The sequence below is a fragment of the Haliotis rufescens genome, unplaced genomic scaffold, assembly GCF_023055435.1.
Source record: "Haliotis rufescens isolate VD_foot unplaced genomic scaffold, xgHalRufe1.0.p SCAF_85, whole genome shotgun sequence".
In the NCBI taxonomy this organism is placed as follows: domain Eukaryota; kingdom Metazoa; phylum Mollusca; class Gastropoda; order Lepetellida; family Haliotidae; genus Haliotis; species Haliotis rufescens.
The window spans coordinates 1-112,300 of NW_025964378.1; the positions used below are offsets into that span (position 1 = coordinate 1).

The 112,300-nt window shown below is 41.3% G+C and overlaps 5 protein-coding genes across 9 annotated transcripts; 2 read left to right on the plus strand and 3 right to left on the minus strand.

The window, feature by feature from the left end:
• Nucleotides 1–2,614: 2,614 nt before the first annotated feature.
• LOC124146924 lies at nucleotides 2,615–12,547 on the plus strand. The gene is made up of 7 exons (XM_046517489.2): nucleotides 2,615–3,034; nucleotides 3,418–3,834; nucleotides 4,328–4,474; nucleotides 4,988–5,345; nucleotides 7,152–7,357; nucleotides 7,665–7,806; nucleotides 10,028–12,547. Exons 2-7 carry the CDS (start codon nucleotides 3,485–3,487, stop codon nucleotides 10,055–10,057), a joined length of 1,233 nt encoding a protein of 410 aa, XP_046373445.1. The 5' UTR covers nucleotides 2,615–3,034; nucleotides 3,418–3,484; the 3' UTR covers nucleotides 10,058–12,547.
• A 1,796-nt stretch (nucleotides 12,548–14,343) lies between these two features.
• On the minus strand, nucleotides 14,344–54,591 carry LOC124146922 (nuclear pore complex protein Nup160-like). Of its 3 annotated transcripts, XM_048390169.1 has the most exons (37): nucleotides 54,496–54,591; nucleotides 51,827–51,947; nucleotides 50,625–50,832; nucleotides 49,425–49,653; nucleotides 48,952–49,030; nucleotides 48,037–48,151; nucleotides 47,026–47,104; nucleotides 45,739–45,827; nucleotides 44,928–45,002; nucleotides 44,482–44,579; nucleotides 43,952–44,114; nucleotides 42,379–42,474; nucleotides 42,163–42,267; nucleotides 41,057–41,122; nucleotides 39,526–39,634; nucleotides 38,807–38,972; nucleotides 38,005–38,138; nucleotides 36,041–36,201; nucleotides 34,658–34,791; nucleotides 32,994–33,064; nucleotides 31,518–31,674; nucleotides 30,473–30,628; nucleotides 29,512–29,644; nucleotides 28,802–28,897; nucleotides 27,557–27,651; nucleotides 26,663–26,759; nucleotides 25,060–25,165; nucleotides 23,478–23,704; nucleotides 22,226–22,301; nucleotides 21,579–21,689; nucleotides 20,633–20,759; nucleotides 20,040–20,162; nucleotides 18,668–18,809; nucleotides 17,255–17,392; nucleotides 16,130–16,231; nucleotides 14,586–14,706; nucleotides 14,344–14,551 (listed from the first exon to the last, which is right to left on the minus strand). In XM_048390169.1, the coding sequence occupies exons 1-36, from the start codon at nucleotides 54,584–54,586 to the stop codon at nucleotides 14,626–14,628; spliced, it is 4,356 nt and encodes a 1,451-aa protein (XP_048246126.1). In that variant the 5' UTR covers nucleotides 54,587–54,591; the 3' UTR covers nucleotides 14,344–14,551; nucleotides 14,586–14,625. The 3 variants fall into 3 exon arrangements, with proteins under 3 accessions (XP_048246126.1, XP_048246127.1, XP_048246128.1); XM_048390170.1 differs by having other exon boundaries at nucleotides 14,344–14,706; nucleotides 43,952–44,105; XM_048390171.1 differs by having other exon boundaries at nucleotides 14,344–14,706; nucleotides 23,535–23,704.
• Nucleotides 54,592–54,938: 347 nt separating this feature from the next.
• Nucleotides 54,939–62,024, plus strand: LOC124146921 (U1 small nuclear ribonucleoprotein C-like). Of its 2 annotated transcripts, none has more exons than XM_048390176.1 (6): nucleotides 54,939–55,083; nucleotides 56,734–56,776; nucleotides 58,184–58,292; nucleotides 58,623–58,729; nucleotides 60,288–60,387; nucleotides 60,936–62,024. In XM_048390176.1, the coding sequence occupies exons 1-6, from the start codon at nucleotides 55,076–55,078 to the stop codon at nucleotides 61,049–61,051; spliced, it is 483 nt and encodes a 160-aa protein (XP_048246133.1). In that variant the 5' UTR covers nucleotides 54,939–55,075; the 3' UTR covers nucleotides 61,052–62,024. The 2 variants fall into 2 exon arrangements, with proteins under 2 accessions (XP_048246133.1, XP_046373441.1); XM_046517485.2 differs by having other exon boundaries at nucleotides 54,940–55,083; nucleotides 58,623–58,724; nucleotides 60,283–60,387.
• An 11,676-nt stretch (nucleotides 62,025–73,700) lies between these two features.
• LOC124146920 (protein mono-ADP-ribosyltransferase PARP14-like) lies at nucleotides 73,701–95,872 on the minus strand. 2 transcript variants are annotated; one of them, XM_046517484.2, is made up of 18 exons: nucleotides 95,250–95,872; nucleotides 93,826–94,692; nucleotides 93,595–93,641; nucleotides 92,627–92,857; nucleotides 89,414–89,635; nucleotides 89,165–89,240; nucleotides 88,128–88,201; nucleotides 86,957–87,187; nucleotides 85,947–86,168; nucleotides 85,166–85,241; nucleotides 83,114–83,215; nucleotides 81,810–81,980; nucleotides 80,163–80,375; nucleotides 78,811–78,977; nucleotides 77,448–77,850; nucleotides 76,572–76,708; nucleotides 76,183–76,357; nucleotides 73,701–75,883 (listed from the first exon to the last, which is right to left on the minus strand). In XM_046517484.2, exons 1-18 carry the CDS (start codon nucleotides 95,659–95,661, stop codon nucleotides 75,594–75,596), a joined length of 4,116 nt encoding a protein of 1,371 aa, XP_046373440.2. In that variant the 5' UTR covers nucleotides 95,662–95,872; the 3' UTR covers nucleotides 73,701–75,593. The 2 variants fall into 2 exon arrangements, with proteins under 2 accessions (XP_046373440.2, XP_046373439.2); XM_046517483.2 differs by having other exon boundaries at nucleotides 81,810–81,995.
• A 2,587-nt stretch (nucleotides 95,873–98,459) lies between these two features.
• LOC125377266 (conglutin alpha 2-like) lies at nucleotides 98,460–102,187 on the minus strand. The gene is made up of 3 exons (XM_048390168.1): nucleotides 101,897–102,187; nucleotides 101,524–101,658; nucleotides 98,460–98,522 (listed from the first exon to the last, which is right to left on the minus strand). Exons 1-3 carry the CDS (start codon nucleotides 102,185–102,187, stop codon nucleotides 98,460–98,462), a joined length of 489 nt encoding a protein of 162 aa, XP_048246125.1.
• Nucleotides 102,188–112,300: the final 10,113 nt, after the last annotated feature.

A 112,300-nucleotide genomic window follows, 5' to 3' on the forward strand; every position in this document is an offset into this window, starting at 1 on the left:
TGATATGGTGTTCCTTGGAGAGAGAGAAGGTATATATATAAGAATAGATCAGTTCTTGAGAGTGAAAGTTACATTCTAATCTAATATATTTCATCATTACAACAGGCTAAACTACACTACGACCGAGGGGACATTGAACTTGCGCACTATGCATCGCTCGAGGCTAAAAAGTACTCCTACTGGGCGATGGCAGTCGGGACGACCGTCTTCGTCACCATCGCTATGGCCATCATCATCATCCTCAGCTATTATCTGTGACGTCAGCATCGCCCTCAACTACTATCTGTGACGGATATGTTTTCAGTTACAGCTGCAAAACCAGATATTTAAAAAAAAAAGACAAACTTTGAGCCTAAATATATTTTTATATTTTTTTTTTAAAAACCCAGCCTATTGTAAACAATGTATTTTCCATTGCATATAATTTCGTTTTCGTCTGTTCACCCAGCAGTGAATGGGTACCCGTAGGATGATATGGCTGGTTGTGAACCTTGTAGGGCCTGACAGGCAGCTTGGGTTGTATACTCCCCAGGGAGCTGAGAATTGTTGAGTGCACACTGATCCATTTACTGGGGTAATAATAACGCTTTGAGCATGCCCATGTGGTGTGTGGAAATACGCGCAATATAAATGGTATATTATTATCCATACGTGATCATTTAAACTGTCGTTACAGTATTTTGATCGATTCCTAGTTTTATTAGGGGGGGGGGGGGTGAGAGAGAGAAGGCACAGATAGCTGGTGTGTATTAAATCGTGCCATTTCTTCACAGACTACAAGTTCCTCGTTCTGTGTGTAAAACATTTTCAGACAAGCATCATTATACATATGAGGAGCTTCTGTTTATGTTTATATGTCTCGTACACGACGGGAACAGTTTTCCTTTGTTTTATTTATTTTGTTCATGAATAAAACGGTGTTCACTATCTTTGTCTTTTGAGTGTAGTTTCGGGGCACTTTGAAGTGTCGATGATGCAATTGCATAAGTTTCCATGGCAAAACAATAACCTGCCACATCTTAAACTCGAGTTTCAGCTCTTGGGCTTGTCGTGGCCTACATGTGACCAGTGACGGAGCCATAGATATACAGGAAATACTTTGTAGCCATGGCGTGTCAACGTTATGTGGAACGAAAGCCCAATTTAAAGTGACGCAGTTTAAAAACCCACGAGGAAGGTATGGCGCTAACAAACCAGGCATCCAAATCGGGGCAATTGTGGGATTCCAACCAACGATTAGCGGATCCTGGCACAACCAAGTGGCGCAACTCTCCATGGTTATTGACCTCACATGACGCATGGGCGGATACAGAGAGGGGGGGGGGGGGGGGGAGGGGGGGGGGGGGGGGGGGGGGTGCGCACCCCCCTTTTTTATTTCGAAAATTCTGTATAAATTACCACCAAAGACAATAAATAGATCTTAATTGTGCACCCCCCCCCCCCCCCCCCTTTCAAAAAGCTGTATCCGCCCGTGTTTGTCATTTCCCCACAGCTTATTAACTAATCAGCTGTAACTCATTTGCGCCATATTGCTTGATACCCGCTTCACCTATCTATATGTACACTTCAAGTTAATCATCTGGGTTTGTTGTTTAACGCCGCACTCAGCAATATTCCAGCTATGTGACGGCAGTCCGTAAATAATCGAGTCTGGACCAGACAATCCAGTGATTGACATTATGAGCATCGATCCACGCAATTGGGATACGAAGTCACGAAGCCTGGCCGAGGCAAGGGAGTTAACTGACTATAAGATGGACCACACGATCCCGTTACTCGTCTCTTAACACAACCAGGGCCGGTGGGGTAGCTTAGTAGGTAAAGCGTTCGCTCGACACGCTGAAGACCCGGGTTCGATTCCCCACATGGGTCCAATATGTGGATCCCATTTCTGGTGTCCCCCGCAGCGATACTGCTGGAATATTGCTAAAAGCGGCGTAAAACAACCATAACTCATCTGGGGGCACGGGTGGCCCAGCCGTTCAGGCGTCGAAATTCGCTGTGCAGAGTTGCGTTCCCTGAGCACGTCAGAAACCCAGTGATATGTATGTATTTATGTATGTATGTATGTATGTATGTATGTATGTATGTATGTATGCATGCTGAAATACTGTTGAGTGCGGCGTTAAACAATAAACAAAAATAAAAACATACGAGTCCAAATTTACTACCCGGATACACGACCCCCAATTACCCGACCCTACCCGAGAGGTCTCGAGAGTTGGGTACAAAATGTCCGATTGGGAATTGTTTTACTGTAACCCTGGCAAAAAATATTTCGATACATCTATAAAACGATCTGGTCATGCTTACACTGAAGTTGACTAAAGCTCAAAGGGCGGTCGGATATAGCCTAGTGGTTAAAGCGTTCGCTCGTCACGCCGAAGACCCGGGTTCGATTCCCGACATGGGTACAATGTGTGAAGCCCATTTCTGGTGTCCTCCGCCGTGATATTGCTGGAATATTGCTAAAAGCGGCGTAAAATCAAACTCACTCACTCACTGAAGCTCAAAACATAACAGTCCGAAGGAATTAGAGATTTTTAGGTAACCATGCAAGGAGTTATAGTAGTGATTTTTCTCTCTTTAAACAATATATCACGTGACTAACCTCGGTAGTCCTGTGGGTACCCGGGGCCTACTCAGTACCCACCCGACCCGAGTACCCGAGTACCCGAACTACCCCTCCCAGCTTTAATACATTAAATAAATACATAAATAAATGAAAAAAATAATCACAAAAGGCGCACACTTGTGTGTACATACTACATAACACCGTTTAATGATTCCAAATTAAAAACGCTGAAACTAACTGGTCAAATAAGAAGTGTAAAAGATATTTAACACACTTCAATCTGTCATGTGACAAGTGCTCGCCGGATCATGTGACAATGACGTCATAGTGCCAGCCAGCAGACGAACTAGGCGCGTTCGGAAGTCGTGAGGAGCACGCAACGTAACAGCAAGTCCCGCCACGGAAAATAGTGGAGACTTCTTTCGGGTGCAACTAGCAATATACACATCCTTCACTTTGGTGTGTATTCTATTTTGTATGGCAAGAGACTTAATTCATAAGGAATATTGGTCGTGCAAGACTTGCCGAGGCCAAGTAATGGCGAAGATCACCGAGGAAGATAATCGCCAGCTAATGAATGAAATTGATGAACTCAAATAATCTGTTGCTGATTGAATATATTTATGATTCATGAAAGTTTTAGGGAAGATATTTATAATTTAGATAGTTTTAGGGACATTTTTTTCTTTCAGATAGAACTGATTGCATGATTCACTAACGTTGCAAAACGCACTTTCGAAAACCATAATGTCTTGGCTTCCAATGTATTTAATACCTGATCTATTTATTCATTATTTTTGTGATTGAGAAGACTCTTTTACTTTTTTTTTATATAATTGTAGCCCTGACCAGACTTGGAAGTTGACAAAGCATCGGATATCGCTGGCACTATCCAAATACAACCTGAAAATGACTGAATTTTCCTCTGAACTTTTCAATCATGTAAGTGGTGAGCAGTTATCATCAGACAGGAACAGGAAACACGTGTCACCAAGACAAATACAACGAAACATCATTGACCTTGAACTGGGAGCAACCTCGCCAACAAAAACAGATGACAGGGCATTGCATGACTTTCCGGAATTTACATCAGATTCAGAGCATCAAGCGAATCTTAATTTTCATGAAAAATTGCTGGAAAACATTCAAACTCTGCCCTGTGAACCAAATGTTGAAGGAACGTCAGATTGTGATATAAGGAGAGCATTAAGTGAGCAGAGCACACCCATTAAAAAGATGAAAATAGAGATAATAAATGGGTATGTATTCAGGGTTTGAATTGTAAACATATAGAAGGGTCAATGACACTGTTACATTTGCAATGACACTGTTAAAACAAGTTGCCAGTACATAAGGCAACACTGAGAAATCATTTTACTTTTGACATAGATAATATGTGATGATGTTTATAATATGAAATATTGAACCAAATTTATTGTTGACTGGCTGGATTTATCTTATTGTTTGTATGTCTCTACCCCTGTTCTGTGAATTATTAAGGATACTCAGAGCCCTCAGATGGTCACGGTCTTGTGACTTGGTTTATTGTGTGTCGTACTCAGACGGCCTGAGATCTTGATCATATTGTCAATCAATCGTTTGCCTGTACCAGATTTGATTATTTAGCTGGCATATTGCTAAGTGTGGCATGAAACAGTGCACAATTATGCACAAAACCGCATAATTTATAATACGGACTGGCTTGTTAACAGGTTTATAAACAAATGCTTTCATGAAGTTTGTTTCTTCCAGAATTAATACAGTGACAACAGGCTTGGAACTTGAACATGAGTCTCCAACGTACACTGTTGTGTCTCCCAGCACAGATAGCCGGGACAGCACACATCAGATTAATCCAACACAGCTGCAAATGATGTCGACTATGGGAGACACGGGATGGTGAGGCCCCCTTCAATAGAACATATTTTTACATCATATTTATTATTCAGTCTTCAAAATCTGTGTTCCAAGTTAAGCATTTTGTTCAAATTTCATTTAAGTGTTAGTTCTAAGTGTTTAGGCAGAAAAAATAAGAATATAAATGCTGACTGTTGAGTGGCTGTCTTTGTCCACATTCTAATCTGTTGACAAGTAATGACTACGTGTCCAGGTCAGTGTTTGAAATAAAGCATGGAAGTCAAGAGTACCTCTTAATTTCTTTGTCATAAAAGTTAAAGATTTAGGGGTCCCTAGATTAAAATATTTATATGAACAAACATCAAGGATTCAAGGACACCCCTTAATTTCAAACCCTGCAGGTGAGCTACAGCTCGGTGGCTCTATGTTTAATAGGGTACTTGCGATTTGCTGATTTAGAGGCAAGGATATTTTGTTTGTGCCAAAGACCTCATTAATCAAGCTGCTTTTCTTCTTGAATATGTAATTATTGTATATGAATTGGTTTCTCTACAGGTATGAAATCCTGCCAGGAGATAACATAGTGTCGACCCCTGTGTCCAGGAAACAGCATCTACATGGCCAGAATCAACTACAGACAGTCAGTGTGCTATCTATACCAAAGACAACAGGGCTAACTGTAGTATCAGACCATCAGAGCATGACTACCACACCTGTCAACCATGAAGCCTGTAACAAGTCCAATAGCAACACCAACTATGTGTACACCCCTCATCCACGAAGTGGTCAGATCCTGTACATCACAGAGCCAAATTCCATGACCGCTGAGTCTCCCCAAGCCAATGTCCAAGCGATCACACCTCTGCTGATGAACAAACCTAACATGTCGTCCAGCTTCACCCCAGTATCACAGGTCAGACTGATAACTAAAAAATAGCATTAATAAGCATTGTTCAAAATTAAGGGTTGTCTGTGAGATTTACTAGTATGTGAATCGGGGCACCCCCTAATGCTTTTGCCTTTAAGATAAGGGTCATGACAAGGACTTTTGACTTGAATGTTGATTTCAAACACTGACAATCCTTGTGTGAAGTTAACCCACAGGGATGCAATTTGGCACCAGCCTGCTCGTCCGGGGCAGTGTTGTATGTTGAGGTATTCCAAGGTTTAGTAGAAACTCTTGCTTTTTAGGGGGTGTCATTATATGTTATCACTATCCAGGTAGGGATTCCGGGTTAGAAATTGGTCCCCAGTCACCAATGCTGGTTGAAAAAGGCGAGTAAATGGCTTAGATGGTCAGACTCAGTGGGTTGATGACTGCTATTAACTATTTGAACCTAGGAACCCTCTAAATCTAATAAAGTTACAGATTGATGTTTGATGTCAAATAAGTAAACCATTATTTAACATTGAAGACATTCATTTAATAAAAATATTTCCTATTCATTTATTTTTTATTGCAAAATCAAAACCTGTATCATAAACTGCCATGGTACTACGAATCCAAATTCAGGAAGTCCGATACAATTTGTTGGGTCAGAAGAGATGGAAAAATGATTTTGTCCTTCTGAGTTAAACAGGCTTTCGTACCCAGAGTTCTTTGCGTTCTACCGAGTACCACTTTCACAGGCCATCAAGATGTTTTAAAAGCCTACACATTTTGATAGACATAAAATTATGTTATGAAATGGTTAACTCTCTTTAAGAAAATATCCTAAAACTGCATATTTATCCTTCATTGACAAGGGTTGTATGGCTCCACTTGCAGACATTGAAGCCCAATGGAGAGCTAGTCATTCTGTTAATTTAATTTGCAAAGATATAGTTTTTGTGCTCACTTTCAGAGTTGCAGTGGCATATTTTATAATTACTGTATGCTGAACAAGCAACCTGAAAGGTTTTCCATCTACTAGTCTGCTCTGATTTCAGAGCGTGTTTGTTTACAAACAGAAACAAGTCTGATCACATGATATACAAATTAGCTTGTGGCAGTAGTGTAATGCTACATCACTGCACTGGAATGTGAGATTAACAGCATGCAGTGTTAGAAACTGGCACCAGTCCTGTAGTCCTTGCCAAAGTGCCCAAAACGTAAGGTATCATAAGGACTAGTAGAAAATTGCCAATTTTAAGGGTTTTGCTATATGTTATCATTTTAAGGACTTGTGGACAATTATTGGCATGTCAATAAAGAGTTAAAAGGTCAAATAATGATTGTTGCAACACATACCACCAGTTGAGCACTGAAAAGACTTCAAGTAAATGGCTGTGGTTAAGACTTGAGAAGGCTAGTTGTATGACTAAAGAGTAGGATGCAGCATTCTGACAACTCTCATAGATTGCCACATTTGCAGTACCACATGACTGAACTGAAGGCCATGTTCTTTTATCTGTGGTCCCTAAGCCATCTTTTTCATTGACTAGACAGCCAGCTACCTGGCACACTGACAATGGCACAATGGATGGAAATATTTACGTTTTCACTGCTTATTTTCACTACTAATTAGTGTTTGGTGTAACAGTTGTCAAAGCAAACATTTAAGGTAAGAATTGATATTTTTAGCTAAGGGTGCGACTGTGATCAATACTTGTGCCACTACTACTAGATATAACTTGCTGACTGTACCAGGCAACTTACCTTGAGGGCTGATAATATATACATGTACATTAGGTTTTATTGTCCTGAAAAGTTCAAGCGTAAATTACTTGTATTTTACAGATTTGTTCTCAGAGCTTGGTATTGAATAGCAGTGGTGAAGAGAACACTAGCCCAACAGAAGCTGCACCAGTCTCAACATACAGTTGTCAGGATGACTCCCCTGTGGATCCTAATGTTCAGGACTCCTCCAGCTTCCCTTTATTGAACTCCCCACAAGCCATGGATGAGGAGCGAGAGTCACACAACATGAAGGAAAGGAAGAGGAGGTACATTTTCAAATTTAACAGTCGTCCACATTTCAGGACACATGCTATTAAATAGGTCCACCATTGATAACCACGTATATTTATGTGTTAAGAAAAACACAAAAATATACAGGTCATGAGGCATGTACATTTTGAGGACCTATATAATTTATTTGCAAAGACCACACAAGATCTTTAGTTTCAACATGCATACGCCTTCCCATTCACTGTTCCAATTAGTTTGTGTCACTGTACAGTGTAGAAGCTGCTGACTGGTGTACATTTTGCAACTACTGTCATCTGTAAATGAAAATATTTATATTGACAGGGCTAGAATCAAAGAAGCATGTGACTTAATGCGACAACTGGTGCCAGGAATGTCAGAGAAAACGGACAAAGCAACTGTGTTTGAGTTTGCTGCCAGATACATCTACTTCCTCAAGAACTTTGTAGGCACTTCCCACGACAAGGTAAAATGACCAGGGCCTAGTTCCACAAAGCGGTCGTATCGTTAAGGTTGTTTTGTGGTTCCTAAGGTATTCTTTTGTAGCCAAAGCAACACTTTATGAACAAGCATTGTAATCATGTGAATCAGGCTTCAGGTTCATATTTAATTCTTGACTGGTCAAATCACTGAAGCATGTTATTTTCTACGGGGTATGATCATGAGGTTTGGAAACAAAATCCAAAAGTTAATTGAAAAGCTTGTAGTCACCAAGATGTTTTGCAAGGAAGTATCCACTGACTATGTGACTTTGTGTTAAGTCATGAGCACAACACATAGAATTTGATTAAAGATGTTACAGCTGATGCCTGCACACAAACTTAGTAACAGAAATCAACAGAATAAAATATTATTCATTTCATAGTACAGTCAAGTCCCGTTATTCTGACAATGATGGTTGCATATGATTATGTCGGATAGATAGATAACGATTCAAATATATAATTAAAAATATATAATAAATATTCATATTGTCATGTTACATTGTTGGCGGGATATGTTTTCTAATTATGCAACCTCTAAAGTTTAACACAAAACATCTGTTACGGACTGTATTACTTATTCAAATACTTTTAAAAGCATAGTCTGGAATGGAAGTCGCAACTTTGGAACAGGTACCGCAAAGCTTAAGAAAGCTGCTTTCTAAGTTGCTAACGTTGACTTCCTGTTGGTCATTTCATTAGGCTGTGTACTCGGGGGCTGTGTACTCTGGGGCAGATGACCACAGAGTAAGCTGATTACTGTGTCGGATTAACAAGACTGATTAATGAGTGATTTCGGTAATTCGTTGCAAATTAGGTGTGTTGGAGTCTGAGTGCGAGACTGTCGGATTAACGGGTGTAAATAGCACTGATTAAATCGGTTCCAATCATTAGTGTTGGATAAAGTCGATTGTCGGATTAACGAGTGTTGGATTAACGAGACTTGACTGTATAGTGGTATTCCTGATACGCTTCCTTCTACGATGGAAAAAGAGCATCAGTGACATGGACTATGCAATCTTATTAGGTGGCATTGATTTAAAACAATAATGTAAGATATTGAAAATTCTTTTCTAAGGTGTAGAAATATCTAAGTCATATGAGTAGCTCAAGAAAATAACAGCTGACTTATATGTGTACATGCGATCAGTTGAAATCTGGCATGAAATGTTAGGAATTGTTGCACTAATGTAGAATACTAAACTCGTTCCCGTGTAATACCAATTTTATGAAAAGAGTGAAAAGTTTGCTTTCGCTCGTCAGATACCAGAACTATTCAAGTTTCAGAAAATTGGATTTACACGGGAGCGAGTTTAGTATTGTATTTATTACTTACCATTTAGGACGTTTTTAGAATTATACTGTTGAGTGTGAATAGGCTGACACTTACATGATCCATGGCATAATCCAATTGAGTTTTAAAGAATAATACTTCAAACACGTCAAAAGTTGAAACGTATGAAGTTAATACCATACAACCGTCCATCTTTAGAATTCAGGTGTCCGTTCCACAAAATTATCGTAGCGCTAAGGTTATCGCAACTCACATACTTTAACTTAGACTAAAGAATGTCGTTGTGCTACAATCGCCTTGTGAAACGGGGCCTTGCACCTCAAAGTTGACAATCACATCACAATACCCAATGATGTAATTTGTGGAATTTTGTAGCAAGATCCATAGGCAAAACAATGCCATGAGACTTCAGCCTAGCAACAAGGTTGCTGGGGTCATCAAGTGTGCATAAACTCCTCTCAGTGATCTATCATCTCCATGCGCAATGTCGTTGAATAAGCCAAGGGATGTTGAGAGCTTTCAATATTTGTTCGTGAAATGTGTTCCCAGAGTACATATGCACGCTTTTTGGTATTACACAATGTGGAATACAGCTGTATGTTTAATTAAACGGGTGATCTCTTCATCGGCAAGTAATAAAGATGTTTATGAAATGCAAAGAAAACAAAGAGGTTCTGGTCAGTGAGTGGCCCTGTTGGATAAACTCGAAACATACTTCCTCCATGTAGTAGTTTATTAGTGGCTATTCAGATTTAGTACTCAACAGTTAAATGAGTTTCTTCAGAAAGAACATTTGATTTGCTCATGTTGCTGCCTGGATTTTTGTAAAAAGAGTCCATGCTGGCTATCATGACCAGTACATTGTTTTGTCTTAGATGTACAGATGCTAAGTCATTGATTTCTTTATCTAGGATTTCCTGATCAAGTACAGTCCATACTGAAGGTGGCCAGGACAGTCAATTGATGGGTGGAAAGAAACATAAAGGAACAATTGAAAGAAATACATGCATAATCCAGCATATTCAATAGGATATGACGTGGAGAATTAAGTTTAGAAGATTATAAGAAAATATGCTCAATTTGTCTTTAAGGCAAACCATTTCTTATTACTTTTATCATAGACATATGCAATTGGATCTCTGCTACTTGAGGCAAGAAAGATACATACTTTTATGCACGAATTGACGGAAAGCAAAATATATGTGTTTTTGCATTGGACAAAATATAATTCTGAAAATATTTCTTCATCCACATATTTCATTTCTGTTTTATTTGTGTGTAATCATTAACCTATAAGCTGTGCAGAAATGAAACTTACAGGGCACTACTTAGTCCTTGTGTTGAAAGAACAGTTTGATATGGTCTTGTTTGGTCCTAATTAGCATCAGATATTATGAGCTTAGAAAGTGTTCAAAGGGCTAGTGCAATTATGAACATCACAAGCCTTTTTTGAAAACTAGATTTTACCTTTTCATTGAGTCAATGGGATTATTTCTAAAAAGTATTTGCTATGGTTATTTTGATAGATAAAATAGTGTTTCAGATAACATGCTGTTCACAAACATTGGGTTCATACGGGGACAAAAGTTGTTTATTTATAATGAGCTTCCTAGTTACAGATGTGCTTAAACCATTCAGACTGGCAAGGGAAGTGGTGGTTCGGTTTGTGTACTGGAAACTAGTATTTATTTTATTTCTTGGCAACACAATGTACTTTGTGACTACCTACAGTCTGCAACTGCAGCCATTACTCTGAAGCCTAGTCTAGTATTAATATCATTGGTTGATTGAACTCATTTGCATGTTGTATAATATTAATAGTCATGGATATGTTGAGACTGAACTCTACTGAAAATGGTGACAAACAACAATATTTGTCCAAAAGGAACTTTTATACTTCTCACCAACGATCTGAGAAACTTCTATTGCAACAAAAACATTACGTAGGAACAAGTTTGTGTCCATAGTTATGGCTGATAAGCTTGGGTGTTGATTTTATTGCTACTGTTGTAACTATGAGTCTTTGACCAGTGTTCTTAGCTGATAGGTGTGTTACAGTATATTGAAGTTATGTTTATCTATTAATTTGTTTCTGTTGAATTTGTTTAGTTGATGGTGCTATGTATTTATGTATGATGTGAATCAAAGAAGATTTAGTTACAATAGTGGGCCTGCACAGAGGATGCATTGCATGTTATCTTTTTCTGATGTGAGGTTGATATTGATGTCATACTTACATTTAGAGTTGTTAACAATAAACAGTTTTCAGTGTTTGAAATTAAGCGCCAAGGTCCCAAGATACAAATATTAGAGATGCACACCTCATCCATAACAGCACACAGAATAACAACTCATTTCAATGCATAGAATACCTTAACAGCCACATTGTCATACATCAGTCGGCTAACCTTGACAATTTCTGTGAGGCTCCATTTGTAACAGAGGAAGGTAGGTAAATGTAATCTTAAGCTGACAAAGTATACACAGAGATCATTAATAATAACTTATTCATAAAGTTATTGAGTACTAGATATCATCATCTTCCCGAGGCAATGGAGTCCAGTTTCTTACCCTTGCCAAACAAGGATGGAACTTTGTGTCTCGATCGTTGCGCCACCAGTGGCATTATGAGTTATGTCCCTTCTATGTCCATCCTATTGACCAATCAGATTCCACCTCTCTTTATCACTTGCTTTTGCTTCGAACAAGATGGTGGTGCCCAGTCAAGACAATCTGATTGATACTCAAGATATTTATTGAAATAAAGTGGGCCCTGCCTCGCTAAGTACATCAAATCACTTGAGCACCTTGATTAAGAACTTGTGAAGGTTTAGAAAACATCTGTCAATGTTCAGTTGATGGTACACATGCCTTGAAAATCTTTCAATTGAACGAAATCTGCATGACATTCACCATGTTTATGAACGAAATGTCAATTTCAGTACACGACTTTGATTGGCCTATGCATAGACTCGTTAGTCCAGCCAAACTGGAACTCCATAATTCCAGCCTAGTTTGGCTAGGGTGGAAACTATACTTTTATAGTTGGTTAACTCCCTTGCCTGGATGCCTTGATATTAAGGTGTGAAACTTAAAGTTATCTTAACACTAGCATACAGTAAAATTTATATTAAGGTAGTAGCATTACGTTGACTGTTGTATGGACTATGTACTGACAATTATGACTAGAGTATTGTTGATACATACACACTTATTTAACCATGTGAGAATGGTACAGTTACTTTTTTGCCAGTTTTAACCTTTTTTAGATCTATCTGGATCCTCACTGGCAGAGATTAACTTGTTGTGTTGCATGGTAATTGTAATGTTGAACGTCATGTTGATATAAAGGAAGATAACTGATTGTTGAAGTTGAATTGATGATTATTATTTGAGAAAGCTGTGATACAGAATAAAACAATTCAAATGAACTTGCTTCTTTGTTAAACCTTGTCCAATCTGGTATAATGTGTTGAGACTTTAAACACTTGCTATGGACATTGTCACCACCTTTCAGGCATAGTAAGATATGTTGGAACTATTGTTCGTCATAATAGGTGTCATTGGATTGCATGGGAGGACTCAGTGACTTGGTTGATTGTATCATTATCATACCAAGGTACGTTGAATGTTGCTCATGATATTACCCCCTAGTTTGTCTAGCCAGATTATTATTTGCCGGATGCTGTGATATTGCAGGAATAGTGCTGACTGGCATTAAAATAACCCAACAAAATACTATTACCATATTTACCATATTAAGCGCACTACTCCAATAAATTTCCCCTGAACAACTTCTACAACAATCTGAAAGATCCTTATTGAACTAAAAAATGTACACAGCTGTCCATATTTTGCATGTATTTCAAACTTATTTTTATGGAATATACAGGAATTGTCCAGTGATTATTATTCACAAATGTTTGAATTTCATCAATGTTTTGATAAGTTTGCTCTTCCCCTTCCTTTGTCATCCGTCAACTTTTAAGTAATGCCTATCAAACAATACCGAGCTCTCTAGCCCAGGGCTAGTACAAATATCCCAATTTCCCATTGTTTAACATTACAAGGGCATTTTATCTTTACCGGGGCTAGTAAAGTTTGAGTTTGGTTCAAACCCTGTGGTTGCCCATTTAACTACTACCCTGTTTTGACACTGACCAGAACTTGTCATTGGTCCAGAGGACCAGCACATTGATCTTTATTAGACAAAAAAAGGGTTTTAACTGATATAACTTCATGGCATCAACTGATATGGGAGCACTTGGTATTGTGATGCACTGGTGAAAAAGTTGAAATCAGTAAAACGTTTCAGTCCATAATACTACAGAGGAGAAGACTGAAAAAGGCAAGCCACTCAAAAATGATGTGCGTCCTGGACCCATTTGCCACCATAGCTTTGTTTTGAAAGTGATGTTACAGGCTCCATCTCTCTCATTGCTAGCTTAGCGTAGAATTTCTCTTCCTCACAAGATCTACATCCAAACTCGCGGACTCATACAAGCAAGACCTTGATAAATCACAAGACTTCTAAATCATTTTTGAAGTTGGAAAAGTGTTTCCAGAGTACTAAGATGGGGAGGGAAATCCACTTAAGACGTTCTGTTTTTTTTTGAAAAGTCAAAGTCAATTTGATTCCATGTCTCTATTTGGACTTGTGTCATTTGAGCCGGACTCCAAACAAGGCTATAGAGGCGAAAGGTCATAATAAAATGGAAATATGATCTACAGGATAATCAAGGTTGTTTTACAAGTGTTAGGGATTCCAGGTTGAAAATCATTGTGATGAAATCGTGTCTTACAATTGTCCTGTGTGAGTGGATAGCCCAGTAGTACAGGTTCATGCACTGAATTGAAGCTGGCAGACACTCGGTGATCAAGGCATGTCTGGATCTGAACCCACGACCAACACATCTATAACCTAATTTCAGGTTTAGCTTTCGGAACATAAAAAAACTGGGGGGATTCTGGATTAGAATTGTCTCCAGCAACCTCTGCTTGTCATCATAAACGACATAATGGAGCAGGTGACCAGGCTACGTAACTTGGTTGATTGTATGTCATCGTACCCCTGGATTGTTGGTAATAATATCAATCACTGGATTATCTGGTCCAGAATATTATTTACAGGTCACTGTCATACGGCTGGCGACAACAACAAACAAACATTTATGCCTTGGTCTACCCCAAACTGCTGGCAACAAAAATCACATACCAACAAAGTGTATATTTGCAAATATGAAATTTATTTTACAGATGATAATTACATTGTAGTACGATTGCGTGTATCATGAAATTTTGATTCAGCAATGACCTTAAAATGTTGACGACATGATCTTGATTCTCTGTATGAAGTCTTGGCATTGTTCCTCGTCACATGATAACATGAAAACAGCTCTACCTCATGTTAGATGAGCAGGAAGTCACTTGACACAGGCAGTCACTTGACACAGGCAGTCACTTGACACATAGGTACACAGTCACAGATTACACTTTGGGGAAACATTTATCACGTTCTGGAAAGATTTCGGCTGTCTCTTTCCACACGATCTTGATACATTGTGACAGTTAGCTTCAAGTCATCATAAATCTGTAAATGAAGAAAGTGAACACAGTGAAAAAAGAAGCCAATGCTGGGAGTTTAAGGCCTTTTTCTGCCGTGAAGAGGATCCGGTTTTCATTTTGACCCAGATTCAAGTTTATTGGCCACAAAATGTACCACAAGCTGGAATATTTTGTGCATATAAATTCCCGAACAAGTACTTATCATCTGCCAAGCAGATCTTTATAGTTTACTTGCCCAGTTTTATAGGTACTTTTCATTTATTTCTTTGAACAAAAAACAGGCACAAGGGGGACTGGACATTTATTAGGGAGTGTGGTCTTCAGAACTCTTATATTTTGCCAACACACACCTATTGCATGTGGCAAAAACATGTTTAAATTTATGATTATTGTATTTGAAGAAATAGAATGTCATTTTTTCCCTTAGTCCTTTGTGAAATTTTGTCAACTGATCCCCAAACTAAATTCCTGCTGATTGAGATGTTGAAACATTTTTCTAAACAATGCGTTTTATTGCATGAAAACAAAATTGAAAATGAGACTGAACAAAATGAAAAAATAACGGTCATATGCATGCAAATGATTTTAATTATTTGTGCATATTATTTACACTTCCATACCTGTTATGTGAGATCTAGAATCTGAGCATACATAATATCCCACAAGTTATGTCCAATGACTTCTGATTTCATATGTTATTTTTAGGGAAACAAATACGGTCCTTCGGAATAGTTCTGCCTTTCAGTCTTGGTGTCATGAACTTCATGTAGTATTGCCCATAGAAACAAATAGGGAGCCAGGGACGTGTCATCTACTGAAGATTTTTGTCAGGGACACATTTTGACAGGATTTGATGTTACGGGAGAAGCTTAATCTGATGTGTTATAGTTATTTTTAGTACATAGAAGATTACTACACGGGTGTCTGTCAGATATCTTACGAGTAGTTTCAAACAGTATTTAACAAGAAAAGTTAGATACGTTTCGAAACGAGTTGTAAGATAAAAGGACGGACACAAGTGCAGTAATCTGCTTCTTACCCTAAATCGCACTTTCGTTAATTTTGACCGACCAATGAAATGACTGACAAGAAATCGACATTAGCCAATCAGAAGGCGGCTTTCTCGAGCTTTACGACACTGGTTTCAAACTGGCGACTACTTTCAAAATATATTTTGACATATTCTCGATTAAAAATGTTAAAACTGATAAGAACATTCTGGAATGGCTTATAGATGGCCTGATTGGTTGCATGGAAGGTCGTTCTGACGTGACCCTTAATAGGATGGCCTCAGATCTTTGTTTAGCGATAGCGAGTACTAAGATCTGATTTTAATGAGATTGACATATCTTTGACACCAGTTATCTCAGTGAGTTTCTCACCCAACTGTGTGTGGGAAAACCCTATCTCAGCCACACATGGAAACACAGATGTGAGTGTAGACTGACCTTCTTGTATGTTATTTGTTCCTTGTGATCATGCAGTGCAGCCAGGAGTTGGTCGATACTGACGTACGGCAACCACACACACTGGGCATTCAATCGACAACCCTGAAGTCAAACAAAATCAATTAGCTACATTCAAGTATATTTCTCACTGAAGATCAATTGACCCTTATTTCCAGAAGTAACGAGTTTCATGGTCAGCTAAGTGCCAAAATGTACAGACATACCACAGCTAAGAACAAAACCTGAATAATTATAGGATGACGTGAGTGAGTTTGGTTTAACGGCACTTTGAATGGTGTTTCAGTTACATCACAGGGTATCAGCTTCACTTGGGAGGAAAGGACTAAGTGATGTAGGTCTTGGATGTTTACCACCTTTGTGAACACCATGAACACGGGCAGTGTCTGAAATAACTGCTGGCTCGCCTGTCCGTGGCTGGTAACATTTTTGTCGGGCTGCATGAAATTTTCCTCCACCTACCTGACTGTCTGCCAGACAAATTTAAGACTACTTGGGCGGAAAAAAATTATAGTATTGGTTCTCAGGCACCGCCCGCATCATCATAAAGTTCGCTGCATGTTTCATTTGTATTTAAATTTTATTTTTTTTCATAAAAAATCCTTAAATTTTTCAAGTCCAACTTGTATTTCAGTATTTTACTCATCAAGGAATACATTTATGTAGGGAGGCCCTTTCCCAGGTTGATTGTACACCATTGTTTATTGATTACACAACTGTTTATTGGTTACATACTACTGAGGCAAGTCTCCCTATAGGATCAGTGTTAAGCCATATTCTACATTCCGTAGACACTAAGCAAGTGCTTATTACCTGACTGTACAGAAAGAACATGTTATAAATAGGCCCTAAGCGGTATTCTAAAATATACTAATATCTTCTTGTCTCACTGACAAGCCTACATTACCATTTCCAAAATAAAAAAAATTGTGCTCACCACAAAATTTAATGTGCATAAGATATGTCAAACTGCAGGTCTATAAGTTGTAATAAGTAAACTAATGAGACGAGCTTAACACAAAGTAACATATCAGATAATTTTTAAAAACAAACAAATTAATCCATGTCTTTTTTCTGGAAGCTGAGTAATAACACGCATGGCCTCACCTTGAGATTGAACATGATCCGGTCGACTCCTGCCAGTGTGTCGGTCACTGCGTGGATGTACTCGGTGGCCAGGGCTGCAGCCTCTTCCAGGAGGTCGTAGTTGATGTACACTCGCAGCAGCTCCGCACAGTTCAGCTCCTACACGCAGCAAATAGCCACAATTTTACCAGAACTGATAGTCTTGTACTAAATATTGTCATACAGCTACTTTTACGTACATATGTTTACAAAATATGCATAAAGATTATGTAAGATATATGCATAAGGAAAAATAAAGTTAACAGTAAAAATAAATTCACCCGCTTGGCATGTCCAGTCTGAGCATCTGTATTGGCTAAATAACTAAAATGGTCCATCGGGTAAATCAATGGCGACGAAGCCATTTGTTTAATTTAAATACTGATTTCATAACTTATCAAAACAGTTTTGCATTTGCAAAGGGAGGCAACTGTAATTTTTTTCTCAAAATCCGGACAAAAAGGCAAATGTCAGAAAAGGCAGGGCAGGCTGAAAAAAGATCAGGGCGCAAAACAAAAAGGTCAGGGCGCTGCGCCCTGCTAAAAATGCCTAGGGTAACACTAATATGTCAATTGATAGATTCAACTTTAATGGTAATGTAATGATATTTAATGGAAACCCATGGGTTATACCACCTTTTTAATCAACCACTGGAACAATTGCATACAACTGTATGCTCGTAACAAAAGTAAGAGAGACACGGCCGGAATTAAAGGGTGGCAGTCAACTAAAGGGACACACGGTCAGTCACACTTCATGGTCGATGCCCACCAGTGTCCACTATATGAAGGCTGTATCTTCAGTAAGACTTAAATACTATGGTGCTGTAAAGACAGTTAGGTGACTTTGATAGGCCAAAAGACCGTAGTTACAGGGTGGTAGTCAATGCTCCCCCCTGTCACCCTCTATGATGCCATAGAGGGTGATGCCAACTGTTTTTTTTCAATTTCAACGAAAGAATCCACACACAAAATACAAAAATTCTTTTGATGGTACTCCCTTTTGGGTGTAGATGCCACCATGCTCAGGAATATGGTGTATAAAATATCCACAACAATAATAAAGACTGCCCTATTAATAATTATTTACATTCAGAAAAGGCTAGTAAGTTCGTTTTTGACATACGGAAATCGGATATGTTGGTCTGAATGCTTGGCTCTTTTGTGACAAGAATTTAGAAGCCTAGACACTGATAGGCTGATTAGAAAGTGATAAGATTTTCACACAGAGAGGTACACCGTATCGGAGTAAATGTTTTGATTTTAATCAGATAATCTGTCCCTTATGAGACAATGAGTTGCTGATGAGTGAGTAAATGAATGAAGGAAAGATGCCAACCAGGTGTGAGAAGTATGAGGATTATTTAGTGTCAGCATGCGGCTGACTGCTTCCTACCTTGTATGAGTTAATAAACCAGGTGGGCAGGGAGAAGCCATGAGACAGCAGCTTCTCAGACACACATCTGTGGTAGCGGGCGGTGCTGTCCTCGTAGCTGTTCAGGTAACACTGGAGCAGGGTCCAGGCCTGGTCTGCTGCACTGTAACATACAGGAGCGAGGAGATCGAGGTAGTGAGGAGGTCGAGGTAGTGAGGAGGTCTAGGTAGCGAGGAGATCGAGGTAGTGAGGAGGTCTAGGTAGCGAGGAGATCGGGGTAGTGAGGAGATAGAGGTAGTGAGGAGATCGGGGTAGCAAGGAGATAGAGGTAGTGTGGAGATCGGAGTAGCGAGGAGATAGAGGTAGTGAGGAGATCGAGGTAGTGAGGAGATCGAGGTAGTGAGGAGATAGAGGTAGTGTCGAGATCGGGGTAGTGAGGAGATCGAGGTAGCGAGGAGATAGAGGTAGTGTGGAGATAGAGGTAGTGAGGAGATAGAGGTAGTGTGGAGATAGAGGTAGTGTGGAGATCGGGGTAGTGAGGAGATCGAGGTAGTGTGGAGATAGAGGTAGCGAGGAGATAGAGGTAGTGAGGAGATAGAGGTAGTGTGGAGATCGGGGTAGTGAGGAGATCAAGGTAGCGAGGAGATAGAGGTAGTGTGGAGATCGGGGTAGCAAGGAGATAGAGGTAGTGTGGAGATCGGGGTAGCGAGGAGATAGAGGTAGTGTGGATATCGGGGTAGTGAGGAGATCGAGGTAGTGAGGAGGTCGAGGTAGTGAGGAGATAGAGGTAGTGAGGAGATCGAGGTAGTGAGGAGGTCGAGGTAGTGAGGAGATAAAGGTAGTGAGGAGGTCGAGGTAGTGAGGAGTTCGGGGTAGTGAGGAGATGGAGGTAGTGAGGAGATGGAACAGAGTGAGGAGAGTGAGAGAGGAGATTGAGGACATGGTGGGGAATAAGGAGATCAAGGGATGTGAGCAGTTTAAGATGAGCAAGAAGATGGAGCAGATCATGAGGAGTGAGAAGATTAAGGGGGGGGAGGGGGGAGGAGATAGAGCAGAGTGGGGGGGATTGAAGTAGAGGGTTCTATGAAGCTGTAACAGACACGGTGGCAAGGTATCATAGATGCCATCTAACATACAGCCTGAACTCACGTACACTTTCTTAACGTGATGAAGAACAGCACTTGCCACCATTGTTAAAACGAATTCAGCTCGAAACAATCCGACATAAATTACCTGTTGTGTCCAAAATTCAAACCAGACGATAAACAACTTTTATTTACCTGGTACACTGTGGAAACTTCCTTATATGGGTTATTGCCTCAAAATGAATTCCTATTTTGGAGTATATTAGTGCATAGCTCGACCACATTGATCTGTGTACAAGCAGACCCACCTTTTGTCTCTCTGCACGGACCCAGCATTGAAATGATTCTCCTGCAACCAGTCCCACGCCTCCGATGTCTGGTCGTTGTCTCCGATCATGAAGTAGTTGCTTCCCTTGGCCAGATGCACACATCTTCCAGGATGACACACAATACATTAGGCAAACAAGCACACACAAACTTACAACCAAATCATTATTTGTTTTCAGCTTAAGATAGCTGAATCAGTTAGTATTTTCATTATTGTTCCCCATATTGTCATTTGAAGGATGTGTAAGCCACAGTTCAATTCAGATTTACCCTAAAAAACAATTATGATACAAGTGCCACCACAGCTGCTGGTAAAAGTAGGGATGTATTTTGTCACAAGTTAACATAAATATGCTAGACACATGCAAGTAGTAATGTTGCAGAAGTTACCCTTATATGTTTTGTCTAAAACTTCTAAATGTTGTGTATCCCCCCCATGGGGATGCAGACCTCCTCCCAACCTTCATCTGCATCATATGCAAATGATTAGGTTCTGTTACAGTTATTCTTAGTCTGTGTCTATAACACCAGATATAAGAGCTGGATCTCTAATAGTGTAGAGTTAAAGTCCCACCTGAGTGCCAGATTCTCGAAGACAGTGTTGAGTGTTAGGTTGAAGTACTTGGCAACAATAATGGCTCGGTCAAACAGCCCGGTGTTCACTAGGAGCCCCACCATCTCGTCGGGGCCTGGCGTCGGACCTGTGCCAGAGAGGAAGTTGGTCAGTTTTTACGCAGCTTCACATTGCTACAGCAGTGCCAGGGGAGGGAGTGAGTGAGTGAGTGAATGTTGTTTATCTCAGCAATCTTCAAGCTATATCTCAGCAGCCTGAATAAAGTCAAGTCTGGACCAGACAAACCAGTGACTGAAATCATGAGCAAGGCTCAACTGATATACAAAGACATGCAATCAGTCAAGTCACAGTGCCTGACCAACTAATCCTCTTCTGTCAGGACGGGATTCCCAACAGAGTACAACTATCATAGCCATGGGCCAGAAATTATGGGCCGCAACTGGACCCTAGTCAGGACAACTTAATTATTGAAACACCTTACATGAGAGCAGAACGATAGTTCCGTGAAACGGTGCTCTGGTTACACTGAAAACTTGTGATTGGAGATCAACTTAATTATTGAAACACCTTACATGAGAGCAGAACGATAGTTCCGTTAAACAGTGCTCTGGTTACACTGAAAACTTGTGATTGGAGATCAACTTAATTATTGAAACACCTTACATGAGAGCAGAACGATAGTTCCGTGAAACAGTGCTCTGGTTACACTGAAAACTTGTGATTGGAGATCAACTTAATTATTGCAACTCCTTCAGTCAGAACAGAAAAAATGTCCCGTGAAATGGATCTCAGGGCCCCGTTCCACAGAACGATCTTAGCGCTAAGATGATTGTAACTACCATACTTTAACATAGGCTTACGACAATCATAGCACTAAGATTCTTTTGTGGAACGGGCCCCAGGTAAATAATGACAAGTGAATTTAAATCCAGCTGATTGTACCCACCTGATGCAAGAGAGGGATCTGGGTTTCTGCGGATGAGGCGGAGACGGGCATCCACTAAGATGTATTCCTTCTCAATATCCACCAGCTCCAGAATCTCCATCTTCCGCATCACTGTCACAACATGAAACACACATGAAAATACTTACTCTGTACTTTATAGTACTTCTCCAACAGTTGCAGGACTGGGTTTAAAAAAAACAACAAAAAAAACAAGACTTACTTCATTTTGAAATTAAATATCTTCTTCAGTTGTTTGTTGTTTAGATCCTCACTCAGCAATATTCCAGCTATATGTCTGGATCAGACAATCCAGTGATTGACATTATGAGCTTCGATTCACGCAATTGGGATTGATGACATGCATCAACCAAGTCAGCGAGCCTGTCCACCTGATCCCGTTAGTCGCCTCTTATGACAAGCATAGTGGCCTCTTACGGCAAGTACGTGTTGCTGAAGACCTATTCTAATCCGGATCTTCATGAGTCCATCGGAATTGAGTACATTGAAATGACATAGGATTTGTGTAAGTAGTCATCTGTTTGGCACCATTTGTTGTCAGCGTGTGATGTTATTTATGTTGACAAAGAATAGAACTGAGGACCAAGTGGCCACCTTGGAGATCGAACTGTGGGCTGGTAAATACTCACAACTGTGTGCCTCCTTCTCTGCTCCGTCCAGGCCATGTTTTGGGGAGATACCTGGCTCATCCTCCTCATCAGACACCTGCATACAGAAGATGCTCCTGGTCACAAACACTGATCACCTGCACAACACTATGAGAAGAGTGATCCATGTTTTGCAAAAACACACACTTAAGTGTAACGACCAGCCAAAACATTAGCAGTTGATATTCCAACTGTGCGATCTGATACCAGGGCTCAGAACTTGATCAAACTTGCACCAGATGCATGTTGACATGAAAACTAAGATGCACCAAACAAAACCAGGATGCACCCTGGGCCCCGTTCCACAAATCGATCGTAGCGCTAAGATGATCGTAACTCCCATACCTTAAAACAGACCTATGGCAGTCTTAGTGCTATGTTCGCTTTGTGGAAAGAGGCTCTGGTCCCATAAACTGATAATAAAACATAGGCCTATTTGCTACCAGTAATACGTAAATTAATGACGCCATGCTTAATCAAATTTTGTTAACATGCACTACTAGACATAAATATTAGGTTGCATTTTTCAATACTAGGTGGCACTGGTGCATGTCTTGACCTATATATAGCTGCATTGAGCTCTAGATATTCGATGTATGTTGAATGTACTAGTTAAGCTTCAGACTTGATGTTTCTGTCATCTCTGTGACTTGTGTATTTTTTTCACTAAGCGTGTGACATGATCGATACTTGGATAAGGATGTAAACAATTCATTATCCACTGATGCACCGATTTATCATCCCTAGGGCTAGGACGAGTCCAAATTTACTACCCAGGTACCCAACCCCATATTACCCAACCCTACCTGGATACCTGCTGTAGGTCTTGAGAGTTGGGTACACAATGTCTGATTGGGTATTGTTTTACTGTAACCCTGGCAAAAAGTTTTTACATACACCTATAAAACGATCTGGTCATGCATACACTGAAGTTGACTGAAGCTCAAAACATAATATTCAGAAGGAATTAGCGACTTCTAGGTAACCATGGAGTTATAGTATGGATTTTCTCTCGTTAAACAATATCTCACGTGACTAACCTCGGGTCCAGGAAGTCTTGTGGGTACCTGGGTCCTACTCAGTACCGATCCGACCCGAGTACCCGAGCTACCCGTCCCAGCCCTAATCGTCACACCACCAGCAGATTACTTGCATTTTTCCAATAATCTTCACATAGATATGTATGTAAGGAAGTGAAGTAAGCATGGAGCAAAAACACAAACACACAACTAACCATCTCACAGCCTGTAAATGGTTTGGTATCAAAGGAGGGCGAGAAGTCACAGCTCACCTCGCTGTACTTGGACATAGACACGGGCTTGACAATCCAGGCATACTCTGCTCGGACCAGCCGGAGGGCGTTGAGAGCAGCAAGGTAGCACTGAGCCTGTCTCTGGAGCCCCTTGAGGCCCGGCAGCTCCCGACCCAGTCGCATCCCGTGCTCATACATCACATGCCCAGCTGTAACACAGGACGAGTAGGTTATCAGGGAGACAGGAGGAGGTTCGTCATTCAACAAGGCTAGCTGTCACACATGTGGCATGTCCTCACGACAACACTCTCAATACAAACACTATGGTGTCATGTCTACCCAATAACTCTCTCCATACAAACACTATGGTGTCATGTCTACCCTAAAACACTCTCCATACAAACACTATGGTGTCATGTCTACCCAATAACTCTCTCCATACAAACACTATGGTGTCATGTCTACCCTAAAACACTCTCCATACAAACACTATGGTGTCATGTCTACCCTAAAACACTCTCCATACAAACACTATGGTGTCATGTCTACCCTAAAACACTCTCCATACAAACACTATGGTGTCATGTCTACCCAATAACTCTCTCCATACAAACACTATGGTGTCATGTCTACCCTAAAACACTCTCCATACAAACACTATGGTGTCATGTCTACCCAATAGCTCTCCATACAAACACTATGGTGTCATGTCTACCCAATAACTTTCTCCATACAAACACTATGGTGTCATGTCTACCCAATAGCTCTCCATACAAACACTATCCAGGACCACTTGAGGTCTCATGTCCACCCAATAACTCTCTCCACACAGTCTTCTTTATGTCAGTCAAAGGCTACAATTTCTCTTACTTGCAGGAAATTAACAAGTCATTCAATAACGTAATAATATAACCACAAAAAAATACTGTTCCATAAAACAGCAAGATTACCACTTGAGTGAAAACTACTCCCACTGACAGAGCTCATCTTCCTGAGGCAAGGGAGTTAACTGGCTGTAAAAGTCCAGTTTCCACCCTTGCCGAACTAAGGTGAAATTTGTGGGCTCAATCAAAGGGCCAACCAGTGGCTATTAAGGGTAATGTCCCTGCTATGTCCCTCCTCTTGACCAATCAGATTCCACCTCTCATATCACTTGCATTTGCTTAAAAAAAATGGTGCCGTCCAGTGAAGATCTGATCAATAATCAAAATCTGTATTATAATAAAACGTATCCTACTTTGCAAAGTGCATCAAATCATGTGAGCACCTTGATTAAACACATGAAAAGATTTGGAAAATATCTGTTAACTCTGAGCAGACGGTACACATGCTTTGTAAATCCTGCAATCGACCGAAATCTACATGGGCAGTTTATGAACCGGATATCTATTTCTTTACACGGTTTTGATTGGATTATGCATAGACTCATTGGTCCAGTCAAAATGTAACTCCATAATTCCAGCCTAGTTCGGCAAGGGTGGAAACTGGACTTTTCTGGTCAGTTAACTCCCTTGCCTCGAGAAGATGGACAGAGCTAAGCACAGCCTGGGACTGCAGGAGTTACCTTTTCTGAAGTTGTTCCTGTAGATGTGGAAGGAGTAGAGGAGGTTGTAGTAGTTGTGGGTGGCGAGGTCAACTGACCGCGCCCTGCTCTCCAGAATATTCACAACCTGAGAACACACAGAAATCAGGGGACTACTTCTCTGGATATCTAGCACCTTGTTTAGAATCTTCATAAATGAAACAGCAAGAATGAACATGTCTGGTCTTTAGTTGGTTGGTTTGTTGTGTAACGCCGCACTCAGCAATATTCCAGCTATATGACGGCGGTCTGTAAATAATTGAGTCTTGACCAGACAATCCAGCGATTAATATCATGAGCATCGATCCACGCAATTGGGATCGATGACATGCATCAACTAAGTCAGCAAGCCTGATCACCAGATCCCGTTAGTCGCCTTTTACGACAAGCATCGTCACCTTTTACGGCAAGCATGGGTTGCTGAAGACCTATTCTACCCCGGAATCCTACGACTGAATAGCCTGAGGCAGCCTCTTCAAGCCTGTATGCACCTAGGAGTCACATTGTATCACAGTTATGCCACAGCACGTCATCTTGAAGTGGGAACTATCATAGGTAACCACAACTAGGTGGACACGGCAACGAAGGACCATAATCATAGACAATCTGGGATTCTTATTACGATCAGATCCTGGGATGGGTAAGGGACACAACTCAGTACAAGGGACCATCGTGCCTTTGACCATGAGGGTCACCCACTAATAGTGATAGTGACAATGAGGTGAGGTGAAATGGGGTTTAACATCGCGTCAAAGATTATTGCACTTACAAAGCGACGTGCATGCATGCGTGCGTGCGTGCGTGCGTGCGTGCGTGCGTGCGTGTGTCTGCTTGTACTAGTCCGGTCTGAGGCCTATTTCTAGTCCTAGCTCACTGAGATACACAGTTTAACATGAATACCCCACTCAGACACAGTATACTGACTCCGAGACGACCAGGTCTAGTTTTAGCCCCTTAATGCCGAACGCCAGACAGGGTAGCAACAAGTACCATCTTTTCACGTCTTTTGGTATGATGCAGCCGGGGATCGAACCCCGCACCTTACACTTTCCGAGCGGACACTCTACCACTAGACCACGGAGGCGGTCGAGAATGACCATGATCTCAGCAGTATGGTCTCATAAGAAAATGTTCATGTTTGTGTGTAACGGCAGTTGTGGCATTGTTGCCTTTGTGGGCATAGGAAGCTGCTTAAGGCAATAATAAATTAATTGCTAGATTATCATCCCCACCCAACTCACGAATTACCCAAAGACAAATTGTTTATAACGACATCAGTTGTGAAACGGCCATTTCATGTTTACGGCATGCCGTAAATTGGTCTACAACCTAGGTGCGTGCTGCCTAGGGTCTGCATGCTGTCAGCTGTCAAGATGGTGCTCGCTATTTTGAAAATACGGGAGGGTGTGCAAACCAGTAAGACTGGTAAGCCTGTTCTTTGCCAGAGTCTATGACTCTTCATATAGAAATCTTCAACAAGCCTGCTCCCAACTTTTGAAAAAGAGGTGGATGATAATACAGCAATTATAATTTACTATGGCCTAACAATGAACCAAGTGCTACATTGTGGCCCTCCGAGCTTTACCTCGTCCTGCAGGTCGATGTAGGGGAACTCAACAAGGGCCTGCAGATCTCCCCTCTCGCACAGGACAACCAGCAACTGCCGCAAACAGTCCTTCCGTCTGTTGAAGTTAACGAATATTGTCACATTATTTGAAACTGGCCATGTAAGATCCGGGTTAGAATCTTCAAAAAAACCATGCATGTCATAAAAGGCAACTAACGGCATAGTGTGGTCAGACCTGCTGACTTGGTTGATGCATATCATTGTAACCCACTTGTGTGGATCGATACAGATCACCTTTATATGGCTGGAATATTGCTGAGTGCGACGTTAAACAACAAAACAAACAAACATATTTACAATATTTCCAAGAAAGGGATAAATTGGGAAAAAGCATTATTTTGCACCCACATGAAGTAATAGGAACACATACCAATATCTTTAAATTGGAGAAGCCAAAGGATACCTTTGATGTGGAAGCAAGGTACAGAACTTCATAATTCAAGTACATGTGTCAATGGCAAGTGCATGATTTGTATGGGGTGAGTCAGTGAGTTGGGTGTAATGCCGCTTTAAACAGTATTCCAGTTTTATCACGGCATTTCAGCTTAATGTGGGAGGAAAGCCCCAAGTGATGCAGGTCTCAGACGTTTACCACTTTGGGAAAACCCAGGAGCACGGGTATGGTGCTGACAAACCTAGAAACATAATCGGGGCGAACCGAGATTCAAACCCACAATCATAGGTTTCTGGCGTGCCCAAGGGATGCAACTCTGCACAGCGTATCGCGGCGCCTTAGATGACTGGGCCACCCATGCCCCCCATGATTTGTCTGGGGATCTGTAACTTATCACAGTTCCCCAGCATGCAGAAAGTATGACATGACTGTCACCAAGCTAGCAGTTCATCTCTCACCTGGAAGGCTCCGGGTTGGCGATCATGGCCTCGTAGGCATCCTCGTTGTGACCAAGCTCCAGATGATACTTGAACACTTTGGACCATAATGTTGCCTGGAGAAAAATGTTAAGTCACCATCGTTACGTGCACTTAAATCTATAATACCTAATATCAGACCAGCATTTATGATTGATTGGCATAGAAGTTGGGTAACATGCTTAATGAAGTGCTAGCATTTGCTCCCGAAACATTGCATCACTGTAAATAAAGAAGTTGTCCTCACAAATAGCACGTTGCAGCAGGATCACGAGAGGTACATGGAGTTTTATGCCTAGAGCAGAGGGGAGTGTTATAAAACCTAATAAGAGACTCATAAAATCCCATGTACTCCGAGTGATACCGGTACAACAAATTTATCTTTAATACCAACATGTTTTAATCTGCTGTTATGAAAGAATTAAAACAAATTCAAAATTGATAGAAACAGCTGTTTAATTGAGCTGAGGTTCACTTGGGCTATGTCACGTGACTTTCATTGACTCAGAAAAGCGCGGCTTTCTGCTTCAAGGCAGGACATAAGGGATCTATTCTCTCCCTAGTTTCTTCATGGCGGGGTATAAGGGACTTATTCTCCCCCTATTTTCTTCATGGTGGGGTATAAGGGATTTATTCTCCCCCTATTTTCTTCATGGTGGGGTATATGGGATTTATTCTCCCCCTATTTTCTTCATGGCGGGGTATAAGGGATTTATTCTCCCCCTATTTTCTTCATGGCAGGGATTTATTCTTCCCCTATTTTCTACATGGCAGGGTATAGGGATTTATTCTCCCTCTCAGAAATGTATTTCCCTCGCAAGTGGGATACATAGTATTTTATGAAGATCATGTGGACCAATCACACACTAACACACACAACCTAAAAAGTGTTATTCATCAGCCAACAAGTGACGAAACAGATAAGTGACTCGGGTGTTCACCAAATGCAATCTATGATATTGGTGTCAGGAAAACTGCTCTCAAATGACATGGAGCTTCTGCATTTATAACAAAATAACAAATCTAAATTCTGCTCTTGTCAGCATAAGTGATCGAACAGTTATAACGCAGCCTGGGAATACAGTGGTGGAACAAGATACCTCAAGGACCGATGAAGAAATTTTGAAAGGGATGGGGCTAGGGAGTGATAAGATGAATGTTGAAATTAAAATGTTGCATGCTTCTTATTTAGAGTTAAATTCTGTGTAACTCTGGTCCACTACTTACCAGATTGTCGTCATCCTCACTGGCAGCTCCGATGGCTGTCTTTGCCAGATGGATGACCATGTCGGGCAGGTTGAACTCCTCAAACTGACGTATCACCTGCACACAACATAGAGCTGCACTTGTACATATTCTTCACAATAAACACATCTTCAAACTGATTTGATTTCAAGGCATTTAGCCTAAGAAGGTGAGTGAGTGTAATGCCTCTCTGAGAAGTATTTCATAGTCAGTGTGTCAGCTTAACGTGGGAGAAAAACTCAAAGTGATGACATTTGCTGATGTTTACCACTTTAGCGAAACCCAGTAGCATGGGTATGGTGCTACCATCCCAAGAATATTAATTCGGGGCTCATCTTGGATTCAAACCCACAGTTATCGGATCCTGGCATTAAGGAAAAGGTAACTGTGATCATTTTCTTATTCATAAAATTGTGATTTTTCAGCAGCACTCTGTTTTTAGTTCAAGACTTAAGACATCCTGGTGTTTAACCAGGCTTAAGATGCACCGCACAGGATTACAAATTGTTTTTCATTATTTCATGAATTAGAATTAAGCAAATTAAAACATTCCATTTCAAATTCTGCCAAATAGTTACATACATTGTTTCTATTTTTTGGATTGTTGCTATGGTTCAAAGTTTCATGTCAGTTCCTATTTCCCTGGAACAAACCCAGGCACTATGAACCACTCCTGTCCACTCCTCACTGACCTTGAGATAGTACAGGACCTCCATCTTGTGAAATTCCTCCTCATCTGTCTGCAGTAACTTGTGACTAAGGAACGTCTCGTTGCCGACACCGCTGCCGGCCTGGGTGAAGCACTGAGCAGCCTTCTGGGGCTCGCTGAAAGGAAGAAGTTGCCAGTACCAGAGCTCCAGATAAGCTTTTGGTGTTGTGGGTATTTTACCCATGCATTTTAAAATCATTGGGTATCAGTAATTCTATCTGCGTATTCAAATTTCTGTTACCCACTTGTTTTTACACATGTGGGTATTTAAGTTAAATATTTAAAAACACTATTCATCTAGTCCCTGCAAACTGGTGTCGTGTGGGTTCGAGAGCTTTATAGGACTCAAAAATACCACGATACTTCCACAAGAAAGTGTGATGGCAAATGATCATGATGTAACTGTCATCGTGGAGTTTGGCAAGCTTGACGGAATGCCCGTTTATAATTTCAAAATAAGTTGCTGATTTGCTAATCGAATACGCAGGGTTACTTCACAATATTTTGATGATACGCACAAGTTTTATTTTTGTAACGTATCTGTAATGTTCGTTGCGTATTTGATACGCTTGGATTATATTTTACTGTGTATTTCTGCATTTCTGATGCGTATTTCATGCAGATACGCAGCTTATCTGGAGCTCTGCAGTACAGCACCAATTGTGTGAGTGAGTGTGTGAGTGAGTGAGTGAGTGTGTTGGGAGATGAGAGAGAGAGAGAGAGAGAGAGAGAGAGAGAGAGAGAGAGAGAGAGAGAGAGAGAGAAAAGAAAAGAAAACAACAACAAACATCTTTGCACTCATTTGTTTATGTACCATATCTCGATTTGGGCAGAAAACGACTAGTCCTTCCAGAGTTTCACAATTTTTCAACAACAAATAAAACCTTTTAACCTATAATTTATTTATGTGGACACAAACAACTCAATATCCCCGGTAAACTTACTCAAAATGCAGGTAGCACAGCCCAAGCAGGAAGCGTCTGGATGCCACGTTCCACTCACACCAGCTGCTCAGCAGACGGACATACTCCTGTAGGTGTAGGTACTGACACGAACCTACAAGGAACTCTGGGAACAGGAAGTTGTCGCTCATCGGCCATCTTGTATTAGGCTAAGGACATGTATCAGTAAATTTCTATTAATTGTTTCACATGGAAAACAATTATGACTATCAACTCATCTCCTGATACCCAAAGTGACAAAAAATTTCCAGAAGCAAAAAATGTCAATTAACAAATGCAGAGTACAACTGACATGTTGTTTGTAACACTCTTCTTGTTAAAACTTATAGAATCATTGAACACAATAAGGGAACAGTAACACTGAAACAAGAATATGTTCATGCAATTTGATTAATAAGTGTGTACCCTATGCACCACATACATGCAGACGACTCAATGGTTGAGTACCTGGGATGAGAGCTGCCTGGAAAACAGCTTAGGTTGCTGAATTTACCAAATATATCAATAATTGTTCACTAATAACCCAACTTTCACATAATGAATGATTTGTTCATATTAGTTTGCATCCACTGCCTTTGCCACAAGAAACTGACTGAAAATGTTCCCATACTTTTTGCATGATTTTTAAAAAATATTTTCCCTTTCTTAGTCAAGATTACTGTTATTTTTTTTCAAAAGTACATCAATACAAACATAATGAATGTATGTTACTATTTGTGTCTTTCTTCATGTAAGTTAATACTTTTTTGATAACAAAAAGGGGGAAAAATGCAAAAACAGGCCAAACTGAATTTCTAGAATTTCTACACAGAGTTATGGGAATTGAATTGCCGCGTAGGCAAGAGGCCACCCTGACTGTTTTGGAAGCTGAAAATGTCAAGGATTTTTCACAGGAAATAAGCCCGAAATAACCTTGAAATATTTCTTATATTTTACCTCCTGTGTAGCGGCACAAATAAAATTGCTGAAATTGTCTTGCCGTAAATGAATTAAAGATCAATAGCAGTGAGAGTTAAACAAAGGATACACAATCTTGGCGACTGTTCTGACGAGAGGGACCAGATGCTGGGCCCAGACAGCTTGGCTCCGGTAGTCGATACCAGGGATCTGAGCCAATATGGAGCGCCCCTGTGCCCCGCCCACACCTTGGATAAACAGCTCAGCAAGAGTGACACTTGGCAGATCTAAAAACATGGCCGACAATGAACTGAATGAATATATGGTGAGAGTGAATAAAAGACTTCATTGGATCAAAATGTCGATTGGTAGCAGTCGGTAGTCAATGTACAGTTAATTTATAAAAGTTGAGCAACTATCGATACAGCCTGATGTATATTGTACTGTTGAAATTAACATCACAGCGTGCCATACATTGTTATGTCGTACCAGTCTTAATTACTCATGGGGCAGACAAGAATACCTGTTACAGGGATGTGAGCAGGTTTTCCCGAAAAAAGAGGAAAAGTCTAGGGGGGTCTGGGGGCATGCCCCCCCAGAAATTTTTAAAACATTTGATTGCATTTTAAGCAATTTCGTGCTGTTTGAACAACATTCACACCAAGAAATGTAATAAGTCAATAGCAAAAAAGTCAAATAAACAAGATGACAGATGCAGTAAAATTTCAAAGTTAAATCAGTACTTTTAAAAAATCGGGCATAGCTTACGCACACCTGGCTACCCGCCAGGTCTGGGAGCAATACTGCCATAAACTTCAACCCCCATCCCCCAGACACAAGGACAACTGTCACAAGCGTGCAATGTCTGACCCTTTCCCCCATGTTGAAGCATATTGAAAAAAACTTACCTTGTACTTACCTTTTGATGAAAAGACAAAACTCCATTGCAAACATAAGACATAAATACAACATATATCCCAATGTTATGGGGTTTTGGACGCTGAAGAAACATTCATAGTTTTCTCGCTAATCACATGAACTGTAAAACATCTCATTCACTTACAGGCTAAAAGACAACTTTATCTTAAAAACAAGCCATCAGCTGACTCTGAGTATTTACAATTTCTGTGTGACGCCACACCCCACGTTATAGTGCAAGTATTCGTGATAGAAAACGTATGCTGGTGAAAGCTCTGATCGAAAACAGGACAATCCGCGACTGTTGTCCGGTTTTCGATCATATTTTTCGGAGTGTTTTTTTTTTTTTTAAATTAAATTTTTACGCGGAAGATGATTTTTTCCGAGGACTACTGTTTTAAAAAACGCGATTTTCCGCGTTTCCGCGGAGATTTCACATCCCTGCTGTTAAGTCTGCTAACGTGTGCTGTTTGTATGGTTTCACCAGAAAAGGGCTTGACGCTTGTACCCATGATGGCAACTGAACCGTGGATTCTGTTTTGACCTCTAGGCTACCCCATCACCAAATTCGTGCAAAGAGATTTGTAGCACAATTCCTGTCTACAAATCATGAAGAACATTCGTACTACTAACTATGTATCGATGATTCTATCAGTCATCAAAACGAAGGACTGATCCCGATACTTACTTGACTTTGACAATGTTACATTTGTTGTATCAGAGATTTCCAGTGCTGCCAACTGTCTGACATTGAACTCCCTGGAACAGACAAGATGGCCACTGACTATTGCTATCATTACAAAACATTGAGACTGAATGAGTGTTGGTTTGCTTGTTGTTCAATGCTGCACACAGCAATATTCCACCAATATGACTGCGGTGTTTAAATAATCGCGTCTGGACCAGAAATTCCAGTGACTGATATCATGAGCACTGATCCACGCAATTGGGATCGATGACATGCATCAACCAAGTCAGCGAGCCTGACCACCTAATCCTGCCTCTTATGACAAGCATAGGCTCCTTTTACAGCAAGCATGGGTTGCTGAAGATCTTGTTCAACACAGCTTTGAACAGTATTTCGGATATATCATGGGGTATCAGCTTAAGGTGGAGTGGGTCTCAGATATTTACCACAGCGGTGAAACCCACAAGCATGGGTATGGTCCTGACAAATCTGGAAACAAAGCAGAGCCAAGGGATGCAACTCTGCACAGTGAATTGCGGTACCTTAAGAAGGCTGGGCCACTAGTGCCCCAAGATGACATGCGAAATGTCCTGATATCTGAAGGAAGAGTACATCTTTCTGTGGTGTCATGCATGATATACTAAGTATGACTTTTGACTCATTCATAAATTTAACTGAGATTAATGAATCATCATAAATAGATTCCCTTTCCTCGCATGTTATGTCAAATGTACTTTGAGTGAGTGAGTTTGATTTTACGCCGCTTTTAGCAATATTCCAGCAATATCACGGCAGTGGGACACCAGAAATGGGCTTCACACATTGTGCCCATGTCGAGAATCGAACCCGGGTCTTCGGCGTGACGAGCGAACACTTTAACCACTAGGCTACCCGACCGCTTTCAAATCTACTTTCAAATTAAGGAAAATATGATATGAAACTGGTATGTGAAACTTAACTGGCATGTGAAACCTAATTGGAATGTGAAACCAAATTGGCTTGTGAAACATCAACTTGGTATCTACTTTGTGAGTGAGAGAAGGTTGTTTTACTCCATTTCAGCAATATTCCAGCTAAGTTCTGTTTGGTTGTTTGATGCTGCACTCAGCAATATTCCAGCTAAGTTCTGTTTGGTTGTTTGATGCTGCACTCAGCCATATTCCAGCTATAAGACGTCTATAAATAATCGAGCATGGATCAGACAATCCCATCCAGTGATTGACATCATGAGCATCGATCCACACAACTGGGATACCATGACATGCATAAACCAAGTCAGCGAGCCTGACCACCTGATCCAGTAAGTCGCATAGTAGCTTTTACAGCAAGCATGGGTTGCTGAAGATCTCTTCTACCCCAGATCTTCACGGGTCTCCAGCTAAGTAAAGGCAATCATTGAGTCAGGTCCAGACATACTGCTGAAACCAGTGATTGATGTTATGAACAATATCCCAAGCTGTCTGGGTACCGTTACTCACAATATACCAAATCATCCAGCCCGACCCAATATAGTCGCCTCTCACGACAGGCAACAGAGAGCCAGGGATGTACTGACACACGGGTCCCAACAGGGACTTTGTGTGCAAATCAAAATGTGACATCTCCAAGACACGATAGAACAAATCATTCCAACTCATATTCACATAAAAGAATCAAACACTCACAGGGCAGTATTTTGGTTGCCAATGACAACTGACTGTGAAGCCCATACCAGGAGGAGATAACTCTGTATGAGTGATCCTGTGAGAGGGATGAGGTCTTCACACACAACAGAGGACACATCCGGTCGCAGTCCATGCTGAAGAAATGACATCCAGAAATGTTCACTGTAGAAACTTAGTCCAACATTAAAGGGACAGAATGCGCACAGTTCAAGTGTCATGTTAATTAGAGTGCTTGTACTATTTCAAACTTTTAGGGCGTTTCCACAGGAGCTTGATAATTTTACATTAAATGTAATACTTAAGGCTAAAAAACAAATATTCCTGGTTAACAGGCACCGCCACACGCATCATCACAAAGTCCGCCACGTTGCATTTTTATTTCCATTAAAAAAAATGAAAAAAATCCTAAAATATTCCGTGTTTCAAACACACGACCCCAGATGTGAAATTCTACAATACTTAAAAACAAATCGTATTTTCGTGCAGTTGCTTCCCTTTTCATGCACAGTTGTACTGCGCATCCCGTGCGTTATGGTCATGGCGGCAGTAGGAGTTTGTGTGCTTGTCTTGCTGTTTGCAATTGATAGAAAGACTGAGGACTTTGTATCTCTAACGTTTAATGTTCGTTTCAAGGTGAGTTTATCATGAGTTGATGTGATTTGCTGATCAGATCATACACAATTTTAAAGCAATGTAATTTTAATATGCCAAAATTAACAAACTTGAATCAAATCTTCGAGAAAAGGAATATAATTGATTACAAACTAAAGTCCAGATACACAAAGAACACTTTTATATCCAGATAGTGTAATAATATGACTTGGGTACTTCAGTCATATTTGTTGTCATGCTTCTTCCAGTGTTGTGTGCTCACTATGACATTTTCGTATTGTGAAATAAAATCAAAGCTCATTGTATGCTTGTATCATGCACACACTGAAAGTCCAATGGTAGTCAAATACTGTATTCCAGGGTTTTACTAATCAAGGAACTCATTCATGTCGGGAGGCCCTTTCCCAGGTTGATGGTACACAATTGTTTATTTGGTTACATACTAGTTGGAACAATAAAAGAACTGCACTATTTTTTCAAAAGCCAGTGCCTGAGAACCATTATTTAATATTTATTAAAGCTTAATACTTAACCAGTCCAACAATTTGCATTAGGTCTCATAATTTACAATAAGTTAAAATATCACTATTTGGGCTATTAGACTGCAGGTTAATTTCGTTACAATGTTCTAACTTGACCAAGGTTATAAGGCTATGTTGAAATGTTCAGCAAACAAACAAATAAACAAACACTTTAGGCTGACTATATCATGATGTGACGGGAACCCCACAGGTCAATGACCAGTAGATCAGAAACATCCCCCTGTTTTACCTGGTCTCCCAGTCTGATGGCTGCCACCTGGAGCACGAGGAGGTCTCGGCAGAACGACAGCCGTGTTGTACACATCTGCTCCAGGCAGACGGCCAGGATGGCGGAGGACGTGGAGCTGGTGAACAGCTGGCTGCAACTCAGCTGGCGGGATGCATCTACAACTGCAGGAGGAAGGAAGATGAAACTTTGGGTTGTTATTTCTAGGCAGTGGGATACTTTTGGCATTTTTTCTTTTAATTATGAATCTGCAAAATGACAGATCCGCAAAAAGCAGCAAAACGATACCAGTCATCCGTCAGACACTCACTAGTCATCCAGCAGACACTGCAGTCATCCATCAGACACTCATCAGTCATCTATCAGCCACTGCAGTCATCCATCAGACACTGCAGTCATCCATCAGACACTCACCAGTCATCCATCAGACACTCACCAGTCATCTATCAGACACTCACCAGTCATCCAGCAGACACTCACCAGTCATCCAGCAGACACTCACCAGGCATCCAGCAGACACTGCAGGCATCTATCAGACACTGCAGGCATCTATCAGACACTGCAGGCATCTATCAGACACTCACCAGTCATCTATCAGATACTCACTAGTCATCTATCAGACACTGCAGGCATCTATCAGACACTGTAGGCATCTATCAGACACTGCAGGCATCTATCAGACACTCACCAGTCATCTATCAGACACTGCAGGCATCTATCAGACACTCACCAGTCATCTATCAGACACTGCAGTCATCCATCAGACACTCACCAGTCATCCATCAGACACTGCAGGCATCTATCAGACACTCACCAGTCATCTATCAGATACTCACCAGTCATCTATCAGACACTGCAGGCATCTAACAGACACTGTAAGCATCTATCAGACACTGCAGGCATCTATCAGACACTCACCAGTCATCTATCAGACACTGCAGGCATCTATCAGACACTCACCAGTCATCTATCAGACACTGCAGTCATCCATCAGACACTCACCAGTCACCTATCAGACACTCACCAGTCATCCATCAGACACTCACCAGTCATCCAGCAGACACTGCAGTCATCCATCAGATACTCACCAGTCATCCAGCAGACACTCACCAGTCATCCAGCAGACACTGCAGGCATCTATCAGACACTCACCAGTCATCCAGCAGACACTGCAGTCATCCATCAGACACTCACCAGTCATCTATCAGACACTGCAGTCATCCATCAGACACTCACCAGTCATCCATCAGATACTGCAGTCATCCATCAGATACTCACCAGTCATCCAGCAGACACTCACCAGTCATCCAGCAGACACTCACCAGTCATCCAGCAGACACTGCAGTCATCCATCAGATACTCACCAGTCATCCAGCAGACACTCACCAGTCATCCAGCAGACACTCACCAGTCATCCAGCAGACACTGCAGGCATCTATCAGACACTCACCAGTCATCCAGCAGACACTGCAGTCATCCATCAGACACTCACCAGTCATCTATCAGACACTGTAGTCATCCATCAGACACTCACCAGTCATCCATCAGATACTGCAGTCATCCATCAGATACTCACAAGTCATCCAGCAGACACTCACCAGTCATCCAGCAGACACTCACCAGTCATCCAGCAGACACTGCAGTCACCAGTCATCCAGCAGACACTCACCAGTCATCCAGCAGACACTCACCAGTCATCCAGCAGACACTGCAGGCATCTATCAGACACTCACCAGTCATCCAGCAGACACTGCAGTCATCCATCAGACACTCACCAGTCATCCATCAGACACTGCAGTCATCCAGCAGATACTCACCAGTCATCCAGCAGACACTCACCAGTCATCCATCAGACACTCACCAGTCATCCAGCAGACACTCACCAGTCATCCAGCAGACACTGCAGGCATCTATCAGACACTACAGGCATCTATCAGACACTCACCAGTCATCTATCAGAGACTCACCTGAGTCATCCAGCATGAAGTCCTCCTCCTGGTTGCTGAGGTCAAGGATCTTAAGCAGGACGCGCAGGGCTGACACCAGGTTGTGTATCTCCTCCAGACGGTCACCGACATCCGTGGCAAGCAGGGAGTCACCTCTAGATGGACAATGTACAGAGGACAGGGTCAGTGAGGACAGTGTCAGTGAGGACAGGGTCAGTGTGGACAGGGTCAGTGTGGACAGGGTCAGTGTATGTGGGCAAGGGTATATTCTGTTTTTCATTCTTAATTCTGCAGGTTTCCAAGGCATAATACTGACAGGAAACAAGCCGTAAATAGAAGGCAATTCACCTCATTCCTAAGCATAAAACCAAATTTCTTTGTTGGATATCTTTCTTTGTAATCCTTTTATTTTTGAAAAACACCAACCCTCAAACACCTGTAATATCCCGATTTTTGTATTTCTTCACCAACTGTAATTAGGGCATGAGTTGACTTATACCCCACAGGGTCAGTGAGGACAGGGTCAGTGTGGACAGGGTCAGTGTGGACAGGGTCAGTGTGGACAGGGTCAGTGTGGACAGGCTGAGTTGACTTATACCCCACTTTGGCATCATATGATGACTAGCTTGATGTTTGAGGAAAGTCACAGATCAATGTCTTTTACCACTTTGGTGAAAACAAAAAGCATTGTAATCAATGTGCTTGGCATGTCTCATCCACATACACTGGTCCTTATATCAACAATATCATTATATCTCTTATAGCAGTATCCATGATACAGAAGAAACTGGTAGCTGAGGTGGACAAATACAGGATAACAAACCCTGGGGGGAAGAAGAGAGTGTCAACCATGGGTGTCACAACATCTTTCGGCGACTCGAACATGCCGGCCTCTGTGTGGAACTGTGTGGACAACTCCTCTGTCATCTCGTTGCTGATGTCACGCACGCACTCACACAGCTTCATCACGTCCTGGCCCAGGCTCCAGTCTACACACAACAAGTTTAGGTCAAGGCTGTTTCATTATATTGCATGCAGTGTTCGAAAATAAGGGGATTGGAGGTCTTTAGGTTTGCAGCCGTGGTATTTCTATGTAAACATTTTAAATCAGCCTCTTGGCTTTCAGCCTTACCTCTACATTTTCAGCCTTACCTCTACATTTGTTGAAAGTCCAAGACATGCAAGAGTTGCTCTTTCAACTGAACACATCTGACATCGTTAACATTTTACTCATTTGTTAAATTATGCAAATTTCTCCTTTATGCATTTGCTGCTTGTTCTTGACAAGAGAGAAGAAGCTCATGAGAGGTCTTCCGAAAGAAGAAGTTGTTCCAATTGGTGGTGTGGCTAACCCTATCACACAGCTCCTATGTGACCTAAGAAGTGGTGACATCACTGAACTGCACTTTGCTGCTGTCAAGCCCAGAGACAAGACCTGTTTTTGAGTCTCAGCATTTGCTCTTGAATAAGGGGAAAGGTATTTGACGCACCTTCCAATCACTACACCCCACGGGGCTGTAAGGGGAAGAGTATTTGACTGACCATCAGTGGGCAGCTGCAGCTCCTCGCAGTCAGCATCGGACAACTGGGACTGTGGCAGACAGTATAGTTCCTCCAGCTTGTCACATGGCCGGACGTAGCTCACCGACCCCTGAAACATGGAACCCAGATCAGCACAGTCCAATTGTGAATGCTGTTTAATGCCACACACAGCAATTCATGTAACGCAAACCTGTACATAATCAAGTCTGGACCAAATTCAAGAGATGGATAATGTGAGCAACAATCACCGCTGCGGGTCATGTTGACATGCCATCAACCAAGTCACAGAGCCAGACCACCTGATCCTTTAAGTTGCCTCTGTAGACCAGAATATGTTTCTCGGGACCAATTCTAACCGGAATCCCCACAGACAGTATGGGTGACTACTGGGGTACATGCTGACATATTTGTCCTGTTATCATTACCATCCAACAACTCTATATCCTGTATATATCTGACACGGTGTTTAACATAATCCCAACAGCTTGGGATGGTAGGTGAAGTGAAATGGGGTTTAATGTCATGTCCAATTTTTATTTCACTTAAATACCAACGTGCATGCACGAGTGTGTGGCTGCTTGTTCCAGTCCGGACTGATGCCGATTTATAGTGCTAGCCCACTGAGATACCATGACGCAGTTTAACATGAATACCCCACTCAGACACAGCTCACTGACTTCAACGAGGTCAGTCCTTGTTTTAGCCCCTTAATGCTGAACGCCAGGCAGGGCAACAACAAGTACCTCTTTTAACATGTTTTGGTATGACGAGGCCAAGGATCGAACCCTAGACCTTCTGCTCTCTGGATGGATGCTATACCACTTGACCACGGAGGCGGTCCTTGGGAAGGGAGTGAGTGAGTGTTGTTTTACTAGTTATAGACGACCATTTCATATTCTGATCAAACTGGTCAAGGGTACTCAATCATGATGTAGAAGTATGTAATTATGTACAATGATGTTTATATTATCAAATGTATTTTAATGTCAGCAATTATTTTAATCCCTAAGTCTTAGTCCTTGCCCAACCACTCAATGTGACCTGCTTCACTATTACAATAGCACAGCCACCATTGCGCTTGCCTTTTATTGTTTCTCATGGCCTCTATTGTCTAGCCCCAGCCCAAGCCCAAGCCCCAGCCACAGCCCCAGCCCCAGCCCCATCCCCATCCCCAGCCCCAGCCCCAGCCCCAGCCCCAACCCCTTATATTCAGTGACAGTGGGCCTGATGGGACTGGTCAGCTTGCATTTTACACTTGCATGAGAGTCTGTATTGCAGCAAGTTCACTTTTCACTTTTATTATGTAGACATAGGACACTGTGTTAGCAAGGATGGATAACAATGGCTTGACAAATCTGGGCCAATCAAACTGTAGCAACGATTCACTTTGTCAGGGCATGAGGACAAACAATCAGCCAGGTCACACATTGTTACCACTCGATCCTCTCAAGTTGGCTATAACAACAAACATGGGTTACATGGTCCTTGTCTACCCCGAGGTCCCCACAGGGGAAGACACTGCATCACTTACCTTCCTGATGAGGCAAACCAGCCCGGTGACACTGTCCGAGAACAGGCCCTTCACCTTGGCACCAACCTGAAAACATGGTCGACACATCACCAACAAATATCAATGTAATGGATCGATAACTATTATGTTTAGGAGATGTTGGAGGACAAGTAGTTGAAGTGATTAAAACGCTCTCATGGGAAAGACGATTCATGCAAACATCTTATATCACTGAAGACAGATTGGAGACGGTGCATTGGCAGTCAAGATTCAACTTGGATGTTCTACTACCCACCACCTGGTATGTTATCTGTTGTACTACCAACCTCCTGGTATGTTATCTGTTGTACTACCCACCTCCTGGTATGTCATCTGTTGTACTACCCATCTCCTGGTATGTTATCCGTTATACTACCCACCTCCTGGTATTTTATCTGTTGTACTACCCACATCCTGGTATGTTATCCGTTATACTACCCACATCCTGGTATGTTATCTGTTGTATTACCCACCTCCTGGTATTTTATCTTTTGTACTACCCACCTCCTGGTATGTTATCTGTTGTACTACCCACCTCCTGGTATGTTATCTGTTGTATTACCCACCTCCTGGTATGTTATGTCACACTACCCACCTCCTGGTATGTTAAGTTACACTACCCACCTCCTGGTATGTTATGTTACACTACCCACCTCCTGGTATGTTATGATACACTACCCACCTCCTGGTATGTTATGATACACTACCCACCTCCTGGTATGTTGTGTTACACTACCCACCTCCTGGTATGTTATGTTACACTACCCACCTCCTGGTATGTTATGATACACTACCCACCTCCTGGTATGTTATGATACACTACCTACCTCCTGGTATGTTATGATACACTACCCACCTCCTGGTATGTTATGTTACACTACCCACCTCCTGGTATGTTATGTTACACTACCCACCTCCTGGTATGTTATGATACACTACCCACCTCCTGGTATGTTATGTTACACTACCCACCTCCTGGTATGTTATGTTACACTACCCACCTCCTGGTATGTTATGATACACTACCCACCTCCTGGTATGTTATGTTACACTACCCACCTCCTGGTATGTTATGTTACACTACCCACCTCCTTGTACTGTATACAGCAAGAGTAGAACTTGCTCCACTGTTCCAGCTGCAGCTGGTAGTAGTCCTCCTCCTGCATCTCAACATCCAGGGCACAGTTCCGGATCTGGCAGGAGATAACACACTCATCACACCATGTTCCATGAATCCTAAAGCCTTTCAATCCAGACAAGTTTGTTGAAGCCAATCTTGGATTCTTACAACTCATAACACCTACCTCAGACTCTACAGCGTTGACAACTTCCTCTCGCAGGTTGGACATGCTGACAATACTCTCGGCCTGTAGAGCTGTGTCCAGGGAACGTCTGTATACCTGCAAAGAACATCAACCAATGTCTGATGGAGGAGTGTATGCAGAAAGCAGGTATAAAGATGTGCCTCAGGATAATCACAAATATGTAGTAACGTTGTGCCCGTTTGTCCAGATTACCGTGATGTGAGAATATATCACAGGCTTCATATGATACACACATCACCACAAAGTATTTCTTTCAAAAACAGATACCATATTCGACGTAATAAGCACCCCGCTCTAATAAGCGCCCACGGCGATATTTGCTAATATATTGGCTAGTGAACAATCCCAAATGGCACCCCTTCCGATTGATCAATGTACACAAGACTTATTTTTTCGCGTATAATACGCACTCGTGTGTTATATGCACCCTTAATCATGGTCAATTAAATTCTGGAAAAATATATCTGTCGTACATAAACATTTCAGGCTGTCAGCATTAACCACGAAATTTATCTTTCAACTCTGTTTATTTTCACCACAATAAATTCTAATAAGAGCCCCCTATTTCTAATTTTGAGAGCGCCCTGGCCGCTTATTCATGGAATACGGTATGTTTTCTAAGTGGGTGTTTTCCCATTATGACTATTCCCCATTAAGACTACTGTTTCAGTTCACATACTTTATCAATCTCATTAAAATCAGATCCTAGTTCTTGTTACCACTTAACAAAGATCAGAGAACATCCCATTATGGGTCACGTTTGAACGACCTTTCATCCGACCAATCAAAGCATTGTTTACCAGATATGGGATTGGAATATGTTTTCTAATCATCCAACCTCGAAAAGGTTATTACGGGGTATTCTGAATGACAGTTACGGACTGTACGACTGATAACTTCAAAATAACTCCCTCGCTTCAATTGAGTTAAACATTTGAAACGGACAGGACTTTCCATAGCTGGTAAGAAGTACTGCCATTCAATCTCGGCCATCTTTTCGACTTTCCAGAAGTTTCTCTTGTTTGGTTTTCAAATTTTGAATCAAACCTCTTCAAAGCGTAGTCTGGAATGAGAGTCGCCATTTTGAATCCAGTCCCGGAAAGCTTGAGAAAGCTGCTTTCTGATCAGCTGATGTTGTTTTCTAACTAGTCATTTCGTTGGTGTTGATTTCTAACTAGTCATTTCATTGGTTGGTCAGTGTTTGCAAAAGGTTGTTCTGACGTGACCTGGAAAGGGATGTCCTCAGAGCTTTGTTTACCGGTATCGAGAACTAAGATCTGATTTTAAAGACAGTGAAACTTCAAGGTTCAGTGACTTCCAATTTCTTTCCTAGTACCCTTGTTCCTAGGTGAAGTCAGATACGGAGCAGCCAAAATGGGAAAAAGACAAAACAGATTCATTGTAGTATTCATCTGATTTATTTATTCATGAATTCAACCATTCAAATTATAAGTATAAGAGTTCTAGTATAATAATTCAGAATCCTTTTTAAATGTCTTCACCTTCTTGACTATGGACTGTTGATATGACATTGCTAGCTATCTACACTTACATTGAGAGCCTTGAGCAGGTCTTGACTGGAGAACCTGCCTGGGTGGAAGATCCTCTCCAGGTAGACATCGCGGGGGTCACGGAAGGAGGGGATGAGGATGTCGGCCACCTCCTGGGGCTGCAGCAACACCTCCACCCACGACTCTGTGTCGTCACTGTCCACCCTGAACATGTTACATTATCAGCCTCAACAATCCTCAACGGATAATGTTTGATGTTCCCGTGAAACTTTTACACAGTAATATGCCGCAATGGCAGTTTTGTCATAGCAGGATAGATAATTCTAATGGTCGTTTAATTAATATGAATGATAACAATAATTGAAGAAGAAATATCTAGAGACTGAGTGGGTTGAATTCAATGCAGTTTTGAACAGTATTTCAGTTATATATCAGTCTTTCACAGATAGTTCGGAGGGAGTGAATATTGCTCAATCATGCTAATGCATTTTCATTGTGCTGACAAAAACATGTTTATCGCAACTGACTTAAATAAAATGAGGAACTCTTGAAACAGTACAAAGTAACGTACCCAGCAATGATTGCTACTCGAGAGATTGTCTCCCCTGACTGGCTGGTCCACAGTGTGTAGAGTTTGTCAGCCGTCACGCAGTAGTCTACAAGGTCTTCCTGCAACACAGACAGATTCATATTACTTAGAAAAAATAATCACATCAATTGTTTTAGAGAAAATTCAACTCTTTCCCCAAAATCACATTTAAAAGAGAATGAAATGAAGTATATCCTTTGATTAATAAAAAGTTATATGTCTTATGTTTTTGTAAAATGGTTCTTTTAAAGTTCTCTTTTGTTCAGAAAAAATCCATTTGGATCCATCTAAATTGTTATCAGGACAACAACAACAATAAAAATGTAAGGCAATTTATAATGACTCCATTCACCAAGGTAAAGGCCATGGGGCCTTGCAGTGCAGACACTAGAGACTCTAACATCATCCGTATGACATGATCGACTTACCAAGGGGCCAAACACTGTGACCTGGTGCTGGATGTGAAACCTGCTGTCTGTGTACACTGGCTTCACCAGGCAGAACTGCAACACAGAGCAGGAACACGAGAGGTGAAATGGGGACAGACATCTTGTTCTAGATTATTGCACTTACACAGTGGCATGAAAGCATAAATCCAGAAATATTCCAGCAATATCATGGCGGGGAACACCAGAAATGGGCTTCACACATTGTACCCATGCTGGGAGTCGAACCCGGGTCTTCAGGGTGACAAGCGAATGCTGTAACCACAAGGCCACCCGACCGCCCCTGATAGCATGAGCTTCTATTCACGCAGATAGGGTAACATGGTGTAGGTCATACCTTCAGTCATTGTCTGTATTTGGATATCTCACTAACAGCTAATTGACCAACTGCCATCTATGACCTTGAAATAAGGTCAAGGTCACCATTATCAACTATGATCTTCTAACATCTAAAAGGTACATTGGCACCAAATTTGAACCAAATGCATGAAGAGGTTTGGATGAAGACTTGTATTGATCCTGATAAGAATTGGGTTTTCAGCAAACCATGCTTGTTGTAGGATGAGATAAACAGGATTTGGTGGTCAGGCTCACTGACTTGGTTTGAAGCATGTCATCGCATCCCAATGGCATCGATCAATGCTCATGAAGTCAATCACTAGATTGTCTGGCCCAGAGCGGATTATTTACAGATTGCTGGATTAACATATAGCTGGAGTGAGGCGTTAAACAACAAACAAACTACTCGGGAGTGTGGTTGGGAGGAATAAGCTTCAGTTTAACAAGAACGTACCTGGTTCTGGTCTGGGAAAGTAAGATGGACACATAGCTGGAAGGAGTTGTTCTTGGGGTTGATCACCTTCTTTATCACATGACCTGAGGCTGCAAGAGCAAGTGAGTTGAAACTGCTCAAACATCATTTCAGTTGCAAGCTAAAAAAGGTCAATCATGACTTTACAAACTGACAGTTGCCTTCATGATTCTTCTTTGTGGGAAGACATTTTAGTCATTTCTTGAGCATGTTCTTCTTGAAATGAGAGAGTAAATGAGGTAGGCTTTGAACGGCATTCCAGTTATATCATGGCGTGTCAGCTTAATGTGGAGGAAAGCCAAAGTGGCGCAGGTCCTAGACCTTTACCACTTTGGTGAAACCATCGAGCACGACTATGGTGTTGACACACCTAGACACATAATCAGGGGGAACGGGGATTTGAATCCATCTGGCACGCCCAAGGGATGCAACTCTACACAGCAAATTGCGGTGCCTAAGACAACTGGGCAACCGGTGCCCCCTTCTTGAAATGACAATGGGTTATCTGATTATAATTACCTACTCAAACAGATTACGTGAATGAATGTAAACCTCAGGACATACATGAGTATGTATCACCTACACAAACATGCCTATCAGTACTAATTTCAGTAGCCCTTTAGAAGTAAAAACATATAGACCATTTACTTGGCCAAAAGAAAATTTACAAGACATGGGCTTTGGACAAGTGATTGAAGTCACAGGCTGTCCACACCATTACATATGCCTTTATTTAGGTAATTACAGTAATGTAGCATCACTATAAGGGTAACCCTTTTTTCAGGGCATTATCATTTGCAGAAGCCCGAGGTCTCCCATTAACTGCCCGATGAAGGAGGGCAGTTGAAAAGTTTGAGGGCTTCTGCAAATGATGATGCCCTGAGAAATAGAGTTACCCTTATTATAGCTAAAATGAACAGAATTTGTCATCAAATAAAAATAAACAAAAATACCAGTTTTGAAACATTTACTGCAATCAACACAAATTTCACTGACCCACTTTTACAAATATGGAAACGTCATAGAACAAACCAGATAACGTCACTATTGAATGTGATGTCACCTATCCCTATCCATTTGACGTTGCTGAACGTGATAATGGCCCGTTGCCAAGCAATATGAGGGCATTATCAAGTTACAGTGGCCCGCTCATTTCTGATAACATGCGGGCTGTTTAATGATAAATCTATCCAGTTTAGCTGAAATACTGGTTAACTAAAGGATGAAGTGAATGTGGCTGTTAATCAAGGGGAGACAACTGTATCTTACTGCTGGTGACTGGCGGCAGAGACTGGTCCCGAGATGACAGAAACTCCAGCAGGCTGTAGGCAAGAATGCACTCTCTTGTCTGTAAAATACAACTTTCTCTTTCAATACAAAAATCTAACAAATGTTAACTTTGCTTATAAATTGTGCATCAATATGAGTGAGTGAGTGAGTGAGTGAGTGAGTGAGTGAGTTGGGTTTAACGCTGTTTAACATTATTCCAGTTATATCACGGCGTGTCAGCTTAATGTGGGAGGAAAGCCCTGAGTGATGCAGGTCTCAGATGTTTACCACAGGTAAGGTGCTGACAAACCTAGAAACATAATTCGGGCGAACCAGGATTCGAACCCACAATCATATGTTTCTGGCGTCTCCAAGAGACGACTTAGACGACTGGGCTACCCAACCCCCTGTGTATCAATATGAAGTTTCGACTGAAATCATGGACAATATTTTCTTGAGGCCATTGAATGTCTATTAGTTTATGAGCAAAGACTGAGTCTGTCAATGGTGTCTTCAGCCTCATAGCAAAATGTGCCATTGCAAGTTGTCCCAAGCTGGTGGGTCATGACAAGTGTAACACCCCTTTAAATACTGTCTGTCAATGTGAAACCCACAAGCACAAGTATTGTGACAAACCAAGAACCTAAATCTTGGCACCCGTGAAGATCCGGGGTAGAGTAGGTCTTCACCAAACCATGCTTGCGGTAAAAGGCAACTTTATTATTGTAAGAGGCGACTAACGGGATTGAGTGGTCAGGCTCGCTGACTTGGTTGATGCATGTCATTGTATCCCAATTGTCTAGTCCAGACTCGTTTATTTACAGACTGGCATCATTCACAAACAAACAAACAAACAAACAAATCCTCAATCTGGGTGCATCTGGGAATGATTCTGGCAGCTAAGGGAAGCAACTCTGCACAGCAAATATTGTGGCCATCTGAGTCCCCAGTAAAGAACAGGGTCTTGTATTTTATGTGTCTTAAGAAATGGGAACATTAAACAAACCTTACCTTAGCAGACCACATCCTTAGTTTGTGGTCACGGCACACGCAGAAGATGAAGTCCTCGCCATGAATGGAATGGATGACGATGCCAGTGGCTGTTCCAGCATCTTGCTGCACCCCTCTGAAAACAATATATGAAATGTAATGTAATTTTTTATTGATTTGTACTTTTAACTCTACCATACATGTTGCTACCTTGCAATAGACAGTGCATAGAGGATTCCTTACAAGTAATTACAGGGTAAAAATCATGTAGGTACGATGTATTTTCAGCAATCAAAACAAACAAAGCTTGTCAGTGTAGTTAATCTTCATGTGTTGCAACTGCAGACAGAAACTGCTCAGTCCTAACTGTTGATCATGTCTGGTCAAAATTTAAGAATGTCCGGACAATACTTTTTAAAATGTCCGGTAAGCAATATTTTAAAACGGACATTTGAGATTCCCAATCGGACATGTCCGGCGTATATGACGGTTTCCGGACCCCTGGTAGAAACTAATATTTTTAGTCCACTAGTCCTTACAATGATAACATATAGCAAAACCCCTAAAAATGGCAAATTTCTTCTAGTCCTTTTGATACCTTAACTATTGGGCAGTTTGGCAAGAACTACAGGACTATTGCCAATTTCTAACTCTGAATTATTTAAATAGTTAGGTTAACAATAGTTGATCGGAATCTATTGGTCCCTGTAAAGGCTTGTTTTGATCACCAGTATCTATGACACTTCAACTATTAACAGTGCTGGTTATAATTGGTACCGCTCTGAATAAGTATACAATATCAGTGATCAGAACACAGACACATTAATAATCAACATAAGGAGGACTACCTATTAACATCATGTATTGACATTTTCTGGACTACAGGTGTAGAATTGTTATGGCAACACAGGAAGGTAGAAGGAGGTTTCAATTCACCTGATGAGGACAGGAACCAGGCCATTCCACAACTTCTGCATCATGGAGGACTGTGACAGCTCATGCTGCTGAACAACTCCTGCCACAGACATCAGGACAGCCATTAAACAACAGTCATCAACAGAGAGCTAGACCATGGTTCATACAGATATAGAACACTAAAATTCAAGGCCTTTTGAAGGCCTACTTAGTTGGGTTATTACTTGGGTTCTGTCTGTCAATATTTCTTTAAATCCACCATACTGTATATTAGTCATAAGATCATACTATATATTAGTTGCAAGACCTTACCTTATATTAGTCATAAGGCCTATTTTGGTGATTTTCAAGGCTTTTCAAAGTTGACACAAAAAATGCAGGCTTTTCAAGAGGGACCTTAAGATTCAAGGCCTTTTCAAGCAGGAACTCTGGGTATTTGACACACTATTCACCAAAAAACTATTTATCATAGTCAAGTCTGGACTGTGGCTTACCTTGAACCCCCAAGGCTGGCATCTTGACCTGAATTATCCCCCCTGCATCCGTGGCAAGGACGAAGAGTGCCTCTCCATCGCTGGTGACGTGGGTGGCGGCTGTGAGGAGATGGGCTGTGATGCTTCCGCTAGGGTTCAACATGTGCATGTTTTTGGCTTCTGTTGCTGTGGCAACTGTGGCGTCGTAGAAGATGGACAATGGGGATGTGTCAGTTGCGAATCTAGCCTCCTTGAGGATCCAAACAAGGTCATATTAGCTGCATCATGATTTGGTAAAAATGTAACTGATGCAGTTTCTTACATCATCAATGAGAACAGCCCAGTCTTACGCAGTCTGTAATTGTCATGGAGAGGAACGGAATTAGGGATCATTATCAGGATTTTTATTCAATCAGTGCTCCAGATAATATTACAAACATAAGATTAGAGTACTGGTCATTATCAGAACTGACCAGTATCAGACAATAGTACCGCACTGCTCATTTGTAGAATTGACAAGTACTGGTATGAAATTCACAGCCATAATTTAAAGACCTTGTGTTTTACATTCAGATTTTGGTGCAAATAACGTAAACATAACCGAGACGAGAGAATTCGAGTGCAATATTATTAGCCAATAACAATACAGGATTGGGATGAAACCCATTTGCTGCTGATACAAAATGACATATTCCTCTTTAAGTGGAAGGTTATGCCCAATACGGCAAACAGAAGTTTCGCCCTGTTTTGAGAATAAGTAGACACTGTCCAGTAACAATTAATTATAAGTGCGGATAGTATTATTTGATATTGTGGTAATTTACAATCCATCATTATTTGACTCATTTGCATCCATACAACACGCCATCTATCTGGACCACTGTTCAACTTTGATAAGACATTTTTCATCATTACAAATTTCAAAAACATTTCCCGGGCACATTGGATGAATCTCATAGATAGAGATAGAGAAAGAGTATGGTGAGTACGGGTATGGTGCTGACAAACTTAGAAACATAATCCGGGAACCGGGATTCAAACCCACAATTACATGTTACGGGCGTGCCCAAGGAATGCACCTCTGTACAGAGAATTGCAGCATCTTAGACGACTGCACCACCCGTCCACAATAAGTGAGTTTAGATATCTTATACACAATGTGTTGCAACCAAACTTAACGCCGAATAATGGTCTGACTTTATGACTGATTTTCTGACTCACCCTTCTGTCCAGTTTGAGGGGGTGGGGAAAGACGAGTCTGTGCACGCTGGCCACAGTGGGGACCAGAATGACAAGGCTGTTGCGGGCTTCGTGAACTGAGATGCCGTTGAGTATTGGTGTGTCCTGGAACCTGTACCGCACATGGTTACCAGACAGGTTCACGTCCAGTGACTGCTCTACCATTTCTAGGGTGTCATCATTTGCTCTCCTGGAAACAAAGCAACACTCCCACTGGTCTAATGGTCAAATATTCAAATCATTAGAGTACATTTCCACCTTTAAAGACAAAAATACACAGAACACAAATCCTTTGATTGTATGCTCTTTTGGGTAAAGTTGACATAACGCTCATAAAAAATCCACAACCACATAAAAGCATGGCCTTTATTATTTTCATTCTGATCTTCCATTTATCATGTTTATGTTCTTTTTCAAGACAGAAAAATCATCTAGGCTAATCTGAATGCTTCACACTCATACCAAGGATTTAGGAACATTGACGCTGACTGGCTGATCCTGACTGGCTGATCCTGTGGAGGGGTTTTCAGACTTTCATGGTGAGAGGTATTGTATCAGCAAAATATCTGGGATTGTCAATCGACTGATTTTTTCAAAATGTTCCCTCGACCATGTTAACTATGTTAAATTTGAAATAGTTTGCATAATTCCCGCAAGAAACAAAAAATAATTTCTATTTCTAAATCATACAAACATCATGATGAAGGGGACGAAATGCTTGTTTATCTTGAGCTGACCAGTCCTTATTTAATTTTATTGATACCAAAAAGCCAGGCAGGGTAACAATAAGTACCATCTTTAAAGTATTTTGGTAAGACACGGCCAGGGCATAAAACCACCGACCTTCCTCTCTTCCGTCCACTTATCTAGGACTAATAAGTGAGTGAGTGAGTATGATTTGACGCTGCTTTCAGCAATATTCCAGCAATATCAAGGCGGGGGACACCAGAAATGGGCTTCACACATTGTACCCATGTCGGGAATCGAACCTGGGTCTTCGTTGTGACGAGTGGACGCTTTAACCACTAGGCTACCCAACCGCCCCTATCAAGGAATAAGGATCCCAAATAAATCACATAAAGCTTCTACAAAAGTTACACATTCAGAATGATCACGGAATCATACCAACTGAACTATGATGGAAGAATGAAATATCCCAAGCTCAAAACTATTGATCAACTCACCAGTATATGAATCTGTTTCTGACGGGGGAGTTCTCCAGCCCTGAAGAGTCAGCATCTCGGTAGCAGTAGCCGCCACAGCTCTCCGGCACCTTGATGTCCTGCAGGGTGCTGGCAGAGGCACCTGGAAAACCAACATATTTACAGTTCTCACAATATTATGACTCAATGTGTTTGTTCTTAGAACTCAGATCCTAAACACATATTATGACTGGTACAAATTCTTGGACACTGATTTTCTTCAAATTATGTTGGATAAATTAGTTATGAGAGATGAAATAGCCACCCAATCCCCATCTTCCCAAGGCAAGAGAGTTAACTGACTTTAAAAGTCCAGTTTCCACCCTTGCCGAACTATACTGGAATTCCTGTGCTCGACTGTAGCGCCACTAGTGGTTATTACGAGTTATGTCCCTTCTCAGCCTCTCCTATAGATCAATCAGATTCCACCTCTTGTATCACTTGCATTTCTTTCAAACAAAATGGTGGCGCCCAGTCAAGATGATCTGATTGATAATCAACATCTATATTGCGATAAAACGGGTCTTACATCGCGAAGTGCACCAAATCACGTGAGCACCTTGATTAAAAACATGAAAAGATCTGGAAAATATCTGTTGACAACGAGTTGGCGGTGCACATGCTTTACAAATCCTGCAATCGACCGAAATCTGCACGACAGTTTACAAACCAGGTTTCGATTTCGGTGCGCGATTAGGATTGGACTATGCATTGACTCGTTAGTAAAGCCAAAATGTAACTCCATAATACCAGCCTAGTTCGGCAAGGGTGGAAACTGGACTTTTGTAGTCAGTTAACTCTCTTGCTTCGGAAGATGCCCAATCCCCTAACTCACAACTAAACCTAAGGATTGAAAGGGGTGCTTGATTGGAAAGGTGATCCAAGGCAAGGAGAGAGTTGAGGTCAACCAAACACAACTAACCATAAGGATTGAAGAGGCATGTGAGATCAGTGAAGCGAGAGCCACAAGCTGCAGCCAGTCTCGCCAAAGTTGTGAGTAGTGGTGGGACAATACACCGATGCACTGGTGGATCGCGATTTTTTACTTCTCGATTGACAAGTATCGATCACAGTCGCACACTAAGTAAAACATATTGATTCTGACCTTAAATGTTTGCTTTAATAACTGTTCCACTATACACTAATCAATAGTGCAAATTAATAGTGAAAACATCCATTGCGCCATGTAAATCATCAGTGTGCCAGGTATTTGGCCATGAAAAAGATGGCTTACTCACCACAGATAAGAGCACATGCAAGTTTCCTGATACATATCAGATCGTGAGTAAGGTATTGAGATACGTATCGGATCCCACAGTTGGTGTATCGTCCAAACCTTGTTTTGAGTTTGGGTGATGGTTAGCCATCTGAGTATCTCACCTTTCTTAACATATTAATCAAATGTAATTGAGGAAAGTATTTGCAATTTATATCAAATTTCGCATTTTGTAGAGACAAGTACCTACCACCCATCAGGGTAAACATGGTAAACAATTAGGTGATGATCACTAGGTAAACCAGCACTAATTATTTGTGACAGTTCCCTGGTCAAATGGTAAATTGTTGGCTAATTAGATTACCTAACTTATTAACCTAGCTTTGCGAGTTCAATCCTCCACATTGCTCAAATTGAAATCTGAAATGCAGTAATCCTAATATACATGTATGTGAATAGTCTGATATTTGTTGGACAGGCAAATCAGTATTATGTCTTTGGGACAATGTGCATGATGTGTATGATGCAAAGGCTGAAGGAGCCGTTGTCAGCACAGGTACTACAGATATGTACCCCAGGTACGTTTCTCTATACAGAAATGTACCCTAGCCAAAATTAGTATACAGACAGTTACCCAAGGATGAGTCCATTCTGCCGCAAGACATATTGCGTAATGTGCTTAACCGGTTGCTTGAACGCTTAAATATATGACACATTCTGGATGCCAAACCGCTGTAAAATTCAACATAGCAGTGCACGTTGTATATTATTCTCTCGGTATTTCCTTTCAATAAATGGATTGGAACTGTCATACTACTGTATGAGATGCATTCCAGTGTGCTATGAAAAAAAAACCTGAGCAAACACAGTGACATACCTACATTACTCAAATATTCAACGTTGTATAACATTATCCAGCATGCACCATGTGCACTCGTCATCGGGCTAACCAGAACTACAATATGAACCGGTTTCGGTTTCGGGTTGAGGAATATGGACTCTTTCACCCTTTAGGGTTCTGGGTACCTTTCTCTGTTCAGATTTTGCCTAGGGTACATTTCTGTATACAGTAACGTATCTGGTGTACAGATCTGTAGTACCCGTGCCAGCAACGAACCCTTCCACCATGCTAAGTTAATCTGACTTCTGATTCATGATTAGATCTACATATTTTTAAAAAAAAAATTCCCTAAAAGAGAAATACTACGCCTGCAGATGTGCCGGTAACTAGGTGACAACATTCTTTTGCGATATTTCAACTCATGTTTGCCAGCAACTCCAAGGCTAAAGTAAGTCTGATTGTGATCGAAATATGCACAGGGCACCTGCCGGTTTGTTTTTGTCAAATTTAATTACACGACTCTGATTAAGACTTAACAGCATATATCAAATAGCCTAATGTAAAGAATACACATATATGGATTTAGGTCATTACCAGTGTAGATAGTTATTTCTTTCCATCGTACTCCTGTTGAGGCTGTTACAACAACTTCTCGATGAAGTATCGTGCTCAAGCTTTCCGCCATTTTTAGTAATAATTGTAAACCAGGCTGTAATCTGCTAAATCAGAGCTTATTCAATCATGGGAGCGTTGGTTACTGTGTCTTTAAATCTAGCTATTTAATTATATATATGTGAAAAAATAACAACATTTTGATGCATTAAGTAACACACTTGTTTTAAGAGTGACCGTTAGTTATATTTTATGTCTGTTTGGAGAGTAGTTTATTTAAAATGGACTAACTATACAGGAACGAACCAGGACGACGATTTTATATTAGAAATGTGTTTTTAATTCACACAAAATAAACACTGTTATAGAGAAATCTTTAATTTACATATCTGTCGCTACATCATACATTCTAATTTGACATAATATTTGCAGAATTGACGAAATGTGATAAACGTATTTCGTTTTAAATGCGCACTTTGTCAAACACCTCAACTTCCTGTGCGTTGGATGGACGAGACGCATGCTGAAGAAATACTAACATCGGGGTTTTAGTGCAGCAAATATGCCCAAGTATGCCCTTATTTACCTGATTTATTGTCACGCACGACGGAGGCCTTTAGTGTATTATTAATTTCAACAACGGCTACCATTTTGTTCTACTTTTGTCCTCCACCAGTAACCAATTTTAGTTGCTTGTGTGGGTAGTCCTGCCGTTGCGAGAATTCAGTCAATACTTAGTTGCTAGTAAAACCATGTATTCACATGTCAAAGCGCTTAAATGTAGAACACATTTTATGTTTCATTCAGTCAATATTTAATGCTAGTTAAACCTATATATTCACATGTCTATTATAAACGTAACAATACTTCGACTAAATTTTGTTACTTGAAAGAGTGTGTGAAACAAAGAATCTGTCTACATAGGACTCCAGCCACTCTTATGCTTTCTTAATAGATGAATTATTTGGCTGAGGTGGTCAGGCTTGATGACTTGGTTAATTTCTTGTTGTTATGATGATTATAATGTATTCTAATCGAGTGAAGATTAAGTTATCATAATCAAAGGATGAAAGTGACTCAGGAGACCCAGGGTAGAATGTGTACCCAGTACCATGCTACTCGTCGGAACAGACAACTATATTTGGAAAACTCTGGGGACTCATGGTTCAATTGGCCCCGAGCAACCCATGCTGGTAGTAAGATGTGGCTAAATTGTTCCGGTTGTCAGACTGGGTAACTGGTTAATGGCATGTCAGTGTACCCTTATGGCATGAATTATAGCAGTTAATATTAACCACTGGATTGTCTGATCCAGGGTAGAATGAAAATATTGATCCGGATTGTCTGATACAGTCTCTATTTCATAATTCACAGACAGCTGTCATAGCTGCAATACTGTGGAATGCAGCTTTAAACAAGAAACACACACATGCACACTGCAAACAAAGTGCTAGGAATATAAAATGCATATTTCTTTCCAATTCATGTAAAAATGTAATCATTTCAAGTAATTCTTGATGTTTGCCCTTCTCTGTTAGGGGGGGGGCACGGGTAGCCCAGTCGTCTAAGGCGCAGCGATTTGTTTTGCAGAGTTGTGTCCCTTGGACAAGCCAGAAACCTGTAATTGTGAGTTTGAATCCTGGTTCGCCACAATCATGTTTCTAGGTTTGTCAGCACCATACCCGTGCTCGTGGGTTTCACAGAAGTGGTAAACATCTGAGACCTGCATCACTTTAGCCTTTCCTCCCACATTAAGCTGACACAGTGTGATATACCTGAAATACTATTAAAAGAGGTGTCAAACCTAACTCACTCACTCTCTGTAAGGGATTTGTCATCATTTTATCAACACCATGGTGCATGTATAAACATATCATGTTTTTTCTTTTCTTAACATGCTTCTGTATTGCATGTATAAGGTAATCCCTTATTTAGTTCAAGTTGAGTTCCTGTAATATGAGGGGCGGTCGGGTAGCCTAGTGGTTAAAGCGTTCGCTCGTCACGCCGAAGACCCGGGTTCGATTCCTGACATGGGTACAAAGTGTGAAGCCCATTTCTGGTGTCCCCCGCCGTGATATTGCTGGAATATTGCTAAAAGCGGCGTAAAACTATACTCACTCACTCACTCCTGTAATATAACCATAAGCCTCATCAACATCTTCATATGTTGTGTAATTCATGTTATGGTTACACATTAATACTGTCTCTATTGTATTTCAGGTATTATTGTGACTACTGTGACACCTACCTGACCCATGACTCGGTGAGTTTCAGTTTTCTATGTTACTAGATGTCTCTTTTCAGAGTTGCGTACCTTGGGCATGCCAGAAACCTAAGGTCATGGGTGGAATCCGGTTTCCCCCATTGTGTTTCTTCGTGTGTCAGCACCATGCCCTTTCACGAAAGTGGGAAACGTCCAAGACCCGCAATACATCTGGCTTTCCTTCCACATTAAGGTGACATGCCATGATATAACCGAAATACTGTTCAAAGCGGCATTAAATCCACCTCACTCAGTCACTTTCAATCACTCGCTCACAAACCATACCTTTCAGGGAGTTTTTCCTTTGGTAGTCACCTGGCTCCTTGTCATGCTTATGACTTACTCATCCTGGCCAAGGCATTGTTTTACATTTTATCATGTTAAATTATGACTCTGATTCATGATTCACTGTCATGATATGAGGGAAGTAATGTTATAATCTTGTCAAAACATCAACATGCAAACATAATTTTATAAAGTCCTGAAGGTCAAAAACAGGTGTAGAAACTAGGGTCATTATTAAATTAATATTATCCAGCGGTTTTGACATGGGCATGATAGATAGCAATAAAGCAACTTCATAATCTTGTGAAGTCATGGTACCACAAGATAGAATTAGCATTTGATTTTGTCAATATAAGTTATAAAGAAGATATTAATATCCAGTTAAACATTGACCATTTTTATGTGTCATTGTCACGGGGGCACGGGTTTCACTGTGCAGAGTTGCATCCCTTGGGCACGCCAGAAACCTATGATTGTAGGTTCTAATCCCGGTTCGCCTAGATTATGTTTCTAGGTTTGTCTGCACCATACCCGTGCTCGTGGGTTTCACCGAAGTGGTAAACGTCTAAGACCTGCATCGCTTCAGGCTCCCCCCCCCCCCCCACATTAAGCTGACACGCCACAATATAACTGAAGTACTGCTAAAAGCGGCGTTAAACCCAATTCACTCATTCACTCATTGTCAGTTGTCATTACTAACTTCCTGGTTGAAGTTAGATTTTGACGTTTTTGTAGAGGGGTTATAGTTGCTCAGTGGTGTAGGTGCTGTTACTGCTGTACAGGACCAGTGCCAGAACCTGCTGATCATGAGATTGAATCCCAGGTTCACTCTGTTTATGATTATGATGATCTTTGCTTTGTCAGAACCTGACAATGCTGTGGGTTTCAGCAAAGTGGTTGGGCTGCATCACTTTGGGTCCCCCTCGAACACTAAGCATGTTGACATGGTTAAGCAGACAAACTCGGACTGGAATGTGGAATGGAATGCCCTGTGTTCTGGTGTCACTGATCTATGAGCGCTTTACCCATTCCTTGCTATTGTTTTTGTTCAAAATGATGTGAATACAGTTCCATTTTTTATTTAAATAGTTCCTGAGAGTTATCAATGAACTCTTTTTTCAGCCCTCTGTGAGGAAGACCCATTGCAATGGTCGAAAACACAAGGAAAATGTGAGGTTATTTTATCAGAAGTGGCTGGAAGAGCAGGTGCAGAAGCTGGTGGATGACACAAGTGAGTTAGCTGGTGTTATGGTGTGTTATTTCCCTTTGTCAAGCCAGGATCTGCTAGTCGTGGGTTCAAATCCCAGATTCTCCCTGTTATGATGTGTAAAAGAAAAAGTGATAGATATTAACCAGGGCCTCTTTCTACAAAGCACATTTAGCACTACAACGATCATAAGTCTACGTTAAATATGGGAGTTATGATCATCTTAGTACGATGATCTTTTTGTGAAACATGGAGAATATTCTGCAGTATTTACATGACTAGGACAAGTTTACTTGTCAGTTGACCACAATTAAATATCAATTGCCAAATTTGATGAAACTTCTGTTTCTGCAGCTGCGGCATACAAGGCAGGGAAGATCTCCAACAACCCCTTCGGCAGTGGGGGTGGCCCAGGAGGGCAGGGCGCCATGGTTCCCCCACCGGCCAACCTTGGAGGTAAGTTGTCACTGAATGAACATGATATTGTTTCATTATCCATCCCTTTGAGGAGTCCATGAATGGCCTATGCACATACTACTTTACGCGAGTCATTTCAGGAATTACTATTTCCTTAACCTGAAATCAACGAGGGGATGTGAAGGCATCATATTCTTTTCTTAGGTAACATGGCAAACAATAGGCCAATCAGCAGCTAACATACCAGTATGCTGCCTTATGCATTGTTATGAGGCAGGCTGACAAGTGTAGTCTCCCTTACACCGTGGACCTCCCCCGTGGTCTTGTGGTAGAGCATCCGACCAGAGAGCGGAAGGTCCGGGGTTAGATCCCCAGCCGTGTCATACCAGAAGATGGCACTTGTTGTTAAGGTGCTAAAACAAGGACTGGTCGGCTTCTGGTCAGTATACTGTGTCTGAGTGGGGTATTCATGTTAAACTGCGGCATGGTATCTCAGTGGTCTAGCTCTATAAATCAGCATTAGTCCGGACTAGTACAAGCAGACACACACATACATGTACGTCACTTTATGAGTGCAATAATTTTTTACGTGACATTAAACCCCATTTCACCTCATCTTACACCATGGATGTCAGTGTGCACAATACATAACTGACATCGCCACATATTACCCTCATCCTTACACAGCCACATCAATTTCTTTTCATGAAGGCAAAGTCTTTGTTTTGTCAATTTTGAAGTTGCTATTGTTTCTTGAATTTTTTCTCTAAGACATAGATCCCAATGCCTTACTTGTGTGTGGGACAATAATATGTATTGTGGACACTTGTCTATTGAGAATGTTTAATAGTTGTTGACACATTGCTGTGGGTGTGTCGCTTTCAACCATGAACCAGTATAGAGAAGGTCCCCAGTATACCAGGCTTGGAATAGAAGAACCTGCCCAAATAGGATTTGAGTGTTGACTGTGTGTGACATGACTGTGTGTGACCTGACCGTGTGTGACCTGACCGTGTGTGACCTGACCGTGTGTGACCTGACTGTGTGTGACCTGACTGTGTGTGACCTGACCGATGTAATGCAGTGGCATTCATCATTGAATGTTCATCAATCACTAGCTTGCCTGGTCGAGACTCAATTTCTGACATGCCACAGCGATATATTTCTCCATTGACCTTATTTTATTGCTTGGTACACCATTTATGTCATGGTACATCATTTTAATTTAGTGTGAAAATAACAATGGTTTTGTTTTGCATACCAAAACTGGCTTCCACAAAAGATATTGCTGCAATGAAATTGCATCACAGCATTTTCCAGATCATTGTCATGATTGTGATATCACAAATAATATCACTAATGTCTCTGCCACCGAAGCTGGTTAGCTGTAGTTTTTACACAAAAGACACTGGTTATTATTGCTTACAGACTGAAAAAGTTGGATGAATGATTTTGGATGGTAAACATGATAAATAGTATCATATAGAGAAACATAACATAGAGATAATGTTCAAGTAAGTTTACATCACAATAAGCATCTCTTTTTTATTATACCTCATTGTTTCCATGACAATAATGATGTTCCTGTATTTTGCAGGAAAGGGAGGCCCCCCTGGTCCCGGTGGGCCGATGGGAGGAGTACCCCCAGGCATGCCGCTGATGGGACACCCCCATGGGGGACCAATGCCACCTATGATGCCAGGTAAGCAGATACTATCTTCAGGCTCTCGTGTTCTTTCAAACTCGGAGAGAGGAAGGGCATTAGTTCGACATTAAGCTCGGCATTAAGGGGCTAAAACAAGGACTGGTCGGTCAGTGTCAGTATACTGTGTCTGAGTGGGTATTCATGTTAAACTGCGGAATGGTATCTCAGAGGGCTGGCACTATTAAACCAGCAATAGTCCAGACTTGTACTAGCAGATGCTATATAAGTGCAGTAATCTTAAACACAACTTTAAACCTCATTTCACCTCACCCCACTTCTTTGTGAACTGAATGGCAAAGTACCCCGATGGCACGGATTGTTGTTCACAAAGTTAATCACTGGATTGTCTGTCTATATTTGATTGTTTACAGACTGCCATCATATATCTGGAATATTGATGAGTGCAGCGTCAAACAACAAACACTCACATAAATCAAGAATATCATGTCAAGAAATATGCATGCCTCGGGGGTAAAAAAACTAAGGACTTTTAACTCCTTAACATACATCCCTGTTTAGCAATCACATGTTTCCCTTGGTTGTAGGAATGCGACCTCCAATGGGACCTCCGATGGGCCCCCCAATGCACCCGATGATGTCAGTAGGCATGAGGCCACCGTTAGTGGCAGGACCTCCACCCAACAAGATGCCCAGGAAGTGAGGCCTTGGCTGGGTTGGTACAAAAACAGAATGATGAAATATTTTACAGTCACAGAGGATGATGCCATTGTTATTCTGGACATGTTGACAATGATTGTGACTAGCTCGCTGCGACCACAACAACTGGAGTTTGTGAAAGTTGAATCATGTGTTTTAATGATATTTTTTCAAGTAAGACCACTCAAGTGAACAGTTGCTATGCCTATTCAGCTAAGGTGTGGGTCAGTCAGGTATTGTGTCGGGTCAATGAATAAGATATCATCTCCTCATTATAAAGAATCTGTATGTCACTTTAGTTTGGTATTTGATGACTGAAGACATACCGAGATAGAACTCATAGCCTATTTTCCAAATCTGTCATATAAACAAACAAGTTGGGGATGTTGAATATTTTTTATTGATGTTCTTTTGTAGTGAAGACTAAGCACAAAATTTCATAATATCCCCCAAAATATTCATGATCCCTGATCTTTTAGGAAAGAGCCTCTGCTTGTGGATTTGAATTTTTTGATAATCCCAACCATGATCCTTGTGTTTTTGTAGTACCTAAATATGAGTGACTTGCATTGGTTTGGGCTTTCCTCCAACATTAGCCGTCAAGTCATGATATAACTGTTCCTCTGTTGTTAATCGTCACTTCCATGGAGGCATGAGTGTGTTCACACAAACAACTGTACATTTATTCAGTATCACATTGTTAAATATTCCAGTCCAAGAATCTGAATTGAGCATATTGTTCTGATGTACATTATATGGTAAGTTAGGATAAGAATCTGTTTGTATGTTTTGTGTATTTTAGAACTCATCTTAACATGTTTTTTTAAAAGCTGGCCACTCTGCCTCATGATTGGATGTTGTGTTTTGGACAAGCATCCAGGGGACTTTTTAATGCAGTACATCCAGGTTTCTTCATTGTATGTTGCATCATGACATGTTTCAACTTCACGTCAGAATTAAATTTACATTTATCATGACTGTTATTTTGTTTTTATTGTTTTAGACCACGAGTTAAATGTGTAATCCATTGTCGTTCTGGCTCACTTTGGTCACTGTGACATGTTCATTTGAAACCACACAGTATTACATATACCATGCATTATTGCATACACTTATAAGTTAACCAAACTCTAGATTATATGGTGTGATGTAGCCAGTGTTTGAGCCAATGTAACCCATGTTATCAGGCAAGGCTTACATAGGTTCACTCACAGGGTACATCACTCTATAGTTGTCTGATCTTAACCCTCTGAAGCTTTCATATTAATGTGAGGTATGAAATAGAGTGTAGCTTTAACGAGAAGAATAAAGCAGTTGAATAAAGATTGTTGCCACAGCTCTTACAATATTTCAGTTAGAAGATGTAAGTTAAGTTACACGGTTCTCAGAGTAATGAGAAACCAAGTATCTGTTAATGTTTAAATATACTCTTTCAAAAAAGTAAGGAAATGCCCAAAATTTGCAACAGTCTATATTCAGATAGCTGTATTCAATATAAATAAGACACAACACATCCAATACAGGACACTCAACAGATGAGAACCTGAGGTGAGACTGGAAAACAGTTTGGATTTGCCAAATTTCAAATGATCATTTTGTGATGATCCTTGTGAGTCAAACGCACTCATTGCTATAAGGGTTGAGGAAGAAGACCAGTATGCAGATTAGACCGAGGTCATGTGATAGGGTTAGTTGGAATATTCACCACAGGAGTTGCACGAGGCATCTAGAAGACCCCATCTGTTGTTCACAGACTGGATAAGATTTGGGATGATGACACAGCAACCAGGGCTGCAGACCACTGACAGCTGGTTCATTGAGACTGAAGGCACAGGCAGCCACTCATGTGAATGTCGGTGCACTGTCTGTTAGAAACTGTCTCTGTGCCCCCAGGATCCTTTCCAGATGTCCAACAGCAACACCATTTCTTCTGCACGTCACAGGGCTGCTCACATGTTTTTGGTGGAGAGCTCATCTTCATTGAAAGAGGCAGCAGTGGTCGTATGTGACGTCTCGTTTCAGTCTGCAGTTCAACGATAGAGTCTAGTCTTTACACGCAGTGAATGTAATTGTCAGAGAAAGTGACATACTGGGTGGTGGTCCTGTATGAACTCCGAATGGTCACGTCCATGATCTTTCACAGACCTGCTGTTTTGATAAACGATTCTTTGGCCACTTGTCATTCCTGCTTTGAATGCTGTTAGACTTGGTGCACACTTCAAGATGATACGGCCTGTTACAGACTTCAAGAACCTAAATGGAACCATTTGAATGCACTGGGCATCTTACTTCTCGGATCTGGCACCAATCGAGAATCTTTGGGACGATCCTGGACAACGGATATGAGCTAACCATCCACCCCAAGTAAATCATCAACAACTGATGCAGTTCCTTGAAGTAGACTGACAAGCAATTCATCAGGCAACAGTGACACTTGTTGGTAAGTCAATCTGGACTGGTAGCTAACAACACGACAAGTTGTTCACAATTATACCAGCTTTCATATTATAATGTTGTGTTCATATTTGTGTCAGTGTGAGACACTTTTTTTCGTAAATAAATCCCTGTTTGATTCATTTATATAGTATACTGTAATTTAGGTTCGTGTCACCTTTAGACACCCACGTGGTCTTGTACTGCGTCTGCCCGGAGAGCGGAAGGTCCGGGATTCGATCCCCGGCGGCTGAGTCAAACCAAAAGACTTTGAAAGATAGTGTTTGTTGTTGACCTGCCTGACCTTCGACATTGAGAAAATAAGACAAAGACTGGTTGGCTCTAAGTCAGTATACTGTTTCTGTGGGGGGAATTCTTGATAAACTGCGGCAGGCACACACACAAACACAGACACACACGCGCACCGCTATATAAGTGCAATAAATTTGAACGGGCGTTAAACACCATTTCACCTCTCCTCGTATCATCTTGAATCTATTATACGGATGTGCTTCCTTGTCAATCAGCCCACTTTCACCTATATCTTTTTCCATATGAGGTTTGAAATAACGATAGTAGGGTGAAGTTTCTACATCTTTTAAAGATATGTTTCAACGGTAACCGGATTCCAGACATATGGTCAAAGAGTTTCATCAGTTTCAACTGGTCTGAATCAGATCCTCGGACACGTTAAGTTCCAGGGGGATAACTCTGACACCTGCAACATATAAGCTGTATTGTAGAGGGTTAAATGAGAGACTGACAAGATGGACTGAGAGAAATGTCATCATCAGGAATGAACTGAATGGCTTCAGGAGGGGCCGCTCCATAGTCGATCATGTATCATTAATATCCAGCATAATTGAAACCAGAAGATCTAAGAGGAAATCAACTTTTATCGCCCCAATCTTCCTAAATTTGCACCTCTAACTGGTTAATAGCATGAAACAGACTCCATTAGGGAAATGTTAAAGTCGAAGACAAAACGTACGTTACATATAATCTGACTTTGTTCTACGTTTTCATCGTTTAAATGAAACCGATGTTCCTCCTAAATGTACCCTTGTGACGAGGTCAGTCAGTGCTGGTCTGCGTGGATTTCACACTTGTAATGTATTCTTTTTATGAAGAATGAGTGAGTATGGTTTTACGCCGCTTTTATCAATATCCCAGCAATATCACGGCGGGGGACACCAGAAATGGGCTTCACACATTGTACCCATGTCGGGAATAGAACCGGGTCTCCGGCCTGACGAGCGAACGCTTTAACCACTGGGCTTTTTATGAAGAAACATCCAAGGAATCGTTAACCCATTGAGCATGAAGTTTGATTTTAAAATTAATTTATGAATAAATGGTGAAAAATAATTTTGCATATGATGAACAGTTACTATCAACGCTAATTGCGCTATGCTGTTATAACTGAAGTTATTGAGGTTTTTTTTGTTTTTTTTTTGTTTAACGCCGCACTCAACAATATTCCAGCTGTAAATAACCGAGTCTGGAGCAAGCAATGCAGTGATTGACATCATGAGCATCAATCCACGCAATGACATGCATCAACCAAGTCAGCGATCCTGACCACCCGATCCCGTTAGTCGCCTCTTACAAGCAGAGAAGTTATTAAGGTAGCCACACTTAAGGGGTTAAAGTAGCGAATATCTGTAGCTCTTTGATAGTCCATGTATTACCTAAACCCGAAGATTATCGAGGACAATTTCATCAGCAAAATATTAACACTTTCGATATCAGAGTAATCTTTTTGTTTGTAAAATCTAAGAACGAACCAACCCCCGGCGGGGCAGGATACGCTCACTCTTCGTGAACACCTGGTATCACCACTATTTGATAAGTGATTCAAAAATAAATGCGACAACACCGTTTCCATATTCATTAGAAATCTCTGCCAAAAGCAGAGTCGATTGTACGATTCCGACTACAAGACGAACATGTGTCTATGAATCACTATCAAATAGTGATGATACCAAGTGTTCGCGAAAATGTGAGAGTATCCTTCCCCACCGGTGGCATCCGTCACAAACACATGCAAAGGCAAGCCAATTGTTCACCTAAAAAAACCAAGGGAACATATCATACAAGCCAAAATAGGGATATGCATTGGACATATTTTTTGTCTTTGATGCGCCAAATTTGGAAATGTCTTCCACATGTCTTCCATAAAACGATTTCTAAGTATCACTGAGGCCTTGAATGTAGTAAACAACTTCTAACCAAGAGTCGTATGACGCTCTTTGAAGTCATGGTAGAAAGAGCATGCTAGATTGTACGTCAAACGTTAACTGTAATCACCAAAGCCTGGAGCTGCTTAGACTAACATCCAGTCTCTGAAAAAAAACCCCAGTAACTGTTGTTCAGTTATCTTAATAAAAAATAAAATAAAAGGGAGCCCAGTGACTCTCTTCATTTTCAGATCCTGATACTGTAGTAATCTAGACTTGCCAAACATTATAGACTTGCATGGGCTGTATTTGATATATATTTGTATCAGGGTCTGTAAGACAGACTAGGAGCTGCTGGAATATTGCTCGACACAAAGGGAAAGCTGGCCATTGGAGAGTTGAAGTCATCCCTCTTGTCAAACAGTCTTGTGGAGACGCTTTCATGATATTTTGAATTTTGACTTTTTTACCTTTGCACTTTGACCATGCCCTTAAATCACTGAAATGTATACCCTAACACTGTACATACCACCCCCAGTGAGACTACAGGGCCAGTGAAGCTGAAACGTCGCATGCTTGTTTCTTCTTAAGATGATATTAGAAATTGTTCAAGAAATTGTACTGACACTATTTTCATATATGTAGACGTTCCCAAGTAAGGGGTTCAGGGTTCATTGGAAAATTCTCTCAGGGCTACGGTGATCATTAATCCCATACTGTAACAAAGCTGTCACTGGATTGTCTGGTCTAGACTCGATTATTGACAGAACGCCGTCATACAGCTGGAATATTGCTGAGTGCGGCGTTACACAACAAGCAAGCAAAACTTTATAAACCTCTGGTGACGTCATCCATTTATCCTATGCGGGTTTTCTCCTCTCCGCAAGTACATTGTTTGAATCAATCGAGTTGAAAGCCGGAAACGATTTTGAATGTACATAGGAAGGATTGACGTTCAAGTAAGACCTGCTTTGAGGTTTTACTTCCTTCAAGTAAGACCTAAGGTTTTCCTTGAACTTATAAATAAGACCTGCTTTGTGGTTTTGCCTTTGAACTGTACTCATTCAAAATGTATGAGAGCGCCCTCTGAAACGAACAATGTCAGGACAGCTGTATTATATTATGGTCTTTGGATACAGCGGTCACTGAACAAAGCACTTCAATACAGAACAGTTCTTGGCATTATTCCTGAGGTGTATGTTGATTCAAAACTATTTTGGCTGCGTTTGGGCGATTGTTTCACGAGACGGAAACTTGCCTGAATTTGAATGCATTACTTTTGGATGTGCAAAGGTTGTTCACCCCAATACAACACTGCACGTGCTTTCAGTGAAACTTGTGAAACCACTGCACATATGGGTATAAATGGTTGACGCTTTGGAATTCTTTCTCGACCTGTTTAGTAACCATGACAGTAAGAAGACGCTACGCCAGTTAGACAGAGGTCGTACGATTGGGTGGCTGCATATATGTAAAATTCATTAGAGAAGTTGAAAGACGTCACCAAAAGACCCTCTTTAAATTTACCGTTCTGGGAGTGGTTTCCAATGACGGGTAGTGTTCAAGATCGACCACGTTCAGGTAGACCAAGAGTAACAAGCAGGGTTGAGGACCGTTACATTTTCCTGAGATCTCTTCGTCAAAGATTCACCACAGCAAGTGCACCGAGTCTCCCCAGCATGTTAGTGTCAGTGCCACCAGGACCACCTGAAGACGTCCAGCCACCTCATGGAGCTGCTAGTTAGTGTCAGTGCTATTAGGAACCGTTTCCGTGCCACCAGGACCACCTGAAGACGTCCAGCCACCTCATGGAGCTGCTAGTTAGTGTCAGTGCCATTAGGAACCGTTTCCGTGCCACCAGGACCACCTCAAGACGTCCAGCCACCTCATGGAGCTGCTAGTTAGTGTCAGTGGCATTAGGAACCGTTTCCGTGCCACCAGGACCACCTCAAGACGGCCAGCTGTAAGGCCACCTCATCGAGCTGCTAGCTAGTGTCAGTGGCATTAGGAACTGTTTCCGTGCCACCAGGACCACCTCAAGACGGCCAGCTGTAAGGCCACCTCATCGAGCTGCTAGCTAGTGTCAGTGGCATTAGGAACTGTTTCCGTGCCACCAGGACCACCTCAAGACGGCCAGCTGTAAGGCCACCTCATCGAGCTGCTAGTTAGTGTCAGTGCCATTAGGAACTGTTCCCGTGCCACCAGGATCACCTCAAGACGTCCAGCTGTAAGGCCACCTCATCGAGCTGCTCGTCTTGCTCTGTGCAGAGTTCATCGTCATTGGAATTGGCAGCAAAGGTCGTAGGTCTCGGTTTGGTGACTCGCGTCAGCCTCCAGTTTAACGATGTTAGCAATCGAGTCTTTCGACGTCGAGGTGAACGCTTAAATAATGATGTAGTGAGTGAGTGCGTATGGTTTTACGCCGCTTTTAGCAATATTCCAGCAATATCACGGCGGGGGACACCAGAAATGGGCTTCACACATTGTACCCATGTCGGGAATCGAACCCGGGTCTTCGACGTGACGAGCGAATGCTTTAACCACTAGGCTACCCGACCGCCCCTTTAATGATGTAACCGTACAAGAATGTGACGTTGTTGTTAAACGGTTGATTAGTATCGACAAGGGGTTAGTGTTAACAAGGGGATCAGTGTTGCCAAGGGGATTGATGCGGACCAGGTGATTAGTATCGATAGGGGGATTGATGTTGACAAAAGGATTAATGTTAACAAGGAGATTAGTGTTGACAGGGGGATTAAAGTTGACAAGGAGTTTAGTGTTGACAATGATTAATGTTAACAAGGGGATTAATGTTAACAAGGAGATTAGTGTTGACAAGGATTAATGTTAACAAGGAGATTAGTGTTGACAAGGGGATTTATGTTAACAAGGAGATTAGTGTTGACAAGGGGATTTATGTTAACAAGGAGATTAGCTTTGACAAGGGGATTAGTGTTGACAAGGGGATTAATGTTAACAAGGAAATTGATGTTGACAAGGGGATTAATGCCCATAAACGGAGTAATGTTAACATGAATTTCTATTAAGACACCCGTGACTTATGAAGCAGGCGTAACTATGCAGGTACCTGATCTGACGGTTCGGAAAAGCTATTTATGACATTGTAATACTGTTTCCATGTACACACATTGTATAAAATCAGTGCTTGACCTGTACCTCTAATGTGGCTGCTAGCGACCTGAGTGTAATTAAGTTCAGTTCAGTGACGTCACAAGTACGTTGAGCCTCTCTACTAGGGTTGCGACGGGTACTCGAGTACCCGATAACGGGTCGGGTAGCCTAGGACTCGAGTCCAATTTTCAGGACTCGAATACCCGTTCAGGGGAGATAACTCTAATCGCCTTTCGTAACTCGTAAGTCACTTCAAAATGGACGACAAAGCGGACAAACGTTCAAATGTGTGGGCGTATTTTGACCTTGATGACACAAAGAAAAAGACCAAATGCCATCTCTGTGGCATATGTATCAGCTACGCAGGTAGTTCGACGAGTTCCATGAAAAAGCATCTAAGTTTTAAACACAAGAGCATTTACTTTGATATTCTGCGTCACTTGTGGTTTTAGGTAAGCCATGCAGGCATTTAAAAAAACCCATATACCTTAGAATAGATCAATAGATGTTTGATGACCTTTTATTCGCAAAAGCATTACAAACAAGAGGGACAACATTGAACTACGGGTACTCGAGTCCGGTTCGGGTATTGTCTGCCGGGTACTCGAGTTCAATTTTCGTACCCGGTCGCAACCCTACTCTCTACCTTGAACCTGATTGTCGCGGTGTGAGTTGGGTTTAACGCCACTTTGAACACTGTTCCATTTATATCCCGGCGTGTCAGCTTAATGTGGAAGGAAAGCCCGAAGTGATGCAGGTCTCAGACGGTTACCACTTTAGCGAAACCGACGAACAAGGGTATGGAGCTGACAAACTTAGAAACACAGTGGGAGCAAGCCGGATTCCACACACGCCCTTAGGTTTCTGGCGTGCCCATGCACAGGGACATCTAGTAATATAGAGTCTTGAGGGGATACTAGCTGAAGCTTACCGAGTCGCCCGCGAGCACAAGTATGGTGTCGTCAAACCTACAAACATAATCGGGGCGAACCGGCATTCGAACCCGTGATCACAGACCTCTGGCGTGTTCAAGGGACGCAACTCTGCATTGCTAATTGCGCCGCCTCAAACGACTGGGTCCCCCTACTCCCAGGTTCATGGTTCAAGGATGAACGGTTCAGGAATTTGGGGGTAACGTATTATCAAGAGGGACTATCGCGGGTTCGCTATTGATGAGATGCAAAGTATTCACAGCTTTACATTTAAGAAGTTATTGATTTGATATTCATAATATATTTACAACGGTTTACAAATCAGTAAATTCGCATGTTTAATTATCTATATTTGCTATTTATTTGTTCTGTTACGCACGAGGGGCAATTCAAGCACTGTGGGACTTCATGAAGCGGCTTTGAGAAGAAAATGTATTCAATGTTAGTGCTTCAGAATAAAAGGAATAATGGAAGAGTATAACGATTTATTGGGATCTACGTTTGAATAAACATACACTATTTATGCGTTCTGACATAAGGAACTTTTTTGCATATCCTTGCTTCTATCTTCAACATAAAAAACCAATTGGTTTGGTTTCCTAACATGGAAAACAGCGTCGTTCGATAATTAAACAAACAGTTCAGAAGGTTATTGCGTCTGAGCTCAAACAATTCATCATTCGAGACAATAGCTAGGTTTACATCATTAACTTGAAAAAAAGACCCAACCAAAAATACAATCGATAATCCTGGATGTCGAATGAAACATTTCGTTGATAAGTACAATGCATAAAGTCCATTCTTGGTGCAATCTCATTAAAATCAGACCTAAGTTCTCGCTAGCGCTAAACAAAGATCTGAGGGCATCCCATTTCGGGTCATGTCAGAACGACCTTTCATCCGACCAATCAAAGCGTTGATAGGTGTCCCTATCCCTGATAAAGCTGGACTATTGCTGCAAGGGGCGTAAAACACACAATTTACTCACAAAGAACAACCCTTTAACTGTGATGTAACATTACGAAAATGCATGACATTTGTAAGTACTTTAAAAAAAGAAATTACTTTACATGTAAGCGGGGTACATTGAAAATAGTAGAATGGGTTTCAAGCCAGTAAGAATCCGACATTCACGTGTAAGGTAAGATACATGTTTGTGATCTATACCGAAACGTCGCCTTAAGGTAAACAAAGAAGTTTTTATCCATAAATTGCGTCTACTTTCTCATCCGTAAACTTCTAAGTAATGCCTGTCAACAAATTCAGTTATTTGATTAGCGCAATGATATCATGGACCCCTTTTTCCGTATCCTTCTTCAACTTAGTGCTCACTTCAGGTGATGTACCAGATTTGTGGTTAATGGCTACTATACGCCCCATGTATAAGAAACAGATTAATCTCTTGTATGTACTCAGTTGCTTCAGTAAATGTTTCATTGGTATTCTCGGTCGAGTAACTGAGTGAGTTAATAAATAGAATGTACCGACACATCGGCAATATTTCAGTCATATCGTGACGAGAACTGAGACAATAAATAGAATGTACCGTCACATCGGCAATATTTCAGCAATATCGTGACGAGAACTGAGACATAATAAATAGAATGTACCGTCACATCGGCAATATTTCAGTCATATCGTGACGAGAACTGAGACATAACAAATAGAATGTACCGTCACATCGGCAATATTTCAGTCATATCGTGACGAGAACTGAGACAATAAATAGAATTTACCGTCACATCGGCAATATTTCAGTCATATCGTGACGAGAACTGAGACAATAAATAGAATTTACCGTCACATCGGCAATATTTCAGTGATATCGTGACGAGAACTGAGACAATAAATAGAATGTACCGTCACATCGGCAATATTTCAGTCATATCGTGACGAGAACTGAGACAATAAATAGAATTTACCGTCACATCGGCAATATTTCAGTGATATCGTGACGAGAACTGAGACAATAAATAGAATGTACCGACACATCGGCAATATTTCAGTCATATCGTGACGAGAACTGAGACATAATAAATATTTGTCTCAGTTCTTGTCACGACATGGCTGAAATATTTCCGATGTTACCGTAAATTCTAACTCACTCACTCACTCGACCGAGAATATCAATGAAAGTACATATAAGAGATTAATCTTTTTCTTATGCATGGGGCGTATAGCCTAGTATAGTAGCTATTAACCTGTCAGCGAAGGACAGTATAAGAACTAGAGTATCAGTTTCAATTTTAAAACTAGTTGAGAACATTCAAGAGAATAATTTTTCATTCAACATTACGGTATGAAAATGGGCTAGAGATCACCAGCAACCAAAGTTAGGCCACCTTACGCGGGACCGTGGGGACTTACAATACTTCTGCTACCTGCATGGCTCCCCATCAGGATTTACACCATCTCTTCAGCTGCTGGTGATAGTACGCAATTAAGCCAACAGTTAAAATAAACAAATATACTACGTTTAAAAATGAGGTATGAATAAATGTACTTTGAATGTCGTGGTCTTACATAGCCTCTCAGGGGGACAATAATTTGACGTTACTTAAACCCCCTTTGAGGGTACAGCCACTAAAATCTAAGTAACAAATCATACATTACCAATATAAAATATAGCTTTATGCACGGTCGAAAACTTGACACTTTCCTTAAAGACCAGTAATATATAAAAACCAACATAAGCTGGGTTTAGAGCAACTACTTACCAAATATTTATACCGAATATGATGTTACAGATTCTTAAACCGCGAAATGGAGGGATTTCTGCGCATTTATAGATTTTATAAGCTTTTGACAATGTATGGAGAATAGGTTCTTGTCATACGTTAGCGATGTACAATATAGACGGTAACGTCTTGAGGTTAATGAACAATATATATAATAATATAAAGTTATCTGTTATCCAACTTTTGCATATGATATTCCGGAGTACAAGGAAAAAAGATTCTCCTCTTTTTCTCTCTATCTAAACTACTTAGAAAAGTTTCTTTTTGACAAGGCTGTGTGGGTGTTAATTTGAACCATGGACATGATGTATATATGAAGCTTCATTAAAAATTTCTAATTGTATTTTATACACTTCGCAAAACTGCCATTCAGTCAGACGGTCAAGAAAACCTACAACTCTTAAAAATCCTTCCATGGAAACTTAAAGGTCATATTAAAAATTTCCCAGAGGATATTATTTTGGGGTGAGGCGAAAGCGAAAAAAGGTTCTTGTTGTATAATGGTAAAGAAACCGAAGACTTGTTACTTCAAAAAAGACTCTAACAAATAGTTCAACAAAAGCTATGCATGTTCCTCTTTAAAGATCACGTAATATCAATATGGCGTTAGATTCATTATTCAAAACATTGTATGTGATGTCATTGCCTATTCTATAAAAAGGTTGTGAAGTCTGGGGATGTGAGAAATTGATTTAATAGGAAAAAAATCCGTTAAAATTCAAAAGGTTTGCTTTCGGCCTCAGGGTGTCAGCACCACAATACATGACATATACTTAGAAGTGATAGATTGATGTGTGTGTAACTGCTCGTGCTTGTCCATTCTGTTTTATAGTGCTATCCCATTGAGATACCATGGTGTAATACATCATGGATGTCCCTCTCAGACACAGTATAATGACTCTGATTCGGCCAGGCCTTGTTTTATCCCCTTGATACCAAGCGCCAGGCAGAGTAACAAGTATCGTCTTTTGGTATGACGCTATGCGGGATCGAAGTACCGACCTTTCGCTCTTCGTGCAGGCGCTCTATCAACTAGGCCACGGAGGCAGGTCTGGTGAAATTGGAAAATACCCTCTCAGCATAACAATAATGAGAAAATGATAACTTACTGGTACAAGTAAGGATTGACCGTGTATTTGTTTCGGTTCAGAGAGGTTTGAATCGAAAAACCGATGTGAAAACTGTCTGAAACCGCGTAGCGGCCAATCCTTATAATTAAACTCGACAACAAAACCATGTGTTATCTACAACAGTTTACTCAAATACAATTATAAAGATCAAAGCAGGCAGATATAACGAGATTGATAAACGTTACACGCGTAGGAATACTTACTGTGGCGTGGCAAATATCAGGCGATTGTTTAAGTTAGGTACATAGCCTGACACGCCCACGAAGTCAGAAGCCAATCAACGGAGAGTACATCAAACCAAGTTAATAGGACCTGCCAATCAAAGTAAGAGACGCGAAGAAGAACTGTTTGATATGAATCAGAAAAAATAGGTCAGGAGGATTGCAGCTGTTTCAAAGGACATGGTTATTAACCGACAGAATCAATTAGTTTCATAGTAACTGGAAGACAAATTTGGAAAAGACCGAGTTAGAAATGAAAATAAAGCGATAAAAGTTACCCTTTCCATATCCAATACAAATTTCGGTATAAAGCAGAATCGACTGTACGACTCCGAACATATCATGAACATGTGTCTGTGAATCACTACGAATCAAATAGTTATGATAGCAGTTGTTCGCGAAAATGTGAGCGTATCCTGCTCCACCGGTGGCATCCGTCACAAACACACGCAAAGGCAAGTCAATTATTCACCTGAAAAAAAGTCATGACATTTACGGAACTGAGATTGTACGATGCTGGTGTTTGTGCAGTGAGTGTGGAAGACAGCGATATCATTTCGTTGATGGTAGGTTTGATACCGAAAACTAGCGCTAAAATTTTAGAAGGCCAGATAAATTCATGATGATATGGATGAGCAGAGAGAGAATTTCCTTCACTGTAATTGGGATTCTTCGACATGACGTTGTGATGAAAGTAGTCCGCTTCGGTGGGCGTGGCTTAATTCTTTACATTCATTGGGAAATGAACGCAATAACGAGTGACCAATGCAGGAATTACAATGACACAACGAAAATATAATTAGGTTAGAATGTAGTGATTATCCGATTAAGTAGGCGCCAGGATCCGCTGCTTGCGGATGAATTATCACGCGCCCGGAATACGATCGTTGGTTTGTCATCACCTGTCACGTGCTATATGTTTCACAAAAGGGGTTGAAGTACGTATACCAACTGCTTAACTTTGAGCTGTGCAGGATGCGACTATATTTCTCCGATCAACACGTTTTTCATTGTTTGTTTTTAACACATCATCAAAACATGATCTATTCAAGATCAAAAGATAATCAATTCCTGTCTCAGTTGGACATGGTCACTGAAGACGTGAACCGGATACCGTTTGTTGATATGTTGTCGAAACACACATGTTCGCCTTCAGTTGGTACCTAAACATTTGAACGTAAAAACATGTACTGCTTTCTTTGGGGTTGCCAACAGCTACCCCCTTTCAGTCGAGATTCCCCTGATTCGGCCGGCACAGGCCCTCATACTGACTCAACAGATCTAGATGCATCGTGTCTTTCGGTATCCTTCAGCATTACTGGCCTTCATAGAACAAAACTAATGTTCAAAGCATTAATCTCTTATTCAATCGATTTCTTATGGCAATGATCGTTCAGGGAAGCAACCCTAGGCCCTGATCATGTCTTTTTAGGTATAGAAGCATCACAGTGAGTCTTAACGCCGCTTCGAACAGTATTCCAGTTATATCACGGTGTGTCAGCTTAATATGGGAGGAAACCCGAAGTGATGCAGGTTTCAGACGTTTACAACTTTGGTGAAACCCATGGGCATGGTAATGGCGAATAGGGATTCGAACCCACGATCATATATTTCTTGCTTACCCAAAGGACGCAACTCTGCACCTTAGCGACCGGGCCAGAAGTACATTTATCATATCCGTGCTATTGGGCGACAAATTGGTTAACCTGATTCACTTCGGCCTTTCCTCCAACATCAAGCTGACGCCCCGTGAGCTTAATATACCCATTCACTCATTCATTCATTTTTCTTTGATAGCAAACAGGTATTGAGGGTAGGACTGCGTATCTCTGAACACCACATGCATGGTCGGCCTTTTGACGTTGTCAACTACAGAGTCGTAACGGATTGAACTGCCCTTTTCCAAAAAAGGTGCGTCCAACATCTTCACATCCCCTTTCGTGAAGATCCCCGTGATAACCTGGCATAGGTAGATATACTTGAAGCCCCGGTCATCTTTGGGAGACAGTTCCTTTTGAGCAGAGTAACTAGCTTCTGTAGCAAAATATACACCTTTCCCAAATTTCGTTCCTGTAATCAGACAGAATGATTTATTCAAAGTTATGAAAGAGTTAAAGAAATATTATGTGCAAAAGCAGGAGTGTTCAAATGATTGATTCAAAAACGCATTAGTAAGTTTTACACTATTCTTGTTGCGATTTTCATTTTGTGATTCAATATGTGTACCTGTACATTATAAGGCAAAATCAATTGTGGTATATTAATAAATGATACGAGCGTGTTTATGATGATATAGATCTTATGGCTTTAGAGACTTAACAACCATTGTCAGGACAGTACAAGGTAGCTTTATGCCGTTTGTATTTTACCGTTTTTGCCATTGAAGGATCGGTTGAAGCCATCTCTATTGATGCTTGTGAGGACATCACTTCTGGTGCCGTGCCAGAGTCGTCTTTCAATGATTGTGTTCGCGTTGCGGGACTGCACCGACTGCCTCTGTATCTGGTACTGCTGGTACGTCAATATATTTTGTATGCGTCGGATCTGCAAGTACACGTTAGCTGATATGGTTGAGGGAATACATTTCAACTGCTCGTACATATTATACACAGTTGCCTTGATGGTGGCTGGAGAGGAGGTGTATGTGTGCGCGTGCGCGTGTGTATGTGTGCGTGAGACGGAATATTATAGTATTTTAGTACTTCAGCTGCCTGGCGATTGTAGTATTCAGTAATGTACAGATAGAAAACTGACGTACCTCTACAATCTCGTACCCATTCCCCGCGCTGCTCGTAAATAGTTGTGTCAGTTCATCATTTTCAGGTCCAGATGTGACACATGGGGCTATCAAATCTTTGCCACACATGTCGTCCCAGGTCTGTGGTAAGGCCATCGCTGTGGGAGTAAGGATGTTTTTTTAGATAGGATAGACTGTGACGTGCATTCATACACTGTATGACTAGTGCGTGAATGAGTTCAGGTTTACGTCACTTTGAACCTGGAGTCAGTTTTCATGGCGTGTCAGGGTGCACGGATGGCCCAGTCGATGGCGTTGCGTCCATTGGTCGTGCCACAAACGTATGGTCGTGGGTTCGAATTCCAGATTCGCCTTGAATATCAACACAGCCTTTCAATAATCAAGCTTGGAAGAGGAAAACTAGTGATTGATAGCACAAGCAACAATACTCGTTGTCATCTTTTGACGACACAATTTCAGCATGATACTGGTAAGCGAGAAGATCTTCATGTGTTCTCGGCATGCAAATCAAGCATGGGGTTTTTGACACATGTTCTGAACCGGAATGACGGGGCGTCTCGACAATATAGACATAAAATTACAGTCACCAAAACTGTTAAATTGGAACACCATACCATTTAATGTATGTGGATGGAGAGTATTAGTTTGACCAGAATAAGTCAACTTGACAAGTATGTCTACCAGTCAACATCTCTAAAGGAAGAGAATATATGGATGTCAACTTCTGTATTATGAGGAACACGACATTTCCTCTTATGGGAACACTTTATGCTTACTCCTTCATCAGGTGAATGAGGACAACTCTAAAGATGTTATTATATAGCCTTACTGGCCTTACCACATCAGCAAGCATGTTATTTTGACCTCAAGACTTACCTGGTATTTGCTTCCGGGATAGCTTATGCTTATACTCGGGTCGATTCTGGGGTATTAATTCCATGGTTGAAAAGTCAATGTTGACCTTTCCAATGAGAGTCTCCACCACTGATGTGGGCTGGTGGAGTCTTCTGAAATAGGCTTCCTCGATCAACAGGTTGGTCACTGCAGAAACCTTCACTGCTCCCTGTGACGAGGCAGACCACCACTGCACGAACTGCCTGAGGAATTCCGCCCTCTCTTTATGTATTTGAAGAAATTCAATATCCTTTAACAGTTCTCCTGTTTTGGATTTTGCTTTTTCCACGTCAGTCTTCAGACCAGAATGACGAACGAGACGGTTTTCAATATCCACTTTCGCCTCCACATCCATGTCTGCACACGTCTGTTTTATGTCCTCTTCCTGGGGGCAACAAGTGATATCATTTCATAGGATTCAGAACAGAACCACGACTGTAATCTGTGTGAAATTAACATTACTTTCTATTATGGAAGACGTGGTAACCTTGTCGTTTAAGAATGTGCTGCTCATTCAGAGGACCCGGGTTCACAACGTTGTGACCTGCCTGGGATTATACTAATATCGGCGTAAAATATTGCTTTCTCACTCACTGTTAGTGAATTGACCTACTAGTATACGTGTTAGGGTGTTCACATATAGCCAGGATAGTGTTGAGCTAACACTATATGGACAATGCTTGGTAGGGGTTGATGTGTTCTCTTGCAATACAGACAATGTTTTTTGTTGTTGTTTAACGCCGCACTCAGCAATATTCCAGCTATATGGCGGCGGTCTGTAAATAATCGAGTCTGGAACAGACAATCCAGTGATTGACATCATCAGCATCTATCCACCCAATTGGGATACGATGATATGCATCAACCAAGTCAGCGAGCCTGACCATCCGATCCCGTTAGTCCCCTCTACGGCAAGCATGGGTTGCTGAAGACCTATTCTACCCCGGACCTTCACGAGTCTGCATGGTAAGCGTTGAGGTGTTCAACCAATAATAACGATGCTATGTTAGTGTTGAGATGTTCACACAATACAGACAATGCAACTTTCCACAGTTTCAGTATTCATAACACACTGGTCTCTGGCTGAACATATATATGTAAGATTTACTGCCCAATGAATGAACATGGATCTACATTTCATGGCATAATGCGGAAAACACAGATCTTACCGATCATACATCACTGTTCATTGACATTATTACAACCAGGAAACATTTCCATTTGAAAATATATATCCCAAACATCCTTGACCCCAAAAGGATATTAAATACGCGATCTATAAAAGTTTTTGTCTTCATCAATTCGTGGCTGTTGATGTACATCTATCACATGTGTGTAGACCTACTTGTTTGTCTGTGAGATCATAGATGACGTCACTGTGGAGGTCTTCAGCGCACAAATTCTCCCCGAGCTGCTGATCAAGGAACTGCCGACATTTATTTATGTTCTTCCTGTCACTTGACACTATTCTCAGGTGTAGTTCTTCATGTATTGTTCGGTCCCGCTCATTGTCTGGAAAACAAAATACCATACATGCCTCGTGTGATTTGATAGTGATTCATAAACACATACTCAGTCGGAATCGTACAATCGAATCTGGTATTAGAGAGATGCAGTATGTGTTAGCTCGAAAGTTGGATTTTAACACAGGATCAGTTATCAAAATAGGACAGGTTTTGTAATTTGTTGTTCCTCATAACGAAATGTTGCATGGAGATGCGTCCGATCAACAAAATGTCCTCCAACTTCGCTGAACAGGTTTTGATGTTATTAAATGAATCTTTGTTTTTGAAGTAGAAGTTGCCTTCGTGTTGGACATAGCAAGAGTTCATGATGTCCCGAAGGACCACGCGAGGACTTCAATCTTAACTATGTTGCAGCACCCCGTCAGTACTCAGGTGCAGTCGGGTAGCCTAGTGGTTAAAGCGTTCGCTCGTCACGCCGAAGGCCCGGGTTCGATTCCCGACATGCGTGAAGCCTATTTCTGGCGTCCCCCGCCGTGATATTGCTGGAATATTGATAAAGCGGCCACAAACCATACTCACTCACTCACTCCCCCGACAGTACTCGCTTGGCTAGGTATCCAAAACAAATGCACTCTGAAAATCTTGAATCCAGTATGGCCGCCACACAAGGTCACCAAAATTAAAGAATATAATTGTCGCTCATCCAAAGCTGCAGTAACATGTAACGTGTGATAATTATTTGACGGGTTTGACAGTTATCGGAAAACTCTTGAAGAGCCATGTTGCAAAGTATGTAGTCAAACATTATATAAAAATAAATAAATTAAATATGAAATAGTAAATCCTACGATCACGATAGGGATCTTAGCTATTTGGGCTTGAAGTCCTTACAACAACAATAATAATAATAATAATTCACCACCTGTTCACTCATTCACTTACACTCTCTTTCTATCACCAATCATATCCCTCTCTCAATCACTGATTGTGCCCATGAAGATCAGGGTTAGAATAGCTCTTCAGCAACCTATAAATGTCATCAGGTGGTCAGACTCGCTGACTTGGTTGATGCATGTCTTCATATTCCAATTGCGTAGACGGATGCCCATGATGTCAATCACTGGGTTGTCTGGTCCAGACCGCCGTCATACAGCTGGAATATTGCCGAGTGCGGCGTTAGACAACAAACAAACAAACTCACTGACGTATTGACAGAAGAAACTATTTATACCCAATGTGTGGCTGGGCTTTCTACACAGGCTTAATCTCTTCACGCACGATTTCCCGAAATAGTCCTGGAACATCCGGGTTGTTTCTTCCACAGCGACCGTGTCAGTGAGTACAAGTATCACGTGCCGGACATGTCCCAGTCTGTCGTTGCTGTTGACGATGTTTAGAATGCATCGGATGAACGCAAAGTTGAACAGGTCCTCTGGAGTGTTGTCTGAGAAAATAATCAAGAATGCCAACGTATTTACAAGAAGAATAACTCAAGTTGCATCTAGATTGGGTGTTATCGAAACTTGGCAAACTATATGCTATTCATGTAATTAATACGGACTAATTCAGCTAGTTGTTATGTACTATAAATCAATTCTTTATTTTAACTAGTAATCAAATAAAGTATGTAGTAAGTTGAGGAAGGAAACAGATATTGATTTTGATGACAGCCTATTTCTTTACACTGTTTCAATGTTTCATAGATACTAGCAATAAACAACGTATAACTTCTTTGAGTGGCATTTAGAAGTTGGAGTGATAAAGTAAGACGAGTTCTATGGATGAACAACTTCTTTATTACAATTGGTGCGACGTTTCGGTGTAGATCCTAACACCTTTATCAAGCAAGTGATGGATAGGGCTAAACAACATAGGTATATATACACTTATTGACATCTAAGTTGTTACAGTGACTAGTTGATGGGCACAGAGAGGTGATTAAGCTAATTGGAAGCCAGTGGATGACTGATGAACACAGAGTATACTAGCAGAGTAAACAAGCTAACTGATGGAGATGATGGAAGCCACTGTATTAATTGGATGGACAAAGGGATTGAGCCCAGTACCTAGCCCGCCTTCTTCTCCCCCTGGGGAAAACTGCTAAATCATTCATCACTGACTCCACAGAATTCTGCAGAAAGATAAGCACCATCACCGAGCCAGGCACACTCGTCAGCTATGATGTGGTAGATCTCTTCACAAATGTACCCAGAGACGAAGCCCTATCCATCCTCAGAAGAAGAATTGAAGCAGTATACCCGGACCTTGACACCCATCTATCCACAGACAGCATCATCAAACTTATAACCTCTTGCATTACCTCCACCTACTTCACCTGGCAAGACAAGATCTACCAACAGACACATGGACTTCCCATGGGATCCCCGCTGTCCCCTATCATCACAGAAATCTACATGACGGACCTAGAAGAAACAGCCCTCCATACATCACCTGTCACCCCCCTCTGCTGGTTTAGGAAAGTCGACGACACTTTTGTCATTCTCCAACCTGACCATGACCCCAAGACCCTCCTCAACCACCTGAATGCCCAACACCCCAGGATGCAGTTCACTATGGAAGAAGAAGCTGAGAGAGCTTAATCACCTCTCTGTGCCCATCAACTGGTCACTGTAACAACTTAGATGTCAATAAGTGTATATATACCTATGTTGTTTAGCCCTATCCATCACTTGCTTGATAAAGGTGTTAGGATCTACACCGAAACATCGCACCAATTGTAATAAAGAAGTTGTTCTCCATAGAACTCGTCTTACTTTAATAAACAACGTTATTAAAGACCTTGACATAATATTGATTTTAAAATAAGTATTGTTATTTATATCCTACAGTTGAAATCGAACGTTGTTTGATAAATCACCTGCTATATGGGGTATGGCCACAGACACGACTTTCTTTTTGTCAGCTTTACGTAGACATTTGGTAATAATCCGCTCCACGTCGTACCCAAAGAACTCTCTTGAGACAGCGATCATACTCGCCCTATCCTGTCTGCGTACAAACGCTGTTCCCGAACGTCTGATCTTTGGATCTGGAAAATCGAGGTCTAGTTCTACTCTGAAAGGTCTCCCAAGACCATGAAGTCAAAAACATAAAACAATTATCTCTTCGTTGAACTTTTAAGTACATGCAACACCATTTTTTCGAAATGACAAGCGAGTCATTGATAGGCATATTATTGTGCCCTTGGAAAGTATTATTGTGAACTTTTCGATCTAATTAAGTGGCTTTCTCAAAAATGAGTGACTCAAAAGTTGTTTGATCAGGAAGGTCCATCTTCCCGAGGCAAGGGAGTTGATTGACTAAAAATGTCCAGTTTCCACCCTTGCCGTACTAGGCTACAATTATGGAGTTACATTTTGGCTGGATTAACGAGTATGCATAGTCCACTCAAAATCACGTAACGAACAAGACATCCGGTTCATAAACAATGATTTCAACGTGCAGATTTCGGTCGACTGAAGGACTACAAAGCATGTGTACCGCCAACTGGGCGTCGACAGATATTTTACAAATTCCTTCAAGCTTTTAATCTAGGTGCTCACTTGATTTGATGAATTTTACAGGGTAAGACCCGTTTTATTACAATATAGATCTTAATTATCGAGCAAATCGTCTTGACTGGGCGCCGTCATTTGGTTTGAAGCAATTGCAAGTGATATGAGAGATGGAATCTGATTGGACAATAGGAGGAACATAGAAGGGACATAGCTCGTAACAGCCAATGGTGGCGCTACGATCGAGCCTGGAAATTCCAGCCTAGTTCGGCATTTGTGGAAACTGGACTTCTATAGACAGTTAACGCCTTTGTCTCGGAAAGTTGGGAAGGCAGACTCTTTGAATTGTTTGACTGCTTATCACTACTAGCTCGTCTGGCCATGTTTTGATTATTTACAACCGATATCATATAGATTGAATAATACTGCCTGTGGCGTAAACATACAAACCAACAAACCAACACTATAATCCAAATCATAGATTGTAATATTCCCGAAAAAACTATGAAATATGCTGAACAAAAGAGTTATGGACCATGAATATGTTTTGTCGTGAAGAGCACACGATTTCAGAAAAATATCACCAGAAATATTTTACGTTCCCTCACGGTTTTGTTCAGTATATGTGATGTTTTTGTCATTAACTCACTGTAGTAATATCACTCACTAGGTACGGCCATGTTGTCGGTCGGAAGTACCACAGCATCGACCTCTTCGTCCAGGACGTCCCCCGCCTTCACCCCCAACTGTAAATTGCCGAGGTGGAACTCTGAAACACATCGGAATAACAATTAATTATTGCAGTGTACAGTCGTGAGGCGAAGTGAAATGGGGGTTTAACGTCGCATTCAAGATTATTGCACATATATACTCTGCGAAAAAGGGAAACGCAAAAGTCGTAAACATCGCTGGCACCCATACACAATTAATACCAAATTTGAATTGGTCATCTGCAGGGGTTAGGCTTGATTTGTGTGACAAGGATTGAGGTACTGCAGAAATTTGGTGAAAAGATGGAAAAATCGAAAAAACACAACCACGTGAGAAACAGCGAAACACACCAACATCACGTTTTGGGCTTTAAAAACGTTAAGCTTTCATTACATGCCTTTACAATCTTACAGTAAGTGAACAGCGAAAACATGCCACGACTGACGGAGCCCCAACGTAACAACGCCATCGGCAGATTGCAAACAGGAGAACCATCTTCAGCTGTAGCCAGGTTTTCACGTAGCACCAAGCACCGTTACACAAGACTGGAACCGTTACCAGACACACGGGACAACAAGGTACCTTCCCAGATCCGGTCGACCACGTATCACCACTAGAGCACAGGACAGATTCATACGGCTGCGTCACTTACGTGAAAGAACCACCACGCCCACCTCTACAACTACGGCAATACCAGGATTGCAAAGGATATCAGCCCAGACAGCGAGGAACCGTTTGCGCGCTGGAGCTATTTGCCCTAAACGACCAGTTGGAGACGGACCTGCACCGTCGCCTGCGACGTCAATGATGTCAAGGTTACAGAGTATGGCCACAACTGCAATAGAGGCAAGTTTGGTTTTATGCTTCGCCGTGGGCATGGTAGACGTCCTGATTACAGGCGTCGCGTTATGCACGAAACTGCACATAAGAAGTGGACGGATTTGGTGGTGGTAGTGAGATGATGTGAGCAGCCATCTCCTACACTGGTAGGACAGACTTGGTGCAAGTTCTGGGGAATTTAACGGCACAGCGTCACACGGGTGAGATTCTTCGTCCTTTCCATTATGTAACAAGCCATCCTCATTTTCCAAAAAGACAACGTCCGACCTCCCACGGCAAGACTGACAAGTCTTTTTCAGGAATCACAACATCCATGTCCTGCCAGGGACCTCCAGGTTTCCAGCTTTAAACCCAATCAAACATTTATGAGATGCTCTGAATCAACGACTGGGAACACGTTAGCAACAGCCACAGAACCTCCGACAGATGGCAGAAGCACTGCAGGCAGATTGGGTGAACATTCCCCTGGCCACAATTCGGGATCAGATCGCTTGCATGGGACTACGATGCCAGTCAGTTTTGGACTCTAGTGGTGGCTAGACAAGATATTGAGAGCAGAACACGTTCACCTTGAAAATATACCGTTCCATGTGTGCCATATGGAACCTGGCTCATTGACAATGATGTGTGCCAAGTTTGAACAGTCAATTATCATCTGTTGATTATTTATAGATGTAAAATATACATCTGAACTTTCTTTTGCGTTTTTTCAGAATATATACATAAATACCACCTCAGACACAGTATACTGACTCTCAGCCGACCAAACCTTGTTTTATTCCCTTATTTTCGAGCGCTAGGCAGGGTAACAAGTAGGACCATCTTTTAACGTCTTTTGAATGACGCGGCCGGAGATCGAACCACCGTCGTCCCTTCCCGTGTACACGTTGTATCCACAAGACCGCCATCCAATGTGTAATCCACAATGCTAGTTAGTTTGTTGTTTTAAGCTGAAGTCAGCACTTTTCAAGGCAGCGTATAAATAAAAAAGCCTCGCCTGACAAACCAGGGGTTGACATTATCAGTAATGCCCAATGCCGTATTCGGTCACTTAAGACCACCCGAGCCAATATATTCGCCGCTAGCAAAAGAATGCGGCGGAGCTATTATAAGCCGAGTTCCCAAGGGTGCATTAACCATACAAATTTCGAGTTTGGTGTTGCCTTACCTCTCTGTTCCTCCATATCCGGGGGAAAGGTTTCACTCTCAGACTCAGTCTTCTTCCGGCATATGGCGTTGAATGCCTGTTTATAAATACAAATAATCATGTTGATTACACCACCTTCACAATTTCAGTAGTGAGAAAACCGCGAGGTTTGAAAAAAGAAACGGATAATTGTTTATTTAATTCTCCATTCAAGCTGTAATACTTTTTTATACGGTTTATTTCTATTATGGATGGGCACACCGTTCTGAGTATGTTCTTACCGCTTTCTTCATAAACCACTCTCAACTGCCTATCACAAAGTGATACTATTTATCCCACCTCCATGTCAGAATGAGATCTGATTGGTTCACGTGACCTTATCAAATACTCCATCATACCCCCATGTCAGAATGATGAGATTTGATTGGTCCACGTGATCTTTATCAAATATGTATCCCACCTTGGAGGGAAATAAATTTCTCAGCGAGAGAATAAATGCATAAAACCCCGCTATGAACAAGACAGGCTGCACGTGGATTTCTGAGGCACAATAATTCCCTTATACGCCGCTTTATCCGAGTCAATGAAAGGCACAAGTTAACATCGGCTCAATTGAACAGCTGTTTTCTATCAATATTTAATTTGTTTTAATTCATTCACAATGTCACATTAAAACATAGATTCGTTGCATCACTCGGCGTACATGTGGTTTTATGCGTCCCGCGATTTATACCATGAGCTGGAGACAGGGTGCATAAAACCACATGTACCCCGAGTGATACTGCTACAACTTACAATATACCTCTATTGTCTTTCTGTCTTTTTCAAACAAGACAACTCCAATATCCTTGAGAGAACTGTGTGGGTTGGATTTGTGATATTCCTTGACCACATCTCTGAAGACCGCCGCCACAACCTCCGCTGGGTATTTTCTCAGTCCTGTTCCAAGGGCGGGGAATGCTATGCTGCCATGGTTTCCTGCAGCTGCTTTATGTAGACACTGGTGTATCGTCAGCCGCAACAACTGTAAAGAGTGACCATTCTTAAAAAAGAAATTTCAAATAAAAGTTAGAACTGAAAGAAAGCTATCACCATGGACACAACTGTTCTACAGTGGGTGAGAGAGTGAGTATGGTTTTACGCCGCTTGTAGCATCATGTCAATTATATCACGAAATGTGACACCAGAAATGGCCTTCACACATCATACCCATGGGGGGAATCGAAACTGGGGATCAGGGTGACAAGCGAACGCTTTAACCACCAGACTACCCCAGAGCCCCTTCTACAGTGGGTGATTCAGGGAATAGGTGTAGAGTAATTGGCTACAAATTGCCTTTCTGTCCAAAAAAATAAAATAACATTTTTTCAGAAAAATTATAATACATTTGAATTAAAATATTAAAAACACTATTATTTTAGGAATGACGCGATAAATATGTATAGATATAACACCATATTGTGTTTTTAGTGATGACATACTGTATTTGTCTTTAAAAAACCCCTATAAAATTGATACCTCACTCAAGTTATTCACGCGTGTGAAATTACACTTGATACCGGAACTACTTTCAGTATGGCTCATTGATACAATGGAGTAAGATCATGTAAATCAGTGAGAAAGTACGTATTAAATTCATGTTCTTTTCTCGTGACCACAGCACCATTCGTGAAATTATCAACATTTTCGGACAACTCGATAGGATCAACATGTTATTTTACAAGCACATGCAAATATCCTCCTATTATGGTTGGTTTGATTAGTTTATCCTTTCCAAATTATTCTCCGATGAACTATAACGTATATCCTCACCTTGCCAGTATATTTATCTGATTTCCACTCTGGAAGACAGCAGTGATACAGCTCCGTGCAGCGCAGATTTCCAGGGCCTGTCTTCGCCACCTCACCTTCTTTAATGCCGTGTGGATAAAGCTTCTTACACTGTGTTTGTAGGATAGCGCCTCCTACACCGACTAAGGACTTGGTCAAGGGCCCAGCAGACAGATCGAGTTTCTCGTTGGTTGTGTTCACAATAACATCGGCCTGGAAAGAGATAATATATTCCAATATAATCTTATTCGTATATAGTAATAATAATTTCGGCCTTTTTTTTCATATACAAATTAACCCCTTGTGATTCCTCTTGTGTGTTGGAATCGGCGCCCATCAATCTTTGCTTGTAAGACCTCACGTAATGGGTAGGGTGATCACGCTCAATTGTTGCGTGTCATGATAGCCCAACTTAGTGGATTATTTCTCATAATATCAATCACTAGTTTGTCTTGTCCAGTTTCAACAACAAAGCTAAACCAAAACATACGTAAATGAATTATGTAAGTCAAATACCCTTTGATCCATAACGTCAATTACCCTATGATTCAATAGTGGAAACGGGTGTTCTCATCGTCCAAGGCGACGCAATTTGCTCTGCAGAGTTGCGTCCCGTAGGCGTGCCAGGAACATATGTTCGTTGGGTCTAGGTTTGTCAGTACATACCCGTGCTCGTGGGTTTCGCTAAACGCCAAAGATCTGCATCACTTCGAACTTTCCTCTCACATTAAGCTGACACGCCGTGATATAATTTCAATACATCTAAAAGCGGCGTTGAACCAAACTCAATAATACAAAATAATGACACAAACAGCCGAGGGATCACTGAGGTTTCTTGTTTGTTTGTTGATCAACGCCACACTCAGCACTATTAAGGCTATATGACGACCTGACGAGTCTGGACCTGACAATCCAGTGATTTACATCATGAGCATCTATCTACGCAGTTAAGATACGATGACATGCATTCACCAAGTCAGCGAGTCTGACCACCCGATAATGTGAGTCGCCTCTTACGACAAGCATAATCGCCTCTTACGACAAGCATAATCGCCTGTTACGGCAAGCATGGGTTGCTGAAGACCTATTCCTACCTGGATCTTGACGGGTCACGGAAGTTTCTCATGGAGTGTATTAAGTAAAGTGTGCATACCTCTGTTTTTGCCAGATCTCCTACTTTGAAGAAGACATCGCTTGCAGAAGGGAAGCTGGTTGTGTTGACTGATCCTACAATATATGTTCATAGATGTCAAATTCATAGGATGCTGTTTGGTCACCGATTAAATTAATTTTCCCGAATCAACGGTGATGATATGGTATAGGTATACACTTAACAAAGCACGATGTCGAAGTCAGGCTCGGTGAAAAAGAGGCCAACCGTAGTCAAGCTATCGTTGAAAGATTTAACCGGACATTAGCGGTAAGTATACCTATTACCTATACTACTGACTATGATACTGATGACTATCAATGATGGAGGTCAAACAACAGTATGCTTATGGCTACTGACACCATTCACCATGTGTTCCATTCATACTGTTGGTCATCACAACCTTTTTCCTTTACGCCATAAAGGGGCGGTCGGGTAGCCTAGTGGTTAAAGCGTTTGCTCGTCACGCCGAAGACCTGGGTTCGATTCCCGACATGGGTACAATGTGTGAAGCCCATTTCTGGTGTCCCCCGCCGTGATATTGCTGGAATATTGCTAAAAGCGGCGTAAAACCGTACTCACTCACTCACTTACGCCATAAGGACTCTGGTTCGGCAGATATTTGAAACGGATTATATTCTAGCGTTGACAGTTGAATTTGCTAGGGATTTCAGTTGTATGATTGGTAGTTTGCATTTGGGGAAATTTACAATTTAGTAACTCATTATAGACAGCATGTTATCTTACCATTTGGGGTGGTCGGGTAGCCTAGTTGAATTTGCTAGGGATTTCAGTTGTATGATTGGTAGTTTGCATTTGGAGAAATTTACAATTTAGTAACTCGTTATAGACAGCATGTTATCTTACCATTTGGGGTGGTCGGGTAGCCTAGTGGTTGAAGCGTTCTCTCGTCATGACGAAAACCCGGGTTCGAATCCCGACATGGGTATAATGTGTAAAGCCCATTTCTGGTGTTCCCTGTCGTGATATTGCTGGAATATTGCTAAAAGCGGCGTAAAACCAAACTCACTCACTCTTACCATTTTGTACTTCCGTGCCGGGAACGGGGTTAACCCTTTCCTGTAGTGTATGATCCCCGTATGTCTTCTTAAATACCTGTTTGAAAATGTATTCAGTATTATCATAGATATTTTATAAATGTATAAAGATTTGACTTATATGGTCCTGTTAGCTTTAACTGATCATGCCACATTCAATATATGTATGAAATTGCTTTTTAAGAATGTATTTGTCACTCTAAATGAAACGTCTCTATTCGCTTATCTTACCTCGAGTGTATTTTCGTCTTTGTGAAACAAGACAACGACAACTTCCTTCAGGGAACAGCACGGGTTGGATATCAAGTACTCTCTCACTTCATCTCTAAAGACTCGGGCCACGACCTCGGCCGGGTATCTGGCGTTGCCGGTGCCAAGGGCTGGGAATGCTATGCTGCTGTGTTCTGCTTCCGATGCTTTACGTAGACACTGGCGTATTGTCTGCCGCAATACCTGCATACAGGAACACACAACGCATCACCACGGGTGTAGACAACACAGTATGCAGGTATATGAATCACAGGTACACACAACACATCAACACGGGTGTACACAACACAGTATGCAGGTATATGAATCACAGGTACACACAACACATCAACACGGGTGTAGACAACACAGTATGCAGGTATATGAATCACAGGTACACACAACACATCAACACGGGTGTACACAACACAGTATGCAGGTATATGAATCACAGGTACACACAACACATCAACACGGGTGTAGACAACACAGTATGCAGGTATATGAATCACAGGTACACACAACACATCAACACGGGTGTACACAACACAGTATGCAGGTATATGAATCACAGGTACACACAACACATCAACACGGGTGTACACAACACAGTATGCAGGTATATGAATCACAGGTACACACAACACATCACCACGGGTGTACACAACACAGTATGCAGGTATATGAATCACAGGTACACACAACACATCAACACGGGTGTAGACAACACAGTATGCAGGTATATGAATCACAGGTACACACAACACATCAACACGGGTGTACACAACACAGTATGCAGGTATATGAATCACAGGTACACACAACACATCACCACGGGTGTACACAACACAGTATGCAGGTATATGAATCACAGGTACACACAACACATCACCACGGGTGTACACAACACAGTATGCAGGTATATGAATCACAGGAACACACAACGCATCACCACGGGTGTACACAACACAGTATGCAGGTATATGAATCACAGGGAGACACAACACATTATGCAGGTGCGCACAACATATTATGCAGGTATATGAATCACAGGTACACACACCACATCACCACATGTACACACAACACATTATGCAGGTATATGAATCACAGGTACACACATCACCGCAGGTGTACACAACACATGCTGCAGGTATATGAATCACAGGTACACACACCACATCGGCACAGGCGTACACAACACATTATGCAGGTATATGGATCACAGGGACACACACCACATCGGCACAGGCGTACACAACACATTATGCAGGTATATGGATCACAGGGACACACACCACATCGGCACAGGCGTACACAACACATGCTGCAGGTATATGAGTCACTGGCACACACAACATAGTACCACAGGCGTACACAACACATGACGCAGGTATATGAATCACAGGGACACACACCACATAACCACGGGCGTACACACAACACATTATGCAGGACAATGAATCACTGGCACACACAACACAGTACCACAGGCGTACACAACACATTATGCAGGTATATGAATCACAGGGACACACACCACATCACCACGGGTATACACAACACATTATGCAGGTATATGAATCACAGGTGCGCGTAAACCATCCTGCCAGGTGTGTCAACCACAGGGACACACAACCCATTATTACATGTGTGTTGGCAACAAGTTCACAGAACACATTACCACAAGTTTGTTGACAACAGGGGGCCACCTGCATCGCCTGGCATCGACAACAACACCAAGTAACACATAAAACCTCTGAGACCTAAATAGACGAAGGAATTAGCTTCACTAGCAAATAGCATCTAAAATCACACCAGCTGCAGATTTGTTCCTTCTGGTAACCCATGCTTGCCGTAAAAGGTGACTTTGCTTGTCGTAAAAAGGCGACTAACGGGATCGGGTGGTCAGGCTCGCTGACTTGGTTGCTGCATGTCATCGATCCTAATTGCTTGGATCAATGCTCATGAAATTAATCACTAGATTGTCTGGTCCAGACTCGATTATTTACAGATCGCCGTCATATAGCTGGAATATTGCTGAGTGCGGCGTTAAACAACCAACCAACCAACCAAACAACGTTCTGGTAACAGCCAATCCACATGCAACCCACAGTCAACAGTCACAAGTTGCAGCACCCCCGTCAGTACTCAGGGGCGGTCGGGTAGCCTAGAGGTTAAAGCGTTCGCTCGTCACGCCGAAGACCCGGGTTCGATTCCCGACATAGGAACACTGTGTGAAGCCCATTCCTGGTGTCCCCCGCTTAGATGTTGCTGGAATATTGCTAAAAGCGGCGTAAAACCATACTCACTCACTCCATCTGAATGACCGCATTAAAACATTTTACTATAAGCTTATTCCATCCCTGCTGATGTTATAAAGCTAACTAGAACTGTCAAATTCAATAGGCAACACTGGTATCTATAGCTTGATAGTCTTGTCGGAATTGACGTGATGGTGGAAATGATGAGAGTCCTGTCATGGGTTGAGCAGCTTCAGACAGTTGAAGGTTTCGTGATCAGTAAAGATCGGTTTTATTCCCCATATATGCTTGCTTATATATACCGAAATCTTTTACGATAGGGGGCACGGGTGGCCCAGTCGTCTAAGGCGCCGCGATTCGCTGTGCAGAGTTGCGTCCCCTGGGCACGCCGGAGACCTATGATTGTGGGTTCGAATCCCGGTTCGCCCCGATTATGTTTCTAGGTTTGTCAGCACCATACCCGTGCTCGTGGGCTTCACGTCTGTAAGTGGTAAACGTCTGAGGCCTGCATTACTTCGGGCTTTCCTCCCACATTAAGCTGACACGCCGTTATATAACTGGAATACTTTTAAAAGCGGCGTTAAGCCCAACTCACTCACTCACATTTACAATATTAATAATAATTAAAAACACTCAAACCACTCCAATAAGACACAATAGGATCTTATAACTCGGATCCATGTGATTATTATTCAAACTGTCACAAAGAATATGAAGCGACCCCTGCAGTGTTAAGTATACACCATTACTATGACGTCATAATGTTATACTAATAGAAACTTGGCAGGTTTGCGAAATATGTGCTTCAAAATAGTTCTTTTTTTCCGGGCGATACAGCCATCAGGAAAATTATGGTTTAATATACAATCCGTTTGGCTCCAAATGAGAACAATGAAAAGAGTCAGAGTGAAGAATGCTAAAACATCGTTACCTTGCCACTATCACGATCTGATTTCCACGCTGGGAGACAGCAGTGATACAGCTCCTTGCAGCGCAGATTGCCAGGGCCTGTATTTACAACATCACCTTCTTTGATACCGTGCGGATAAAGCTCCTGACACTGCGTTTGTATGATAGCGCCTCCTACACAGACTAAGGACATGGTCAAGGGTCCAGCAGTCATGTCCAGTTTCTCGTTTGTTGAGTTAACAATCACATCAGCCTGAACAAAACAAAAAAGAAGTAGGTGTTAATCATCAGTACGATTATATGTTTATTGAAGAAATCTGTTTCAAATACTTTATTGAAAAACAAATTTCAGAGAATATTGTCAGAAATAGTTTCTGTCCCGCTTTTCAATTGGATTCATATGAGAACCATGATCTAATGAGAGAATGAACATTGTAATTTCTTACGTATGTTTGCTGTTTAACGCCGCAATATTCCAGCTATATATAAGAATATATAATAATACATATAATATTGAGCCTGGACCAGACGATCCAGTGAATGGCGTCATGAGCATCGATCTACACAATTGGATTTGGTTTAGTTTGTTGTTTTACGCCGCACTCAGCAATATTCCAACTATATGACGGCGGTCTGTAAATAATCGGGTCTGGACCAGACAATCCTGTGATTTACATCATGAATATCGACCCACGCAAATTGGGATCGATGACATGCATCAACCAAGTCAGCGTACCTGACCACCCGATCCCGTTAGTCGCCTTTTTAGGACAAGCATAGTCGCCTTTTACGGCAAACATGGGTTGCTGAAGACTTATTCTACCCCGGATCTTCACGGGTCGACACAATTGGAACACGATGATATACACAATTGGAACACTGCATCAACCGAGCCTGACAACCCCATCGCCTCTCACGACAAGCATAGATTGCTGGGGACCTATATTCTTACTCAGTATGCTCCGGTGTTGTGTTCCATATGACACATACCTTTGTTGTATGGAGATCCCCGACTTTGAGGACTACTTGGGTCTCATCTGAAAAAAACGCATTTTAGTCTTAAATACATGCATCACCATTTGAGAACCAAGAAATAAATTGCATTTGTGGGACAGAACTTTTTATGGGAATCACGTTAGAATTACAAATGAAGCCAATTGTATCGATTTACCCCTATAAACCCTCTCATTGGTGGATGATGCAATACGTTTTTCAACTTACCATTTCGTTCCGGATAGTCTTCTATCATATCTACGACACACACATAGCTTTTCCCAGCCGATTCTATAGTTTGTTTGCTTGCTGGTGACCTGAAATATTTCTTAGCTCCAGCCTTCCGCGACATGTACGAATAGACAACCACCTCGGAGATGAGAGATCCGATTTGTCCAACTGCTTCTTCCACATGCCCTTCTTGTCCGCGAATTATGACAGCGTTAGTGTCCAGATCAAAAGAAATACCAACTGGCAATTTATGGATCAAATCTATTTTTTGTGAACGATATGCCTGGAGAAACATTAATATGCTTCGTTCTACTGAGATGCGTCTTTCATTGGGTGTTCCACTTTGGGTGCATGGTGGAGCTGATCTTTGTTTAACCATCATCTGCGCCAGGTCAATGATGCACTTCTCCTCTGCTACTTTAGCTAGATGTTGCAATGCTGCAATAACTGAAGTAACTTCGCGGGAAGTTCCTGTAACAATGTAGCCAGACATATCCTCAGAGGGTATCACCAACACATCTTCGGACGTATGAGGAAGACAAGTTGATAAATTTCTCTTGTTTACCTCTTTCCGGATTTTAGGAGACATGGCCAGGTGCGTTACAGTGATCTCTCTGAAGACACGGGAAATGATCATATCCACGTCACACGTAAGTGCCTGAAGATCAGTACTCGATGTTACAGGTGTTGTTTCCAGGCCTAGTGCTACCGTTAGTGTATCTACAAGACTCTGATCCCAACACACCATAACAGATGGATACCTCTTCTGCAATGCGGTCGTTAGTGTTGTCCTGTGGAGATCAGATTGCTTGACAAATGCAACTTTATTTGCATCAAGGTTACGAACGGTGTGATGCGTAATATCTGTTTTTGTAGAAACAAATGATACTCATCAAAGAATGAAATGTCACAAAGATCACGAATAAAAATGGCATGAAAACTAATAACCATATAAAACAAGAGAGAAACAATATTTTTCAGACGATAAAATAATGTTGAGGAAAACCAGTTTGTTAAGTGTTGAAGGCGGAAAATAAAAAATAAAAACCACATCAATTTTCAAATAGTGTGGACGTACACAATCCATAAAAATTTATCATCCATACGGGTAGCTTGTTCCATTTCTTCTTGAATGCAAGCACTATTTGCTTGTGAGTGGCCTAATGTCTGACAATGAACTGGTAGAAGCTAGTGTGCCACATAAATCTGCCCCGGATCCGTTTGTTTTAGTTGTGTTTATTTAGAATACAGTTAATAAACTGAACTTATATGACAAGATTATATGTGATATCTTTGCTGATCTACGAGTACTATTAGAAACATAAAGAAGGTTTAATGGTTAGCAATTTAGAAAAAAATGACAAAACGTTCAATATAAAGAAACAGAAAAACAAAACAAATTCATTGGACTTGGTACTTACCAACTACACTGCTAGAATACAATGGCCCATCTATGGAGAGTATTGAACTAAGTTCTGACGAAATGAGCGTGACTGCTGCATCGGGGGTTTCCCCGGGCCTGCCTCCAAGGCGTTCTTGGCTTCTCGTGTTGCAATATGTCACCAAGTCACTCAACGTATTTCTTTCATTGGATTGATCCGTACTGGTCTTTTTTGTCGTTTGAGAAACACGTTCTTCCACTTGCACGTCACTAACTGCCAACAATCTGCGTGTGATCTCTTCATACACAAGAACATCATCATCATCACCATCATTGGCACTGATAAATCCACGGACTTGTCTTGGAAACAGAGCTGGTGTCAGTCCCAACTGTGTATCATTGAGCAGACGCCCTCTTATCGTCTCTCCGAGACGTCGGATACTATCCGCCATTGATACGAATTAGTTCGCGGCACCCAACTTATTCTGACTGAACAGTTCACGTACTAAACATCCACATGAAATATGAAGCACGATAGACAGGGACAGGTAGTCAGGTTGCTGATATCCCTACTCATCTAATGGAGACTCGCACTGATACATGTGTTACTTGCAAATACTAACTGATCTTGCGACGCAATAGCTTCTATACAAAGGGGCCCCACCAATGACTGCACAAGTGGGTAGACAAGGGGGTTTTACTTACCTTCCTGGTTCTAAAAATAACAATGAAAGAATCTTTCGGTTTCACGCACGACATATTCTAGACAGTTGCAAACCACCCTCCTTTCACTATTATGATCTTTCGCCAGTACATGTTGAGTCAAAGTATTTTAAGCTTTAACCTGCTTTCACCGAGTTTCTTTCATCAGCATTACTTAGGGTGTCTTTGTAAATAAAACCGCTTCAGTCACCGTGTACGCATGAGTAGTTTGTTGACAAAGTCCCTGAATGTTGTGTCATACAGTGTGGGGTCTTCCCCACGTGTGTTGTCACGGGTGCTCCTGTCACGTTTGGGGGCATGCGATCCGGGTCATCTACTATATTGTATGTCCCTCTGTATGGCCTCAATAACTTGACGCATACAACTCCCATAAGTAAGTGCATAAATATTTTTTCATCAATTTTCACATCAATTCACACAAATATTCAGAGCTTCTCCGCGACTGAGTGAGTGCCTGAATGCTGTGCCAGACTTTATTCAGTGCATATCACAGCGGAGTGGACATACCAGTCCCGAACAGGAAACCATTGGTTGATAGCAGGAGCAACGATCAACGCTTTGGGGTTAAAATGACACGAAATCAACTAACTCCTTTCATACAATGTATGAAGAGTGTGTGAGTACGTTTAGGGCTGTGTAAACCCATGCGGAAATCCTTTATCGAATCAAGGCACTTACAAAATAAATATATATTTTGTTCATTACCTCCAAATGAGAGTGAAAGTACCGGGTATGACATGATTCCAGCTATTCAGTTATGATGGCCCTAAGCTCCATTATTGTAGACGGCAAGCTTCTTGTTTCCCATTACGGACTAACCCTACAAATCAGTCAGACCCTGACATTGACAAAGTCAGCTAAATAAAAACTGGTTCATCTATGCTGTTCTGTGTACAATTGCTGGTTCATCTATGTTGTTATATGTACAATTGCTGTTTCATCAATGCTGTTCTGTGTACAATTGCTGTTTCATCAATGTTGATCTCTGTACAATTGCTGGTTCATCTATGTTGTTCTAAGTACAATTGCTGGTTCATCTATGTTGTTCTAAGTACAATTGCTGGTTCATCTATGTTGTTTTTTATACAATTGCTGGTTCATCTATGTTGTTCTGTGTACAATTGCTGGTTCATCTATGTTGTTATATGTACAATTGCTGGTTCATCTATGTTGTTCTGTGTACAATTGCTGGTTCATCTATGTTGTTCTTTGTACAATTGCTGGTTCATCTATGTTGTTCTAAGTACAATTGCTGGTTCATCTATGTTGTTCTAAGTACAAATGCTGGTTCATCATTGTGTGTCTGTGTACAATTGCTGGACAATCAATGTCTTCTGTGTACAATTGCTCGTTCATCAATGTTGTTCTGTATATAGTTGCTGGTTCATCAATGTCGTTCTGTATATAGTTGCTGGTTCATCAATGTTTTTCTAATTTCAATTGCTGGTTCATCTATGTTGTTCTTTGTACAATTGCTGATTCATCTATGTTGCTCTGTGTACAATTGCTGGTCCATCAATGTTGTTCTATGTACAATTGCTGGTTCATCTATGTTGTTCCGTGTGCAATTGCTGGTCCATCAATGTTGTTCCATGTACAATTGCTGGTTCATCTATGTTGTTCTGTGTAGAATTGCTGGTTCATCTATGTTGTTCCATCTACAATTGCTGGTTCATCTATGTTGTTTCGTGTACAATTGCTGGTTCATCTATGTTGTAATGTGTATAATGACTGGTTCATCAATGTTGTTCTGTGTACAATTGCTGGTTCAACTTTGTTGTTCCATGTACAATTGCTGGTTCATCTATGTTGTTCTAAGTACAATTGCTGGTTCATCTATGTTGTTCTGTGTACAATTGCTGGTCCATCAGTGTTGTTCTATGTACAATTGCTGGTTCTTCTATGTTGTTCCGTGTAGAATTGCTGGTTCATCATTGTTGTTCTGTGTACAATTGCTGGTTCATCTATGTTGTTCCATGTACAATTGCTGGTTCATCTATGTTGTTCTAAGTACAATTGCTGGTTCATCTATGTTGTTCCGTGTACAATTGCTGGTCCATCAGTGTTGTTCTATGTACAGTTACTGGTTCTTCTATGTTGTTCCGTGTACAATTGCTGGTTCATCTATGTTGTTCTGTGTACAATTGCTGGTTCATCTATGTTGTTCTATGTACAATTGCTGGTTCATCAATGTTGTTCCGTGTACAATTGCTGGTTCATCTATGTTGTTCCGTGTACAATTGCTGGTTCATCTATGTTGTTCCGTGTACAATTGCTGGTTCATCAATGTTGATCTGTATATATTGCTGGTTCATCCATGTTGTTCTATGTACAATTACTGGTTCATCTATGTTGTTCTTTGTACAATTGCTGGTTCATCTATGTTGTTCCGTGTACAATTGCTGGTTCATCTATGTTGTTCTGTGTACAATTGCTCGTTCATCAATGTTGTTCTGTATATAGTTGCTGGTTCATCCATGTTGTTCCATGTACAATTACTGGTTCATCTATGTTGTGATGTGTACAATTACTGGTTCATCTGGTTCATCCATGTTGTTCTTGTTACATCTGGTTGTTCATCTATGTTGATCTGTGACAGGGAGGGATTATTCTAACAACTACAGCGGATTGAATAACAAGAGTTACACGAGTTAGAAATGATAAGGAAATATCTTTAAAGTGTTTGTCTTATCCAGATACTCGTTATTCGCACTAGTTACCCGTCAGAGGGCATATATGTATAGTTCTGTGGACAATGATAATAAATAACCATTTTAGTCATATAAGACGGGAATATGCAGCCTCGATTATCCGACAAAACAGATTCCTTTGGGCATTATAGGCAAAATATCGGTGAAACTTTTATGAATAACTGAAAATCAGTGAGATCATTTATCATCACAATATTTTAATTTTTTGTAGACATTTACATGATTTACCGATGCAATGTTGATATTTTATTCGTGGAAGAGACTTCTTTCTTTTGCTGCTTCGGTAAGCAAGCATTAAAATGCAGAGATGTGGAGAAATGGTCAAGTGACCTACAGAATGACCGAGGACAACGTAACGGAAATATACTGAGGACACACTGGCTCTTCTAATGCGGTCTTAATGTCTAACCTTATGTTCACTCGACCTTAAAACAAAATCAGCTCAGAACGTTAACGTTAGCTAAGTTACGGTGTGGTACATTGCCATTTGAAATCGAACTCAAACGCCAACCAACACCTCTAGATTATTGGGCATTGTACTTATTGCAGCTATAACATAAAAGAGGAAATCATTTCCTCACAGAATGTCCACTGTACTCTGATGTAAGATATTACTTATAGAAGGAGTCTTCAATTCTGGATCCGCTTTCCAAGGTTCTCAAAATTCGACAAGTTGGTCTTTCTGATGCAGTGCAAACCTCTACCACTGCACTAACCTGGCCGCGACTGTGTTACCATGTTTCGACGCAGAAAGAACGCAACGCTTTCCCTCTTAAAATACCAACTATCTTCTGTATATTTTTATCAAGTAAATGACTATCTGGTAGCTTTGGTGCGTGTAGTGTACTATATTGTGTATAACGGGCTTTGTGCAATGTCCTAAACTGGGCGGCAAAAGAAAGTATAGGTCAAGTTCCATAATCGATAAAAAAATAACAAGAAGAGGTTTTGTTGTGAATTATAATATAATCTAGGGAGGGGTAACAAATGATTGATCAACCACAGTTTGAATGAAATTGTGTTATCACAAAAAAAATGTAAGCTCAAGGTAAATAATGATGGGGTAAGAAATTTCATTTTCAAAAGTTGTCTGAAATGTCACCAAAAAAATTGTCAGACACACTACAAATTCATTGTCGACACAGTTGCCTTCAATAGCGTGTATGACCTCCAGCTGCCTCAATGCATGCTGTGATACGCCGCTCATCGATGACGTCAGTCTTCTGATGACGTGGACTGGAATCCGTTGCAAATCGTCTCTCAGGGCCTGCTGCAATTCTTGTCTGTTGACGGGAGGCTGATGGCGTGCTCTAATCTGTCTGTCAAGATGGTCCCACAGATGTTCAATAGGATTCATATCGGGTGAGTGGGCAGGGCAGGGCAAAACGTCAACGTTCTGTTGGTTAAGAAAGTTCCGAGTCAGTCTTGCAGTATGGGGCCTGGCACTGTCGTGTTGAAACAATGTCCCCTGCTGTTGGTTTTGTAGGAACGGAAGCACAACTGGCTGCAACACTTGGTCTCTGTAGTGCACAGCGTTCCGGTTTCCCTGTAAGATCACCAAATCAGTCTTCTGATCTCCACAAATACCGCACCAAACCATGACACCTCCCCCGCCGAATGGATGGACCTCTCGAATACACGCCGGAGCCAAACGTTCCCCTCTGCGTCGATAAACTCGTTCTCTGTCGTCATTTCGAAACAAGTTCAACCGACTTTCATCAGTAAACAGCACTCGACGCCAATTTTTCACTTGCCAGCGTCGAACCTGCCTCGCCCATCGCAGTCTCAGGCGTCGATGTTGAGCAGTCAGTACCATTCCCCGGAAAGGACGATACGCTCGGATTCCAGCAGCACGAAGTGGTCGTAATACTGTACGTTGGCTAATGGGATGTCCCAACGCTGTTGCTGTCGTCGCGGTCGCCGTTACGAATCTGTTTCGCAGGTGAATGAGCCGTATCTGACCGTCTTCCAGTGATGTTGTCATTCGGGGTCGTCCGGTTCAAGGCCTGTCCTGTGTCCTCCCTGCCTGCCTGTACCGTTGAATCAGCCTGGCTACTGTCAATGGTGTACAACCAAACCTTCTGGCAATTTGGACCTATGTTGCTCCCATTTCGGCCATACCGATGGCTCTCTCTCTCTGTTCCTGTGACAGTCGTGTCATTTCTTTTGTGTGCTTTCATCACGTGTGGTTATACCCTACAGACGACCGCATTTATACAGCTAACATGCACGTACAGTTTATGCCATAGGCGGGAAAGCTGTTTCACCATTTTTTTGTTACCGCACGAGCGCCGTCAAAGGTGGCGCGTTCGGATGAGATGTTTTTTGGTACCTGTTCCTAGGCAGTCATATTCCCAATACCAACTTTCCACTAGTTATCGGTGTTGTTAGAATATTACAAATTGCCAAACTATACTTTCTTTTGCCGCTTATAATTAGTTTATTATATGTACAACTATGAGCTGTATGCTATACTAGGTTCATATGTGTGTTGCATGCACTTATGTGTTCAAGCGAATGCTTATATCATGTATAGTTGGCTGTGTGCGCAGAAAGGTATATTATGTACAGACGATACACAGTTTGCTGTGCGTACAGAATAGTATGCTACATGCTTGTGTTATGAATACTCTAATGTATAACATATACTGTATATTGAATTTCAGTGTGTTTTAATGAATTTAATGTCTCACAGACTTGAAGGCCGAATCATGCATGTATTTATGGCATCGAACTTTGTTTTCCTCTGTGCAACAATATGTGACACTTAAATGCACTAATCCTCTTCTTCTTCCTCTTCTTCTTCTTCTTCTTCTCCTCCTCCTCCCCTTCTTCTTCTCCTCCCCTTCTTCTCTTCCTTCTCCTCCTTCTCCCCCTCACCTTCTTCTTCTCCTCCTTCTTCTCCCCTCCTCCCCTTCTTCTTCTTCTCCTCCTCCCCTTTTTCTTCTCCTCCCCTTCTTCATCTCCTCCTTCTCCTCCTCTTCCTTCTCCCCTCCCCTTTTTCTTCTCCTCCTCCTGCTTCACCTCCTTCTTCTTCTCCTCCTCCCCTTCTTCTTCCTCTTCTCATCCTTTATCTTCTTCTTCTCCTCCTTTTCTCCTCCCCTTCTTCCTCTCCTCCTCCTCCCTTCTTCTTCTCCTCCTTCTCCTCCTCTCCTCCCCTTCTTCTTCTCCTTCTTCTCATCCTCCCTTCTTCTTCTCCTCCTTCTCCTCCTTCTCTCCTCCCCTTCTTCTTCTCCTTCTTCTCCTCCTCCACTTCTTCTCCTCCTCCTTGTTCTCCTCTTCCTCCCCTTCTTCTTCTCCTCCTCCTCTCCTTCTTCTCCTCTTCCCCTTCTTCTCCTCTTCCTCCCCTTCTCCTCCTCCCCTTCTTCTCCTCCTCCTTCTTCTTCTCCTCATCCTTCTTCTCCTCTTCCTCCCCTTCTTCTCCTCCTCCTCCCCTTCTTCTTCTCCTCTTCCTCCCTTCTTCTCCTCCTCCCCTTCTTCTCCTCCTTCTCCCTTCTTCTAATTCTCCTCCTTGTTCTTCTCCCCTTCTTCTTCCTCTTCTCATCCTTTTTATTCTTCTTCTCCTCCTCCTCTTCTACTTCTTCTTCTTCTCCTCCTCCTTCTTCTCCTCCCCTTCTTCTTCCTCTTCTCATCCTTTTTCTTCTTCTTCTCCTCCTCCTTCTTCTTCTCCTCCCCTTCTTCTTCTCCTCCTCCTTCTCCTCCTCCCCCTCTTCTTCTACTCCTTCTCCTCCTCCTTATTCTCCTCCTCCTCTTCTTCTTCTCCTCCCCTTCTTGTTCCTCTTCTCATCTTTTTTCTTCTTCTTCTTCTCCTCCTCCTCATTCTTCTTCTCATTCTTCTCCTTTTCCTTCATCTTCTTCCTATTCTGTATCCTCCATGATATAACCTTCTCTCTTTCCCAGTGCCCGATTATTGAACCGAGACAAAAAGATCCAACAAGTTGAATCGCATAAACCTTTCAATAACAATAACATTTTCCCTGACCATGTATTTCCCTTAACATCATGTGAAACGACCGTGTAGAGTACAGTATACAGTACACGAAGTTGCCTACAAAATCCCACAAGAAAAGGGAGACATCAGCAAGTACATTGGGTGTTTTATCCCTTTCGCCTGAAATCATAAATTGCTCTCCTTGATACAACTACTAGCAATGTCAAGATCTGGATTAGAATTCAGCAATCCATACTTGTCAAGAGGCGACTAACGGGATCGGGTGGTCAGGTTCGTTGACTTGGTTTATGCATGTCATCGTATCCCAGATTGATGCGTAACTGGCTATATGTGCCATATTTTGTATAATTTAGTTATATGTGCACTGCGCAATATCTTGTATAATTGGTTAATGTGCAGTATGCTATCTTGTGTGCAATTAGCTGTATGTGCAGTATGTTATATGTTGTATAATTGGCTGTATGTGCAGTATGCTATATTTTGTGTAACTGGTTATATGTGCAGTATGCCATATTTTGTATAATTGGCTACATGTGCAGTATGTTATATGTTGTATAATTGGCTATATACGCAGTGCGTTATATTTGGTAAAATTGGTTAATGTGCAGTATGCAATGTGGTGTGCAATTGGCTTGATGTGCAGTATGTTATATATTGTATAATTTGCTATATGTGCAGTATGTTATATTTTGTATAACTGGCTATATGTGCAGAATGCCATATTTTGTATTATTGGCTGTATGCGCAGTATGCTATCTTGTGTGTAATTTGCTATTTGTGCAGCATGTTATATTTTGTATTATTGGCTATATGTGCAGTATGTTATATTTTGTATAATTAGCTATTAGGGCAGTATGTGATATTTTGTATTTTGTATAAATAGCTATGTGTGCAGTATGCCATATTTTGTATAATTGGCTATGTGCAATACGCTAAATTGTGTACAACTGACTGTGAGGTATTTGCTATGTTACATACAACTGACTTTGTGCTGTATGCTTTGTTATGTACAACTGACTTTGTGCTGTATGCTTTGTTATGTACAACTGACTCTGTGCTGTATGCTTTGTTATGTACAACTGACTCTGTGCTGTATGCTTTGTTATGTACAACTGACTCTGTGCTGTATGCTATGTTATGTACAACTGACTCTGTGCTGTATGCTTTGTTATGTACAACTGACTCTGTGCTGTATGCTTTGTTATGTACAACTGACTTTGTGCTGTATGCTATGTTATGTACAACTGACTCTGTGCTGTATGCTTTGTTATGTACAACTGACTCTGTGCTGTATGCTTTGTTATGTACAACTGACTTTGTGCTGTATGCTATGTTATGTACAACTGACTCTGTGCTGTATGCTTTGTTATGTACAACTGACTCTGTGCTGTATGCTTTGTTATGTACAACTGACTCTGTGCTGTATGCTTTGTTATGTACAACTGACTTTGTGCTGTATGCTATGTTATGTACAACTGACTCTGTGCTGTATGCTTTGTTATGTACAACTGACTCTGTGCTGTATGCTTTGTTATGTACAACTGACTTTGTGCTGTATGCTATGTTATGTACAACTGACTCTGTGCTGTATGCTTTGTTATGTACAACTGACTCTGTGCTGTATGCTTTGTTATGTACAACTGACTCTGTGCTGTATGCTTTGTTATGTACAACTGACTTTGTGCTGTATGCTATGTTATGTACAACTGACTCTGTGCTGTATGCTTTGTTATGTACAACTGACTCTGTGCTGTATGCTTTGTTATGTACAACTGACTTTGTGCTGTATGCTATGTTATGTACAACTGACTCTGTGCTGTATGCTTTGTTATGTACAACTGACTCTGTGCTGTATGCTTTGTTATGTACAACTGACTCTGTGCTGTATGCTATGTTATGTACAACTGACTTTGTGCTGTATGCTTTGTTATGTACAACTGACTCTGTGCTGTATGCTTTGTTATGTACAACTGACTCTGTGCTGTATGCTATGTTATGTACAACTGACTTTGTGCTGTATGCTTTGTTATGTACAACTGACTCTGTGCTGTATGCTTTGTTATGTACAACTGACTTTGTGCTGTGTGCTATGTTATGTACAACTGACTTTGTGCTGTATGCTTTGGTATGTACAATTTACCTTGTGTTGTGTGCTAGGTTTTAGTAGACATGTCTCACTTACTTACTGTTGGTGATTTAACGTGCGCGTTCCGACAATTTATAGGTGGAAGTATTGAAATTTTGAAATATGCCATACCTGAAGGTGGGGGGACTGGGGGAGTTTGTGTGGTTTTGTGTGTTTATAGATTTAGGACTTTTGTTTTATTTGTAGATTGTTTTTAATATTTTAGATGCGGCCGAGTAGACCTGTTTGGATTAGGTATATGTCTAGTGCCTTATGGGTTTGTAAGTTGTTTAATGGGTTTAGAAGAGTTGGTAGTGTCAACTGGTTGTTGAGGTTCAGTGTAGTTTTGAGTGTTGTTCTATGTTGTTTGTAATGTGTGCAATGTAGTAATACGTGTTCGGGGGTTTCTGTTACGTTACAATGTGGGCATTTACCAGTTCGATGTTTTTTAATAAGGTGCAGGTATATGAGTTTAATTTAGTGTGGCCTGTTTGAATTTGGGTTATTGCCCTATCAATTCTCTTTGTTCTGTGATAGATTTTTGTATTTTTGTGTGGCTCTTGTAGCAAGTGTTTTAATCTGCTGTTTGATTTCTGATATTTGGTTTGCCACTTTTGGGAAGATGTTCCCTTAGTGATATTTTTAATTTCGGTTTTAGATATTGGTATGTTAATGCTTATTTCTTCTAGTTTTAGTGCTGATTTGGCTGCCTTGTCGGCGTGTTGGTTGTCATACACACCGACGTGAGCAGGGATCCACATTAGTTCTATATATTTGCCTAGTTTGATGTGATTGTTGGCGCTTTTAAGTATCCGAAGTATTAGTTTTGGACGTTTTTTTTTAGTTGTCAATTGCCTCGAGCCCACTCAGTGAGTCTGTAAGGATTAAGGCTTTTTGGTGTATTTTAGTTTGGGCGCTGTGTATGGCTGTTACTATTCCCATTACTTCTGCTGTGAAGATTGATTGATTGTTGGGGAGCCGATTTGCTTTCTCTTGTAAGTGTGTTGATGTGGGTGCCGAAACATGTACGTTTTGTGTCCGGGTCGAAGGACCCGTCTTTGTAGATGTGATTCCAATTTGGTCATTTTTCGTGTATGTGTGCTTGTGTCGTGGTTCTGGCGGTATTTGAGTCAGTATCTGACGAGCGAAATATGTATGTAAGTATGTATGTAATATGTATGTAAATCAGGCACACTTCTATAAGTCTAGATATCTGTCCAGATAGTTTAAACTGACTTCATTTCACCACGCTTATCCTTTTACGTTGAATCAAATTGGAAGTTGCGAAAGTTGTCGGGTGCGTCACCTTCATTGGGACCCTCGATCTATTGAACGGTAGTCGTACTTTGTAAATGGATATAGCTCGATTATATAATGTCTGTGGAAGCTCAATGCATAACTTATGTAGGATGCAAACCGAATTTGATGCGTGTGACAATCTTGTTTGGTTTGATAAAGTGTTTGTTAATATCCCTCGCTCACATTAGATTGCTTCAGTTCTGCCTTTAGTTGCAAAATGAATGACGTCTCGCGATTTTTCATGAATGAAAAAAAAAGTAGTCCCGGTGTGACAGAGGTCACGGTTATCCAATCAAAACGAATAAAACAAGGTCAACCTTGTACGACACACGTGTGACGTACGGATTTAGTATCTTGCCACCTGTATCTTCACCACGTGGGTTATAAATATGTAAGTGCCTATCCTATCATCGATACATCTGTTTGGAGCTACAATATCAGCTGGCATGAAAAAACGGCTTAACGTCACTTACACTCTTCAAAAAAGTCTTTATGTATTTAATATGTGTGTTACACTCCCAGGAATAACAAATGGTAAGTCTATTCAACTGCTTCGTTCTATTGATAACACATTGGGACAACTTGAATTGCTCTCTCTGGTATAAAATACACTCTTCAAAAATAAAGAAACGCACAGGTAGTATGTAGTTCATTGAACATGACTACATAAAAAATCTGGTATATAAATTCGATATATGTTATTGGAAAATGTTGGTGGCCTGATATTCGACAAACGATGCAACAAAACGCAGCAATAGTCTATTTGCAATGTCTTAAACGGCATTGTCTTCACACTTGTTCAAAAATGTCATGGAGGAAAACAGTAAAGCAAAATGCGCATGCAAGTTATGGTATTCGTAACTCGTGGTAGCTGCTATAAATAGGCAAGCATAAGCCAATAATTTGTCATTCAATTGTCAACATTTTTCAAGTTCGAAAATGCCGAAACTCAGCGCTGCCGATGGGAACATCGCCATAAGACGTATCCAAAGAGGGGAATCGCAGTCTTCTGTTGCACGCCACTTCCACGTCCACCACAGCACCATTTGCCGCCTTTGTGACCGAAACACACAGTTCAATTCCACTGCAGACCGTCCGGGAACCGGCCTACAAAGAGCTACCACCCCTGCACAGGATCGCTACATTTGACTGTTCCACCTACGTCATCGCAATGCCACAGCTACGGAGACTGCAGGACGCATCCCTGGTTTGAGGAGGATATCGGACCAGACTGTCAGGAACCATCGGGAATCAGACCCAGAAGACCAGTTATCGTCCTTGTTTTGCAACAGATCCATCGACAGCGGCGTTTGCGTTGGTGCCACACCTTACAGCCTTGGAATTTGAGAAACTGGAGACGAGTGTGGTTTAGCGATGAATCACGATTTCTTCTTCACCGGCGAGATGGAAGACAACGTGTTTATCGTCGTCGAAATGAGCGTTTTGCACCACATTGTGTACGTGAATTCGACAATTTCGGTGGCGGTAGTGTCATTGTGTGGGGGCCATATCCTACACCACAAGATCTGACTTGGTTGTGGTTCAGAGAAATGTGATGGCAAATCGCTACATAAATCAAATTCTTCAACCTCACCTTCTTCCAATCATTGACCGCTAGAGGGAGGCGTTTCAACAGGACAACGCTCCAACGCACACAGCTCGTGTCACGATGGACAACATTCATTATGCCAACATCAACGGCTTGCCCTGGCCGTCGAGATCTCCAGATCTCAACCCAAACAAACACCTCTGGGATGAACTTGATCGACGTGTACATCAACGTCAGAACACGCCGCAAACATTCCCACAACTGACCAACGCGTTACAAGCAGAATGGGGCAGAATTTCGCAGGACAGAACTCCAGTCACTTATCCAGTCAATACCGAGGAGATGCAGAGCCGTGATTGCTGCTCGGGGCAGTGACATGAGATACTGAGATCAACAGATCGAAAAACGTACTTAGCTATATTGACTTCGATACCCTGCGCTTCATTCTTTATTTAGAGACTTATTTGTTGTTGTGTACATGTTAATGTTTTTAAACATATTTTCGGTAAGATTATTCAAAGCCAGTTTGACATTTCGTTTGTGTACCATTCCAATTTGTGTTTCCACAATATGGTTTCATCATAATAAATATTAAACATTTATTTATTATTAACAGTTATTTCAAAGTATGTTTCATTTTCTTTTGGTAAATGTATAGATGTTCTATTGGCGTAATTCATTGTTACTGCTGAAGTACAAAATTGCGAACGTCTCAGAAGAAATAATCCGATCCAAAAATTCATTACAAGCAGAAATCTTACATGCTCATATCATGTATTTTAATAATTAACATATTTTACAATAGCAGAAAAGAACCAAGTTCAATTCTGTCAAAACATATATTTTTTTCAACTTTGGACACCACTTACCCGCACGAAAAACTCTTCACGTTTTTATATTTGCCACATAGTTCGTTTATTTCATTCTATACAGTTACTAATATTTAGTTATCCTTTATGACAAAGGCAAAGCAGACATAGCTCACTTAGCAAAACTAATTAGCACCAGCTACTTATGTGATGTTATTCATCCTATACATTCACAACTTTAATTACCATCACGCCAAGGCCAAGCTGACAAAAGCTCGCCTAGCATAGCTAATAAACATCAACCATATGCAATCTGAAGTGTCTACTTAAAATCCAATCTTTTGTTTTCTTTAGCTGTAGATAACTTAATGACCACAGAAACGACATCCAGACTGTGTCATTAACGCAATTTCCGTCGTTTTAAAATTACGTGACATTAGCTTTACCTGTCAATTACCTAATTACCATTGTATAGACATTCAGACTATGAAATATACAGCAGCTGTAAAACAAACCAATATTATTCTGAGAATTGGCCAATCAAGGGAACTCCGACGTTGATCAGTTGTGTTTCCCACTATTTTTAGACTATAAAAAGAGGTCCGTGGTTTCATATCAACATATATGCACTCAAACTCATACTGGAACTATCGGAAGCAAAGGCAGTCGTCCTATCAGACTCGCTAAGTGCACTTTTAGCCATCAGCAGCAGAAACTCAAACTGGAGACCAAACACAGCCAATAATATTCTGTTCGAATAAACAAAACTATTGGAACAAGGGCAACAGGTGGAGCTGTGTTGGATCCCCTCTCACATAGATATTCATGGAAATGAAAAAGCAGGCACACTGGCGAAGCTAGCTCTAGACAAAGCGGAGATACAGCGTATTTCCTTTAGTAAACTAGAGATGAAAAGCAAAATCAAAGCCTCCATAGCCTGAAGATGGCAAGCACAGTGGGACGCAAGTAAGATCGGCAGATGGCTATACAAAATTCAACCCAAGATCCAGCAAAAGCCATACCAATACTTAAATGAAAGGAAAGTTGATATACCCATCTCACACCTCAGACTAAAAGCACTATGACAAGGTATGTCCATCTTGCAATAAACCTAAATCTATTGCTCGGTTGTTACAAGAATGTCAAGAGACATGCCCCAGCCCGGGGTCGGTTAAAACAAGAATTGCGGTTAGATCCTCTATGTGTCGAGGAACTCCTAACGCCAAGAGATGCAATTGCGAAGGCCAAACTAACTCTATTTCTCAGAGATAGATTGCTCCTCGAACGCGTAGTAACAGAAGGTCAAACATAAAAATAAAATCATATCAATATACGAAAACAGAAACTATATGAATAATGAAACTCACACACATGAGTCTCAAAGAGGGACAGATTAGCAGATTAACACTTAAAACAACAATAACAACAGCCCCACAATAAATACAGTAAACTACAGTTATAACGAACACGCTTATTACGAACTGACGGATTTAACGAACTAACTTTTAAGTCCCGACTATTTGCTGTAGTTATGCTGTATATATGCTTATAACGAACTAAACGAACTAAACATAGTAGTCCCTTTGAGTTCGTTATAACCGTAGTTTACTGTACTGGAACATCTCTTTGACTGATCACTGCTCTGGTTGTCGCCACTGATGTGAGACGCGCTGATTGCCACAGCAGGGGTTCATTAGCCGATCGTGGCGCGCTAAGCATCTTGAGTAATACTTATCTGAGCGAAAACATTGTGTTTGGACTTTTACAGATTGCAGCACCTACGTCGCATTTCATGAACTAAAGGTAAGCGTTATTATTTCTAAGAAAGTGTAAGAAAGCTTCCAATGTCTTGTTTTGTGAATTAACTATTGTCCTTAGCTGAATTCACTGACTCCTCACAGTTTTGGCAACATCTTCCCGAGGCAAGAGAGTTAACTGACTTTAAAAGTCCAGTTTCCACCCTTGCCGACCTAGGCTGGAATATTACTAGGCTCGATCGTAGCGCCACCAGTGGCTATTACCAGTTACGTCCCTTTTAAGCCTCTCCTATGGACCAGTCAGATTCCATCACTTGCGTTTGCTTCACAGAAAATGGTGGCGCCCAGTCAGGACGATCTGATCGATAATCAAGATCTGTATTGTGATAAAACATGTCTTACATTGCGAAATGCATCAAATCACGTAAGCACCTTGATTTGGGAAATATTAAAATTTTGCTGACAACGAGTTGGCGGTGCACATGCTTTGCAAATCCTGCAATCGATCGAAATCTGCACGACAGTTTACGAACCGGATTTAGATTTCGGTGCGCGATTTTGATTGGACTATTCATAGACTCGTTAGTCTAGCCAAAATGTAACTCCATAATACCAGCCTAGTTCGGCAAGGGTGGAAACTGGACTTTGGTCGTGATCCGTGATGCTAGTTTGTTGGTACCCTATCCACATGACAGTATTTGTTGTGTCACAATGACGTCAAAGTGCAAATCACAAAAAATAATGTTGTGATAAGTATGCAACTTGATTTTGAAACATCGAGTTCCAAAAAACGACATCAGCAGGGTAGGTTAACTGATTCGCTTGTTTTGCCAATTTAACATAAAATCAGGGTTTTTTTACGCCACATTTCACATGAATGGCTATTCAGACGTATTGACCACCAGGCTAACCCACCGCCCCTTGTAATCATGACAATAGATCGATGTGACTGCACACCTCACTATTGACATGCCGTTCTGAGAGAACATTTCCGTGGCAATCCATGGCATACATGGGTGCTTGCTTTCAGAGGTTGTTGCCAATGGCGACATGACATGACATGGTATTGACGTTGGAGCACTATGTTGGTTGACTGCGTGCTTCCCGAAGACAGTTTCCTGACCGTTCCACATTATCTGGCATTCACACATTTCAGCTTCCGTGTACCCATGGCCAGATTCCCATGTTTTAGATTGTGTCTCCAGTGATATAATGTAAATCCATAACATTATCTATAACATTACACGAAATTCACGCCGCACTAAAAACTGGGTGCGCCCCATGTCGTGAACTATGTGTTGTAAAGAATCAGAGGGAATAATTTTAGTCCACATTTTGGAATATTGCCTTAAGCGGTGTGAAGCCCTACTCGCTATGAAAATAATTTACTCCATATAGAAGCCAACATGTACTATTGAATTGCAACTGATTTGTCCTTGTGGTATCCCATTGTAACAAGGCCTGGGACGTCGTTAAGAACATGTAGGATGTCTTTGGACAGATAATTGGACTGGAATATACCTAATCATGGTATCATTAACTCCACAACCTTTACTGAAATGTTGTAATGACCAAACTGCCTCGCTGAACAAATAAATCGATGATCAGTTGATCGATTATACTTGAAGTTCTTATCTTTTCAAGTGTAATACCTAATTACAAGTCGGTGTTTTTTGCTTTCCCTGTTCATGAAAGTACTTCGCCGATCTATTGTCAGTTCGTCACAGTCGAGTATTTGTAAAGCCTCCAGTCAGTTCATTAGGTATTAGGTAGTTAGGAGGTGTTCAGTCATGCTGTTTCCAGGAAATTAGCTCTCGTTCAAACGTAAAGACAACGTTGGCATCAATGTTCCGTAACATTGAATATATTAACACACCATCGTAACCTCTCAACGTGTTTGATAGATTACAGAAAAGCTTATGATTCTGTACCTCACGAATGGATTTTGAAGTCACTGGAATGAATTGACCTGCCCGAGCGAATACTTGTTTTACTCAAGTCTTTAATGAATTTCTGGTCAACTCAACTCGAGATGTATTCGCAGGGGCAGGTGGTGACTTCGAACCCATTTCTATTAGAAGAGGAATATTTCAGGGCGATTCTTTCAGTCTTTTGCTTTTCTGTTTGTCATTATATCCTTTAAGCTTTTTGCTTAGCAAAGCGGAA

Bases quoted from the DNA above. Each gene is read 5' to 3' on its own strand.
- LOC124146924 (XM_046517489.2), top strand. From the start codon at position 3,485: ATGACTGAATTTTCCTCTGAACTTTTCAATCATGTAAGTGGTGAGCAG. The intron at 3,835-4,327 runs GTATGTATTCAG...TGTTTCTTCCAG, and splicing joins AAAATAGAGATAATAAATGG to AATTAATACAGTGACAACAG. The intron at 7,807-10,027 runs GTAAAATGACCA...TTCTTTATCTAG, and splicing joins TAGGCACTTCCCACGACAAG to GATTTCCTGATCAAGTACAG.
- LOC124146922 (XM_048390169.1), bottom strand. From the start codon at position 54,586: ATGGCGGAAAGCTTGAGCACGATACTTCATCGAGAAGTTGTTGTAACA. The intron at 44,115-44,481 runs GTACGTTACTTT...TAACATGTTCAG, and splicing joins CGAGTAGCAATCATTGCTGG to GGTGGACAGTGACGACACAG. The intron at 20,760-21,578 runs GTGGGTACAATC...TCTCTGGCACAG, and splicing joins AGATCCCTCTCTTGCATCAG to GTCCGACGCCAGGCCCCGAC.
- LOC124146921 (XM_048390176.1), top strand. The intron at 58,730-60,287 runs TTGTCACTGAAT...TTTGCAGGAAAG, and splicing joins CGGCCAACCTTGGAGGTAAG to GGAGGCCCCCCTGGTCCCGG. The intron at 60,388-60,935 runs GTAAGCAGATAC...CCTTGGTTGTAG, and splicing joins AATGCCACCTATGATGCCAG to GAATGCGACCTCCAATGGGA.
- LOC124146920 (XM_046517483.2), bottom strand. From the start codon at position 95,661: ATGGCGGATAGTATCCGACGTCTCGGAGAGACGATAAGAGGGCGTCTG. The intron at 83,216-85,165 runs GTAAGGCAACAC...GATGTGTTTCAG, and splicing joins GGATATGGAGGAACAGAGAG to AGTTCCACCTCGGCAATTTA. The intron at 80,376-81,809 runs GTGATTTATCAA...TTATTTTCTCAG, and splicing joins GGCCATACCCCATATAGCAG to ACAACACTCCAGAGGACCTG.
- LOC125377266 (XM_048390168.1), bottom strand. From the start codon at position 102,187: ATGAGAAGAGGAAGAAGAAGGGGAGAAGAACAAGGAGGAGAATTAGAA. The intron at 101,659-101,896 runs GTGGAGGAGGAG...GAGGTGAAGCAG, and splicing joins AACAAGGAGGAGGAGAAGAA to GAGGAGGAGAAGAAAAAGGG. The intron at 98,523-101,523 runs GTGAGGGGGAGA...TCCCTGTCACAG, and splicing joins AGAAGGAGGAGAAGAAGAAG to ATCAACATAGATGAACAACC.